The following is a 143197-nucleotide window of genomic DNA, read 5'->3' on the forward strand; positions in this document are numbered from 1 at the left end:
TAACATAAGAAAATGTGAGCCACTAATATACTGAGTAAAGATTGCAACACAAATGAAAGTAAAGTATTCCAAACATAACAAGTTAATGTAAATAACCAATAATAAACTAATTAAAGATTGCATAATACACACATAAATGTAATTAATTCAAATAAAACTAGTAAATGGAAATAACCAATAATACAACTAAGTAAATCATGCATAATAATTCTTGATAACAATTTAAATGAAATTTTTTTTCCCCATCCTCATCAGAGGTGCTTGAATTCTCATTTACTATTTGTAAATTCATTTCTGTCTTGTAACGTAATTCCTGATAACATTCTTGTTGATTTCAAGTAAATTTTTCCATCATATTTTAACTTTCATTTGGTTCTCTAACCAGACACCAATGCCTCATTTACCCACTAACCTCTAATTAAAATTGATTCAGTATATGTTATCATGTATTTTTAATGGCTGCATCTAGTTGTTATCCTAAGTTAATTAATGCCTTATTTGTAAACTTAATAATCTACTTTTTGATTGTAGTACTGTACATAATTTATTTGTTCTGTATTCTTATTCTGACAAAACTTTATTAAATTCCTTATTTAGCTTAAACCCATGCCTTAATCTAATTTGGTATCCATTTGGTTGATCAACAGAATCTGCATATAATTTATGATTAATTGTTTTGTTCATCCTTTTATAAGGATTCTAAATACCCTTCTTTTGTAGTGATTTCTTGTCTCCGTCATATTTAAGTACTTTTTCTCTCCCTCCCAATGAGGTCAAATATTTTCTTTTTCTACCAATCCAGAATAATTCCCAATCGATATTATTTGATCTTCAAATATCTTCATTGTATATGTTGCTCTGATTTGATTATAATATTCTTCTAATAGAATTTCTTTCTCCCTTTTAAACCTTAAGTTATACTTATGTCTTCACAATAGATCTAGAGTTTTTTTTTTTTTTTGTGTTTTTTTTTTTTTTAGTTGATTCATTCAAAATTCCTGTTATAAAACATTTCCTATTTAATTTCCTTAAGTCTATAATTCCATAAGGCTTATATTTTGTTGATTGTAATCTTACTTTACCATTCAGAATTTTTACTGTACCATTCTGAAATATCTATCCTTCCTTTTTATTTTTAGTGTTTTGTTATTTACGTCCATTGACACAAATTTCCAAATTGTGGCCTACCAGATGTATTTTTAAACTCAGAATTTCCCAAAAGACCTGAATATTATCCAGATAAATTGACCTTAAACTTTTTCTCGTAATCCATACGAATTCTTGTTGAATTTATCACCCCAAAGTATGTGGACTTGAAAATGTTATTGCATTATTGAAATCTGGTTTTGCAAATATATTTCCTTAACTGTAAATATTCCCCATTTGTATCATTGTTATCTTTGGGATGTTTCCCATAAAATGTCCACCTTAAGTTCTCTGTTCAATGTCTCTATGTTTTCAGTCTTTCTTTCAGAGTCTGTTCCTTTGAAATTATTGCAGATCTTTCACTGGGCCTTGTTTAAGGCAAAAGTCCATCGCCAGGAAGTTTAATTGACTTTAGCAATGCAAATCTTCTGTAGTAATCGGTTTCGTTCTTTAATTGACTGTAGCAATGCAAATTTTCTGTAGTAATAAGTTTCGTTCTTTTCAATTCAATTTCTTTTGACAATTTCTCTTTTTCACTTTTTCCTCTCGGTGCTCAAACTTTGCTCTCCATCCGTCGGTATACTTGAATTGCTTTAACTTTGATTTGGTTTTGATGTTTCTTCTTTCATATCATTGGCATTCTTTCTCCTTCTCTCCTTCCTACGAGCTCTGCTATACAGTGGCTGCTCCTCCCACTTGGACGTTCTGGGACTGGTCTCATCCTGTCTCTCCCAGTTAGGCCCCCTGTGGCCGTGTTTGGCCTCCTCCAACCTCTCGAACCTCAGATAAGCTAGATCATCTCGCACTCATCAAGTCATGTTTTCTCATCTCCTCCTCAACTCCTTTCAGCTTTTTCTGTACACAAATAACTCAATACATAGACAATTAGTTTGTTCATATAACACTTAATTCCAGATGTTTTTACAATACGCATAGGTCTATCGGCGAATATTTCATGCAGTGTTAAAGGTGTACGGTTGTTAGTTTAGGTAAAACATAAGTTCTGTTATGATTAGTATTTTCACACATTTTGTTAAGTATGGCTTTGATGATTATTCCTTTTCTATACCTTTTTATCTACCATCCTTTGTGATTATAGATGATAGTCAAATTTTTCTTCTCTCTTATCCGTCACATCCGTTTTTCCCTTCTTATCCCAACTCAAAATCTTCATTCTCCTCATGAATCAAATAATTTATTTTCATTCCACTTATTCACCCCATGTACATCTATGATAATAATATTTATGACTGAAATTTTTCACTTCTATGCAATCTAAAAAGATCTCCTGACACTCTGAGGCCCTTTTTAGCTTCCACATCTGTTTGCCCATGCTGGCAAATCAACTGTTCTCCTGTGTCCCTATAACTCAATGACAACCAATCATTTTATCAACTTTTTAGCATTAATCAACCAAATTAACTTTCCGCATGTTGGAATAGTAGTTCATCCATTCTAAACCTGTATAATATTTTCCCTTATAATTAAATACGTAAATGAAAGTATCTACTTCTTATGCAAATCATAATTCACAGTAAAAATGTTTATTAAATGAAGAAACAGTTGTAAGCAAAGTCTGTAATTTTTTGGATCATCAATCTTTTCTTGTCATTAATTGCTCTTAAATCGTGACTAGATACAATTTAGATTTATTTCCTTAAATCGTATGTTTGTTACAATAATTAGTTATTTCTTTTTTCTATTCTCACAGCTTTTTCTTGTTTACCTTTTATAGTATCCTATGGTGTTTTTTCAATTTATTTCTTTTATCTATTTTATTTTCCTTTCTGCCATAGCTGTTCTATGCCATTTATATTTGCTTTTTAGCTTAGTATCATCATTGGAGTTCTAACTTCCTCGTTAGAATACCAAATTCAAACCCCCCCAATTTTCATTATGCATTTCTTCCTGTCAGATTAATAGGAGTCTGATTTGATTTCAGAAAAGGTAGTCACACCTAACAGCATAAGTTCTTGATCAGCCTTTAAATTTGTCTAGCTGATTTTCACTTAAAGATTGTATGTGTCCCTACAGTTATAAAGTCCTTTGCTAAACATTGAACGGCTGTTTCACTCTTTCCCCTCTTTCACTCAAAGGCTCGTATGAAAATGAAAAAGTATAGTCCAGTTTTTCTCTTGTCTCCAAGAACAATATTGTCTTTGTGGGTCTCTTTCTGGACTCCACTCAGTCTTTTTTTTTTTTTTTTTTTCCGTGCAGTGCCCCCTTCACTGCTTGAGATCAGTTATAGTCCCATTCTTGTATGATGTGTTCTCAGTCCAGTTTATGAGTTCTCCTGTCTTTGCAACTCCAACACTTTGATGTCACACAGTTTTTGCCATTGTCTTTTCATCGCCAGCTTTTGTTCACTTTCTTGAATGTCAAAGGATCAGAATGATCAGCCCACAAGGTTTTAGCTTGACCCATGCAAAATATTGCCTTTTGATTTAAAATAAAATTTATTTTGTGACCACCTTCAATCATCAGATGAAGACTCCTCTTCATTTTGTAATAATTTATCTTTGTATAATTTATCTGTATCATTCACCTTTTAATAATTTTCCTGTCCTTTTTATTTTTCTCTTTATTTCCACCTTTAATAACTTGGTCTCTCTTTTTTTTCTCTCTAATTTGTTGTTTTTCTTTCAAAGCTTTACTTCTGTCTTCCTGCTAGATTTTAATCTCACAATTCCCTCGAGCTATGGGAGTTGACCTTCCCCCTCCCTTTCTCTCTCTCTCTCTTTCTCTCCTTCTCCCTTTGAGCATTTCTTTGTCTGTTAATTATCTCCTCTTATCTTTCATTAGTTTATATTTTAATTTAATTGTATTTCTCACACAATGCCACATCAAATGTTTCCTCATTTGAACTCCAATTATTTTATTTTCTAATTCTCCACACAACAATTGTTTAATCCTTATTTTTCCATTAATGTGACTGCCATAATCTTTTCTTTGCAATATAACACACCTTATATTTTATAATTATTTCTCATTTAACCACTTCACAAACTTATTGTTTTTATTTATCCAATTTATATATTCCCCAAATTGTTACTTAGATTTCCAATGTGTTTTTAAAATAAAATTTCCTTTATAATATTTTGTAGTGTTTTGTCAAATAGAATCAAATACCATCACCAACATCTGTCCTTTTTTGGACAAGCAATCTTTTCCTATTGAGCACAATTTTTTATTTTAATCAATCCTTTAAATGAATTATTTAATTTCTAGAAGTAGCTGTATCACTGTAATAACTAATATTTTTGGCTACAATACCTCAGAACCACAATGTCTTCAATTCTAATCTTTAATACCGAGCATTTATAACTGTCTCTTATTCATACTCTTACTCATATTTTCAAACTTTATCTCCTTTTTTTTATAGTTTTAAACAATCTTCACTCCTGTAACACAACACCTCTCTGTGCTCTCTACAGAGCAACAGAAGAAAGACACCCCCCCACTCTTTCCATCTCAGACATGCTCACACACAGACTCACTGTATCACAGACACATTGCATTCTCACACAAATAAAATAAAACAACTCTATCTAGATTACCTGGCCAAGTTCATCTTTCCACTACACTTCCACCAACGTGAAAAAGATTCACTTACACAATTTACCAATCCGACCTGACAAATAAAACAAAAACAATATCTCTCATCAGCCCGGGCCTTCCAAAACAACAAGACAAATAACACATAGACCGTACCTGACCTGCAGGACTTAATAACTCTTCTCTACAAACCCCAACGTGTCTGCCCCGACACGGTAACACTCAGGTTCGCAAAACTTCTTAGGCATTTTCTCAACTTAACATTAAATCTCTATCCAAGCCACTCAACGACAAAAATAAAACAATAAAACTCATTCACACAACAAACCATCATCTGTCCTAGCACACATTCCTTTTGGAAATGAAACCCTTTATTCTTATCATTTAATCTAGTAATCTTTTAATTTCCCCTTTTATTCTTAAATTTGGAAGAGCATTTGATTTTTACCACCCCGAGCCATCTCAGGTGAACAATACAATCTTTAAACAAGCAAAACTGCTCATCTCTGTAGGTGGCCACCTGATTGCATTGTCCATTGAGAAAGCCAGCTGTGGTCTCAGGTTCTGTTCTCCTTTTGATGTCCCATCTGGTGTCAATTGTTTTTACCAAACCTTAAATTTCAAGTGTATATTTGATAACCTATAAACCAAATTGTTAACCCAACCATTTTTCAGTAATAACCCATTAGCATTTATTTATTTATTTATTTATTTATTTATTTATTTATTTATTTATTTATTTATTTAATTTTTTTTAGGGCTCATTCTTCCACACTCTAACATAGTAATTTACCCTATACTCACAGGATATACCCCCCTTAACAGCCCAACTGCCCAAGGGAAAGCCTCTCCCTGCTTTACCAGATTCACGTTCACATTTCTCTCACTAACACACATTATGCAGCTGCATACATACACACTCAAACACAAATCATTCAACAAATAACCAATCGTTAATTCACATAACGATTTAAACTCTTATCCGTTCTCTTAACTTAACCCTCTACGTCATCCACTTACTGACAGACGCAGCATATGCACCCTTGCATACAAAACTCTTATCCGTTCTCTTTTACTTAAACCTCTACGTCATCCTTTTCCCCGATAGACGCAGCATATGCAACCTTGCATACAAAACTCTTACGCGTTCTCTTTTACTTAAAATCTCTACGTCATCCTTTTCCCCGATAGACGCAGCATATGCAACCTTGCATACAAAACTCTTACGCGTTCTCTTTTACTAAAATCTGTTTCAAGTCACTGTGATCATCAACGCCAACTCATCAGTAAGAAAATACAGATTCATGCATGCATGCCTTAGTTAGATTGTATCCTTGAAATCAAAACCCAGTTCACATCTATGGTTCTTAAATTTAGAAGAGCTTAAATTTCTCACCACGTTGAGCAAAGTCTGGCAAACAACACAAACCTAATTTAATAAGCAAAAAGTGCTTACCTTATGGCCATACGCTGTTTGTGTTGCTCGTCAGATTTGCCCAGGTGGTGTGACTGTCCAGCTCTTTTCTATCCCGGGTTTCGGCACCAAATGTTGTGGTTTTCCTTTTCCTCAAATGAAACAATCTTCAGTCTTAGGTTCTGATTTCAAGAGATAGACTTTTATTTTCCGGACAAAATAATAAGCCGAGCCTGCCTGATGAACTCTCCCAGAACCAGCCTGGCCGGCCTGGGAGAAATCTTCAAACCAGTCTGAAGCTCTGAGCCAGGCTTGGTAAATATATATGGTCTTTGTCCCTCCCCTCCATATGCTTTAACAATATGTTTCTGTTCAGGCTTGTAACTTGAAGAATCACATGACAGTCCCCAGACCAGACCAGTGTCTCCTTTCCTTGACCTATTTGACCCTTGGCTATTTGCTAATACTAAAATCCTTTGTGCCCTGAAACATGAATACACACAGCTGGGTTCCAATAGCAATCCCATGGCAAACAAACTCCTGATCCACACAACATAACACATGACCTGCATAACTTCATAGTAAACAAATTGCGTGTGATTATAATGGTAAACTCATATTCATCATATTAATGTAGATTGGGATTAAAATAAAACTTCTTCACTTTGACGACTTGGATGTAAACGCCCACTGCTATGATTGGATAACAGTTTATCGTTCAAACTAACTTTCAATTTAATCTCATGTGTGATCAGTTTAATGTTAAGTGAGTGTCTTAAGACACAGTGTCTTTCTTACACACGCATATTTTATCATAAACCCTTTTGACACACACACACGCGTGTCTTTTATCGTAAACCCACGCACAAAAAAACACATGTGTCTTTTATCGTAAACCCTTTCGATGCGCGTGTAGCAGCGCCCACACACACACACACACACACACGTCTTTTACATAAACCCTTCGACGCGCGTGTAACGAATGCACAAACACACACATGTGTTTTTTATCACATTCAATGCGTGTGCATCATGAATTCGCGTGAATCGCGTCCCTCTGAAGAGAAATCCTAGCCGCAACTGATAGTGACACATAGTACTAAAGTGTTTTACTCACACAAACACGCGTGTCTTTTATCATAAACCCTTTCAAAGCGTGTGCAGCATGAATTCGCGTCCCTCGGAAGAGAAAATACCGGCCGCCACAGTGACACATAGTACTAAAGTGTTTTACTCACACAAACACGCGTGTCTTTTATCATAAACCCTTTCAAAGCGTGTGCAAAATGATTTCGCGTCCCTCGGAAGAGAAAACACCGGCCGCCACAGTGACACATAGTACTAATGTTTTACTCACATAAGCTGCGCCATTCTGTCAGGATCCAATATTGATAGAGGAGCATTGCTTTTTAATCGCAGTCTCTCTTCAAATCCAGCGTTCTTCTGAACATCCAAACATGTAGCAACTGTTATGATTCCCTCGTTTAATAGGAATGATGTCTCTCGACGAAAAACAATGGCCCAAATACGGTACGGTTGACGTTTAGCCATCCTTGCTGTAACTTGTTATGAAAACTAACTCAAATACACGTAATATGTGGGCGCGGTCTCAAGTTGAAGAGCTCATGAATAGTAATGACCTCGATCAGTTCCACGTCACACTGATAAGCTTTTCAAACTGACCTGATTTCTCCGCTTATGTCTTTTCAGTGGCTAGAGCTGACAAAGGAGGTGGAAGTTAATTTTCACATTCACGACACAACACAAACACATATGGACCTTACACATATCAAAAAATACAAGTAAAAACGGTTTTATGTGGAAGGGCCTCTTTAAATATTTCATTGCTTTCTTTTAAGTTGCTCAAAGTCATGACTGTTTGAAACACACTTGGCGTCACATTTATGATTTTATAGTAAAATTACACTTTTTTACGTCGATCCATGACCATTTAAAACATAAACAATGCACTGTCACTTTAATTGAGCGTGAGCAGCACAGCAAAAAACTCTCTATTTGTCCATCCTCCCATCCATACATCCTCCCTACCATCCATCCATACGTCCTACCTACCTGTCCATCTGTCTGTCCATTCATCATCCAGTCTGCAAGTTTCTGTCTATCTTGTCTGTCTGTCTGTCTATCCATTCATCATCTAGTCTGCAAGTTTCTGTCTATCTAATCTGTCATTTTACACTTTCTTTAGGTCCAAAAGACTCCAGTGCTGCTGTACAAACCTCTTCTGCAGCAGCCAATGACCCTCATCTGGCTGTCTCACAATCACTTAAAGGTAACACTTATACTAGCAACTCTCTATCTGTCCATCCATAAATTCATACATTCTCTCATCCATATATTCTCCCTCCCATTCTTCCATACATCCTCCCTAGACCTGTCTATCTAATCTGTCTGTCTGTCTGTCTGTCTGTCCATTCATCATCCAGTCTGCAAGTTTCTGTCTATCTTGTCTGTCTGTCTGTCTGTCTGTCCATTCATCATCCAGTCTGCAAGTTTCTGTCTATCTTGTCTGTCTGTCTGTCTATCCATTCATCGTCTAGTCTGCAAGTTTCTGTCTATCTAATCTGTCATTTTACACTTTCTTTAGGTCCAAAAGACTCCAGTGCTGCTGTACAAACCTCTTCTGCAGCAGCCAATGACCCTCATCTGCCTGTCTCACAATCACTTAAAGGTAACACTTATACTACTAACTCTCTATCTGTCCATTCTTCCATCCATACATCCTCCCTACCATCCATCCATACGTCCTACCTAGACCTGTCCATCTGTCTGTCCATTCATCATTCAGTCAGCATATTCTGTCTATCTAATCACTTTACACTTTCTTTAGGTCCAAAAGACTCCAGTGCTGCTGTACAAACCTCTTCTGCTGCAGAAAATGACCCTCATCTGTCTGTCTCACAATCACTTTAAGGTAACACTTATACTACCAACTCTCTATCTGTCCATCCATAAATTCATACATCCTCTCATCAATATATTCTCCCTCCCATTCTTCCATACATCCTCCCTAGACCTGTCTATCTAATCTGTCTGTCTGTCTGTCTGTCTGTCCATTCATCATCTAGTCTGCAAGTTTCTGTCTTTCTAATCTGTCATTTTAAACTTTCTTTAGGTCCAAAAGACTCCAGTGCTGCTGTACAAACCTCTTCTGCTGCAGCCAATGTCACTCATCTGTCTGTCTCACAATCACTTAAAGGTAACACTTATACTACTAACTCTCTATCTGTCCATTCTTCCATCCATACATCCTCCCTACCATCCATCCATACGTCCTACCTAGACCTGTCCATCTGTCTGTCCATTCATAATTCAGTCAGCATATTCTGTCTATCTAATCACTTTACACTTTCTTTAGGTCCAAAAGACTCCAGTGCTGTGTACAAACCTCTTCTGCAGCAGAAAATGACCCTCATCTGTCTGTCTCACAAACAAACAAATTTCGGTACAAGATTAAAGGTAATTCCCTGAATGAATTTTTGCTTGCTTATTACAATATTTAACACATTCATGTTTACTGAATCTATAGACACATCAAAAAATCTATGAACACATCGGGCAAAAAGAATGTGGTTTGCAAAATGAAAAACATTTAGTGGTAACCAATTGAAGTAGTTTGGAGAAGATTTTTTTAGTAGGAAAAGAGATCCATTGTCATCTTTCTGCATCCACACTGTATATGCCTTTTTTATTTTCTATCCTACATCCGGCATTGTGTTGTTTAAAGCCTCAGTCCTTCTCAAATAGTAATATGATTGTTTATGCTCTCTTCCTATTAGACTGTCCTGTGCATTTACTCAAAGAACACTTTCCATTTGTAAAAACCATGGGAACGAGAAAAGCAAAAAATGTAAGTAACATTGAGTTTTTATTTGGCTTGAATTTAAATTTCTGTGCAGGATCAGAGAGCTTTGTGATAAATTTCTTTGTTAAAAGAAATGGTTAAAATGTCGAAAATAAAACGTATTATTTGCTTATTTTCAAGGGAATAAACAAACAAAGGTTTCGGTGGCAGCCTTGCTCTGGCTGGTATGTATTTTTTATATTAGTTTGTAAATATAAAATATTATTATAAATATAATATAAATAATAAACATATACATTGTCACAGTTTTACATAAGTTTGTTTAATTTTTATTCTCTCTGTCTTCTAATATTTTGCTACTTAAATTCTACAGTGTTACTTGCATCTTTTTTTAATAAATGTCAGTTAGGGTGAAAAAACAATGTACTTTTTTATATTTATATTTTAAACTTATATTGTTTTTCAGTGGAGTAAAGTGGAAGGACACATGGGAGCTTCATTCGGATGAATAAAGTAATGGGTTTTTTTTTTCAAAAGCTTACTGCACTAAACCCTTAAATGTATGTTAACCATTAATATTTTATATTGTTTTATGTTTTTCTATACAGACATTTGAAAACATTTAACTATGTTGATTGATCTGTGTATCTATTGGCCATGTACAGTTATTTTTATCTTGACTGCTCCCTCTTATAGTATTTGTTAATTTGTCCCCCCGCTCTGTTCTCTGTTACCCTTTTGTTTTCCTATGTTTTGTCCTCTGTCCGTTTTCCTCCTCTGTGGTTCCCTGCAGGAATCCTGACCCTTGACGTTTTGCCAGCCCTGTATTGCCCGAGTCCTCTCAAACACTGACGAAGAAATTGACATTGTGGAGAGTTTTGATGATCTTTTGTTGTTCAATAAACATGAATCTGCACACTGCATGAGTCCTTGCCTCATATGTACCCAACTCTAATGCATATTTATCAAAGAACTGTGCTAGTTAAAAATAAGTATAGCAGTTTATATATGTTATACACAGACGGGGTATATAGAACATATTGTATATTGTGATTATAACTATAGAAAAATTGATATAAAATGTATTATTATTTGTTTCCTTTTACATAATATTTTTATATTTACAATATTGCATTCAATAGTTATTATTAAATATACTACTTTACTGTTGTTTTTATAAAGGTATCTCATAAATTGTGAATAACATTAACAGCATGACCATTTTGTAGTGCTACTATCAGTAACTTTTGTACATAGTTAAGAAAAATGTTTTTTTTTTGTGGTAATTAGACAAAAACTGTAGTCTTTTGCAGACATTCTATAACATTTACCTTCTGTATTTCTGTGTCATCGTCAGAATTCAAATCATAATGAAATTGAATTTAATTGTAATTTAATGTCAGTTCTTACGTGAGCATTTTAGTATATGCACAATTTTACCACTGGAAGGTCCACAACAGAGGATGTGTATCATATAGACCATAAGGGCATTCAAGATGGTACATTTCACTCAAATAAATGTCAAAAACTCTTTAAGAGTTTGTTCAAGTAACAGCATGCAATGGTTTACCTGTAAATGTCTGTAACTATTCCTAATCCTTAGTCCAAGTACTTATGTCAAGAAACATCTCTGTTCTTACAGAAACAGAAAGTAACACTGTTCCAACAGTAAATTTGGTCCTTAAATCTGGATAAACATTGATACCTACATAAAGTGAAGGAATGTGTGACATGCTTGTCAAGTATGCAACACAAACCTGAAATGTGACCCCTGCATTTAACCCATCACAGTGAGTAGTGAACAGATGCACTGCAAGTACTGAACACACACACCCAAAGCAGTGGGCACACCAGGAGCAATCACAGGTGCCTTGCTCAAGGGCACCACAGTCGCAACCTGCCAGACCTGAGAATCAAACCAGCAACTCTCATGGGGGTTACAAGCCCAACTCTCTAATCAGGCTATGACTGCCCGTACACACTTCTCCAAATGTCTTTTAAAAAGCCTGTACAGTGCACAAAGATGTGGTAAACTACTTCTTTATAAAGTCAGTGTTACTTACAGTCTCTGGGTCCATACATGCACTTCTATGGAGAAACATATAACCTTTATGGCTGGCCACAGCTCCAGGGGTGGCTTGAAGTGTGTGTGTGTACCTGGTATTTATCACGTTGTGGGGACCAATTGTCCGTACAAAGATAGGAATGCCAGTATTTTTTTGACCTTGTGGAGACATTTTGAGGTCCCCATGAGGAAACAAGCATATCAATCAAAAAGAGTCATGTTTCTTGAAAATCTAAGGTAGCAGAAAGTTTTCTGTGATGGTTGGGGTTATTGTTTGGGAGTAGAATATACAGTTTGTACAGTATAAAAACCATTAGGCTACGTCTATGGAATTTCCCCACAAAACATGGAAACCAAAATGTGCGCGTGTTCCCTGCTGAAAAAACAGCAACAAATCAGCATGGACCAGCATGGGAATTATGCTGGTCTATGCTGGTTTAGCTGGTGGTCACCAGCATACCAGCAAGGCCAGCATATGTTGTGTTTTGGTGCTGGTAACCTTTTTTTTCAGCAAGGTTAACTACTTTGCATTTAATCCATCCAGTTGCTGTACACAGATGATACAAGTATTACCATACTTGTCCTTAACATGTAACCTTCATGTCAATTTTTGACAAAGATTTTAGACATTGCAAGAGGTGAGCACTGTGATGTCTAATGGAGATGCTTTACAAAGACAGTGGCCGGGTCAGAAATCAGCTGTATTATTTCATGTCCCTGCTGAAAAAAACAGCATACCAGCAAGACCAGCATTGTGTTTTGGTGCTGGTTTGCTAGTGAACACCAGCTAAACCAGCATCACCACCAGCATTAGCACCAGCTAAACCAGCATCAGCACCAGCTAAACCAGCATCAAACCAGCATTAGTACCAGCTAAACCAGCATTAGCCCCAGCATCTCATGCTGGTCATACCAGCATATGTTGTGTTTTGGTGCTGGTATGCTGGTGACCACCAGCTAAACCAGCATAGACCAGCATAATTCCCATGCTGGTCCATGCTGGTTTGATGCTGTTTTTTTCAGCAGGGGTGTGAAAATGATTCTCCCTAAGCATGCTTGTTTAAGTTATACGCAACAGATACATGGTATGCGTTTTCGGCTGGCTATCCGAAGAGAGGGCTCTGAGCTTGATATTTGACCCGAACCCGGAGCAAACACGCCCCAAGGAAAGGGCTCCGAGCTCGGTATTCGGTCCGAACCCAAAGCACTCCCCTCATATTCTGGTTAGGCAAGTGACGAGTGTAACAGTTGTGGAGGGATGCTGAAAACTATCAAGGCACGTAGGGTCGACGGCGGCCGTTTCCTAATCCGAAGGCTGAACCCTCCGGAGGTCGCATTTGCAGGCATTTACGTCGTAAAATGTTGTAATATGCTTTTACTCAGAAATGTCATATATGAAATACAAGTAACACAACGTGTATTAACAATAACGTTACATCTAGTCATCTGAACAGATGGAAGAGAAGAGAAAAAAAAGGAAAAAAAAAAACAAAACAAGTAGGCAAAAATCAAAACGGTAGCCTACATGAAATGTCTCATCGTATTTCTTAAAAAAATAAATACATTGCGAATGTAATAGTAAACTTAAACAAGGCTTGATGACGTATGCAGCCTGCATATGCGAACTCCGGAGGCTTCGTATCCATGCTGGTCACTGGAAACATGCAATACATGATGATTTAGATTTACCCTTACGAAAATTAACCATGGTTTTATTGTGGTAAAAGTGTAGTAACCATGGTTTTTTGGTGTATTTTAGTGTATGGTTTTACGACACTAACCATGGTTTAACTATGGTTTTTGAAAACCATGGTTGTCAAAACCATGGTAATTTTGTAGTTACTATGGTTTTACTACAGTATATGTTTTTTTGGTTTTAACTGTAGTAAAACCATGGTTAATTTTCGTAAGGGTATTTAAACGTGTTTATCCCAAACTTTGTTATTAAAACTATAAGCACTGTAATGGTGACCTATTCAAGTATTTGCCCATCAAAAATTAAATCCTTGTTTGTAATTTATTTATTAATGTCACAAAGAATTGAACATTGTAATGTTTGTCTCCCAATTTACACTTTAGTAATAGTGTACACGCATGCATGTACATTATTTATATGAATTTACAATTTAAAGCAATTTTCTTAAAGAATACAGCAAGTAACAACGAGTAAATATAATTACTTTTTATTTATCATTGTTTAGATTTGGAAATAATCTTCTGTTGCACACAAAATAGAAACATTTCTCAAAACTACTCTTACAGCCCCCAATCCCAGCAATCCACTGTAGGACATGTCTGTAAAAATGCACAGGATATATGTCTGTAAATCCCATCAGAAAAACCCAAATTAACATTTTAATCCATCCTTTATTAAAAAGTTAATATTTCATCTCCCATGGTATAAGGCAAGCACACATGCAATCAAGAGCAAAAAACTAAAAAAAGAGAAGACTGATGGAGAAAGAAGAGTAATAGATAAAGTGAAAGAAAAAAAACTGCAACGTATTTAGTAAATAACTACAGCAGACATGTATCATCTTCATCAGAGCTCAGATCAGCACTGCTTGAATAAAGGGCTTCTGAGTCTTATGGCCAGCTGGGATATTTACATTCTTCAACAGTAATATGTTCGTTTATGATGTCTATTGTCTGATAACTTGTTTTTACAGTGCCCTGGTGAGCTCTTAACTGATGTAATTTTCTCTTCAACACACATTGAAGTCCTTGAATCCCATCATCTGGAAGATTCCAGGGGTTAACTGTAAAACAAACACAAATGAAAATAAGGGTTAATTTCATGTGGCATCTGGCGAATATGAATACATGGTTACATATACAGTTGAAAGAAAAAGTATGTGAACCCTTTGGGCTTACTTGGATTTCTTCATAAATTGGTCATAAAATGTGTTCTGATCTTCATCCAAGTCACAACAATAGAGAAACACAGTCTGCTTAAACTAATACCACACACATATTATACGTTTTCATGTTTTTATTGAACACAACATGTAAACATTCATAGTGCAGGGTGGAAAAAGTATGTGAAACCTTAGGTTAATGACTTCTCCAAGAGCTAATGAGAGCCAGGAGTAAGCCAACCTGGGGTCCAATTAATGTGATGAGATTGGATGTGTTGATTAAAGCTGCCCTGTCCAATAAAAAACACAAACCAGTTTTGAGTTGGCTTTTCTGAAGAAGCATTGTCTGATGTGAACTCGCACAAGAGAGCTCTCAGAAGACCTACGATCAAGAATTGTTGACTTACATAAAGCTGGAAAGGGCTACAAAAGTATATCTAAAAGCCTTGATGTCCATGTGTCCACGGTAAGACAGATTGTCTACAAATGGAGAAAGTTCAGCACTGTTGCTACCAGGGACGTCGTTAGGCCTATTTTAGGGGTGCTGAAGCTACACCAAAATGTTCCTAAGCCCCACTAAATTATTATAAGAACAGTAAAATTTGATTTATCAAAAACCGTTTCCTCATTAATATTTAGACTCATGAATTGTTATATTTCCAGCTACAAAAAAACATCTGACAAGCCGGACAGAATACGCTAGATGTCGAACGTCAAGTGACCAAACCGGAAAACGGCGATCGCTTCCGGTTGCCTGTAGTGATGGGTCGTTCGCGAACGAGCGGCTCAAAGAGCTGATTCTTTGTAGCGAACGAGCAGAGCCGAATCTTCAGACGCAGGCAGGGAAGCCGGCTCTTCTAAGGGAGCCGAGCCAGAAGAGCCGAATCTATGAAAAGAGCCGGACTGCCATCACTAAAATGTAGAGCCAGCGCTTGAACCGAAAGAGCCGAATCAATGAAGAGAGCCGGACTGCCCATCACTAATACACACGCTAGTACGCACGCTAATGGTGAAATAAAGATTGGTAAGTGTCGTGATACGGAGGAGTGAAATTGTAAGTTGTTTTTAATTACCTGCTGGCTGCTTACCTTTAGCTACGTTTTCTTGAGGTAAAGGAATGGGAATATTTTGGTTTGCTATGTCATGAAAAACTTTAGTCTTGCACAAGCAAAATACAAGAAATTGTTAACTTAGCAATCTAATCACAACTCTTTATTCTTTGCCAACAATATAGGCCTAATAATCTTTAAAATAAAATATCTCTAAAATAAAATATTTCTAAAAGAGGCATATTCAACAGTATCAATCCCCATAGAATGTTGTTGTCACTGAAAACTAAATGTCATCAGGGTCCCTGTTAATGCAATACTGTTGTATCCTTCAATTCATTGAGCAGATGAGATGGATATTAGAAAATATTTTAGGAGAGAGAAAGAGAAGCAGCTGCAGGAGATTGGCAGGCCAGTTGATTCTGAGGGAGCCGGACCCGGTGTGCGTGAGGACAGTAATGGTCTAGAGGTCTCAGGATTGTTTTTCTTTTCTTTTCTTGAATTTCTTATACCAATAAGCATTTGTTGGCAGGTCTCGGCACTATGTATAGCATACACTACATTTTTTTTCATTATATTTAATATGCTAGCTATATTCTAACTAGGCCTGAGACTATTTTAATCATATAATGTGATAAATTAAATATTAAATACGTAGATGTTACCTAAAAGTAGGCTAAAGATGAGTAAATGCCCACACTCTCCACAGATACACATGTGAAACAAAAATGAAAGCAGTCATACAGTACATATTATACAGTAATCATTACTCCAAATCTTTTATTCCTTCCGCCATCAGGTTATTGTATTTATACAGTAGCCACTTTAAGAAGGATCCATATCAATAGCTTACCTGGTAAAATACTGCCTTTTTGTTGTTGATTTATATTATACATTGTATTCATTTGGCAGAATAAATCATCTTTAATTGAGAAATGCTCAAACCTGTGTGTTGTCAAATATCACTATGACTTTAAAACTCTAGTTCTTGGGTTAAACTGTATGCAAGTCAAACAAAATTGCAATCTGATTGAACCTATCCACCATAGCATTCTGTGTGTGGACAACTTAATATAGAAATTAGATATAGTATGCTATTACTTTATCATACAGTTACAAAAGCATACAGATAGCATTTAAGTCATTGCTTATAGAATAACTAATCAGGAGCAAAGTCTGGCCTAAATTCCCCCATGCAGCTTTGATGTGTCTAAAAGCTAATATTACAGTAACTTTTATTTAACAGAGTAGAAATGGAAGAGGAGGATATGTCTGTCATGTTGTACTTGTTAACATCTTGGTTTCTTGACTGGTTGTTGACATAATTGTAGCTCAGATGTGAGTGCAAAAATTTAGCAAACACAAGTTACAAATACTCTGTGGGCTGAGCCCCCCCTGTCTTCCAATCCTAGTGACGTCCCTGGTTGCTACACTCCCTAGGCGAGGTCGTCCTCTAAAGATGACTGCAAGAGCACAGCACAAAATGCTCAATGAGGTAAAGAAGAATCCTAGAATGTCAGCTAAAGACTTACAGAAATCTCTGGCACATGCTAACATTTTTGTTGACCAATCTACAATAAGGAAAACATTAAACAAGAATGGACTTCATGGGAGGACACCATGGAGTAAGCCACTGCTGTCAAAAAAAAAAAAAAAACATTGCAGCACGTTTGAAGTTTGCAAAAGAGCACCTGGATGTTCCACAGCACTACTGGCAAAACATTCTGTGGACAGATGAAACCAAAATTGAGTTGTTTGAATAGAACACACAACGCTATGTGTGGAGAACAAAAGGCACAGCACACCAACATCAAAACCTCATCCCAACTGTGAAATATGGTGGAGGGGCCATCATGGTTTGGTGCTGCTTTGCTGCCTCAGGCCCTGGACGGTGTACTGTCATCGATGGAAAAATGAATTTCAAAGTTTATCAGACATTTTGCAGGAAAACTTAAGACCATCTGTCCGCCAGCTGAAGCTTAACAGAGGATGGACGATGCAACAGGACAACGACCCAAAGCATAGAAGTAAATCAACAACAGAATGGCTTCAACAGAAGAAAATACGACTTCTGGAGTGGCCCAGTCAGAGTTCTGACCTCAACCCGATTGAGATGCTGTGGCATGACCTCAAGAGAGCGATTCACACCAGACATCCCAAGAATATTGCTGAACTGAAACACTTTTGTAAAGAGGAATGGTTCAAAATTTCTCCTGACCGTTGTGCAGGTCTGATCTGCAACTATTGGAAACGTTTGGTTGAGGTTATTGCTGCCAAAGGAGGGTCAACCAGTTATTAAACCCAAAGGTTCACATACTTTTTCCACCCTGCACTATGAATGTTTACATTTTGTGTTCAATAAAAACATGAAAACGTATAATGCTTGTGCGGTATTAGTTTAAGCAGACTGTGTTTCTCTATTGTTGTGACTTAGATGAAGATCAGAACACATTTTATGACCAATTTATGAGGAAATCCAAGTAAGCCCAAAGGGTTCACATACTTTTTCTGGGTGGGGTCAACAAGGGCATTATGGTGTTCAATGGCAAAAGCAAGCTTCTTTTTCTCCTCATTGATTTTTCTTCTCATTTTATTCCGTCCTTTGATTGTGGCTGAAACATAATGAATTATAATTGGGAATTTTTTGCAGTAACAGCAGCAGGACTAATAATGCAGAAGACAACAAACAAGTAGTTCTTTACTAGATATTTAACATACCAGTGTGTCTATAAAGACGATGCTGCCGTTGTTTAATGCACAAAGATAATTCTTCTATTGTGTTCCTTGTTGTCTGAATTGCAACATCACTGTCTTCTACAGTTGCTGTAAAAAGTGTCAAAAATTGCAATCATTAAAAAATAGCATTTTCAAGTTGTAGCACACTTGTTTTTGCAAATGTATATGAAAAGACATGTTATAGCTTTTACATACTAGTGTGAGCCCACTCCTGAACATCTGTGACCATCATCTACAACCAGTTCATTTTCATTGTAGGTTCTTGTAGGCTTTCGGTGTCTTTCTTTAGATTCAGCTGAGTCTAAAACATACAAACCAATAAACCAGTGATATGGTTAGTTACAATGGCAAAAGTATGTGCGAGCGAGTGAGTTTGTGCGAGCGAGCAACGAGTTTGTGCGAGCGAGTTTGTGCGAGCGAGTGAGTTTGTGCGAGCGAGTTTGTGCGAGCGAGCGAGTGAGTGAGTTTGTGTGAGCGAGTTTGTGCGAGCGAGCGAGCGAGTGAGTTTGTGCGAGCGAGCGAGCGAGTGAGTTTGTGCGAGCGAGCGAGTGAGTTTGTGCGAGCGAGCGAGTTTGTGCGAGCGAGCGAGCGAGCGAGTTTGTGCGAGCGAGCGAGCGAGTTTGTGCGAGTGAGTGAGTTTGTAAGAGAGAGAGAGAGATAAAGAGATAGAGAGATGAAGGTGAAGAGATGACATTTTGTAAAAAATGCCTGAAAATAAACTAATTAAAACACTTTAGTAATTCAAACACTTTCAAAAGCCTGATGCTTTAACATTTAACAGAAATAATAAAGATTAATCTAAATAAGGATTGCCTTTTGGTATCGTGTGCAAATAGTTTGGCACATATTTTGAGTCTTTTCTGCTCATTAACCCAATTTTGCGTAGCATGTAAACACCTAACAGGCTTTCTCACGGTTTTGTGTGCATGTGCGCATGTCTCCGCGTGTGAAAGATAAACATCAGACGCGAAAGAAAGTGCAAAGTAACACATAAATGTCTCTGCTCTAGTAAAGCAGTAGCAGAGAACCTGCAAAAATAAAAACTGATGTTATATTTACAGGTTCTAGAGACACGAAAAGAGATAAAACAATATAGCTTAAGACAGATATGCCGCCAACTTTTTGATAGAATATTATGCGCTATAGGCGATGATGTCAATACCTGTGAGAAACCTGACAAACCTCCAAGTCCCATGTAAACACAGTTGTCTGCATGGCCGGTTTATTGATTTACATGTAAACGCATAAAAAACAGTTTTTTATAATAAGCAGATTTTTGATAGTTATCCGTTTATTTTGTGCATGTAAACGTACTCATTGATATAGGGGCAGTTTCCCAGACAGGGTTTAGATGAAGACACAACTAGGCCTTAAGTTATATTGGGAGATTTAGACTTTTTACAAACATACCCAACGACAAAAAAAAAACATTAGTGTGAGCTAGAGATACAAAATAATAGGCAGGTTCTTTTATATGGCTGACCTGTATGAGAGAAAAGTACTCACTCTGCCATAGTGCACTGTCTTCATGTCAAGCATTCTTATGAATGCAAAACGGGACAATCCTGGAGCAGCCATTTTCAAGTCTTCGAAGGACACAAAGACTTCCTCATCATAAATGGTACAGAAGTTTACAGTTGCAGGCCAGTAGCCACTCTTCTGCATTTCTAGCACACCTGGTATCCATGTTTCTCTACATTGCTCAGAGTGAAGATGGGGCAATGGTAGTTCGTAGCGACCTACAAAATAATTGTTAGTAAATGAAATGCAATACCAATGTATAATGACAGACTACAAATAATTTCCCAAAATGTACACACACTTTTAAAAGGAGGACATTAACTACACAACAGTCAAACCTTCAACTGTCCTGTGCAGAATGCAGATGTGTTTGTGTCATATTATTATAACTTGTCCAGAGTAATCACAATGAGCAAGGTTAAACAGGCAGGGGTTAGTTTTTTATATGCAGCTTGCAGCATTGGAACTTTACACAGAATTTAAACCAGAGAGTTTACAGACACATTTAAATACATAAATACATAAAGACATATGTAAAGCACATACTCTCATTTTGCCAACAACATATCCTGTTTTGCCTTCTATAGACAAAGATATTCTAAACAATACAAGTGCCGATATTATAGATACTATAGCCTCAAAAATGTGCTTGTGAAGGAAATAAAATGTTGGACAACACAAATAGACAAAATGGCTACCGTTGTACATGTGGAGAAGCTTAAAAAAGTAAAACAATTAATTGGTGAGCATGGATCGCAGGTGTGCCAAGAGGTTTGGCAGCCAGGCAAGAATTCAAGGACCTGTAGCTAACATTGTATACATTCATTTTACACAGTAACAATCCCTTACGAAAATTAACCATGGTTTTACTACACTTAAAACCAAAAACCATGGTTACTGTAGTAAAACCATGGTAACCACAAAATAACCATGGTTATGACAACCATGGTTTTCAAAAACCATACTTAAACCATGGTTAGTGTAGTAAAACCATGGTTCCCTTTCAGTCGGTCACTACGACGTCACGTCGTGACCGACGAATTGGGAACCGCTTCGCGGGTGACCTATCTGCTTCGAGAAACCTTTAAAACGCCAATGAACTTGGCATGCAGATAATTGCATCTGCCGGCGCCGCCCCGCCGCATAGGTATTTAATGAGCGGCAGGTGCAGTTATCAAATCAGCTTTTTAGCTTCGAAAGCTGGCAGACTAAACTGCTCACGAGAAGCTGCTTATCTCTCTTACCTGGAATAGATCTCTGCGTGCTAGTTGGTTGGGCGAAGGCACCACAGCGGGGCTTGCATAGTGTTTCCACCACCTTTTGATCTTCGTGATCACTTTCACTCTCTTTAGTTGAGTGTGTGCGTTCTCCTCCCTGTGTGCTTCATCAACTACACATCTGAAAGAGTGATTTCCCTAAAAGAGCTGCAGTTGAACTTGCGTCTTTTTAAAGACAGCCGTTCACTGCTCACGGGCGTTAAGCGTCTTTTTAAAGATGTCTTTCCGTCCGTGTTCGACTCCTGGATGCGGCAAATATATGGGTCCTCGTGATGGACACGATCGTTGTCTCTCGTGTCTGGGTCTCCAGCACGCTGAGGCGGCTTTCGTGGGAGGGACATGCTCCGCTTGCGAGAGTTTGACTCTTGCGGATCTGCGGGGTCGTGTGGCGTTTCTCCGGGAACGCCGCCCTCCGTTGCTGATCACCCCTAAGAAGGCGGCTGTGAAGCTACGGAGAGACGACCTCCGCCTTACGGTGCTGAATCGGCAAGCTGGTTCGTCCAGCGGCTCTCAGCCACCGGATCCGCAACCATCCGAGGTTCCGATGGAGACGGAGAGCGCGCGTTCTGCGTCGCTTTCTACCTCTGTCGGACCTCCCGAGGATTCGATATCTGTCGTAACATCGGAGGGGGGGCCGTCATTTTCGGACGTTGATCCGGATCCTCTCCCTCCTTCGGGAAGGGTTGCGGTTCCTGATCTCGACCCGGAGATGACAGCTATGCTCGCTCGGGCTGCGGAGACGGTCGGGTTGGAGTGGAGAGCTCCTCCCCCTCCCGTACCGTCCCGCCTAGATGATTGGTACTTTGGGGCTGCACGGGCTTCACAGTCTTCCCCACCGGTGCCTTTCTTTCCCGAGGTGCATGATGAGCTGACTCGGACTTGGAAAACCCCGTTTTCCTCCCGGAACCGTCCGTATCAGCCGTCACCCCTCACCTCCCTCGATGGCGGGGCTGCTAAAGGGTATGCCGGTATCCCGACAGTGGAGCGTTCGGTAGCGATGCAGTTGTGTCCTGCCGGCGTTTCCTACTGGAAGGACCGTCCTACCCTTCCCTCACAAGCCTGCAGACATTCGTCAGCCCTGACGGAGTCTGCGTACCGGGCTTGTGGGGAGGCAGCTTCAGCCATACATGCCATGGCTTTGTTGCAGGTTCATCAGGCTAAGGCTCTGAAGGACCTGCACGAGGGTGGTCACGATTCGGCGGTCTTTAAAGATCTGCGTGCGGCTACGGATCTGGCGCTACGTGCGACCAAGACCACCGCGCAAGCCGTCGGTCGTGCTATGTCCACTTTGGTGGTCCAGGAGCGCCACCTCTGGCTGTGCCTGGCGGACATGAGAGATGCCGATAAAACCCTGCTCTTGAATGCTCCGGTCTCCCAGGCCGGCCTGTTCGGCGAGGCAGTAGAAGACTTTGCACAGCAGGTCTCAGCCACCCAGAAGCAGACTGAGGCGCTTGCCAACATCATGCCGCGTCGGAAGAAACCAACACCTGCCCCATCGACGTCGGCACCTCAGTCTGCCCCTCGCCGAGGGCGTCCTGCAGCGGCGGCCGCCTCCGTTCCTCATCGGGGCCGTCCTAGGAAGCGAGGAACCGGCCGTCAGCAGCCCGCCCCGCCCGCTCAGCCCGCTAAGCCTGGTGGAAAGCATAAATCTAAGCGGCCCTGAGATGGGCGACCTGGAGGTGGAGGGGATCGCTCTTCGGGAGATGGTGAACGCACCACTCCCCCCCCCGGAGGAGGACCGGGTGGGGAATCTTTGGTTTTCTTTAATTTCCGTTCCGCCGGCTTTTCAGCCGGCACCCACAAAACCACAAAAAGAGCGAATTCCTCTTCCTCCTCCAGGTCATCAGAGGCAGTCGGGTGTGACGGATGGGCTCATAACCCTACGTTCTCCCCCTCCTCTCTCGCCAACGGATGTGTTAAGCGCACCGAGATATCTTCATCAGAGTCTTCCCCGCGCAGCCATCCATCAGCGGAGTCAGGTGAGTGCTCATTCTCACAATACACATGTCAACGCAGCCCAAGAGAGCGCGTCATCGAGCACCGCCGTTCCGCTCGCCGCGGGTACTACGATTGTGCCGTTAATTCCCCTCGCCCGGTATCTGGAAGCTTGGCAGCAACGTCCCAGTCCGTCGCGCTGGCTTTTACGCACGATCCGTCTTGGCTATGCGATACAATTCGCCCGGCGACCTCCCAAATTTACCGGCATCCGTTTCACTATAGTGAAACCCGCCGATGCGCACGTACTACGTGCAGAGATTGCTGTCTTATTGGCGAAAGACGCGATTCAGCCGGTTCCTCCAGCCGAGATGAGGTCAGGGTTTTACAGCCCTTACTTTATTGTACCCAAGAAAAGCGGCGGGTTGCGACCGATCCTGGATCTGCGCGTTCTGAATCGAGCACTTCACAAGATGCCGTTCAAAATGCTTACGCAGAAAACCATATTTCAATGCATTCGCCCACAGGATTGGTTTGCAGCCATCGACCTGAAGGACGCGTACTTTCATGTCTCAATCCTTCCCCGGCACAGGCCGTTTCTCCGCTTTGCGTTCGAGGGAAAAGCATATCAGTACAAAGTCTTACCGTTCGGGCTCTCTCTCTCTCCCCGCGTCTTCACAAAAGTGGCAGAGGGTGCTTTAAAACCTCTCAGAGAGAGCGGTGTTCGCATCTTGGCATATCTCGACGATTGGCTCATTATAGCACAGTCGCGTCAAATGCTTTGCACTCATCTAGATCGGGTGCTCAAACACCTCGCCCGTCTCGGTCTTCAGGTCAACCGAGAGAAGAGCAAACTGTGCCCGACACAGAAGATCTCTTTTCTCGGCATGGAATTGGATTCGGTCAATCTTACAGCACGCCTCACGGAGGCGCGCGTTCAGTCGATTCTGGCTTGCTTGAATACGTTTTCGGGCAAGACTGCGGTCCCTCTGAAACAATTTCAGAAATTACTGGGGCATATGGCTGCAGCCGCGGCTGTAACACCGCTCGGTTTGCTGCATATGAGACCGCTTCAGCATTGGCTTCACGACCGAGTCCCGAGGAGAGCGTGGCTAACCGGCTTTCACCGTGTCACGATCACACCGAAATGCCGTCTCACTTTCACCCCGTGGTCAGACCCAGCGTTTCTCAGGGCGGGGGTGCCACTGAGACAGGTCTCCAGACATGCACAGATGCCTCCAACACGGGGTGGGGAGCCACGTATGGCGAGCTTGCAGCTTCAGGAGTATGGACATCACCCCAGCTGCATTGGCACATAAATTGCCGAGAACTGTGGGCTGTATATCTTGCGCTCGTCCGCTTCAGCAGCGAGTTGAGAGGCAAAGATGTATTAGTTCGCACAGACAACATTGCGACTGTTGCGTATATCAATCGCCAAGGCGGAGTGCGCTCTCGTCACATGTCGCATCTCGCCCGCCATCTCCTCTTTTGGAGTCAGAAGAATCTGAGGTCTCTTCGTGCCATTCACATCCCGGGGTCGCTCAACGCAGCGGCAGACGCGCTTTCCCGAGCAGCGCGCCCCGGCGAATGGCGACTCCACCCTCAATCGGTCCAGCTGATTTGGAGACGTTTCGGCAGAGCGCAGATAGATCTGTTTGCATCTCCAGAAACAACCCACTGTCGCCTATTTTATTCACTGAACGAGGGATCACTCGGCGTGGATGCATTGGCGCACAGCTGGCCGAGAGGTCTTCGCAAATACGCATTTCCCCCAGTGCGCCTCATTGCACAGACATTGTGCAAAGTCAGGGAGGACGAGGAGAAAATTCTTTTAGTTGCTCCATATTGGGCCACCAGGAGTTGGTTTCCAGAGCTCACTCTCCTCGCGACAGCCCCTCCCTGGAGGATTCCCCTGAGGAGGGACCTTCTGTCTCAAGAAGGGGGCACATTATGGCACCCCCGTCCCGATCTGTGGAACCTCCATGTGTGGTCTCGGGACGGGGCGCGGAGGTTGTAGGTGATTTACCCCCGGCGGTATCTAACACCATCGCTGCAGCGCGAGCGCCGTCTACGAGACAGGCGTATACGCTGAAATGGAACCTGTTTGTTGTTTGGTGTACTTCTCAACGAGAGGACCCCCGAGAATGCCCGATCAGTATTGTGCTTTCATATCTCCAGCACCGCTTGGAGAAGAGGCTGTCACCATCTACTATTAAAGTAGATATCGCTGCAATATCCGCACATCACGAACCCATAGACGGTAGATCCGTGGGTCAGCACAATCTGGTCATTACGTTTTTAAGAGGTGCACGTAGGCTTAATCCTTCGCGTCCTCCCTCTATTCCTCCTTGGGACCTGTCCATGGTGCTGAACGCTCTCAGGGACTGCCCGTTCGAGCCTCTGCAGACGGTGAGTGTCAAGTTTCTCACTATGAAAACTTTGATGCTCCTCGCACTGGCTTCTATTAAGAGGATAGGGGATCTTCATGCATTTTCGGTCAACGATTCGTGCCTTCAGTTCGGGCCGGCTGAATCCAGCGTTACACTGAGACCCCGGCCGGGCTACGTGCCTAAAGTTCCCACCACTCCCTTTAGGGATCAAGTGGTGAACTTACAAGCTCTGCCTTTGGAAGAGGCAGACCCAGCTATGGCTTTGTTATGTCCTGTACGTGCACTACGTGTGTATGTGAATCGCACTCAAAGCTTTCGGACCTCAGAGCAGCTCTTTGTCTGTTACGGTGGTCAGCAGAAAGGGAGAGCTGTCACTAAACAGAGGATGTCTCACTGGATTGTAGACACAATCGCCCTGGCTTATGAGAAACAGGGCATTCCCTCCCCTTTTGGGTTGAGAGCCCATTCAACCAGAAGCGTGGCTTCATCTTGGGCTTTGGCTCGTGGTTCCTCGCTTTCAGATATTTGTAGAGCTGCTGGCTGGGCGACACCTAATACGTTCACTAGATTCTACAGTGTTCGTGTTGAGCCGGTATCCTCTCGAGTTCTCTCGTCAGATCAGTGAGAACATCGAGGAACGGCTCCTGTGTCGGTTTGGAGCCTTTCTTTTTGGCTGCGCAGAAACCGCACCAGTATGGAAGGCCATTAAGGCAAAAACGTTACAAAAAATGTTTTTTGTCTTTTTCCACCGCTTGGCGGTCGATATTGCGGAGCATCGGCTGCCAGCCTCTCACTGGATGTATTCTTGACTATCTGGGTGAGGCTAGCGGCCACATTGCGCCCCCTAGTGGTTTCTTTGTGAGTATTTCCGTGGAAAGTTTATGATTTACCACGTTTCCCTTAGCGGAGTTCGTTCCGCGCCTCTCTAGTGTTGCTAAGAGAGTGTATTTTTATAGACCTCGTGTCTTTTTATCCATCACCTTAGTGGTAGACCCCTAGAGGGTTTTTCTTCCGCAGCGATCTTAGTCCCGCCTGACGAGTTCGCTTCCCAGTTCGCCTAGTCACTATCGTGGGTTAAGGAACAAGTAGTGACCGGCCTCTGCTTCAACCCCATTTCCGTTCCCTTAAAGAGGAGAGTCGGAGGGTTTACGCAGGCACTGGAAGGGTCAGCTTCAAAACGACGTGACGTCGTAGTGACCGACTGAAAGGGAACGTCTCGGTTACATATGTAACCCTCGTTCCCTGAAGGAAGGGAACGGAGACGTCACGTCCCGTCGCCACAGTTTGCTGTTCCACTGCTGATATCGGCCGGACCCTTTCCTTCTGTCCAGCTTTCTCAGCAAAAAATAGCTGATTTGATAACTGCACCTGCCGCTCATTAAATACCTATGCGGCGGGGCGGCGCCGGCAGATGCAATTATCTGCATGCCAAGTTCATTGGCGTTTTAAAGGTTTCTCGAAGCAGATAGGTCACCCGCGAAGCAGTTCCCAATTCGTCGGTCACGACGTGACGTCTCCGTTCCCTTCCTTCAGGGAACGAGGGTTACATATGTAACCGAGACGTTTTGCTGATAGTAATCAATACACCAAAAAACCATGGTTACTACACTTTTACCACAATAAAACCATGGACTTTTGTTATTGCTTCTATGTGGGAGTTTACCGTTCAGTCCAAAAAGCCATTTGTTCAAATTGTTGCTGGTGAAACTGTCTATATGCTTGTATCATTAAAACTCAACATTCTGTTGCAAAAACGTGACACTTTGTTTTGCACATCAGAATTAATATCATTACAACTGTCGTAATCTTAAAAATAATAAAATAGAAAATGTATAAATAAATTATTTTTGTTCCACCAATCTCACATATTTTTCTTAAATGTTTCAGTAAAATAATACCGTAACTGCTTAAAAGTTTGGATGTTCAAGAAAAATACTGACCTTTGGATGTTGGTCTGGCCGTCCAAACAGCTCTATGGATTCAGTTAGAGAACGGTTCAGATGAATAATATGAATCGGTATGCAGCATATTATGTTAGTTTGATCTGAGAATACAGAGACAAAACAAATAAGTCAAATAATTATGAATTTACATTAGATTGATCATATTAAACACTAATCATTTAATGACTATCACCTGTTAAAACCTAGTATCAATTCAGTCGATGCACTTTTTCGATTAACTTACCACTCAAGTTATTATCTAACAAAAACCAACAACTGACTAAGAATATATTTAATAAAATAGAGCAGACATATAAATTAAAAATGTAAATAAATTTCCTCACCTGGAGAAGAGATGTCAACACCGTCGCTGAAATTGTACATCTGTTGTAACGCTGAAATGAGTCCGGTCGGGAACGCGATCTGTTCTGGTTTTGTCCGATCATTATTTTAAATAAAAAGGAATTACATCGTAAAGTGTATAATGCTCTGTAACAAGTAAGTATTAAAGTGCCAAAGTGTTTTAAACGGAGAATTAAATCTAATGCGCATTAAAAGCGCTTCATAAAAAAGCGGCTTCATAAGCAAATGTTACTGGATAACTACTGGTCAGAACACGTTTAATCTGTACGTATTTTAGGACATTTTACGTACATTTAGATACGTATCGATCCTGCAATTACGTCCAGATAATACGTAAAGGCACTATAAATACGTAAAAGCACATACGTATTGGACTGTTTTAATTTACGTGTAAATATGTACGTTTTGTTTGTGAGACCAGGCTGGAATTCCAGCATCGACTTGCTTCTTTACAAATAAATCCGCGGTACACAAAGTAAACAAACACTCGCCACAAGAGCTGGAACTTCTTCAAAAACAAACTTTAACCACGCATTCCTAATGTTATGTTTCGAGCCTCCGAGTTAAGGTCAACAGCATCTGTGTTCTTTCCAGACGGTTCTTCCACAACCGAAAAATCTGTTTCCATGGTTAATCTATCATAACAGATCACCTCATCAAAATAAAAGTCTCTCAGAATTTTTTTTATTTAAAAGTAATTTTGGTTAGGGGAGACCGGGGCTGGTTGTCTCACGGGTTGGTTGTCACACTGCTTATTCCAGACATACTACATGGCACTGTGGTACAATTTTGATATCAATTTGTTAGCCTTTAATAGCTTACTCATTTGCACTTGAAATTTTGCAGAGCAGACACAAAACATTGAGGTTAGAAGACAATTTTTTATTTTTATGGGTCAGAGTAAATTTTCATGTTGGTGTTGTTTTTGTGTTGAGATCTTGTAGGATATTAGTCATTCAAAAACAAAACACTTATTAAAAAGCTAAAAGTAGTAGCTTTATTTTGAGTCATCTTTTAGCGATCAAGTTAAAGCCGTGTGGTAGCTAGCTTAGCATGTTTGTCAAGAAGTCAGTTGGGGATGGTTGTCACATAGCTTGCAGGGTTGGTTGTCACATAAGAATATTGGACATGTAGACCTTTTAAGACTGTTTGTTTGTTTTTGTTTGCTGTTAAAATAAAATAAAGCATTAAATAAAGAGGTTTTAATACTAAAAATTATTTCATTTTATTTCTCAACACAGTAGACAATAGGCTTTATTCCCAGCTGCACTACTTCCTGAACTTCAGCCAGCTTCTTGTTTCATGTCTGCCATTATTGGACAAACTGATTAATCCAGGTGTGCCTGACCTCAGTAATCCCAACAACAATAATCAGACACACCTGGATTAATCAGTTTGTCCAATAATGGCAGACAGGAAACAATGAGCTGGCTGAAGTTCATAGTGCAGCTGGGCATAAAGCCTATTCAAGTAACTGATTACCCACTTTCATCCCATTGTTTAAACATAAGGGGCATTAATAACAACTATCATAGGGGTGGTATTCATATTAAAACTTATTTGCCGTTTCTAGCTTAAAAAACAAAAAAGTTACACATTATCTTTTCAGATCCCAATTTATCACTGAAATCCTATTGAACCTCTATAGGGGTTGGTTGTCACATTGTGTCAGAGTGTCTTTGATGGTTAATTACTTCCTGTTACAATACATTCGAAAAGTAAAAAGTATACACATTTAAAGCCAAGACTCCAAAGTTTCATTTCATGTAGGAATTATTGCTGAAAGATTTTTTGAAGATAAGCAATTCATGCATGAGTAAAAATTGTGACAACCAACCCCGGTCTCCCCTACATTTGGCAATCTTTAAAGAAATGTTTACTGATTGTTGAGACACTGCATGGATTGCTTTGCCCCTGGCCCACACGTGTGTCACACAAAGCTGTGGGCGGGGCTACAAAAGTGGTTGTTGGATTTGGGTTTGGGGAGGTGTTTCAATTCTACTCTGACGACATATTTCAGCACATTCCTCACTTGACTATTTTCCTGGCTTGGTGCCAAAACTGTTATATTTCAGTAGCATGGACGTTTTCAGTTTTGAAACTTGCAGGATGTTTATTTAAGTATGATGACCTCTTATATAACAAAAATATCAAGTTAAAATTGATAGTTTGATTCACCGCTCCTTTAAACCTTTATGTGATCAGATGTTATCTGTCAGGAATTTCTTAAACCATGTGAGCGTTGTAGATTTCACTTAAAAGGATTTAAGTCTCCTGATTTGAAGGAATACGTTTTGGCAAGTTTGCAAATAAATTCTATCGTGGTACATTACAAATGAAAACGAACTGGTTAGTTATTGGACTGACTGGGGTGCACATTTGCTTTAAAAAAGACAAAATCACTGTGTAACAGTTCACGACACACTGTGTAAATATTAGGCATAAGTAATTTTTAATGCTGCTCCATCAACTCCTTCTGACAGGACGAGGTAGTTAAATATGTAGGTTACCAGCTGCGGCCACATCCACTTCATATCGTCTACCCATGTACCAACTGATGGGACATTATGAGACTATCCAAGCATTGTATGTAAGTTTTCTCCATGCTCCCAACTTAAAACATTTACAGCATTAGCGTTATTTGTCATTTTGCTAAAGTATAGTGAACTACAAACAATTTTCTAACCACCAAACTAGCTACCGGATGCGCTGTGCAGAGGTGGGTAGAGTACCCAAAATCTGTACTCAAGTAAAAGTACAAGTACTTATACAAAAATGTACTCAAGTAAAAGTAAAAGTATCAATCTAATTATTTACTTGAGTAAGAGTAAAAAAGCATTAGATGAAAAAACTACTCAAGTAGTTAGTTACTCGTTACTTCTGATCTGATAGAGAAGTAGCGCAATAGCACTGAATTTCAGACTTCTTGGAGGGTTTTCACAAATCTCTCCTTAAGAGTCTCATTGTTCTGCTTATATACAAGTAAGCAGCCTATCTCAGTCCTGCAATGGGTACATTAACATCACATAATGTTTCGTTTGAGAAAAAATCTCAAACACACACACACACAGATGTTTTTCTGACGGTTAACTCTGTATTTATTTTCATGTTCACAACACAAACTTGTCAGCGTCTGCCTTTAAACATGCAAACAGTAAACAAATAAGAACGTGTGTGTCTGTTTGTTATCATGTTTTTATATGAATAGGTTATTTTCATTGCCATTAAAGTGCAATTACTGAACATAAACAGGAGCTTAATAAAAATGATCATTTTAGAATTTCATATGGAACTTACAGTATCTGTTTTTGCAAATCATCTCTACATTTATTATAATTTATAATACATGTTTCTTTCAAATCAGTCTTTATTCTTTTATTTTTATTCATTCATTCTTTAGGAAGGATTTAAATAAAATACAATCCCGTTTTTATTTGAATGTATTTTCTACACATTAGTGAGGTGTCCGGATTTGTGTATAAATGCAGTCATTACATTATGCTGTTAAGTTTGTTTAGTTGTGGGGAAATGATATGGAATTGGCAGATGTGAACGTGCTGTTTGTATGGTTTAACTTACATTAGGATTTGTAATCGCTTGCACAAGAGTGCATATGGCAAAAAAACTCAGACAGTGTGTGAAATGACCATTAATACTGTTCAAATAGACAATACTGTGACACTTACTTCAGGCTGGATCTTGAATTCCTGTACGCTGAGATGTCAGCTCGTTTATTGAACAAAGCACGCATCACATTATGAAACTATTCTTTTTGACCTCTTGGAGTGAAAACATAGACCGAACTTGAAACCACGCATGATCTGCCTCCGATAACTCGCACAACGCACACGCGCCCTCATCTGCTTCTCCTATCCCCTACGCGGCCGCGCGGTCGCGCGCGTGCTAAATGGGTGACCTCGCGGTCGCGCGCTAAAGGGTGACGCAGCCTTTTTCGCGCAACTTTCGAACACGCCCTATAAACTTTAAAAAAAATATATATATTCATTAATTATTACCATTTGACAGTAGCGCAGTAACGCCGCCGAATGTAGCGAAGTAAAAGTACAGTTTTTTCACTAGAAATGTACTTGAGTAAGAGTAAAAGTACCCATCCTTAAATTTACTCTAAAAGTACTAGTTACCCGAAAAATGTACTCAAGTAAATGTAACGAAGTAAATGTAATTCGTTACTACCCACCTCTGGCGCTGTGCCATGTTAGCGGAAGTCGGTTGACAAAATGCGGAAGAGCGAAGAATTTAAAATGGGCGGGGCGGAATAAGGTGAATAGAGATATCTTAAATTAATACTTTGACTAGGCAGAATTCCTTTATAGATATCTGAGATGACCTGTTGCTAAGCGCCGCCTTTTATGTTTTACTGGAGCTCAAGCGCCCCCAAATTGGCCGTTAACGTTAATGCAAGGCTGAGATTGCATTATTGTTGATGCACAATATTTTGACATATGTAACATTACCTTAACGTTTTAAAATAATTTACAAAATTTTTCTGTGACAATTAACAGCATGACTTTCTAAAATACTGAATAAAAATAAACTGGATAATGATAAGTGAGAAAACTAATTTCTCATTAGATACTATAGTGTTGATTGTTTTTGAACCTGATTAGTAAAACCTATAATTATGCCATAATAATATTTCATGTGGGTGTAAACACATCTGAGTTACATATATATATGCTCATATATATTTATATGCTCTGAGATTTATATTAAGGAAACACCACAAACATTTAAGAGTAGAATGGTAAATATACTTTAGAAGTCACACACTTCACTGTCAGACTGTGAACTGTTGTTAGGTTTATTTGTTCCTATGACCTTGATTAGCAAAATGTGCAGCAAACATACAAATCTTCAAACAATTAACATGTGTTCATCATATCATAAGACCAAATAAAATCATGTTTAGAGGCTAATCTTTGAACCATGTATACAACGAGTGAAAATCATTTTTAATAACCATAGCATTAAAGCAGTTGAGTGTGACAAAATTTAAAACAATAAATATACCAAACAGAAAAGAGTAAATACCATATACACAGTATTACACTACAGATACAGTATAGACAGGAGACAGGGTTACAATATACACATTAACACGAAATACAGATTATTGTATATAATACAACATAGTTGAATGTAGCATTTGTGTAGTGGTGAAGCTGAGTTCAGTGCCTGCGGGCTCTCCCCGAATCTGCTAGTGAGGGCAATGGGGATTTACAGAAGAATGTGAATGTCTTTGTTTTTACAGATTTCTTTTCTTGCTCTTTCTAGTCTTTTGGAATTAAAGAGAAAGGGAACGCATCTTCATCCATTTCACCTTTGTAAAGCATGATGTTTGGAGCAGCATCATTATTACTAAGGTCATTGGCAGCTGAAATTCTCCCAGCAAAGAGTTGTTGGTTGTTTGCCCACCACCCCGTCACTGGCCAGCTGAATCTTTTGTATCACAACTGAGTCATTTCTGCAATAAAAGAAAATCCATTAGTGCTGCTTGATAATAATCATTCAAAATCGTTCTTTCAACAAAGATAATTAAGTAAATTGAACAAAGATTTTTTTGTTGAAGGGGTTTAATTTATTATTATGTGCTTACTGAATTTGACTTTTACATTATTGAAACAAGGAAGTGCAACACTGACATCTGTATTTCTCCTGTCTCAGCGGCAACTGAGGAAATGATGCACGACCATTCAAAAACATGACTGGGGTTCTAACTATGCAAAGCTTTATGAAAATGGGTGAAGTGTCCCTTTAAGGTTTGCTGGCTTTATTTATGTTGTTAATGTAAGTTATATGTTGTATTTAGAGTTATTTTGAAAGAATGATGTTTGTTTATTATTACCATGATTGAGAACTGCATGCTAAGTGTCCAGGAGACCTTTCTGTGTGGTTAGCTGAACCGAAGAGTTTCGTTGCAAAACGAGATAAATCAATTTTTTAACATTTTTGTCAAAACCTGTTTATTATGATGTTATCATGTTATTATTTTGTTTTATGGTGCTACTTAGCTGTATTATTTAAGTTTTAAAGGTTTAAATCAAAACAAACCAACTGCAGTTGAATTTAAATTAATTGTAATGCACAACCAAAAAAAGAGATTTATGAAAAATTAAAAAAACGTTGGTTATCTCGTTTTGCAACGAAACTCTTCATATACTAAATTCCCCTTTACCCAACTTGTGTGTGGATAACTTTATGATAGATGCTGGAATGGTGTTCGTACAGTTGTAATAGTTGAGAGGGCTGAAGTCACTATTTAAGTAAACTTAGAAATTTGCTTATTGCCTAATAAGTTTAAGTTGGCATTACTCAGTAAATTGAGTTAGCTGAACTACATCACCTTCTTATTAGTTTGATAAACATAAATATTTATGTTATGACAACTTGTGATGTTAACGCAATTTTTTAAGTTGGGTGGACGTTGGTCCTTGTTAGTTGAGTTTACTGAAAAATGTGTGCGCGATAAGTTGCCTTAAAATTTAAAATTTACTCAACTTTTTTTTTACAGTGTTTATAAACAGGAAAGGTAAATAGATGAACAAACAACAGTAGAGCAACATTAAACCTTAAAGGAATAGTTTAATTTAAAATTCTGTCATCATTTACTCATCCTCATGTTGTTGTAAATCTGTATGAATTTCTTTTGTTCTGATGAACACAAAAGAAGATATTTTGAGAAATGATGGTAAACACACAGCATATAGTGTCTATTCACTGCCATAGTCAGAAAAAATATTTTGGAAGTATTGTGATAAATGAAGAAGAAAATATTTGGATAATGATGAAAAGCACACGGTTGACCTTACCCATTAAATTCCATCTTTTTTTAATTCCTACTATGGAAGTCAATAGGCACTATATGCTGTGTGTTTACCATCATTTCTCAAAATATCTTCTTTCTTGTTCATCAGAAAAAAGAAATTCATACAGGTTCAAAACAACATGAGGAGGAGTAAATGATAACAGAATTTTCATTTTTGGGTGAACTATCCCTTTAATTATCTTGTACATACCTGTACATGGATTCTCAAAAATTTGGGGTGACCTCTATTGATGCCTGGCTCTGCCATTCTGGAAATAAACATAACAGAAACTAACATTACTGTATATCACAGTGCTTTAAGTGGGCCGGAACGCCCCGGTACTCAGTACCGCCACTTCCAAAAATAGCTCTTGAGCATACCACCACCTCTCCGTGCGCCCAGAACGTGCTTTTAGCGTACCGAAACGCTCATTTGCACATCTGTTTAAAAATCAGAGGTTTAATTTAATCCTTTGGCTGCACTGCGGCTTTTCAGAGCGCACTTAATGTATGCTTCCTAATTCGTCCCACCGAGAGCAGAGACTACATTACCCATACACCCTTGCGTTTACAAGTTAAAAGCGCATGCGTCGGTTAGTCAGTGTCAACGTGCTCTGGACTGGAGAGGTGTGTGTTTGTGTGTGAAACGCGCAACCATAGCTGCTCAGTTAAAATGAAAATACAATGAACACTTAATATGCCCTCCTGGTTTTAGATTATGAGTAGTAAAAGAACCATAGATATGTACACTAGATGTCGCCTTGGCTACGGCAGTTCATTGGACTGAATGCGTCAAACAGAGCCGCCATCTTGAAACAGGGGAATCCCGCATCAGCGTGGTTGTAGGCAATGGTGTAACAGAAATAAAATCACCATAAATCGTCATGAACGCTATTTTCTTGGTTTTCTTTGGGTTTGTTTCAACAGTCAGACATGTATTTAGCATTTAGTACAGGAAAAAATAAAAGTTTTGATTTTATGAAAATGTACTTTTTCTAACTGTAATGCATAGTGCTAGTAGCCCTTACATCCATGCGCAGCACAAAAGTCCGGCATCGTTCATGAATTCGAAATACAGGCGGAGCTAGCAGCTTTACCTAGATACTTCCTATGACAAGACCCCTGTTCTAAGATGGTGGTGGTTTTGACGCATGCTCAGAGCCCCAAGGCGACATCTAGTGTATATATCTATGTACAAGAACAAGGTCAGAATCAGAGGACTCGCTGGCTGACATCCCACCAAGCCAGAATGATAGCTGCAGGTCAGACGCAAGCCTTGTAGGTACGTGATAATCTCCGCTGTCGCGGCTGTTAGTTTTGTTCCCCTCGACGCAACTTCGGATTTCCTCAGGCGATGTGCAGAAAACATTCTTGAAATTGTAATATACATTTAGTTTAATTGCTAAACTACAAGTGAACGAAATTTCAATGAATTTGAACGATGTGCACAGTAGTTTTACCACCCGCAAAATGGAAAACAATGGGACAAAATAAATGACTTTCGAGTTTCAAATGGCCAGTATTTGGTTATTCTTGAACCCACAGACATGGTCTTGGTGTCATTTTAAAGTTTTTTTTCAAGCTCTTTCTATCTGAACAACTAGTTTTAGCATTTAACCATGTTGAACATTTTACTCGCATATCTACCTTTTGCACATTTTATTTATGTTCAAAAGCTCTACAGTAGCTCTTTCCTTTCTAATGGTATTTTTTCAAAATCCTTTTGCACATTTTATTTATGTTCAGTAGCTATTTCTATCTAAAGCAAATCCACAAACTTATAAAAGGATTCATTATTTTTTACAAGGTCGTCTGTTGACTGCTGTAGCCTATATAAAACCCCTTCAATATAGGAGTCGAGTCAGCAAAAAATAAAAAATAATAGAGTACCGGCACCTCTTTTGGGCCACTAAAAGCACTGTGTATATCGTAGCTTTTTAGAGGAAACTGGAAAATCACACACGTTAAAGTATAAGTCCTTTGTAAGTCTCTTTTAAACGACGAAAAAAGAAAACGCAAACAGTTTGAATATACTGTACTGTATTGTGGATCAGTTACAATACAGTAGGCTAGTCACATGATTTGTGGACAATTACAGCGCATTAATGTTAGGCCCAACTGTATAGATCTGCATCTGTACATGTTAGATAAACACAAACACAACATTTAAAAATAGGTTCCCTTACGAAAAATAAACATGGTTTTACTACAGTTAAAACCAAAAAAACATGGTTACTCATTGTTTTTTTGTTGTTGTTGTTGTTTTTCTTTGATTTTTAGTTAAAATAATCTAATTGTTTTAACTGTCACATGCTCACAGTCAGCCTTTATAACGTTACCACACAATACATGTTATGAGTACTTCTCTTCATTTAGATATGGTTTTATAATGTTGATTGAGACATGTGACGTTTTTATAGTCAGACAGTAGCCCATCATAATAATTGACTGTTAAAATACCATGTGTTAGATTGTGTCGTGTACTGTACTGTACTGTGTACCACTTTTTAACAGCATTTTTGTGATTATGTTCTTTATGTACTATTTCAGTGAAGTGGAGGATTTTAATCGAATCGTAAACAAACAATTGAGAAAAAAAGGGGAGAGCATCCAGTTGGTAGGTAGTGCTGCTGCATACATCACAATGTGTGCTTTAAATATTTAATATTTATATTTATCTGTCTCTATTATTATTATTTTTCTCAGTTCAGATGGGCTTTATTGACATGAATGTTTCAAGAACCTTTGTTCCTATATTAAAATGATCTGTGTGCAATAACAGTAATATGAACATTACTTGTAATGAAGATTTATATAATTTTGTATCGTAATGTGTGTGCTCTGTGGTAAATAAGATCTTTAAAATTTGAAATTAAAAATCGGAGAGTTGAACATGTTCAACTTAATGTTCCTGGTTTCATTAATTTCTTTATCTTTCTATCTCTTAGGAGTGAACACGTTATCCATGCAGTTTTGAACAAACTTGTTTTGTGTGTTCAAATTCAACTATTGCAATATATAATTTTATAAAATATACACAAATTTTAAATCTACCCCCAGCGTCATCCTTCTGTATTCCCTCTGTACTTGAATATGTGATTGACTAAAAAGGCTAATAGGCCTACCATGATTCCTTGTTTATTTTACTTGATGAGTTATTAAATTATACAATTTAGACCCAATAAATACTCAAAATTCCTAGAAACCAAATTTAATTTCAATAAAGCAAGCATTCAGTATTTGGGTGTAATAAACCTTTAAAAACATCTAAAACTCTAAGGGGCGGTTTCCCGGACAGGGATTAGACTAGTCCTAGACTAAAACATTTTTAAGAGCTGTCCAAACTGAAAACAACTTGCACTGACATATCTTAAAATACATCAGGGCCCTTTGTTTTGCCTCAAAATGCACACAGGTAATGTTTTTAGTAAGGCATATTTGTTAAAACTAGTTATATTTCCTAATTTAACTAAGGCCTAGTCCTGGATTAGGCTAATCCCTGTCCGGGAAACCGCCCATAAAAGTAGTAAAAATTGGGTAAAAGCATCTGCCTGCACAACCGGAGGCTGCAGTTTCGCTAGGTGGTGCTGTCACAAAAAACTAGGGTCCTAGAACTGCGGTCCTGAAACCCCGTCCTGAAACTGCAGCCTCCGGTTGTGCAGACTGATGTCACGCTGATGTGATGGCGAGGCGGGCTCGTCAGATTCTGCAGCCGGGCGCAGTTCCATTCCACCGACTGCGTTGAAGAAAAGCACGATGGGAAAAGACTTGCTGACGACATAGCTTAATGTTCATTGGTCCGGGGACATCAGCTGATGACTTTTTAATTCTAAAAACTTCCTTTAGTAGTTTTTTTTCCAACTTGTTCTTGACTTATGACATTTATATTTTTAATAAATTTCTTTAAACTTTTGTATTGGTGCTGAATTATTTGTACTGTGAGCTGTTTATATTTCACACAGAAACGGGGATGCCAGCTGATGAGACAATTGTGGCTATTTCCTCTCACGCCTGTTTAACCGACACTGATTTGGGCGGGTTTCTCCTATCCCCATACAAAACAACTTCTCTGTCTTTGACTGCTCTTACAAGAACGTGGATCTCCTCGGCTGTGAACCGCTCCTGGCGTGCGCCTGGTAAATCCATCATAATAATAGCAACCCGCCATGAAACTTGCGTCCTTGCGTTTAAAGGGAATGTTGGATAGCGTTCTGATTGGTTTATTTGACGTTACGCCCAAACCACAACTATTAATAATGAACCTACTTCAGACCAGCCCCTTATTGATTTGCGCCTGGCGCAAAAGTTATTTCTCCCGCCGGGAAAATAGCAACAGCGCCCATGATCCGCCCACAAAGTCACTTGCGCTTTGCACTTGCGTTTCAGATCGTTAAAATAGGGCCCACTGAGTGTTTTTTTTTTTGTCATATGTACTCTTTTGCAAGCGATGACAAATCCTGTAAACCTTACAAACAAAACACGTTCACATCTGCACATTTCCATATAATTTTCCCACAAAAACAAACAAACTGAACAGCATAATGTAACGACGTCTTGCATGTATACACAAATCCAGACACATCACCAAAGTGTAGAAAATACATTCAAATAAAAATGTACGGGATTGTATTTTATTTAAATCCTTCCTAAAGAATGCATATACTTATAAAAATAAAAGAATAATGTATGTTTTTAAAGAAACATGTATTATATATTATAATAAATGTAGAGTTGGTTTGCACAAACATATAAAAATGGTAAAAAAAAAATTGGACTGCATTTATATAGCGCTTTTAACAGACCTATGGCCATCCATATGAAATTCTAAAATGATCACCAGGGGCCCCTAATCATTTTTTTTGTACAATTAAATAACTTAAACAAGTAATATAAATGAATGAATACGAATGAATAAATTAATCATTCAAGACAAGAAAATTATGATTTGCAGAGTTGTGTCTGCAGTGCTAGCATTTGAGTCATGCGCAATGCACCTCGCATGCATTGACAATTCGTGCCGGGGTGCAAGTGCATATCACTGTATTAAAGGATAAGCCATGTCACAAAAAAGATGTATCCCTCTGGTGCCAAAAAGTAAGGGTGTAACGATTAACCATGCAAATTTGCGTTTTCTCAATGAATGAATTTGAATGAATTACAGTGAAATCCCGGCACATCCGAATGGCAGGGGGGGCTCTCATGCCGAAACTCCCTTTGTGCCACAGAAGAAGTAGCATTACCAACGCTATTCCAGGAAAGGTCTACAGGAATATTTATACGCTGTTCTTCAAATTGTTTCAAATATTTTCATGATAAAAAAGAATATTTTGAATGATTTTGTTTAACGAGTGTTGCTTTTTTAAAGGAGCTGTCCGCAGTGTTTCTACTTAAACGAATTCCTTTTCAATTGCCTTTGTATGAAGGGGTTGTAATCTCACATTAAAATTATCCACTTTGCGGGTTTTGCTATTACCTCTGAAAAAAAAATATTATTTTTATGTAAAAGAACCGGGCCGGATTTGGAGCGAAATCTAGTAACGTCACCTGCATGCGCGCTCCCGAGCCCCTCGCTTCGTCTACTGACTTTGCACTCAACAGCGACGACACTGCAATGCGTCTGATAACAGACTGAAACGACCTGCTCCCAGCACAACACAGACTCCAACACAAACTCCACATATTGTGAAGAAAAAAATTATCTGCTGAAGTTCGTAAAGCCAAACGTGAATCGGATCAACTTTGTACAAAAACACGGATTAACATCGGCAGGGCATTTGAATTATGGAGAAACCTCCGCTTTGTTTTGGGTATAAAAACAGATTCGGAGTTGGCTTTCAACCTTTTGGACAGGAAAGCTAATATTACTACAAAGCATGTAATGTAAAATATATTTCGATTATGTGCTTTAGTTTTTTAGATGTTGTTTCGGTTTGCTAGCCTTCGCTGTAGCGTGTGGTCGCCCAGCCGTCGTCAATCGATGACGTAAAACTGCGGACGCTTTTGTTTGCGTGCATCCGCTTTTTAAAAGTCTTTAAACTCGTACAGTCTGACATTGATGGAAACTGAGATTATACAGAGTGACATGGACTTAACTACGATATTGAGCGCACAGTGTGGCAAGCAACAATTTAGGACTATTTAAAATAGCACAGTGTATACCGGGCTGTACTGTTATACTGAAATTGTTCAGTGTAGTTCACTAACTGTTTTCGTTGTCTTACCGTAAATGTACCTATGTAACACCACATAACATAGGCTAAATGCAGTCAATTAAACGTTGCAGTGGGAGTTTACCTGAGTTTCCAGCATGTTGTGTGGTGCTTTCTCTGGTGTGTAGCATCTCAGTCTGGCCGTCGCTCATGAGTTCGAGCACGTGCTTGTTGGTTATTGGTTGCAATCTGAAACATCACCGCTAGAGGCCGCTGAAAACTACATACAGCGCCTTTAAATGCACGTTATAAACGACTCCGACTCATAATGATTTTAGATTGATAAAGACTTCCTACTGACCAAATGCCGTAGTACACGCACAAGCTGTGCATGAAACAAAGAATCGCAGCCTTGCGATTCAGAATCGATTTAAGGCCGCGATTGAATTGTTACATCCCTACCGAAAAGAGAAAGAAGAAAAGGACAGAGGAGGAAAAAAAAGAGCAAGATAAAGGTATGTTTGCATGATTATTTACAGTATGTTTAGTGGTGTGACAGATTGCAGTTGATCCGTAATTGACCCACGAATCGTCTTGCATGCGATTCGTGGATTAATATGCAAATTTAAATAGGGAAAGTTTATCATTTGCACGTGTTTTAAAGACTTGCAAATGTTAACATTTCAAGTGATTTTAAACAATTTAACCCGCAAAAAGGTGCTAAAGTGAGCAGCTTTCTGGACGCACATGCAGTTGAATGTGTCCAGTCCAGCTCCAGTCAGACATGCTCCTCACTATGCCCTTCAGAGCTAAGAACACTTGGGGCCCTATTTTAACGATCTGAAACGCAAGTGCGAAGCGCAAAGCACAAGTGACTTTGTGGGCGGATCTTGGGCGCTGTTGCTATTTTCCCGGTGGGAGAAATAACTCTTGCGCCAGGTGCAAATCAGTAAGGGGTTGGTATAAAGTAGGTTCATTATTCATAGGTGTGGTTTGGGCGTAACGTCAAATAAACCAATCAGAACGCTATCCAACATTCCCTTTAAACGCAAGGGCGAAAGTTCCATGGCGGGTTGCTATTATTATGACGGATTTACCAGGCGCACGCCAGGAGCGGTTACAAGAACCCACGTTCTTGTAAGAGCAGTCAAAGACAGAGAAGTTGTTTTGTATGGGGATTGGAGAAACCCGCCCAAATCAGCGTAGGTTAAACAGGCGTGAGAGGAAATAGCCACATTGTCTCATCAGCTGGCATCCCCATCGTTGCGCCAAGCGCTACAATGATGTCAGGAGACGGGGGAATCCCAAGCTTGCCAGCATAAATCGGGCACGCCGTGTAATGGGAGGTGGATCTGCCTCTACACACGACCTGACGCCAGCAGAGGACATCGCTGCGTCCACCCTCACCGCTGAAAGGATTTGGGGGCTTTGAAATCGGACCCAAGAAACGCAAGCAAATTCCAACCCCAAAGTACACTTACAAATCAAGTTCATATACATTAAGGTTTCTTATAAAAACATTTTAATTATTATTTACATAAAATAAAAGTAATACAGCCACACAACAAACTTATGAAAATATTTTAATCGTTATTTGCATGAGAATTTTTTTACGCAGCCACACAATAAATAAAAACTATCACCACAATGCTCCCCACAATGATTTCCCTTATCTCATCGTTAATTTTTTATTGTAACAATTTATGATTTGCAAAAATAACTGTTGCATATGTGTAGATTAGATAAGCAAAGTGTGTGCGCGTTGTGCACGTTATACATTATGGTCAAGCATGCGCCCTTAAAATAGCATAATGAACCACGCGCAACGCGCCACTGCCTTAAGACTAGTTTTTTTTTGGTCAGTGGCGCAATTGTTTTTTTCAACTGCAAAATAGCATCAGGGATGGTTTACGTCGGAGCACGCCTCCTTTTTTGCGCTGAACCGCCCAGGGAGCGCAAGTTCATTCCCTAGTTTGCCGACGTGCGTCTGTGGAGGGAAAAACTCGCTGTGTGCCGGTGCAAAATACGAATGATACATGCGTCACTGACAAAGTCAATTGCGCTGGGTGCAAGATAGGGCCTATTATGTTTAAACTTTAGAGAGTTACGCTACTGTGTGTCAACTGTAGGCCATTAACATACATTTGAGGAATAGAGCACTGAAAAACAACGTAATGTTTTTTCTGCGCCGTTTGTAATTCGTCCTCCGTCTGTGTGCGCGCGTGTTAAAGTGCACTCAGTAGTGCACACATGTAGAGACACGTTTCAAAAAGCAAGAGAACATAACATCTTTTTGTTCTTGACAGGGTACATACAAACAAAATCATCTCCACTGTACTCTGTTTCCAATAAAAACATTTGTTTATGTCTTAGGTTTATGTATAGATTAGGCAGAAACCAGGTCCGTGCTTCTCTTAAAGAGACAGTACCCTCAATTAACCTACTTAAATCTGTGTCATTAGTGTTAATCAAACAATCCAAGACAAAGAGAAAATCGCTTCTGTAGCTCTAAAAAATAATAATTATATTTAATTCATACAATAATGACAGTGTTATCGTTCATTTGATTTGATTTCTGTACCTAATGCTAATTTATCCCTTAATGTGCAACTTTGTTCTTTTTTATAAATGTTTGTAATTTCTTTTTTATATATAAAAAATTGGTGGGAGGGGGCCCTCAAACAAATTCGGCTTAGGGCCCCCAAGAGGCTCGGGCCGGCACTGAAAATATATATTTATTAACTTACTGGTTCAGCTGGTCTTAATTTGCATAAAGTTATTCATCTGATAATGAGCAGATTTAAAAAACCATTAAATGAGGTTATAAATGACTATAGGAAATAAGCAGATACACACCTTTTTGTTGTCATTTTGTCATTTCACTTACCAAAAACTTCATAAATTTCATCTGGGTTTTGATATGGATTTGTATCTTTAAAGGCAGTTTGTTTCATAGGATTCTCCTCCACTTGGGTTTTTTTGGGAATCGGTCTGTCCTGATTCTTTATATTAACCTCATCTGTAAAGATCAAAATAACCATAATAATTTTATCATTGTCAAACGTGTTTTACTCTGTATGCTGATGTGTTTTTCATGTTAGCAGCATCTGAAGTTCAGACTTACTTTGTATTTGTGCATTTCCTCTAAAGCCTTTGAAGTTTCTGAAACATATATAAGTAATCGTTTTCTTCTGTCATTTTCTAATATTTAAAGCTTTCAAAATATTAAATACTGACACGTTTACTTCAACAGTTTTAATCACCATTATAGCACCATTTATTCTACAAATACAGTATATTGCAGTGACTTTAGACAGTATGTGACAACATGCTTATATTTTATGACCAGTGTTGGGTAAGTTACTAATTACATCTTCAATCATGTAAATATATTAATTTACAAATTACTCTCTCCAAAAAGAATTTACTTATTACTAATTACTTTCTAAATCCTATTTAGTACATTATATAAGGATAGGCTTAAAATGGCTCAAAGAAATAATATATAAAAGTACATAAATTATTCTGGTGCCCCTTTAGGGTCCAATTCTCTCTATTAACTAACTATTTACTACTTTTGCTTCAATATACTCCAACTACTGCTTATTAATACTAAAGAAGTTGTTAATTTTAAGTATTGGTAGAAATGGGGAGGGTTAAGGATGTAGAATAAGGTTTTGCAGAATCAAGCATTAATGTGTGCTATTTAAGTATTAATAAACAGCCAACATCTCATTAATATTAATACTAATAATCAACCAGTTAATAGTGAGAATTGTAAACTAAAACCATGTTAAATCCACTATTGTATTAAAGTATATATAATTGTTTTACATTCCATACACAGTATTTAGTTACATCAGAAGTAACTGTAATTAGATTACAAGAAAAATAAGAGTAATCCCTTACTTTACTTTTTCAATGAAAAGGTTATTAAATTACAGTAACTAATTACTTAGTAACTAGTTACACCCAACACTGGTTATGACTTACCGAAAGTTGAAAAACATACTAACTGCCAACAGCACTACTAATATAACTCCCACTACGATGCCTGCTATTTCTCCGGGAGTCAGCACAGAGGTACCTTCAGTACAAAGACAATCCACACATCATTTACAGGAGTTGAAAAGTATTTGGAAACCTAAAGCACATCACTTACAAATGTCTTCATATCATTGCAGAATATTTAAATATCACAAGTGGCATTTTCGGAAAAACTTTTAACATTCCACTTTAACAGGCTTCAAATACACTCACCGGCCACTTTATTAGGGACACCTTACCCCCTTTTGTCTTCAGAACTGCCGTAATTATTTGTGGCATAGATTTAACAAGGTGTCTGAACCTGATAGGTCTTAGGATCTGAGTTTCTTAAAAGCAACCTTCGTATTTGTGTGTATTTCAGAGATGACTCAAGAGTGATTCATTTAATTTCGTATTTTTACTATTTTTTATGCATTTAATTTATTAGTTATCTTCATTTCATTCTATCTAGTCATTATATTCTTTTGACGTCGTTGTTCGTGCTGAAGCAAGATTCTCCAATGGTTTTGTCATGGCACACAGAACGAGGACTCAATTGCAGGTGCAGAAAATGGTATTTATTCACAGCAAAGAGGAACACACAGTTAATCCAAAAGAGGACAGCCAGCAGTCTGGAGTTAATTCCACTGCACAAAGGATGCCGAGTTCGGGAATGACAGCAAGCGTTATGAAGATCGCGCACCAAGGGGTGCGAAGCTGCGGCTGTCCGAAACGGGCAGAGAATATCCAACTGGAGAGTTGCAGGCAGCTGGCAAAGTAAGCGGACAGAGAGATGGAGTGCACTGATTGTGAAAGAAACCCTGGAGCCTGGACGAGACAAAACACGGTGAGTAATCAAAGTGCAAAACAGTCTATTACTTGGAATCCTAGTCGTGAACTTGGTTTGTAAACACTATGGAGATCAGCGAATTGAGCATAAAGCTACAACAACGGACTGACAACAAGGAGCGAGAGTGAGAGAATTAAATAGAGAGGAAGATTAGAGTAAGGGCTAACAGGTGTAGAGCTAACAAGATAATGAATGAGAGGAGGCGGGCGCGCCCAGCCAGGTGCGCGCGGGAGGGCAGTGAAAACAAAACCCCCCTGCAGACAACAAAGAAACAAACACAAACACACACACACATAAAACGTCAGACAGAGGACATGACAGGACCCCCCCCCCACGGACGCCACCGGGCGTCCTAGGGGAGGGCTCACCTCGTCGCCGGTGGAAGTCCACGATCAGAGCCCGATCCAGAATATCACGAGACGGCACCCACCACCTCTCCTCTGCGCCATAGCCCTGCCAGTCCACAAGATATTGAAAACCCCTGCCACGACGGCGGACGTCTAATAATCTCCTGACTGTGTAAGCGGGAGAGCCATCCACAAGACGAGGGGGAGGGGGGGCGGGGAGATTCGTGGCAGGATTGAGCTGGGAAGAGAACACAGGTTTAACCTTGGACACATGGAAAACAGGGTGAACTCGAGCAAGAGTGGGAGGAAGCTTAAGCCGCACAGCCACCGGGTTAACTATCTTGGTGATTCGGTATGGACCAATGAATCTGGGTGCCAGCTTACGAGAAGGAACCCGGAGAGGCAGATCCTTGGTGGAAAGCCATACCCGTTGACCACACACATAGATAGGCGGAGCGGTCCGGCGGCGATCGGCTGCTCTTTTGGTCTTCGCAGAGGAGCGGACCATGACGTCCCTAGCTCTCCTCCAGGTGCGACGGCAGCGCTGGATAAAAGTGAGAGCAGAGGGAACAGCGGCATCGAGTTCCTGTGAGGGAAACAAGGGGGGTGAATAACCAAGAGAGCATTGGAACGGGGATAAACCTGACGCTGACGCAGGGTGGGAATTATGCGCGTATTCTATCCACGGGAGCTGGTGGCTCCAGGAACTCGGGTTTTTAGATGTCAGACAGCGGAGCATTCTTTCAAGATCCTGATTAGCCCGCTCGCATTGCCCATTGGTCTGAGGGTGAAAACCAGAAGACAAACTCGCGGTGGCGCCGAGTTGTCTACAGAACTATTTCCAAAACCGAGAGGAAAACTGGGGACCCCTATCAGAAACTACGTCAGTCGGCAACCCATGGAGCCGAAAAACGTGGTTTACCAGTAACTGTGCTGTCTCTCGGGCAGAGGGAAGTTTGGGGAGGGGAATAAAATGAACCGTCTTAGAAAATCGGTCCACCACCGTTAAGATTACGGTGTAGCCGTCAGAGGGGGGAAGCCCGGTGACAAAATCAAGGGCGATGTGTGACCAAGGACGTGACGGAATGGGCAGAGGGCGAAGCAGACCAGCTGGTGGACGGTGGGAGGGCTTACTCTGAGCACAAGTGGTGCAGGCTAAAATAAACTGTCTGACATCGGTGGCGAGAGAGGGCCACCAAAAACGCTGACGGATGGCAGCCAGCGTTCCCCGAATTCCGGGATGGGCGAAAAACTTGGACGAATGACCCCACTGAAGGACATCAGGGCGCAGCGCAGCCGGTACGAACAGCCGATTCCCTGGGCACTCAACTGGCACTTGCACCTCTCGTCCGGCCTCTGCTACCCGCTGCTCGATACCCCAGGTAAGAGCCCCGACCACCACCCCCTTTGATAGGATGGTATCGGCCGAAAGCTCCCCCTGCAAGGGCTCGAACTGGCGGGATAGCGCATCGGGTTTTACATTCTTGGAGCCAGGCCGGTACGAGAGGGTGAAGTTAAATCGGTCAAAGAAGAGTGCCCAGCGAGCCTGACGTGCACTCAACCTCTTGGCTGAACGGACATATTCTAAGTTCTTATGATCCGTCCAGACCAAGAAGGGCTGCGCTGACCCCTCCAACCAATGACGCCACTCCCCCAAAGCCAATCGAACCGCCAAAAGCTCTCGGTTACCGACGTCGTAGTTACGTTCTGCAGGGCTGAGACGATGAGAATAAAAAGCGCAAGGATGCACTTTGCCGTCATGAGGAGAACGCTGAGATAAGACCGCGCCTACCCCGACATTCGACGCGTCAACCTCGACAATAAATTGACACTCTGGATCTGGAAAACAAAGCACAGGAGCAGAGACAAAACTGGTCTTAAGTTTCTCAAAGGATTCCTGTGCTAAAGGATTCCATTTAAAAGGTACCTTAGTGGAGGTTAACGCCGTGAGCGGTGCAGCAATCTGACCAAATCCTCTGATGAAATGCCGGTAAAAGTTGGCGAATCCCAGAAAACGCTGCAGGGCTTTGCGAGAATCGGGAATGGGCCACTGGGTCACGGCCTTAATCTTAGCCGGGTCAGGAGTAATGCCTGATGGAGAGATAACAAAACCAAGGAACGTAACAGACTCGGAATGGAATTCGCACTTCTCCGCTTTGACAAAAAGTTTATTCTCCAATAAGCGCTGGAGGACCTGCCTGACGTGTCGGGTGTGTTCCTGGAGAGAGGGGGAAAAAATTAATATGTCATCAATATACACAAAGACAAAGCGATTAAGCATGTCTCCCAACACGGCATTGACAAGCCCTTGAAAGACGGAGGGGGCGTTGGCGATCCCGAACGGCAGAACGGAATATTCATAGTGGCCAGTGGGAGTATTAAAAGCCGTCTTCCACTCATCGCCCTCCCGAATGCGAACCAGATGGTACGCGTTGCGAAGGTCTAGTTTGGTAAAGACCTTGGCACCTTGTAATAATTCAAAGGCAGAAGACATTAAAGGCAAGGGGTACCTATTTTTAACAGTAATGTCATTCAAACCTCTATAATCAATACAGGGGCGCAGAGAGCCGTCTTTCTTCTGAACGAAGAAAAACCCAGCGCCAGCTGGGGAGGAGGAGTGGCGAATAAGCCCAGCTTGTAAAGCCTCTTGGATATATTTGTCCATAGCCTCTCGTTCTGGAGCGGAAAGGGAATATAAACGACCCTTGGGCGGAGAAGTGCCTGGCAGGAGATCTATGGCGCAGTCGTAGGGGCGATGCGGGGGTAGACAGGTGGCTCGTGACTTGCTGAATACAATGCGCAAATCATGATACTCCTCCGGGACTCCGGTTAAGTCGATGGCCTCGTCCTGCAACACAGATAACACAGAGACAGGAGAGGGGGCGGGCCCCAGACAAGAAACATGACAAGACGAGCTCCAGGATAACACAATGTGATTAACCCAATCCACGTGAGGATTGTGCTGTGACAACCAAGGATGCCCTAATATAATGGGTGTATTGGGGGACTCGAGGATGTACAGCTCAATACTCTCACAGTGGTTACCAGAAAGGAAAAGACTTACTCGTGGCGTGACGTGAGAAACAGAAGAAAGTTGCCGGCCAGCTATAGTCCAGACAGTGAGTGGCTTAAGGAGGGGAAGAAACGGGATATTCCATCGTTTGGCGGTGGCCGAGTCAATAAAGTTGCCCTCCGCTCCTGAGTCTAGGAAAGCCTTCGAGGAATGGGAGGAGCCTTTATACGACAGCTGACAGGGCAAGAGAGTGCGAGATGACGGAGAGTTTGTCAGAGAAACGCCCACCAGGACTCCCCGTTCTACCGGTGGGCGGGGCCTTTTACAGGGCATGAGGAGACGAGGTGGCCAGACTGCCCACAATAAAAACAAAGGTTCTCCTTAAGACGATGCTGTCTCTGGGCGGCTGTGAGATGAACTGAACCCAGCTGCATAGGCTCGGGCTCGGGAACAGAGGGGGAAACATCGGAAGCTTCATGACGTGTCTCGGTGGATCGCCAGTTAGATCTGGAGCGGAGTTGGCGACGAAGCGTGAGGCGAGCCTCAACTCGTAACGCGAGACTGATGATATCGTCTAAAGCTCTAGGAATCTCGGTAGCAGCGAGCTCATCAGCGATGGCAAAACTGAGCCCCTCGAGGAACCGAGCCCGGAGGGCGGCCTCATTCCAACGGCAAGCAGCAGCCAAAGTCTGAAAACGGATGGCAAAATCGGTCACGGACGATCTGCCTTGTGATAATCTTGACAATCGGGCGGAAGCCTCATCGCCCTGTGCAGATCTATCAAAAAGTCGGGACATCTCATGACGGAACTCTTCAAATGTCCGACAGCATGGAGCTCGGGCATTCCAGACAGCCACCCCCCATTCCCGAGCCTTGCCGGAGAGGAGGGTTATAACATAAGCAACCTTGGTCTCTTCTGACGCGTAGCGCCGCGGCTGGAGGGAGAAGACCAGCGAACATTGTGAGAGGAAGGCCTGGCATGAATTAGGATCTCCATCATAAATAGGTGGGCTGTTGGCATGGGGTTCAGGGTCTCGACTTCTCTCGTGGTCATTAGGGTAGATCGGCCGCCGCCCAGCCGCTTCAAAGCGTAACTCCTCGACTGTCGATAAGAGCGCTGCAACCTGGGCATTTAAAGCCCCGATCTCTTGGGTGGTGGCATTAAGTTGAGTAGCCTGTTGACCAAGCATAATGCCTTGCTGGATTAAGGCTGACCGAAGGGGTTCTGGTCCCGCTGCGCCTGCTGAGTCCGCAGTTTGGTCAGTCCGTTCTGTCATGGCACACAGAACGAGGACTCAATTGCAGGTGCAGAAAATGGTATTTATTCACAGCAAAGAGGAACACACAGTTTATCCAAAAGAGGACAGCCAGCAGTCTGGAGTTAATTCCACTGCACAAAGGATGCCGAGTTCGGGAATGACAGCAAGCGTTATGAAGATCGCGCACCAAGGGGTGCGAAGCTGCGGCTGTCCGAAACGGGCAGAGAATATCCAACTGGAGAGTTGCAGGCGGCTGGCAAAGGTAGCGGACAGAGAGGTGGAGTGCACTGATTGTGAAAGAATCCCTGGAGCCTGGACGAGACAAAACACGGTGAGTAATCAAAGTGCACAACAGTCTATTACTTGGAATCCTCGTCGTGAACTTGGTGTGTAAACACTATGGAGATCAGCGAATTGAGCATAAAGCTACAACAACGGACTGACAACAAGGAGCGAGAGTGAGAGAATTAAAGAGAGAGGAAGATTAGAGTAAGGGCTAACAGGTGTAGAGCTAACAAGATAATGAATGAGAGGAGGCGGGCGCGCACTGACAGGTGCGCGCGAGAGAGCTGTCAAAACGAAACCCACGTGCAGACAACAAGCAAACACACACACACACACACACACACATAAAACGTCAGACAGAGGACATGACAGGTTTCTGATTGGCCTACGATTGTTCTTTCTGGCCTTTCTTATGTCTTAATGATATATTGCCATTTGTTGGTTTGGCATGCTATTGACAGAGCTTTATACCAGGTTTTTGCGTGTTTTTTTGTGGATGCAGAGATTTTTTAACAAAGCAGGGAAAAATTAGTGTACGAGTGGACTAAGCCTTAGTCCATCCATCGACAAAGCTAATCAGACCACTTTTGGGAGTACTTCGACTCGCCTGAAAAATCCACTCCCCTTCTCCCTCTCATAATGAGAGCCACAGTTCTTAAGTGCACGCACTAAGATGATAGAGGTATGTATTGACTCTTCTTAGTTAAGGTAATAACATAGTTTAATATGACAAAACGATGGAGTATCCCTTTAAATTTTTTCTGAAATGAGAGAGATCTAGTGAGCTAAATCTAAAGTTGGATCTGAGCTATATAACAATTTTGGACATGGCCATAGTTGGAAATAACTTTTCTGGCATTGTCAGCATGATCTATCAAAACAAGATTTTGGGCCATATTGACATGACAGCATCACAGAGTTAGATCCAGGATAGATCCATGCTTACACCAAATTCTGACACTACCATCTAAATTTTTCCAATCTTATATCATAACATTTTGATGAGCCTGTGCAAATTGTAGCCTCAGTTTTTTGTTCTTAGCTGACAGGAGTTGAACCGGTGTGGTCTTCTGCTGCTGTAGCCCATCTGCTTCAAGGTTTGACGTGTTGTGTGTTCAGAGATACTATTCTACATAACTATTTGTAACAAGTGGTTATCAGTGATGCCGGTAACGCGTTACTTAGTAACGCGTTACTCTAATTTTACCACTTTTTTTAGTAACGAGTAATCTAACGCGTTAATATTTCCAAACCAGTAATCAGATTAAAGTTACTTATCCAAGTCACTGTGCGTTACTATTTTTGAAATTTTCCTTAGTAAAATATATATTTTCTTGTATATTTCTTCTTGCGTCTCGGGAAGTGAAGTCAGGTGTGCGACAAGTCACGTTTTCAGCACGAGGACAATTCAGGTCACGTGTAAGCGACACAAACGTAAACAACGTACAATGAAGAGAGAAGAGAGTTGCAGCTACAAAAACACTACGTCAAATTAAAAAAAAAACCCTTTGGAGTCGCAGCACGGCGCAGACAGTCAAACTAAGAGCAAGTCCCACATAGTCCCACCCGGTGATGCGAAGCAGTGAGCAGGAGTTCATCCACTACCCAAACAACAAAAGCTGGACTTCAGTGCAAAACCAGTAAGTGTGGGAGAGTTGAAGAACGAAAGTAACAAAGCGATTTTCTCCGAGCCCTGATAACATCTAAATCTCACTATGACCGCATATTAGCACATAACCTCTGAAAGTAGGTATGTTGCTAACTCCGCTGTCGCGGCTGATTTTTTGGTTCCGCTCAACGAAACCCAAGATTTCCTCAGGCGGCGCGCGGTGTTGTGGAAAATACTGCTTCTGTTGGTTTGTTGATGGTGAAATTTCTGAGTTTTAATTCTTAACATCACCGGAAGAAGCATAGGTACCTTCTCGTTTTCAGTCACCACCTTTTATGTTTCACTGCTGGCCGTGCGAGCTCGCCAAAGTCTGTTGTTTGTAAAATCATCGCTGTTTTTACTGAAGTTGAGTAAAGACACTCTTGAAATTGTAAAGACATTTAGTTTAATTGCTAAACTACAAGTGGACGAAATTTTAATAAATTTGAACGACTACCAAAGGTGGTTTTACCTCTACCAAAATCTGCTTGAATGGTAAAGAATGGGGAGCAGCCGTATAGCCATGCAGTAGATGTCTGTATATATAGACTGAATAAAGAGTGTTATTTGGTGTAATTAGTGGTTTGTTTTTTTATATATCTGACTTTTCAGAAGTAGAATATGTAGAGGATATGGCAAACAGCTTATCCTGAAAGATTCAGGTCAATATCTTAAAAATTTAAAAAGTTATAGCTAAAAACGTCATAATTTTCATGATTCGGTCACACATTTTCTTGAATTTTAATGGAAAACATGGAACCAAATAAAGTGATGATTTTCGAGTTTCAAATGGCCAGTACTTTGTTATTCTTTAACCCATATACATGATCTTGGTCTCATTTAAAAGCTTTTTTCAAGCTCTTTCTATCTGAACAACTCGTTTTAGCATTTAACCATTTTGAAAATTTTAGCAACATACCTACTTAAAGAGTTGACAAATATCGCGTTATTTACTCACCGATTTCCACGTGTAGATCCAGAACTGTGTTTTCAACCATGATAAGTACATTCCAAAAGCGGTCTTTTTTTCTTACAACGCGTTGTGTTTCTCGTTTCATGTGTTACAATACTGATAAATCTACAAGGTATTTAGTATATAACATCCTGAAGACTTCTCCGTTTTTCGAAATAAAAGTAAGTCGAGTTTATAGAGTAAGTAGATCCTTTCGGGTCAAAAGTAACACTTGTTAGTTTTGTCCAGCTGCTAATACTGTGTATAATATGGTAAAAAATTGATATTATTCTAATTTGATTTAATTTTATTTTCATAGTGTTTAAACTATTGAATTTTTTTAGTCTCAGCAATTTAAGTTTGTACTGTTGGTTGGTTTTGAAACATTTGATAAAACTGAAATTTAAAATAAAAATGTAATTTAATTATTTTTTACAAAGATAAATGACAAAATAAGTTTGCAGTTACATATTAAAGAGGTCATAGTAATATATATTTAATAAAAACAAGAGTAACACAAAAATCTATCATGTTTTGTTGTGTTACTTTTGACCCACCTGTGTGTTACTTTCGTCCCTGCTGTCAAGGTCAAAAGTAACAATTCAGTACTCTTGTTTAAAGTGAAATTATACAGAAGTCGTTTTACATTTGTTCAAAATTCCAGCTGGTTTTGATAGACCACACTTGTGAGTTATTGACCACAACAAAAATATATCTCTGTCTAAAACATTAACTTTTAAAATTAAGTTTTTCTGAAAATGGCCCCTGCTCACCCCTATTTATGTTAAGTGAAGTCAAGAAAGACTCATATATATATATATTTTAGATTTTTAAAACACAACAGTTCAACTTAAAATGTCAGGAGATACATTGTTGACGTTACTGTTAAAAATGCACTTTCAATAAAGTGAGTGTTGGCAAAACCGGTTGTCATTTTTAATGTTGAGGCAGTGGGGGTGTTGGCAGCTACTGGAATGTAACTAACAAAGTAACTTGTAATCTAACTTAGTTACTTTAAAAATCAAGTAATCTGTAAAGTAACTTAGTTACTTTTTAAAGGAGTAATCAGTAATCAGATTACTTTTTCAAAGTAACTGTGGCATCACTGGTGGTTATTTAAAATACAATTGCCTGTCTATCATCTCAAACCAGTCTGCCCATCCTTAGGCATATGACATTACTTGATATTTTGTATTTGTGTTAGATCCCCTTCCTTCCCCATTCTGATGCTTGGGTTTGAATTTCAGCAAGTCGTCCTCACAACATGACATCTAAATGCAGTTGCTGCCATGTGATTGGCCAATTAACAGTTTGTGTTAACAAGCAATTGTACAGGTGTACCTAGTAAAGTGACTGGCGAGTACATAAACTGAACAAAATTATAAATGCAACACTTTGTCTTTTTGCCCCCATATTTCATGAGCTGAACCCATATGTCTAAGAATTTTTCTATGTACACAAAAGGCCTATTTCTCTCAAATATAGTTTACAAATCGGTCAAAATCTGTGTTAATAAGCACTTCTCATCTGCCGAGATTATCCATCCGCCTCACAGGTCTGGCACATCAAGATGCTGATTACACACCATGATTATTGCACATGTGTGCCTATAAGAAAAAGTGATGAGGACATAGAAAATTTTGATAAAGTTTACTGTGGTAGCACTGACAAAGCACATGTCTGGGTTCCATGGAGTAAGATTGAACCCAGAACAGTATCAGCAAAGACATTTTATCCTGTTCCTTCAAACCTGTTTACCCACCCCTACACTTTGAAATGTAAACCAAGAATTTCAATGAAAATGGCCATGCTCACTATTTGTTCTCATGCCCTTACCAAAGTTGTGCTTAATCAACTGGTTGGATTGATCTGATTAGGCTACAGTGCTTACCCAAATGATTGGATGATGTGTAAACAGATGGCTTTAATTATCATAGACCCCCTTTTACCTGTGTAAGTTCTCGAAGTCTCACTTCTGCCACCGTACTAGAATTAAGACAATATAACTTTAGGTTATATTATCAGTGTATTGCTTGGACTGAGATTACCTCTATAACAATAGAGCCTTTTAGGGGGATGAGCTTGTTTTAACATGTTGGAGTGGAATCTGTTTAGAGGCAGTCTGTAATTCTTACCTTAAAATAAAATGCCACTCTAAAATGTGCAGTTTTATAAATTCCTTTTTTTACTGTACAGGACAGATGGAAGATGCTTGTATGGTGTTGCGTGGGTGAGCGGTTTGATGATGTCAAGGGTGTGGATTGAGTGGCCCATGGTGGTGCTGGGGTTATACACTGTAGTATGTTATGGACAATGAACACAGGTGCATTTTATTGATGCCATTTTTAATGCACAGAGATAATGTGATGAGATCCTGAGGCCCATTGTTGTTTTATTCATCCACAACCATCACCTCATGTTGCAACATGATAATGCATGGTCCCATGTTGCAAGGATTGCTATGCTGTATGCTAAGGAGATGTGTTGCACTGCGTGAGGCAAATGGGGGTCACACCAGATACTGACAGGTTTTCAGACCCCTGACCCCCCAATAGAGGGTATGGACGTGACGTCACCTTCGGCGAACGTGACTACGGTTACGTCCGCTGAGTGGCAAAAGACGGAGCGTCAGAATTTGTGTAAAGTGTAAAAATTAGCGGAAAAAAGGGGGAAAACGTGCCTAAATTGGAAAAAGTTGTTGTGTGATAGACTGTACTAACAGATTAACAAGAATTCAGAGCTATTGTTTTACAGACTCCCAAGAAACACCGAAATAAGTACATGAATTGTCCATGTCAACGTCCACTGACCACAGGTGGGTTGACAAGTTGCATGGTCACTATCAAGTCCAACTAAATTTAATTTTTGCTGATAATTGTCAGTTATACTGACATTTTTGCGGCCGCTTCTAGAACAGACAGCCATTTTGTTGAATGTTTTGCCACTCAAAGGAGAAGTAAATCAGTAGCAGTAGCCATAAGGTATGTAAAATGTAAAAATTTGGGGTAAAAAATCCTATAAAAAATACATGAAATACACATAAATTAATACTCTTATTCTGTGTAATTGCAAAGTTTTGTCAGTGAGCCTTCATTAAAAAACATCCATTATGATGAGCCTTTTGTTCTACAAAGGTGGGATGGTTTTATAGTGTTAGGCAAGACAAACATATATGTCCGGAAAACATAGCCTATATGCCAATGTCCACAGACTACTGGTTGTTTTGGTGACTGTTAAATTAAACTAAATTTAATTTAAGCTGATAAGTTAAGAGTTTTTCTGGTATTTTTTGCAGCAGTCGCAATGAAAACCAGCTATTTTGTTGAATTTTTTGCCACTCAATAGGGCAAGCTCCAATGTGGTCACATGGAAAAGTGAAGTCAATGCATACCCTACAGGAAAGGGTTGTTGCAGTAGGTGTTCGATGACGTCAAAGTACCGCGAGAGCAATTCCAAATGAGACCTATACGTGTGATTTCTCAAGTTAACTCGCTCTCGCAGTACGTTGACATCATCTGCCTGTCGGTTCTTGCAGAGCCGCATTAAGTCAAACACGCGTAAAATTGCTGACCTCGGAGCACTCGTCTCTGCTCCTCGACATAATGGAGCAGCTGTATTTGCAAACACACGAAACGACTTTGCACGGACATAAATGCGATCATGGAAGCAGTCACATGTAAACATAGGTCGCACTTTTGACATAGGTGCGAGCTCTGGCGCGAGCTCTGGCGCATACTATGACGTTGGTCGCCTTAACTTCTGTTTGTTTCAGTTTACATGCAAGCGTGCAAACAAAGGTCTTCAAAATCTTCACTTTGGCCGGAGTTTTTAGAAAGAATCGGTTTCAGAGGCGAAATTCACATTTACATGTAAACGAAGGGCGCAAACAAAGGTAAATGTCTCCGTTTTTTTAAATAACCATGTACGTGTAAACGTAGCCTAACACAGATTTAGACGGATTGGTGAATAACATTTATTTAAGAAAAATAAATATTTTGTGTACATAGAAAAAGTCCTAGATCTTTCATCCAGCTCATGAAAAATGTGTATGTATATGTATGTATCCATTGCCTGTTGTTTCAGTTTTAGACAATATGTTCAAGTTTTAAATAAGATACTGTTAACACCTGCGTTACCTCGTACTGTGAGGGTGTGTTCTGCAGATCTTATTTCTCCAGTGATGTGGTTTGAGGCTGAGCAGGTATAGATTCCACTGTGGCTCAATCTGCTGTTCTCTTGCATGTATAAAGCTGAGATTCCAGCATTCATATCATTTACTGTCCATATGAGAGAAGCTGTAGGTGCAGACGACACTAAGCAGTACAAAAGGATGTCTGAGCCTTCATCCAATATCTCTGCACCAAGTATCTTTACATCAGGCCCATCTATTACACAAAATAATCACATCAATGATTAATCACAAGTTATCACTGTTTCATGTTGTATTACATTACATCTAAAATGTACCCATTGAATCTTTCCATGCCCATATTATACTGTATACATAACTTTTAATATGTTTCTGATATCCTAAATCCTATTGTTTTTGTGTTTTGAGCATTGTGCAATGGAATAGATGATAGTTTTTCGTACACTCAGGAAAAATGGCACAAAACTATAACTTGGATGGTACCCTTTAAAAAGGTCCTGTATACATTTGGTGTTAACATGTACCTTTGATGTACTAATACAGAATGTACTGTACTCTCTAGGTACAAAGATGTACTTTTTGAAAGGGTACTGCCCCAGTGACAGCTTTTATAACTTTATCTGAGTGTGAAGGACAACATTATGCTAAATATCCTGTAGACCAACTTTAACATAACACATTGAATACTCACAGAGTACAGTAATGCTGTAATTAGCCTGATCAGATATGACAGGATTGCTGAGGTTGCAAATGTATTCCCCACTGTCTGATCTGCTCACTGGATCGATCGACACTGATCTGTTATCAGCTGAGAAGATGATGCGGTCACTTTCAGATAGACGTTGACCATCCTTCATCCACTCAGTAGTAGTGATGCTACCATTTCCATCACAGCTGAATTTAGCTGAGGTTTTACCCTCAATAAGAGTGATGTTTGGACCCGTGATCGTTACATTAGTTACTGGATCTAAAAAAAAAGAGAAACATAATGTGAGGTTAATGATTATTATAGTAATAAGTTGAAACTAATGTCTGGTCGAAATATTTATTTAGATGCTTTGGATGAGTGTTTTTAGCCCATTGTTAAGTGGTTGCTAGGGTATTCTAGGTGTACGTCTGACGGTTTTCTTTTGTTTTTGTATTCTAATAAATAGAATAATAAGAAATAATAATAAAGAATCTGAGAAATAATTATACTTTATACAACAGTTCTTTCTGGTTCTCGAATCTGATTGGCTAAGAGCCATACGATATTGTACTGATAACGGCACAGTAACCGCTTCACCTTTCGTATCATTCCGCCACCTAGTGAATGGAGGTCCTAAACAGGCTCATCTCTGAATGGAAAAACACAGACGCCCTGTTTTTAAACACTCTCCGTGTGTCTTATTAGTTCACTAGCTCATAAATCAGTCTGTGAATCCCCAATCGGAAGTTATTATTCCGTCAAAGATCAGCGCTCTTGGATGTTACGTTAAAGTTAATGGGAGTAATGTCTTGTCACATGGTGTGGACGATTAACACTTGGAAAGAGGAATGTAACTTAAACACTCATTTTTTTCTGGAGCTATATCTCTTATCAGAACGCGAAAACACCGTGGAACTGCAGGTAAGCACAGCAGCTTTTAAATGTGGACATTGATCATTTACTTTATCGTGACGTGACTATTAAAACATGTTATGAGATATCTCCACTGGTATAACGTTATTTATGAGCAGCATGCAAAAACATCTCTCTGACACTTATAAAAAACAGTTTTATATAGTACTGACAAGAACGAAGTCTAATAATAACCAAGTGCTCGTATCGCGTTAAGATGAAATGGTAAACATTATAGAACATAGTAACATTATAGAAGTATAGTTTTATTAACTTTTACCTCGCGCCAAAACAATAACAACACAAAAGACGCTAAATATGAATAAGAAAACCAGTAATAGTTTTATCATGACACCAAATACTGCTGATTTGATCTCATTTTGACGATCAAAAACAAACAAGGCGAATATCAGAGCCAGGGAATCCCTGTCAGAGATGTAGCCCAGAGAGGGCGGTGGTCAGCGGGGCGAGTGAACACTGACATCCGCTCATGCTTTGGTTCTCATACGAACTGAATCTCACTAAGCAAACGTTCAAACAGGCGCTATCTTTACTAATCGTCTGTAGATTTAAATATAATACATATATATTCTCGACTGAACTAATCTTAAAACTACACTTTGTGACCAAGAAAGTGTAATATTTAAAAACGGTGAATCCGTCCATTGAGTTAATATGAGATTCAAAGCAGCCGAAAGTGTTACCTGTCATTCTGGCTGCCCTCAAATCCGTCGCGGAAGAAGTAGTTCTCAAACAAAGAGGCTTTTAAAATTACTCCGTTGTTGTTTTCTAGTTTTCGTTTTTCAAACGTGTGCCTACGGCCTCGTGCCTCTGGCCTAATCACAGCCGTGATGATATAGAGCTATATCACACTCCTACTCGAGCGATATTGCTTAAATATATGGTAACTTTGAATATTGTGCAAGTTTAAAGCTTCATTGCCGTTGACGCAAAATGCATTCTGGAAAACGTGGCTGTCATAAGTCCGCACAAGTCACCTCCTGATGCATCCTCGATTAAATGAGCGGATTAAGAACACATCCGGGGATGTTATGTGAACTTGGCTTGATGCAAACTTGGAATTGGAAGATTACTTGGGCCGCGACTGATGACGTTTCACAAGTCCACAAGAACGCAAGTACAGACAAGAACGCATATTGAGAAACAGCCCATATGTTTTAAAGGCTTTTATTAGTAAAATATTTAATATATACAAGGAGTCCATTTTTACGATGTTGACCCTTGTTCTTCATAACATCTGCAATTCGCTCTGGCATGCTGGATATTAGCTTCTGGGCCAAATCCAGACAATCCATTCTTGCATTATTAGTGTTCAGAGTATTAGTGCTTGTCCACTCGACTTTTGAGGACTGACCACAGTTTTTTTTTTTATTGAAATCCAGGGAGTTACCTGGCCATGGATTCAACATTTCAATGTAATGATCTTCTATTATCAATCTTTCTTTGTGACATGGTGCTTTATCATGCTGGAAAATGCATGGATCATCACCAAATTGCTCCTAGATTGTTGTGAGAAGTTCCTCTTGCAGGACATTTTGATATCATTCTTGTCTGTGTTTTTGGGGACAATTATGAGTCTTATATGACAAATACAAGGTCTAAGACAAGGTATACAAGGTATAAGACAAATATGGTCTTAGGCAGTGAACTTTGAGCTTTATCATTTTGCAGGTATTATTTATGATCTAACAGCAACATTACACACTAACTAAGGTAAATATATTAACTTATCATAAATTCTGTGTAATCAAACTTCGGAAAAATAAGACTAACCAACAGCAATACGCTGCATCATTTAATATGTTTTGTTTTGTTTAATTCAAATTTCAGGTTTGAGGTTGTGTCATAAATTTCTTTTTGGGGGGTCGGGGCACAAAGGTATGTACCGTACACAGGGAGGGGTGGGATGGGGGTGCATGCCAAAATGTTTGAGAACCACTGACTTAAGTTCTCATTTCCAATACTCTTTTCACTAGTGGTTAGATCACAGACTTTAGATTGATTTTCTATGCAGGCATACTCTAAATGACAGACTTCCTGATGTACAACCAATTGCTCGGTATATATTAATAAATCACATTTTTGAAATATTACTAACCAAACACCTCTAATACAGTCCTTCCATGCAGTGATTGTGACCCATCTGCTGGTACCAGAGTCAAAGTATACACTCCAGAGTCAGTCAGCTTTAACTTTCTTATTGTCAGACCCCCAGTGGTTTTGTTCAAAATCACTCTGCCTTTATATTCTAAACCCACATTTTCATTGTTTGGAGAGATCCATGTTATGACGTTGATGGCCCCACTGGCCCAGCTGATGCTCCTAAATCCCTGCAGAGGAGGAATAAAGATGGTGTTGAACTGCACCTCATCCCCTGTGCTGCTATATACAGGCCCTGGGTCCAAGACATTTTCAGCCCAGCTATATCCTGAGGAGATAACAGTGATTTTATCAGACTGTTTCTTTTAATGACACATACGTTTTTCTTGTTTATTACTTCCTTGTTTCCTCATGGTTTTGATTCTTTTAAAATGTGTGTGATTATGACACATAATTATGCAGCATGACCAGGACGTAAGAGTAGCCTAATTTATAGGCTCTAAGTATTTCTTCAAACATCATGGACTCTACCATTTTTATTCCTTGTCCTTACGTCTTTGTTTAATGTCTGAGGTCAATGTTTCTTTTATTTGTATTTCTATTTCTTTTATATTTTTACACTTAAAGCCTTCTCGAATCTAAAGTCTAATTCAGAATTACTACATGAGGTGGTTTCCTGACAAGTTAGTTGTCCCAAACTAAAATGCATGTTTGAGCTGCCTTAATTTAAAAACATCTATCAATCAGTGCCATTGGTTTGTCTCAAGATGCACACCAGTATTGTTTTTTGTAAGGTAGCCCTATGTTAGTAAAAACTACTTCAATGTCTTAATATAACTAAGGACCTTCTAGATTAATCAAAAACCCTGTCTGGGAAACCACCACATATTATGGTAAGTATGTACGGTAAGTGATCTAGAAAAAGCTATTGACTGGCAGAGGTGGACAAAGTACACAACTTCCTTAGGTCAGTGGAAGTATAGATACTATTGCATTTTTGTATGTAATACCTTTAGTACCTAATGGCTCCACAGCAGCCTCTAAAAAATGTTTTAACCCAGGGCTGGGTAACTATTGGACAGAACACATTTCTGGGTTAAAATGACCAAAATAATGGGTTGTTTTACCCACACTGTAAAAAATACTTTGCTGCCTTAAATTTTTTTGTTGAATCAACTCAGATTTACAAGTCATTTTAACTTACTATTATTTATCTTGACTAGAGACAGGTGAGTTGTTATAACTTATAAAATTAAGTTGACTTTTCTCAACTATATTTTATAAGTTGTGACAACTCATCTCTGTTGACATGACTTTTTAATTTTTAAGGCAGCAAAGTATTTTTTACAGTGCAACTGCTAGGTTATTGTTAATCAACCATGTTGAAACAACCCAGCAGTTGGATTAAAACAACCCATTATTTGGGTCATTTTTAACCCAGAAATGTGTTCTGTCCAATAGTTACCCAGCCTTGGGATAAAAACAACCCAATATTTTTTAGCTAGCCGGTCTCACGGCAAGTCGTGTTATAGTCACAAATAATCATTTTTGATGAATTTATAAGTGTTATGTATTTTTCGTGTTGCTCAGCATGAATTTCTATAAAAAGTTTTTGTGTCTGTGGCATGACTTTCTTTATTGTGTCATTTTATATATATTGTTATTTCCTATTTTAAATAATTGTCGCTTGGGATTAGGGTTAGATTTGGGGTTTGAGTTAGGATGTAATTTTATGCATCGCTTTTAAAACTATTTTCGCTTGGAGTTGGGGTTTGGATTAGGATGTCGCAGAAAGTGATTCTGAAAAAATTAGAAAAAACTAAATATAAAATGACGCGATAAAGAAAGTCGTTCCACACACACGAAATAAACTATTTATAGAAATTTATGATGAGCAGTGTTGGGGAAAGTTACTTTTAAAAGTAATGCGTTATAATATTAAGTTACTCCCTAAAAAAGTAACTAATTGCGTTACTTAGTTACTTTCATGGAAAGTAATACGTTGCTTTTTAGTTACTTTTGCGTTACTTTTTCTTACTTTGCTGAGGCTTTATCTCTTTCAGCCCTTGCAGGTGGCTTTCATGATTGAGAAGTTATGCCTTCATAAATTGCATATTTCCATCGCAAAAATGTCAAGCTCTGGCCTGCCATCTCCGTTTCTGACTCAAACTGTTCCCGCTTAGGCGCGCACGCATAGAGTGCGTAAATCTACGTTAATACTATCAGTTTAATGCAGTACATTGTTTTTTTACATCAAATTTATTAATCTGAAAAGTAATTTGCATTATTTATTTATTATTATTTATTAACTTGCATCAAATATTAATATGTACATTTATATAGTAATGCATTACTTTACTCATTACTTCAGAAAAGTAATTTTATTACGTAATGCATGTTACTTGTAATGCGTTAACCCCAACACTGATGAGGGACACGAAAAAGACATTCGTGCTCCAGTGGCACAGAAAACAGCAGAAAATTGTGTCAACACAAATAAATGAATCAAAAATGTAGTGACTATAACGTGACTTTCCGTGAGATTAAAGACAGCCATAATCATCTTCATTTTTTTATTTAACACTCCTACCACCCCCATCAATTCTTGTTAACTAACATTATTAATGTGTTAGCATCTGCAAAGATATGGCAAATAGGCAAGCAAATACATAATTTGCCTGACAATTTTTTATAAACTCTTAAAAATAAAGGTGTATTAAAAGGTTCTTCACAGCAATGCCATAGAAAAACAGTTTTGGTTCCTCAAAGAAACATTTAAGGTTCTTTAAAAAAAATGTCATTCCTTTGAAAAAATCTATTTTGTGAAACAGAAATGTTTTTCAGATGTAAAAGGTTCTTTATAGAAAAAAACAAGGCAAAAACGTTCATCTGTGGCATCGTGAATCACCTTTATTTTTAAATAGTGTACTGACGTACTCTTTAAGTATGGCCATGGATGCGCTCACTGCACTGAGAAGCTTTTGTCCATTTACCATGAATGCCACCAGTTGATCAGTATTGGTAACACTACAGTAAGTTTGTATTTGTTAACATTAGTAAATGCATTAGCTATTATGAACTAACAACGAACAATAGAGTTCTCAGCATTAATTAATGTAGAATAGATGAAATACCTATTAGCAGGATGATGGCAAAGCTGGTCAACACAGGTCTGTTCATGGTGACACCGTTCTTCTGTTTTACTCGAGGCTGACTAGTTTCACTCTCTTATCTCAAAATCCTGAAGAGACATTGTATAAATGCAGCTGTTTATAGTGTTAACAACCCTATAATGTAGTGCCCTTTGATTCATGGATCTAGACAATATATCATTTTACGATACTGACACGTTTACTGTAACAGTTACTGTAAATTGTTTAACTTGTAGGCCACAGAGGTGTGTTTTAATACATTTTTTGTTTGTGTGCTTGCTTGTGTATTTGTTTGTTAGTCTGCAGTCTTACTTTTAGTTTAAGCTGTTTATTTTTTATTATCTTAAAAATAAAAGTTCTTCAAAGCTTCTTTGTGACCTTCTAAAATGAGAGCAAAGTATAATACACAATGAACAGCAGATGGAGACAGATATTTCCGTTTATCTACACAGAACTAATTGATATGCAGTTGCCTCAGTCACTGCTGATTAGTGTGTTGTTATATACATAAATCAAATACAAGTTTTTATCTAAATAGACACCAAGAATCAGCATATGAAGCTAAACGATGGTCACAATCCACAAAAAGCGTCATGCCACAATGCATGCTACAATCAAAGTGTAGTGTTATCAATATATATATTTTCAAAAAAAAAGCAGAAAATATTGAATACCTGTTAGATGAAGGTGGTCACTCTTCACTTTTCATGTTGACTCTCGTCTTCTGATTTACTTGAGGCTGCAGGGTTTCAAATCTCAATGCCTCAAAGTGTCATTGTAATAATGCAGGTGTTTAACAACCCAACAAGGAAGTGCCCTTGTTTATCGATCAGGGCAGTTAATCATGTTATAATCTGACACGTTTACTGAAACAGTGATTGTAAACTGCACAGCATGTATGTAGGCCTCAGCTGGGGTGTGTTTTCTCAGCTGGGGAAATTATTTGTTTATGTGAAGTGTTTTTTAGGACTTTTCATACAACTTAAAGGACAAGTTCGGTATTTTACACTTAAAGCCCTGTTTTCAGATTGTTTATGATGAAATAGAACGGTTTTGACTGAAATTTGGACTATGATGCTGCCCCGAGAATTTTCGGGTGTTTATTCTATCACCTCCCACCTCTATAATGGCTTTATAGGTGCACAGGAACAATCCTTCCTAAAATGCATTAAACTTTCGTTTACAAAGACGTGAAACTCACCGAGTGGTCAGGGTTGTTCACTGATATGCTCACACAAAAATCGCTGCAAAAGACGCATTCCAACAGGTTTTATCATAGTTTTGTCCAACTCCATTGACTTGTATTAGATGTGCTGTGAAGTATGGTATTACTCCGCGCTGGGATCTTTGTTTGTATTTTTGCAATTGGCAAAGGTGGATTATCGCCACCAACTGGGCTGGAGTGTCTATTATTCAAGCAGAAGAATGTACGGGTGTGAGGCGTTTGGAAAAATAGGTCCACAAGTTTACAACAAATGGTAAAACACAAATGGTGTTGGAAAGCATCTTTTGCAGGGATTTTTGTGTGAGCATATCAGTGAACACCCCTGACCACTCGTGAGTTTCACGTCTTTGTAAACGAAAGTTTAATGCATTTTAGGAAAGATTGTTCCTGTGCACCTATACACCCATTGTAGAGGTGTGGGAGGTGAAACAACAAACACCCGAAAATTCTCGGGGCAGCATCATATGTCCAAATTTCTGTCAAAACCGTTCTATTTCATCATAAACAATCTGAAAACAGGGCTTTAAGTGTAAAATACTGAACTTGTCCTTTAATAATAAGGTTTTGAAAAGTTTTTTTTGTGTAGCTGTATGGTTCCATAAAGAACCTTGATATAACATCCACAAAACCACTCTGTCACAAAATGTCCTCTGTAGTTTCTGCAAAACTATTAAAAGGAAAGAAATGAATGTTTCTTTAAATTAAAATTGTAAAACTAATAATTATTTTTCAATGACATCACTGTGTGAAAACTTTACCCTGAATACCCTTAAGCACTGGTTGCCAACCCTGAAGGCATGAAGACTTCATAGGCAGCATAAAGAAATTCTGTTTCTTTGTGATGACTAATCCCATATTTGAAAACTACAATAGGCTACTAATTTCTTGCTATAAATGCAATTAAGGTGTAAAAAGTGAAAATATAACTTAATATATTAAATAAAAAAATCTAACTTGACCAGGCTCGACAAATAACACTCTTTGTGCACGCCCACACATAGAATTACAGGACAATTAAGGTATCTGAGACGTAAGTAATCCTAACATTGGATTCGTCGTGCCTTGATGCCTTTGAATGCTGCCTCCGAAGGCAGCATTTTAGAGCTTTTAGACGCTGGCCTAAAGTGTACTCACAGTAGCACCAGCAGTCATTAGCAATGAATTATATTTTTTGTCATAATTAAAACATCAAAAAAAAAACTTAAATCAGTATTATTCAAACAGATTTTATTTATGAGTAACATAGTACCACATTTTGGCAAGTAAATTACAGCAAAGTATAACAACACAATAAACAGCAGATGGAGACAGATATAACAATAAGATTCACTTTTATAACAGCAGAATTCATTTTTTCAATCAGAGATAAACATTTTGTAGAGAAATATCATGTGTTTCTAAAGAAATGTTCAACTATTGCAGTGTCACACAGTTAATCATTTAAAATACTGTAGCACATATATTCAATACACTGACAATAATGCTAAAACAAAAGAACCTGCATAATATTGCTGGCTTATTTTATCATTTACATCAATTCATCAATAGTCATGATAGAAAATATTTAGTTGTAATTTGATTAAACTTAAAAAAATTAAGTCAGCTACATTTTTTACAGTGAGTAACCAGTGAAGTAAAATATGTAACAGTTATTAAAAATAATATGAGGTTTAAAAATATATTTTTTAAATGATATTGTTTCTGTTTTTGGTTAGGAAGGATTAGCATTCTGAAAACAGGCATTTAAGTGTTTATTACAAAGCGATATATGTGTCTTCTTAAACACTGGAGCTTCTTACCATTTTAAAACATATACCAATTTATATTTTTAGCAAACTATGCAGATATTTTCAAATATAATTTTTTTTTTCATTGGCCAAAATGGCCAAAAGCATATATGTGCTGAAATATATTTTGAAATATGTTTTTTCACCAATATATTTAGTGGCCATTTTTGGAATATTTTGAAATATACTTTAAAAATAAATATATTTTAAAGCATTTATATTTACATTGCATTGGCAAACTTTGTGTGTGTTGCAAACCTGTAAATATATCAGGTTTGAAAAGGATAAAATTAAATATATTTTCAACTATAAATATTTTATATTTTGGCCAGAATTTTTTTTTTTTTTTGCTGTATGAGTTGTAAAAGTAGAAATGTATTTGTTGCCCCTAAAATAAATTTTGAGATACATATATATATATATATATATATATATATATATATATATATATATATATATATATATATATATATATATATATATATATATATATATATATATATATATATATATTCAAATTCAAAATAAATTTATTTAATTAAGCAATAGATGCAATATACATTTAGCATATAATTAAAACATATTTTTTGCCAGAAAAATAAATGTATTTGCTGTATGGGATTCAAATGAATTTCGTGTGAACGGGACTTGAAGATTGAGATAAACTTTTGACTACTCTAGATATGTGGCACTTTTGTGTGTTCTTACATCACAGGAAATGGCAAAGTGTTTCCTTTTGTGCAACCAGTCAATTTCCTGGAACATTCCTTCAAGACTGAGCACAGATTGATGGAGAGATACTGAAGAGGGAGAAGCTGAGTCTCTTCATCATGTTCTTTGACTTTACTGCTCTTTTACACTGTCACTCTTTTCAAAACAACTTCTGCATAATCATTAACTAACACTAAATTACCTTCTTGTCTTTCTCTTCTGGCATTCATCCTTCTCTTCTTCATCAAGAAACGGAATCCATATACAACACCTACAAGTCCGATACTGGTAAAAAGCACGACCAATCCAAGAATCAGTAGGTGTGATGGACTACTGTTCATATACTTTGAATGATCCCATAAGCCCAATGCCACCACACTCAAACCAACCAGACTTCCCCAAACCCCAAAGATCAACACACAGGAACTGCAGGACAGCTCCGCTCCTCCAGTGACCACAGTGACACCTGCCACAGAAACCACTCCAGGTGGTAATGTTACTGTTTCAGACTTTGGATCATAAGTCACGGATTGAGTCGGGTTAGGTTGAACTGGAAGGTCCACGTTTGTTGCCATTAATAATGCGTTCCAAAAAGCAATGTCTCAAAATCATATGATGAGGTGAAAAACTTTCTCGGCTTAAAGTTTTGGCAGTATCTGTGTAGTTATGTATTGAGCACAACCAAGATTTTAAAAAGCTTGTGTGATCTTCATTGAACTCCAAGGCTGTGCTCCTTCTTCAAAAACTTTCTTCTTGCAGTTGTTTTATACTTGCTTGTCGTTTCTATTCTCCTGTCAAATATATATACAAAATGTTTATATTATATTATATTATATTATATTATATTATATTATATTATATTATATTATATTATATTATATTATATTATATATTGTGTAACACCATAAAATGCATATACACTGTAAAAAGTGAAAGTTTGAACTACTAAAGAAATTACTTCAATTGGTAACACTTAAAAATTACATTTTGTCAAGAAGAAAATTAAAATTAAAAAACGTAATTTTGTAGGTGTTACCCCTAAAACTTTTTACAGTGTACTTTGTCTATAAAGCCTATAAATGTCTAAAAAAAGATTGTGAACATTAACCAATATCTTAATAGAAGATATTAACACTTTATTTTACGGTGTCTTTGTTACACATGTTACATGTAATTATTATAGTAATAACAGTTAATTATGCATAGTTACATAAACCTAAACCAAACCCTAATACCCCAACTCTATAGTAAGTACATGTTGTTAATGATTATTACTTAGTACTTAAATATATAATTACACTGTAACAGTGATGCCGTAAAATAAAGTGTGACCAAAAATAGACATTAATTTATGAATATAACATGCTAATATAATATAATATATAAATTATTATTTATGCCATGAGTCTTTTAAAGACTAAGCAGTAGAATTATAAATAAAATAATAATATTGCCTGTAAGAGTCTTAATATTTTATTCATTAAGTCGCTTTTCCCAGTATAGTTAATGGATGTGCTGTAAATGTAAATGTAAAACAAAAATGTACAATACACAAACATGTATTTCTTACCTTTGTTTCTTGCTGGAAAAGGATCAGACTGATAAGGTTTCATTCCAAATCATGAGAAAAAATGATTTCTCCTTTACAAACTGCACAGATTTAAGTTTATGAATCCAGACTTTTTCCTCTAAAATATCCATTCAACTCCATCTTTAGAGACAAGTTTCATCTAAAACAAGAACACGCTAAATGCCAGTACAATGTTCTGGAGGTGTAGTGTTTACCACTTGTAGACTGAGCTATATGCCAACCACAGAGCCAGTGAACTTCTGTTATTATTTTGCTTATCATTTGTTTGTTTCCATTGCCCTTTGTGAAAACTATGTCTGTCATTAGACTTCATTATGAACCATTAACTTGTATTTATCTAAGACCCCCTCCCTTCCTCTTCTCCTTCTTCACTCCACCCTTTGCTTCAAACCTGGTTGGATTTTTAAAGGAGGTATTGTTTTCTAGACCGAAAGTTTGGTCTGTCTTTTGAAAGAAACTTCCCTTTTTCGTCTCTCCTGACATTTTAATTTCTATACTACAGGCTTAGTGTTGTAAATGACTTCAGTCAACTTTTGGTCAACTCTCATAAAACCCAACCTCTGAAAACCCGAGTTATTTACTGTTCAGAGATTTTATCTTAATTATGCTAATATAACAAAAAAATTTTTTAATTATTAGATTTATTTTTTGGTTCTATGTTTTATGTTTGTGTATATTTGTGTTTTGTATTTGCATTTGTTTTTCCAGGTCCGCATACGTGCCCTCATATAGACCCTTTTACAGCGCGCGCATGTAGGCAACAGAAGTGGTGTTATTCCCCAGTAGTTCTAACGTGTTAGCAACTCAGAAAGTTTATTAAAACGGTTTCCCAGCATCAAAATTTCTGGTTGTTGCGTTTGGTTGTACTAATAATATAATATACTAATATACATATATATGTATCTGGCAACTTTATATTTGGCCATCTGCTAACGTCTTCTATCAACTTCACTATAGTACATGGATCTGGTAGCTGTGTTGAAAAAGTTGATTAGTCAATTTTTTTAAATAACTTTCTCTGTCTGTGTTGCTTCACGGTTGATTCTTGCCATACGTCCGTTGCCAAACTGCACGCGCATACGTTGCCACGTCATCATTGTGTACAAACACTAAAAGGGTCTATAATATCCACCACAAAAATCTACTATCCAGTATGAGCTAACAGTACTAGTAATTCTTGTTTTGTAAACGCATGTCACAGTTAGCTGTTAAGGTGAGCACACTGTAATTGTCTCTGACAGTTAATCCAATATACATGCATTTGGTATTCCTGGAATAGCAAATCCCTGCGCCAAAAGAGTGACTACTGTCTGATTTTTTCAAAGGAGTTAAATAAATCCTGTGAGATTAGGACCTGTAACACATAAATGTTTTGGTAAATTACAGTTGAAAACACAGCTAAATACAAGAATTTACATACTGGCGAAAAAAAGTATGACCTTTACTACATACGGCTTCATAACTGATTCAATCATTATTATTATGTGTAGTTTTGAAATTGTTTAAAAAAACAATAAATGTATCAAATGTAGGCTGTATGGCAAAAACTCTGGCAATTGTTTTTGTTTGATAGGGAATGAGATAGGACATTAAATGGCCAAAAAGAAACAAAAGTGTAAAGGGAAGGGATAAAAGGAAAGTTGTGGAGAAGTAAGAAGGTTAAGCAAGAAGATTAAAAAAGTGGGATGAGGGATAGTTCTTGGTAAGGCGGTTATATAGCAGATGTCAGGTCTGATCCCCTATTATCACATGCAACTGAAACAGCACCAAACAAAACCCAGAGGGGTTTTAATAACATTAAAGGACAAGTTCGGTATTTTACACTTAAAGCCCTGTTTTCAGATTGTTTATGATGAAATAGAATGGTTTTGACTGAAATTTGGACATATGATGCTGGCCCGAGAGTTTTCGGGTGTTTGTTGTATCGCCTCCCGCCTCTGCGGTGGCACTATGGGTGCGCTGGAACAATCCTTCCTAAAATGCATTAAACTTTCATTTACAAAGACGTGAAACTCACCGAGTGGTCAGGGGTGTTCACTAGTATGCTCACACAAAAATTGCTGCAAAAGATGCTTTCCAACAGGTTTTATCATAGTTTTTGTCCAACTTCATTGACTTGTATTAGATGTGCTGTGAGGTACGCTATTACTCCGCGCCGGGAACGTTGTTTGTATTCTTGCAATTGGCATTGGCGGATTATCGCCACCAACTGGGCTGGAGTGTCTATTATTCAAGCTCTCAGCGGAAGAATGTAGGGGTGTGAGGCATTTGAAAAAATAGGTCCACCAGTTTACAACGAATGCTAAAACACCTGTTTGAATGCATCTTTTGCAGCGATTTTTGTGTGAGCATATCAGTGAACACCCCTGACCACTCGGTGAGTTTAACCTCTTTGTAAACGAAAGTTTAATGCATTTTAGGAAGGATTGTTCCAGTGCGCCTGTACACCCATTGTAGAGGTGGGAGGTGAAACACAAACACCCGAGGATTCTCGGGGCAACCGCATATGTCGAAATTTCAGTCAAAACCGTTCTATTTCATCATAAACAATCTGAAAACAGGGCTTTACGTGTAAAATACCGAACTTGACCTTTAAATGGACTCACACTTTGTGAATTTGTTGACCAAAAATTCATTTCTGCATTGCATTTTAACTTTTTTCCCCATGTAAATTATTTTAAATGTCAACCTTGTTTTTAATTTCATAATAAATGTAACTATTTTTATACATTTTTCTTAATGTATATCTAGAATAGAATAAATTAGAATAGAAATGTATTTACATCCATGTTGCGTTCATTATCGCAGGTGATTTATCTGCAATATTAATGTGACATTGCTTGTAAGTGAACTATGGCTCTGTGTAGTAAATTCCGCTCCATCTGAAAGCAAGCGATGGCAGGTGATTTACTACTAATTACAGAACCGGCCTTACTAATGAAATGCGCATGACAATTCCATCTGATATATCACCCATCCCTATTTATTAGGCAGTGTTGGGCAGTAACTAGTTACTAGATACTGTAATAGTATTACAAAAATGGATAGTTCGTTACTTTTTGTTAAAGTCACCAAGTTGTTTAAAAATAGGACTGGGTATTGTCAAGGGCCTCACATATCACGATACATGGGTTATGATACAATGTATAATGATACGATGCAATACGTTGCATATTGCGCTACACTGCAATACCTTTTCTTTTTTTTATCAAAAATGTAAAAAAAGAGCTGATTTTTTTTTTTAACAAAAGTGCTTCCACAGGTCGGCTTTGAAAGCTGCAGGTATTTTTTAAATTTCTGACATTTTCTCACTCCCGCTAACTTCTGAGACATTGGCTGAATGGACTGGGCAGTGACAACTACTACAGCTACCCAAATGGTTGGGTTCGTACTGTTTTGACACAAAGATAACCAAGCATTTTTAGAGTGTATTTTACTGAATTAGTGACATAAACAAGCACTCAATATTACCTCCACCACTCATCGTTTCTCTGATTCTGTGAGCTCTGAATAAGGGCTTAAATTGTATCCAGGCTCTGTTTGGAAGAGGATAGACCCGAGCTGTTGATCTGAGGCTCAGAGTCTCAGCTATGTCAAATCCCTCTTTAAAGATTTAAACTTGCATTCAAAGGTAACGGCCTAAGTTCACCTGCCCCACCTCCATACATCTCTCCATCTCTGCTACAGTCATCAATCTGTGTCTCATTTCACTCAGTTTCATTCTGAAGACACCTTATATTAGATGCTGGTCTGGTCTTTAGAGTAACATCTGTTGCTTGATCATTTGGCCATATTACATCATTTTTATCGGACTTCATTAAAGGCACCTGACCAAAGAGAAAAGAGATCTTCTAGGTATAATTATATACAAAAAAATCTTTTGGACCTGAAGAAGAATTAGTACTTGCTTGAACCTGCCTGTGTTTTCATCAACTCTCAAAAATGGGAAACGCCAAAAGCAGCGCTATGTCCAAGGCGATTTTGGAGGACCTGAAACTTAACACCAGATTTTCAGAAGAAGAGCTGTCACAGTGGTATGAGAATTTTCAGAAGCAGTGCCCATCCGGCAGAATCACGCCCGCCGAGTTTACAAAGATCTACGAGCGGTTCTTCCCAGACAGTGACACCGCGTGTTACGCCCAGCATGTCTTCCGCTCATTTGATACAAACGATGATGGGACACTGGATTTCAAGGAATACATCATTGCTCTCCATATGACGTCAACTGGAAAGACAGAGCGTAAACTGGAGTGGGCTTTCTCACTCTTTGATGTTGACAAGAATGGCTACATCACCAAGGCAGAAGTGAAGGAAATCTGCCAGGTATGTTGCTTTATAAAAAGATATAAACAAATGGGAGTAGAAATGATTGAATCTTCTGTAAATTCACATACTGTACAGATAACTCCCACTGAACTACGAGGTTTCAAATACATTTAAACAGTAAAATAAGCAATCAAGCCATTTAAAGCATAAATGTATAACATTTAAGTATAGCTCAGTATATGTTAATCTGAAAAATTGTATTTATATACATCGGGGATGTCTTGAGGGTGAGTAAATCATGGGGCAAATCAACTAATGAGGGGCAGCTCGTAGGGTTGTGAGGCCCTCGGCAAGATCATGGGCCCCACTGGTTGCACTGTAGTTCTGTATTATTATTTTCAGTGAATCGTCATGTGTGGATTACATAGATCCTATTCTAATAGTAAATCTTTGCGGGCCTGGTCAGGCAAGTGGTTCAAATTTTTACTCTCCCTGCCAACATTTTTACTGCCACATTGCAAAATGTAAAAATTAAACAAAATCAAATAAGCCTGATTATTGTTTTTTACTCATGTCGTCTTAATTTAAAACCATATTATAAGCCTAATTTTTATTATTTTTTAATATTGATAAATTATACGGTCAGTAATAAAATAAGAACAATCAGATGGGAACTACTAGCACAAACAGACAGCAGAAATATGCATATTAAACACACAGTGCAGTTCAGCTTTCTCTGCTTGGTCTATCACCAGTTATTAGGTTCAAAAATTGAATAGTAAATGGTAAATGGACTGCATTTATATTTCAACAAACCCATGGCCATACAAAGTGCTTTACAAGTTGCCTCACATTCACTCATTCATTCACTCACTCATTCATACACCCACAGCAGTGTCAGCCATAGTTATCAAATGTAAAATAACACTGCATAGTGTTCACTGTGTATTTTAAATATTCTTTTCAAAGTTACAAAAGTGAATGATTCATAAATCATACAATATAGTGTACACATGCGTTTTATTATAGGCAAGGTGACTGCCTGTATCAGCTAGGACTGGCCGGCCCTGCTTTAGACTGTAACAAAAAAGCAAAAATCTCTTAATGTCTGGTGACCTGTATAGTATGTTTTTTTTGAACCTATTCATGATCAAATAAATATTTGTATTGCCTTATTAGTTATATCAATAGTTAATGCACATATGTGACCCTGTTGTAATTTAATTATAAGATTAGGAGCATCAAAGATTGATTTCGTTCATTGATTTCACTGCAATTTCAATCTTTAAATATTTCAATATTAAAGATATCAAGGTTATATTTACACAGAATGATCTTCACATTATGCAGGATGATTTTTTGGATCTCCACTTTCATTCGTGTTATTCTATAGTCCAAATTTTGGACCTACAATGACAAAAATAAAGGCACAAAGCTGTCACTGGGCAGTACCCTTTAAAAAAGGTCCTAATATGTACCATTTAGGTACAAATATGTATCTTTGAACTGCAAATACCTTTAAAGTGGGTCTACCTTTTTGAAAGGGTACTGTCCCAGTGACAACTTTTGTACCTTTATTTCTGAGATTGTACAGTTTTTTTCACCTCTTATTTCAGGCCATCTTTAAGCTGATCCCCAAAGACGAACAAGAGAATCTTCCAGATGATGAAAACACTCCAGAAAAAAGAGCAGACAAACTGTGGTCTTTCTTCGATAAGAAAGATAATGGTAATAGTTTAAATATACCTTTTAAAATGATCATCTCTCAATTAAGTATTGTTTTGAATGTATGTATGCATTTCTGTGGACAAAGTAATCCTGATGGTTGTTTTCATATTGTGTGTCTGCCTGTTTTTCACACAGAACGGCTGGCTGAGGGTGAGTTTATTCAGGGCATTCTCGACAATGAAGATGCTCTTCACTTTATTCAGTATGAGCCCCCAAAGTAAGAAAAATAAAGACAATCAAATAATATTTTTGCTTTCATGCCACTTTCTCTGCCAATGTGCTTTTCTTTCATTTTTCATTTTGTTTTGTTGTAACCTTCATCCAGGTTTTAATCTGTTTCTATTCTTGCATCAGTGCTATAATGTCTTTGTAAATATCACCCAAAGACCCATTACCTCCAGTGTATTTTAAAGGAGTACTGGGGAGAAGTGGCAGAATACATTATATTTATTCTTTACAATGCCTATAATTATGACTGATAGTGAGGCATGTCTTTTGGGAGTATAATAATGTGTAAAACATTTAGACTACAATCTCAGATGATTTTAATGATGCTCAGTGCACCCTCTCAAGTTCTTAAGCAAATACATCTAAAATGTCTTCAATTTGAAGAAAGTCAAACAAGCAAAATCTTAAATTTTCTGTTATTATTCGTGTGACACAATTAAAGTACATATTGAGCCGATACAGCTACGAGATTGTGTTGGAATTAAAAAACACCAGGAAATTAAACAATAACTTTTGTCATTTGTATTACGCAAACCTTTGTTCCCATGAGAATTTGTGTGCTGTTGAATAAAACTGAAACTGAAAAACATGTCTAATATAATTCTCTGTGTGTTTGTGCGTGTGTGCCGACCTATGTGTAATTTTTAGGGTAGGTAAACAGACAGGACAACCACTAGTATGGCCAGCACACTAATCTCTAACTGTCTAGAGAGGTTTACCATTCGTGTGGCAATATTTACCCTTAATCCGGGATTATCTCTGTTTGTGCCAACTGCAAAGCTGGGCCAAAGAGTGTTAACACGATTTCTGCTGGGTGCATTCAGGTAAATGTGACCCTGTGTACCAGCAGATTTGTTAAAAGAAAAGCATTTTCACTGTTTATTTGTACTGCAACCTTTTTTAGGATTACTGATGCAACTGTCTGACTGACTGAATAATTTTCATGAAACATGTTAAAGCATCCATAATTATAGCCATGTTAATAATGCTTGTAAGAAACGAAACCATTTGAAAATCGGTAGAAAATTGAGAGAGTTATTGTCATTTAAAAGTACATGTACCATTAAAACATAATGCTACGAGTGAGCGAGCTGTCTGAGGTAAGATGGCCGCCAGGTGATGATGTTAGAGACTGCGCCGTAAGACATCTAGCCTTTATTATACATATCTATGGTCCTTTTATGACGTTTATTTAAAGGTATTGCGGAGGATTTTCTTTTTCTGGGTGGATCATCAAGACTATTGGTCCTCCTAGTTGTCAATCAGGAGTGTTGCGCAATTGCATTTTTTTAAAAAGTGGAGAAGGCGGTTCTTTTCTAAAATTCGAGAAAATCCTCCGCTACACCTTTAACTAAGTTCGGGAGGAGCATGTTCATGTGATCCAACCAATCAGTGCAAAGAGTGCCTATAAATGGCAGTCCCTCACCTCTGTCCCATGACAGATTTTTTTTGCAGCATCCCTCCTCCACCCCATCACCTCACTCTCATCTAGATTCAATTATCACAGTCAAAGAAAGGGGAGTACTCTGGGTTCGGGCTAAAATTCCGAGCTCGGAGTCCTCTCCTCGGGCAGAACGCCAAATATGCTTTATCTCATTTCTTATCGATTACGTGTTAATGCGAACTCGCTTGCAGTCTGCGTAGAATGGGTGCATTGTTACATTTTTGGCGGGATGCGTGTAAGGCTATCCAAAGGTACGGGCAGTCTACGGAAAGCTTACGGCGTAGCTACGGCTTAGAACTTACGCACATCTATAAATTACACTTAAAGTCCTATCTTGAATGAGGAAAGACAGATATCTTATCCTGATCTCACAAGAATTTGTACATGTTTTACAAGTTGGCTAATTCTTATAAATTCAAACAAAGCTAATCGTGCAAAAACATACGATTATCATAAAAAGAAAATAAGAAACCCCACCCCTAACCCCAACATCTCAGGGTTTAAGGCAAATTATATAAAAAGGTATAATTGTGGTTGTCATACAAATTAATACAAATTGGTGGCCTGGGTTTCCCCATGTTGCCTTGCATGCAAATTTATTCACGCTGCAAGTCTAGCATGGAAACTATGGACCAATTTTCCCCCTGAAATAGGAAACCAATCACAGAACGGGGAGGGGCAGCAAGACAATGACGACGTCTATACGACACACCGAAGCAGTTTTGTTATTTGTTATAACACGGCAGCAGACGCGACGTTACTTTTCAATGCAGCCTTAAAACCTTTTTAAGCAACTTTTGCCGTTAAACAATTTCATATCCAAGAAGGATGTTTGGATATGGCAAGACATGATAGCCACAGAGTTTTATAGGACCAACCTGCTAGGCATCGTCGTCAACGAAGTACAATTAACTTCTAAATGGCAAGTGGTATTTATTAATATCATATTGTCATTATACCTGTACTGTGGTTGTCACAGTGCCACTAAGTTGTGCTGCTTTTCAATATCAATATACAGCCACCGGATTAGTTGCACAGCTTTCAGCTGTGTGCACACGTACTCGATAAAAGTTGTTGATGTTTGAATTGATGTCGCTCTACATAGGCTACGTCATCTAGTATAATTGAAACGATTGGCTATGAGCTACGTACAGACGCATTTGATAGACATTCGTAGCGCCCAATTAACTCTTTCGCAGTCATTGACGAGATAACTTGTCAATTAAGAAAAAACGCTTCCCTGCCAATGACGAGAATTTACGGCTTTCCACAATACCGCTATTATCCACCAGGTGGCGCACTTCCGCAACTTATACAACCCGGAAGTAGCGCCTCGCGTGAAACAGAAAGAGCTCTGTGTATATTTTAAGGATCGCTTTGCATCTGATCTCTATCAAAAGTCCTTCACAAAAATTTAATAATCTCAGCTTTTTGCTCAAAATTGGGTGTTTTTGAAGAAACCTATACATATTTGAGAGGTGATAAAAAGAGAACTAATGAAGGTAGGAGGAAACTTTTTTTTTTTTTTAAAGCAGAGGGTCTGTTCTTTCATTTGATATATTGTTTGTTTATATATTTAAAGGAACAGTATGTAAGAAATGTATATCAATTAATCATAAAATGGCCCTGATATGTCACCAGACATTAAGAAATCATTTTCATTTCAAATACTTATATCACTCACAACAGTGGTCTGGCCAGGATATTGTCATTTAAAACGTGGAGTTGCAGCCCTAAACTGATGTTTATGTTGTCATTTTGTGTATTGGCCACCAGTTGTGTGATTGCAGTACCAGTTTTAGCCACAAGTTTTGTGATTGCAATACCAGTTTTGGCCACAATCATACATACTGTTCCTTTAAGGAAGAAAATTTTCTGGAAGGCATTACATTTTTGTGAAAATCATGAAAAATGCTGGCGCTGGCTGACAACTTTTTTAAAAAAACGCTGGCGAGGAAAGAGTTAACGGCTCTGGGAATTCGTAAACCATGCTTCAAATAAGAGAAAATGAACATATGGTTCCCAGACCACGTCTTATTCTCAATGAGACTGGTCTGGTGTTAACCAGGCTAACAAATCGGCCTCCTCATAAAATATGAACGAACTGCCATGAGATAGCATTGGATATCTCTAAAATTGTGCTAAAATCACAATTAAACAACATATTTCTGACCAACAATTAAATCTGACATCAACCGTACCATAACTTTTATTCCTTAAGCTCAAATTGCACTAAAACAACATTTTTCAAGCACTGCTCATGTGCACAGGTTGGCGAGTCCCTCCCCCAGATCAGTCTTTATCAATTGATGATTGGTTCTTTAACTGGAAGGCGAGACTTCCGTCAGCAAAGCGGCCATATTGAGCATTGTATCATCCCCTGTTCATAGTAATAAAGGTGTTCAGTCTTGTTAGTTCCATTATCTTTGATTTAACTTTGTTTGTTTCTTCTTGGCCATCACAATGTCACTTTCACCACATCTTATTTATTGTTATCAAATATATGATCTAAATGTGCTGTGCCCTATTCAATTTTTTTTAAATGCCTGACATCTGCCAGATTTGACTAATAGTCATCACACCAGTCTCTGTGACAGCTGTAAAACTAAAAAGATTTCCAGGCTATCTGTGTTGACCACATGGTGAACAGGAAAAACTGGAAAGGACAAAACCGCAAATTAGCTCACCCCAATCGGAAAAGGTCAACAATTGTTTCAATCATAATAACCTTCCTTTAAGAACGTCAGCGTGACTGCTAGATGAACACAATACTTTTACAGTAGCCAGTATACAGTAAAGCTATAATGAATACTGTATAATAAACAATAGTGCATGTAATTATTACGTAATCATTCTGTATCATTTACAGTATAGTTTAAAAAATGACGTCCTGTCACAAAATCTGATAATTGTAACAAACAGATTTTGAAATTCTGGCCACTTTAAAAGGTAATAGGAGGGCTTTGACTAATATGACAACTGTACATTTATCGCATCTTTAAAGGCAACACATATTTTCATTTACTATTTTGCATTGGACAACAAGTTATAAGAAGAATACTGTAGAAATTAATATGGGTTTTTGTCCTTCTAGGAGTTTTTTTCTAGGAGTTTTTCCCACCGGGTTTTCTCCTGGGGGGGGGGTTCGTCCCAGGGAGAGTCAGCCAACTTTGGCTTAACTTAGCACTTTACTGTATACGTTACATTATTAATACGCTTGCTTGTACAGTTTAACCTTAGCCGCTATATTCTACTTCTTATATTATCTATTGATTTTCTGTGTTCTCCTTTACATCTACTCATGTAAAGCTGCTTTGCAACAATTTACAATTGTGAAAAGCGCTATATAAATAAAATTGAATTGAATTATAAGAAATTTCACATGGACTGAGAAGTCAAAAATAGAGATGATCAGTGATGCTTTGCGTTCTTATTTGTGAACTGCCATGGCTTGGATGTTAATCCTACACTAAATAAAACAAAGAAAACACATAGAAATAGATTTGACTTCAGAACTGATAATAATAGGCTTTGTGATCTGACATTATCTCTGTATAATCCAATTGAAAGTCCCAGACATCATAAAATTGTGGTGCTGTGAAATCCACTTATTGCAGGATTACACAAAGAGGGTGACACCTGTCTCACACCTGCTTCCTTTTATACTTCCCAAATTTTAGCATATAGTGCATTAAAAAAAACATGCATAAATATAAACACTTTTTCCAAAATTCACTCTGCTGATCAGACAAATATAACATAAGGCTTTTAACAAGGTGAGTCTTTTCCTTTCAAGGCCTCTTTCAACTCGTCCATTTCTCTCTCGCAGTCCTCACACGTGCCTGTTCCACACCCACCAACCAGCATAAGGGTGGGCACATCCTGTTCTCTCATCATTCCCATGTTCCCATCTGATGCCCACATAGAGTCCATCATCACATCTGGGCACTGTAACAGGCCGCTGACAGAGTACATCCCGCCCCCTGGAACCACCTCATCATAAGATGGGGCGTGGCTTGTGGCACGAGCCTCTTCCAGTCGAAGTCTCTGTCGGTGACGAAGCTCAATGATTGTTTTGGTGTAAGAATTAAGAGTCATAACTGCAGCACCCATGCAGCAGCTAAAGGACACCCATGCCAGCCTTGGAATTTGAAGATTCGGGCAGGACAGTCACCATGCAAAGAATAAGAGGATCAGGTTTGATGAATTATGAATAAAATCATCAGGGTGTCTTATATACAAGGGTAGAGTATACACTAGTAAACAGAGGAGTTTGCTTACGCAAATGACCAGCCATAGTCCCACGTCTGTGGTCTCCAGTCTTTAGGCCCTACAATCACAGTCAGCTGAAATACAGTGGTGTACATCATATGAGCCACCATCCCTAATAATCCTGAGAGACATGAATAGGAGATAACAGGAAAGGTAAAAGAATTGAAATTGGTTCCCAAACAAATGCTTTAAAAGTGAGAGAACAGCACACAAAGTGATATTTATTACATGTCCATTAAGGCATTATCACATGCTTTATCCAAAGCAATATAAAACAATATAGCGAAGTGCAACAGAAGTGAGCTTTCAAAATTTCCCTTTACAGAATATATGGAAAATACATCTCTTTAGCTGTTTTTAAACTCTCCCTGCAGTAAAAACTCATCTTTGAGCATCATATAAAAGTTTTACCAGTCACAGTAAATTCTTCATGCTTTAAAACAGCTTGAATGTAACTCTACACCCTTGCCTCATTTATTATATGCAAAACCATGAATATGCAAATTATCCAGATAAATACATCGGAGAAAATAAGTATTTGACACAGCATTTTTATCAGTAAGAGGATTTCTAAGTGGGCTATTGACACAACATTTCCACCAGATGTAGCCATCAAGCCAAATATTGAATTCATACAAAGAAATTAGAACATTTAAGTATACAAGTTGAGTCATAATAAATAAAGTGAAATGACACAGGGAATAAGTATTGAACACACTTTATTTAATACTTTGTAGAAAAGCCTTTGTTTGTGATTACAGCTTTTAGACGCCTCTTGTATGGAGAGACCAGTCATCTGCATTGCTCGGGAGTGATTCTGGCCCATTCTTCCACATAAATGGTCTTTAAATCTGGAAGGTTAGACAATTAGGACTAAAGCAGCTGATATCAATTAGTACTGATAGGGGGCACGGTTTCTCTCTCAATACTGACAGATTTCAGGTGATTTCAATACTTATTCCCTGTGTCATTTCACTTTATTTATTATGACTCAACTTGTATACGTGGGTGTTCTGGTTTCTTTGTGTGAATTCAGTGTTTGGCTTGGTGGCTACATCTGGTGGAAATTTTGTGTCAATAGCGCACTGCTAAGTTCAGTTTCACACAATGTATACGTGCTGCAAACACATTATTTTCCACATACCGTACATTATTGTAGCTCCAGATTTCACTCTCTTCCTGAAACGCACTGATTCATGTACAAAACTCATCGATCTGAAAAACACTGTGTCCCTGATTGGCCAGCTAATCTGTACATTGTGATTGGCCCGAATACTTCTGACGTCAGCTGGAAATGTGACGCTTCTTACCATGTTTGAAAGATTCGGTCACAAGCTGACAGGAGTTAACTTACAGACTGAGTCCGAAGCGGGAGGAATTATGACAATGTCGGTATTTACTACATCACCATTCCCAGGAAGTAAACTGTTGCCTACAATCTGTGTGTTTGTTGTAGTCCAAGAAAAGAGATTATGTTGGAAACGAAAACTTGCGTCATTGTTTAGCTTGGGGTTTGTACCGTTTACATATCATTAACATGTACTAATACACACTTACACGCCAAAGGAAATGTAAAATCGTGAATCGGATAATTGGGCCTTTTAAGAAGGGTGGGCTCACTGAGGTCCTCTAGGCCTAGGGTAAACCCTAACCTTTGATCCTGGGAAGGGGGGCTCAACCATAAACAATTGTGTCTCAGGCTTGTCGAAATTAAGCAACAACCACCCACTGAACAATACTAATACAATAATAAAAGTAATACACTAACAATTTGTGTGCAAAAAAAAGTGTCCTGTTGCATTGTATAAGCATAGTCATTGATCTAATAATTACAGTAATTAGCAAAGAAACACAGGTCTCTTACCTGAGAGAACGATGCAAATGGCTGCGAAGGCGTTGATTTTGAGCGCATGCATTTCTTTATGAAAGCACAGGACTTCTGCCCACATGAGTAGAAACCCCATCCCCAGTAAACTGATGTACATGAACTCAGCAATCATTGACAACCACAGAACACCTGCAGCAGGTAAAGAAATATACACTCACATGAGCATATACACACACATACATATAAAAAAAGGCTTGTATGTACAGAATACATATAACATTCATCCGTTTCATTTATGTTACACACTCATACTGCACTCTCACCGTGAGTCTCTCCAGGTGTAAGATCTAAAAACCTACGACATCGTTCACCTGTAAAACATAAACACCAACGCCAATAAAATCCGATGTTATCTATTTATCTAAACCATACACTACAGGTTTTGGACATAAAAGTGATAAAAAAATGACAAAATTTGATGCACTATTCCTTTAATGTCTCAATTTTTTAATCGTACCATCAGCATGCTTTTCACAAGACTCCCAAAATCCTGTGTGGAAATATCGGAAGGTGTACTTGTCTTCTCCTGTCTCCCAAATGTAGTGGACCGCATTGGCCAATTGCCTCTGTCGAATCTTAGCAAGTTCCTCCCTTCGCCTTGGTGATAAAGTTCTATTGGATGGACCCCGAGGATCTGGGGTGGGGCTATCTGAGTAAATTAAATGAATAATAATGACTAATTTAATATTATATATAAACTATTCAATGGAAGAAGATTTTTGTATGACATGTATGTTTAAAAGTATGCACATGTGTACACATCAATTATAAGCAATCATCAAATCAAACCAGTGTTAATATTACAATTACAGCAATATTTTGATTTTGCATATTTTCTTTAACCTTATCTTAATGATAAATGTTTGACAATGTGTGGAATAGTAACATTGTAAAACGATAAGCAGGCAAAGCAGTAAATCACAGTGATTTTAGATTAGATACGACAAAGCTCAGTGTCTAATGTCAAAAACAACGTAGTTCAGGGTAAGATTAAAAACATGCAACCTTAACAGATTAAAAATATTTTTTTTTAAATACTTTTTCAAAAAATCTTTCTATTCCACCAGGGATCATACTTACATAGCAAAAGTGTTATATAGATTATGTCATACCTGTAGTGTACGGCTCACTATTGTTCTGGCCGCAGTTCTTCATCTTAACAGGTGAAAGACAGAGAGGTTTGACCACCTTGTGTGTTCCCTCACACCAGTAAGATGTGCAGAAAGCCAGCACAGATAAAGCCAGGGCGAGAGAGGTCAAGAGAAGAGACAACAGGGAGCGAGAACGTCTGGACATGTGGTCCAACATGCTGACCAGAGGAAGAACAAAGGAGATCAACCAGTTGTTGTTGTGGTAGAATAGATAAAGTGCAGACATAGATACATGACCAAAGACAAACAATCCTATATGATATATGAATGAAAATGAGGATATTATAAAGCAGAAATTAGTTATATTATATTAGGATTCCTGTGGCAGATGGCAGAATAAATTAAGATGTGAATTTACAAAAGGACATCAGGGTCACATGAGAGGGAACTTTGGTTAGAGATAAAAGACTTATACTGTACATTTAAAATATGTCCTGAGCTCATTTTCTATGCAATACGTGTTTAGGATATGCACTATGCGTGTATAATGCAATACAATTGAATTATTTATCTATGTTTTGTTTATTACAATATGAGCAGATTGTAAATTATTTTTTATATACGTATTAAAATTATTTTAAATATTTTAAATTAAGGCATGTACCTTGCACTTCTCTAAATATAAAAATCTAATAGATAAATAATTAATACCTTCTAATATTTTAAAACATTCTTTTAAATCCATAAGTACTGTCACTTATAATTAGTTAGTTTGATTTAAATACCAGATGTGATAAACTCCTTCTTCTTTATCTTAATCAATCCTAAATCTTTTTTGTATCCATGAAAATTAAACTGGTGCAAAATATTAAAAATATGTAATGAATAAATTAAATATAACACTTCAATTTTATTGATTTGTTCACTAATGCATTCACCAGTATCCCAATGAATAGGATTTAAAATGAAAAAAAGGGGAGAGGGAATTCAAAGGATTACATCTGAAGTTACGTGATGAAACTATTAGTTAAGCTCTTGCATTAAATCAAACTTTACTTGTAATCCTCTAATAATCTGTTTAATCTGTTTGGGCTTTGTAGGTGTGCCTGTGATTTTCATTTTTTTGAACTCCTACTATGAAATCCTGCTATGCCGAAAATAATGGTAACACTTTACAATAAGGTAGTATTTGTTAGGATTAGTAAACGCATTAACTAATATGATCTAACAATGAGAAATATAGTTTTTCAGCTATTAATTTTTGTTATTGTTAATGTTATGACAATACGATTGTTCATGTTAGTACATTGTGCAGTAACTAATGTTAACAGTTTTCATAACATATTAGTAATTACCAAAAATAGTATAAACTAAGATTAATAATTGCTGTGAAAATTGTTCATTGTTAGTTCAGCTTAGTTAATCAATTTACTAATGTTAACAAATACAACCTTATTGTACTTTAAGTACTTTAAGTGTTACTCTGAAATTTTCTCCTAAATAAAAACTCGTATAAAAAATGTAACTTGCGAACAGCAAAAATTCGTATTTTAAGTCAAGGCTTTTTTTCAATTTTCAATTACAATGTAAGTTACAATAATGTGTTTGTAAGAGATATTAAAGATGTAGTAGATCTACTGATCAGTGATAATAAAACCTTACATTAATAGTACATAGGTTAATATTCAAATGAGAGCAATATGCTTGCATATTACATAAATTACTGCAATATTAAGATTGTACATTTCTGCATCTAATCTACGTTATATTTCAACAGAATATGAATTCCATAAAAAGTAAACATTTTACCTTAGCAGTCTTCCTACATCATCCTCATTGTCATTTCTTCCTACTTGAATCCATCAATTTTCCCTACTTTTTGTATCTTTTATGTCCTTGTCTTTTTGCTAGAGCAGCCTGTGTGTATCTTTATTCTCTTAATTCAAGTTTTCCGCTTTTTGGTGCAATCCTGTACCATCTCCTCTTTTTCCTGCCTGTCTTTGGCAAATTGCTATCAAAGTCTACCCCCAGCACCCATAATCCCTGTTCAGTCCATCTGTTAGCCCTGTCTCGATCTTTCTATCCTTTCACTTTCACATCCCTCCATTCCACCTGCTCTTCACACCCTTATACATCATCTCAATCTCATAACATTCAGCCTATTTACCCACCCCCACGTTAAAAACTAATCTACTGTGTACTACTGAAAATCATATAATGTCCCCGCCTTTGTAGATTATTATATCATGAGCTTTAATCATTCAAATATCCATGTTAGTAAATGTGTTTGTAATTCTGCCTTTTTAGCCAAATTCTCTCAAAATTACCACCAAATGAAACAATGTTTAACAATATTATTTACACTTTATTATTTACAATAACAACACATGAAAAAATCAATAAGTTAAAAAAATGATGTGTGAATGGGTTTTGTTGCCGTGTGTGTGTGCAAGTGTACACATGAAAAAGACAGTAAGAGGTCAAGAAATAGAGAAACAAGCTCATCCCCAGGCCTGGGACTTGCAATAATGGAGAACCAGTTTTCCATCACTTCCGAAACACTGGAAAGGAAAATCACACAAGTCAATTTTAGTTTGCCGAAAAGACAGAAGAGGAAGATTAGCATTTGAAATCTGTAGAAAACTCAAAGAGCATACCTCAAAGAGCACACCCACTTCTTGGTCTGGTGATGGAGAAAATGACTGATTGACATAAATAAACTGATGTCAGATAAGAAAGGTTAAGAGTGTAAACAAACTATTAATGTATAAAATTGCATAATAAAACGTCATCTGTCAATTTATTTTTGCTGTCTGATTACATGAGTGATCATTCCAATCCAGGACTAATAAATGATGTGTTCATGGTGGAGGTGAATGCTTTACCAGTTGTTCACTAGGCTCCAGCTTGAGGAAGCGTGAGATGAACTGAGCGAGTGACTGTATTGTTCTTCCTCTCTCCACAGACCATTTCTTTTGCTTCATGATGGGTGTATCACCGACTGCCTTTAACAGTACATCAACTGTTTAAAATAATGTAAAAGGAGAATAATTCAAAAACGAATCTTTTAAGCATCAAATCTGAATATTTCTTATTAGAGAAAACATTTTAGAGTGCACTATTGAAAATAAATGTACAGACAACAAAAAGGAAATATGTTTTATTGTAATTAACTACAGATTTCTTGCACTAAATGACTTCAATCGTCCTACTTATGAACAAGCTGGATTGTACAGTACATACATACAGTACATTTAATTTGTTTACATATATATATATATATATATATATAATCAAATGACAATAACAAACAACCCTACTGTAATTAATATCCACTATAATATTGTTTCAATACACTAATTTTGTCGGATCTTGTCAACATGTTTTGACTTATGATTATATTATTATGTGCTGTGGCAGCTCCCAAAACCTCTAGTTAGCCGTGTAGCTAGCTTCAGTTTTGAGGACAGTCTGACTGAACAGCCAACGCATGAGCAAACGCTGATATAACACAAGAATTGTTTACGTGTGTAAATTAATTAAGTTGCTTGAATGGATACCTTACAACAAAATTAGATACGTTTAAATCGATTAACACTGCCACTACTTTTAAAAACACTGCCATGGTTGAGAAGCACATGCCTGCTTGCCATTGGTTGTGCACATAAAAACCGCAACTTCATTGGCTCCCAAAGCTGCCAATCTTTGTAAAATTGCGGAAGTAGCCAGCTGAAAATACTATACAGCAGCGCTTAGAAATAAACGTAAACTAGGTAATTTCTACTGTATATGAAACTAAAAGCATACTCTTTTTCTTTTCATCCGATGATCCCGTATGTTCAGTGACAGTGTGTTGTGTAGAAGGCTCATCTTTTTGATTTTCTGTGGGAGATTCTGCGTTGTCAGACATCCTACAGCAACACGAAAAAAATGTGCTGTCACTGTTTAGCTGATTTTTTCAAAATAAAAGTTAAATTAGGTCATGGTTGAATATTTTATATTGTGGATGTTGCTAATAAAAAAGACAATCAGAAAATAACTAAAATTGTTTTATTTGAAATAAAGATTTGTACTTATTTATTAAAGTAGTCGGTATTTAATTTAGGTCAACAGATTTTACGATAAAACGTTTTGCCAAAATAAACCACTAGATGGCAACATTTACAAAATGGAAAGTTGGATTTTAATGTGTTGTTTTCAGTGTTGGGTAAGTTACTCAAAGATAAAGTAATTAATTTCTAGTTACTAATTACATCTTCAATCATGTAAACTATACAAATTACTTTCTCCAAAAATTATTTAATTACTTATTACATTACTTTTTAAATTATATTTAGTAAATGATAAGGACAGGCAAGGATAAAATGGCTCAAATAAATCATATACAAGTACATAAATTATTCTGGTCCCACTTTAGGGTCCAGTTTTCACTATTAACTACTTTTGCCTCAATAAACTCCAACTACTGCTTACTTAGTAAAGTTAACATGTGCTTTAACATATGCTATTTAAGTATCAGTTAATAGTGACAATTATTCTTAATAACTTACTAAAGTATTTAAAGTGAGAAGGATACAAAAAAAAAACATGCATTTTAACATTAGACTATAAAATAAAAACATTAATATTAAATAATATTAGAACAAAATACAACCAACAGAAAATTTCGAACCAAATAAAAATGTAAAATAAATGTGAACTAAAATCTTGCAAAGTGGTCTATACAGTATTTAATTAAATCAGAAGTAACTGTAATTAAATTACAGTAAAAATAGGAGTAATCCCTTACTTTGCTTTTTCAAGGAAAAAGTTATGAAATTACAGTAACTAATTACTTAGTACTTAGTAATAACCCAACACTGGTTGTTTTTTATATTAAGATTTCATATTATTTTATGTGTTAGTATTAAATTCAATGTTACTAAATCAGATATGTTGTGTTGTATTGTTTTTAAATCATTGACTTTGGGATCATTTATGTTAATTTTACCTATTGGCTCCACACATTTTTGTTATCTTGGCAGCCAACTGAAGTTAATCTTACTGAAAACCTCCCACCCTTGTTAATCCAGTACATGTTTTGGTTCTGGCACAAGTAAGACAATATTTTACCTTTGATTCAAGTAATCTAGTAAACCACTCCTTCAGAAATATGGGTTTTTATGTATGATGTCGTCAGACCAGCAACACTTGCATCCTTGTGGTTTCCAGTAGAGCAGCATTGTACTTAAAAAGGAGGAAGTGATGTGATTCACTGCTCAGCTGCAGCATCCTTGAATTCTCTTATCCCAGGAAATCTAGGACATGAGAACTGAAAAGATCATTCATATGTCTGTTCTAGCCTTTAGTTATAGTTCATTTTCAGATCCTTGTATTCTAAAACTAAACATTTAAAATTAATTTTTAAAAGGGTCCAATTTTTTTATTATTTCTTCACCATGTTTTTTTGCACGTCAATTATGACATCAATGGTAAAAGTGATATTTACAGAGATAATAGAGGAATATAGTTGACTATGTTGACACGTTTTGCTTCAATAAGCACGGCTTGAAATGTTGAAAGACAGGATTCGTCAAGTGTTTTCAATAATTATTGGGTAAGGTATACCATACATGGCAAAAAATGCAAGGAATGCTACATGTTGCAAAGCAAACAGTCCACATAAAGACGAAAGAATCATAAGAATTGAAAAAATGCTGTATACTGTAGTATTTACAATAGTTAACCATAGTAACCATATAGTAATTCTACTACAGTATAGTTTAATTACTTTATTATATTCTAGTATTTTGCCATATTAACTATGAAAAGTTAAAATGTAGTAAATAATGTAGTACACTGTAATATTTACTATCTGTAATATTAAAATCGACAAAGCCCTATACAATAGTATCTATAAATTTACCTTAGTTTACTTTAGTAAATAGTATAAAATACTACAGTATTTTTCATGTGTGTTGTTACAATAAAAAAATCCCTCACTTTTGACATTGTGGGGCAGTTTTTACAAACAAACCTTACAAAAAAATATATAATAAGATATAATGGCTATAAGATATGGCAATGCAAAATGTTTTTAAATGAAGGCAGCTCAAACATGCAATGCATTTTAGTCTGGGACTTAACCCTGTCCAGGAAACCACCTGTACATGTCCCCCTTCTAAAGAAAACTATGCTTTAAAATGTTCCCCTAACTTTTCAAATCATTTCCACACACTTGGGTAGGGCTGGGGATTGTCCACACTTTAGGAGTAAGAAAAACTGTCTACAACATAGCAGATACTACTCTAAAAGCTGGTCTTGTTATGAGGGTAAAAGTATAAAGATAGGAGTTACGTCAGTTCTTTCACGCACAGCTGGATCCATAGTGCTCCCATATTACAGTCACGTCACTTCCTTGCCCATCCCTAAAGGAAAAAAAGAAATACCGGAGAGAACACGACGCTAGAAAAGTAAGTAAAAGAACGAAACAGAAGGCATTTATAGAAACCGCTGGTTAAAAGAAGAACAAATAGGCAGAAATTCATTGATAAACAAGCGCTGACGCCGATCAAAGTAAGTTTTTTCCCTTGCTTAGAAGTAAACCGATTCGAAAACTCCGGAAAAAACAGTGGGGCGTGCAACTTTTGCAGTTACTCTCAGTGTAACAGACGTTTCATATCACTGAACTGTACTAAACTTGAGACTAATGTTTCTGTACTTTCACAGCTTTGCTGAACGGGATAAAGCATTACTGGACGAAAGGCAGATCGTCTGCTTAACATTACCACTGGTAAGATTTGTCTGATTTATTTGATTTTTTGGTTTTCTCATAACGTTTATACAAGTTAGTATAAACGTTTTAATATTATGTTTTATATTATATATTAATTAAATTAACCTCTGAAATTTACATTTAGAAAGTTAGTGAATAACTGTTAAAGGCGCACAGAAATTATCTTCCCGCTGCTGATGATGCTAAGTTTCACTAAAAATTATTACTACGAATAAAGTTTCACTTATATAATTATTACACAAATAAAACTAACTAATTATAAAAACCGAAAATATTAAATACGACGGTAGTCTGTGAAACTATTGATTCGCGACTTTTCCCTTTGCATTACGCAGTCCGCAGTGCTGCTAAGTTAACGTCACACTGCACTGGAAATCAAGGCCACACTTCGGACTCTTAAGTAAAACTATACTCAGTCATTAAATCGTTAGCTAAACATTTAAAGAGAAAGCTATAATAGGGACACGGTCATGTGTACTAGTTCTCACGGGCCTCAGAGAAGAATGCTTTTAAGCACGCACTTCACGTGCAAGTCTGAGCTTGGAGTTGGCGTCTGTCAACTCTTTTTCACAACTCTTACGCAATCGGAGCTTTTTTGGCGCGCCATATGCGTAACTAGTTGTTCTGATTATAATCACATGATTAATAATCAATTTAAACACCCATATAGACCTATATATATATAATTAAAAGAACCCATGTAGATGGGTTGGGACATTAAGCACAGCTGCACCCTGTATTTTAATGTTTGTTTTTTTACTGAGAAATTGTATATTATGGTTTTAATGATAATTTTATTAAACTTTATTAAAACAGATTTTTCTCAGTTGCTACCATGCCTCTCCACAAATCATCTCGAGCCCCCCGACTGGACCCTACAATGATCTCCGCTCCGCTGGGTGATTTTCGTCACACCATGCACATTGGTCGTGGTGGAGACGCTTTCGGTGACACTTCTTTCCTGTCCAGCCACGGCCCTTCTAATCCCAACCCTGAATCACCAGTCACGCCATCCACTGTAGCGACCACAGAGATTCAAAATAACCACGATGCCAAAAGTGGATATGCAGAAGAGACCTATGGAGGGGAGCTGCAGCATTCAGATTCAGTTTCCTCCTTTGATCTTGACCTGGATTTGGGGCCATCCATTTTAGGAGATGTACTGGGAGTGATGGATGGACTGGCGGTGGGTTTCGATTGGACAGGGGGGAAAGACAATGACGAGGTGTTTAGTCCCAGCAAGAGCCCAATGGATGTGATGATGTCACCAAGGAATGCTGGGAATGAGTTGAATGAGAGGAAGAGCATGGAAAGTACAGAGGTGATTCAAAGAGATGAGCAACTAAATGAGATGAACGGTGTCAAATCAAAAGGGCTCAGGCCTAAAGTGCGATTTAGTGACAAGCGAGATGAGATCATTGGTCGACAGGATGTAATTGAAGGGCTGGATGTCGTAGGTGAGGAAGAAATGTGCTTGAGACCAAACAAAGGGATGCAGGAGATCACTGGGAGAATGGCCGACCCAGGACAACTAGAGCTGAGTAATCAGGGGGTGGACAACACTTCAACCCCCTCTTCGTCAGTCAGCTCAGAATATGAGGGAGTCTCGCCATTGGACAGAAGGAGAGAAGAACAGCGGTTTTCAGAAACAGATTCAGAAGAAGAGAATGCCAATGGAGAGCAAGGATACACATTTGAGGACGAGTTTGATGATGAGATTGGCCTATAAGATGACACTGTAAGTGATTTGTGGACAAAAAAAGAATTCATAGCATTCATCATTGGCATCATGCGACACATGGTATTATTGATGAGCCATTGCATGTGAACAGAATCTTTAAAGTATCATAGAAAGTTACTGAGAACTTCCTACATAACTGGACTATTTGGAATTTTCATTTTCCACACTTTCGCAGTTTACGATTGTTTTAAGTTTGGATCTTCTATGAAAGGAAGACCATGTTACACTTTTGTTTTTGGATTATATAACTACAAATTTGAAAGTTTTCTTATGAACAGTGTGATGTAACCATGAGAAACTTAAGAATAGATATTTTTTATAATTTTAATAAGGTTTAGCTGTAACTGGACATAGCTTTAATCTCAGTGGAGAATGAATACCTGCAGTTAAACACCCCATATAATCACTTGACGAGCACAGTTGTTGATTTCTGTGTTGAAATATTTCATATTGAAACTGAAAGTTGGGGCTTGCCATTATTTTTAAATAGCCAGTAACCTTTAGTTTACATCATAGCCATGATTTGCTATTTATCCCATTTTTGGTCTATTTTCCCTAAAAATAGAAGTGTGGTTCTTAAAATAACATTTGGATGCTTAGAAATCCAAATATCAAAGTTATAAATTATTATTTTTTTATATTATGATTATATAGAGTGCCTTACATGAAGATGTTTGCTATCTCATTGCAATTCATACATATTTTAGGAGGTGGCTAATTTGTATTAATTCATACATCCACAATCGTACATTTTTGTACGATTTGCTTTTGCCCCTGTGATGATGGAGTTAGGGGCGGGGTTTCGTTATTATGTTTTTTAAGATAATCGTATGTTTTTGCATGATTCACTTTGTACCAATTAGCCAACTCGTAAAATACGTACAAATTCTCATGAGATCAGCTGTTTTCCCATTTTTACTTAAAGCTCCTGTATTTGTATTATGTATCTTGCTCACTTTTGCTAAAAAAAAACTTTTGAGTGCAGGTGCAAGGTTGCTTATGCTTTTACAAATGCTGGAATTATCTCTTGGGAGTTTTATTAATCCATATATATATTTTTACATGAGGGCTGTTAGCTTATTGGTTTGTGCCCATTTAAAAATAAATACACACCATAGCTAGACACTACAAAAATAGTAAGCTAAATATGGCAAAAAATGTAAACTGTGAATGAAAACCAACTCTCATGTTGAGTTGGTACCTTAATGTCTGGCTCATGACCAAATTAATAAAGGGAAGCACGAAAATTGCAGACAATCAGCCATTCTTTGAAATTGCCTATTAAAACATCTGTAAAGATTGTAGACTGAACTAGACCAAATATGAAATTAAAGTTTTTAAAACTATTCTTGGTACTTTGCATTCCTTAATTAATGGTAAGTAAATACATTTCTTTAAGTTTGGCATACTTCAGCTATTTTCTTCTATATTACAATTATTCTTTCTAACCAAGATACACAATTTAAAATAGTGTTTTACTATTTTGAGAAGAGCCATGGATGAAATTTAGAGAATTCTTTATTCCCTTACAATCTCAAAACAGTTAATGCAAAACTAAGCATTTTAAAATCTAGCAAAGTTAAAACACATTTTTTACAACTGACTAGGTCTGTGTATCGGCAAGAATCTCATGACACGTTGGTTGCTGTGCAATGTGTTGCGATACTGTAAAGCGGGTCAATATATTGGGATATTTCCTGTTTTGGGAATATAATAGGATAGTTTTAGGAAAGCTGTCATTGAAAACATATGCAAACCATAGGAGGTGCATCCCTATGCTAGTACTTCCTGTCACTATTTTAAGTTCAAAGAGATAAAGAATGCTATCTAGTGGTCTGAATGTAACCTCCAAATGAAACAACTGCAATAATTCTTATATGTTTTTTTTTTATATATTGATAAAGCTTTTTTATAATCAATACAGTATTTTCAAACTAAATATCAAGCTACTCTCATTTCGATATTTTCTTAAACTCCAACTGGCCATTTTCTTACCAAATCTCCTTTACTTTAAAAAAAACATATATTAGGCATGTTACTTAAAATTCATTTGTTACTCGACAAAGAACCCAAGGAATTTTCCTTTAGCATTTAGATTTAAAACTACTAAATAATGCTTATAAACAAACAATAGACAGGTGATACAGAAAGCATTTTTACTGGTACAAACGTCATTGCATACAAGATTTCTTTGTCAAGCAACAACTTCCAGAATGACAATGAAAGGGGAGGAAAAATAACAGAAATGAATATATACACAAGTCACTCAAACATTCCAATCATCCGTGCATGTACATTAAAAATCATTTACATGCACATATCTTCGGTTTGTTTCAAATAAAACGGTCCAGTCTCTCTCTCACACTCTTACATAAAGTTACACAGAAATTGTTCGGAAGACGTTGAATCCTGACAATGCTGTGGAAATGAGAACTCCAGGAATCTGTGGGTGCCAGTGGAGTTCCTTAACTTCTTTCTGACCTTGGTGTAGGAAAAGCAGCTGTGGTGGCAGTTGTTTTAAGCCCTCTGCCTGTTCTCCCACATCACATGACTCTACTGACAGATCCCATTGGCTGACGACATCATCAGCTGCAGAGGCAGCGAACACACTGGAGTCAATAGGGCTCCACTCCACTGAGGTCACAGGTGCACTGTGCTGCTTAAAGCTAGCCACTGGACGTCCCGACTGAGAACAATAAAAAAAAGGAGAGAAGACAAAACACAAGATCAATAAGAATAGGTGGCACAATGCTAGGAGTAGATAGAAGAGCAACAGTATTGAACTAGTCTAATTTTCCTAATTCAACAAGGACGCTATTTATAAAAGACCACATTTGAATAGATAAATTTGTATATCTGGTTGTATAAACAGCACAGTACCGTGTCAATTTGATTATAGATATATTCTAATATGGGTGCCATCTTTATCAAATGAATATTAATTTACCATCACTATGCTAATTATTATTATTAGCCTATGCTAAACATCAGGACACCGGTGTTAAACTAAGAGTTTATTTTGCTTTAGCTATACGTCTTTTTTTGTAGAATAACAACATTCATGTGCGTTTTCCAAGCTCACCTGGAATTGCCTCAAATCCCAAACTTTCAGGACACCATCATCCCCTCCAGATAAAATGAAAGGTTCAGTTCTATTCCAGCTGATAACATTGATGTCTGAAGAATGAGCTTCATTGGCTGAAAGCATAGAATTAGGTGGTGCCCTTATGTCCCAAATACGGATGGACTGATCCACAGAGCAAGATGCAAAAACCTGGAGGTGAAAGTTAACCACTAAGCACTTTCATTCATTCATATGAACATCAGGAGAAATATTTAGATATTTTAATATCATCTTTTTTTTTTTATTGACATACTGTGGCTTCAGTAGGTGACCACTGCAGGTCCTCTACAGACTTAGTGTGTGAGCTAAAAGGTCTTTGGTCAATTTTCCAGGAAGTCCCACCCTCCTGTGGCTCCCAGACGTGAATGTTCTTCTTGCAATCGCCGCTCACCAGCCGCCCTAGAGGCAAAGATTGTATACAAACAACAAAGCCATTACGATTTAAAATAAAGAAACATGCTGGACCCCATTCTGTCTGTTTATTTAAAGTTTAACAGCAAGCTAGATGGGATCATATATTCATTCACTCACCTGGAACCTTTGGTGACCAATCAACAGCAAATCCTTCTGTCATGTGACCAGAAAAACTAAAAAGAGGTGTGGCTTCTTTCTGCTGCTTGATAAAGGCTGACATCGCTGAGGAATTGTGTACTGCTTCCAGCTGAGATCGGAGGTCGAAAATCTCTACCTGCCCTTTCTCCGACCAGACAGCAGCCAGTGTCTGCTCCCCTCGCTGGGTGACCTGACACAAATAAAACAGGGTTTGTATCAAATAGGCGATAAATTGATTTTAGTTTGGCTCTGTTTTGAATCACATCTCTCAGTTGATCTGTTGCAGAAAAGACCTAAACTATTTCTGGCTTGTTTAAAAGCATGTTTTTATATAATGACCACTTCACTTACTCTGATTCTGTTTATCCCGCCATAATGTGGCATCATGGCCAGCTCCAACTGTGGTTTTCTGTCTTGATCCTCCTCATCATCTTCATCACTTTCTCCATCACTACTTTCATTCTCTTCTTTTTCTTGGTCGGTTCCATAAAGATTGTGCATCCGCATCACAATAATTCTGTACACAGAAAAAACGTCATCATCTGTTGGCCATTGTTGGAAGTTAAACACAACAAAAGTCTTCTGAAAATGGATGAAAGTAATCTTTATATTTTTTTTACTGCAAATCTGTAATAAAAAATATATGAAGTGCTGATAATGCTCTTGTCAGTTTACCTGTTGCTTAATGCAGTGTCTGCTTGAGTACCAGCACACAGCACCATGGAGAGAGGAAACTGCTCTCTGCCCTCTCCGTCACCATCACGCACCACATCAAAACTCAGACATGGGGAACCTGCAGGAAAAGATGCTGCTAATAAATACATAAATCAACTACAGATGCACATGAAAAATAACTTTTTTTTTGTTGTAAGAGAGTAATCAGTTATATCAGAGGAAACATGAGGTTTGAAAACAACTGACATTTATCCAGGCCCATTAGTCATTTTTCTCTTTGTTTCAGCTTTACAGATTTCAATAATGCAAAAAAAATAAACACAAGAATCTGTGAAATATTACATCTGAGACATAACCCAACAAAACTACATATCGGCAAAAGTCTTAGGACAAACTTATGATATTAGACAAAAATATTTTGCTACCCTGGTGTGTTTACCATATAATTCACGTGACACCCCAAAGAATGAACACTCTCATGGTACCCCCTCATGACTCCCAAACACATGGTGCTACTTTTAACTACTTGTTTGTTGATGACAACATGCCAGGTGTTACCCACCTGCACATATAAGCAAATAATCGATCACATCATTGTTTATGGGTACAGTTTTCGGGAATTTTCAGCCGCACACTGACCTGTCTGGCATTCGTGATACATGCGGTAAGCGGATCGATCCATCTCGAGCTCTTCTCCCGGCTGGAGCGGCTCCAGACCGGGGATATAAACCTTAGTCTCCGACTCTCCGTTCTCCCCCTCTCCTTCCATATCATCCTCATCACTACCACTCGCCTCCATCTCCTCAAACCCGTCATCCTCTTGAGGCAACGTGTTTTCATCGGCCGCGGACATTTTGAGAGAGAGAGTAAAGTATTTCCGTTCTACGTCACGTGGTTTAAAGCGCACGCACTCTTTGCTTACTATATAGTATGGAAGTAGGCGGTTTGGAACGCAGCGTATGCACTCGAAGTCCGTATTTATAAGACCAGGGGATGCTTGTAAAAATAAAAAAATAAAAAAACTCTTGCTAAGTATAACAACATATTTCCGGTCAACAATTATATCTGATATCAACGTCATCATATATTTTGTTTGCAGAGTTTAAGTTGCGCTTTAAAACACTTTTCCATGTTGTTTTGGGTATTGCGCATGCGCAAATATTAAAAAGTTCAGTTTCTCGTTATCGTGCTCAGGCGACTTTGTGTATTTCGTATTATTTGTTCACTACTTTCTTACAAAAAATATTTTTTTTCTTAAATGTTAACAGTACTTCTGTTAGCCCAGCAGTGATTATATTCTCCTGAATTAATTTATTAGAGGAAAAATAACATTTAATTATTGGTAGTGTTGTTACATACTTCACAATCTGGGGATTATTTAAAGGTAGGGGAAAGTCAGATTTAAAAAAACACTACATTATTATAGTATTTCTATTCTGATTTCTTCTAGATTATTCTATCTAAGTTATTAATTTTTGTCTAAAAATTTGAGTTTTATTGATAAGAACGTTTAAAAAAGTAGTGTTGCCAAAGCACAAAAATAAATCAAATTATTTTTACATTTATCATTTAGTTATTGTAATTATGTATTTTTTTAATAATTTAATTTTAAATTATACCCTGTGCTTTCCAATCCAATAAGTGTTAGGACCCTGACCGTAAAAACCAACTTGCTCTGTTTGATGGAGTCAAGAAATCTGTAATTAAAAGATGAATATGAGGCAAAAGTACAGAATTTCATATTTTATTATTGGTTGTTTCAGCACACATGACTTTTACCAAGGAAGAAGAATAGCGCTTCATCCCTGTATCTAATGAGAGCATATTGGGACAACTTAATTTCAAACAAATGTACAATATTCAAAAGCTATTTAGTTGCAAATCGCTTTTATGAAATCACAGTAGTGAATCTCTTATATTAAATGTGAAGGATCTAACCTTAGATCCTCACATGCAGAAGGTTTTTATTATTTTGTTTAGATTTAGTTTATTCCTAATCATTTATTTACATAATCATCATAATCATTTTATAATCATTAGTTATCCATATAATGGTTTATTTGATTGTTCAATATTATTTTTATTATTATCAATTTCATTATTATCATCATTTTTATCATTATATTATTGTTTATTCATTTATTCATTATGTTTATTCACTTATTCATTCATTATTATATTTCTATATTTTATTATATTATTCATTCATTTATTATATTTCTATATTTTATATGTCTCATTAATTTCATTGTTGTTCAGTCTTATAGTTGCCTCACATTTGTGAAGTTTCATGAGCTGTCCTGTCTGTGTGTAAACAGAGATAGATAAAGAGAATGTTTATAAAAACTCAAGGTTTGTGGGATGTTGCTATTAAGTTTTGGTATTACAGGGCATGCTGAATTCATGCTTGTTAGTTAGATCAGAGTTGGACGACGTTTGAATATTGAAACATTATGCAACTGAAGCTGTCCATCAATAAAACTCTGTTCTATTGTATCATCAAAACCTTCAAGATTGACTTGGCCACTCATTTCTTTTCCCTAATAAACTCTCTGTTTTAGTGTTTTGGGTCATTATCCAGTGCCACCATGAAATGTTTCCTAATGAGTCTGGTGGCATTTTCTTGTACATTGCTAGCGAAAATGGTGTGGTTCTCCTCTGAATTCATTCTAGTACTTTCATCATTCAACAAGTCATCAGTAAAGATGAGTGTTGAAGCAACCATGCATGATTTGATGTTCTGGATCACATGCAGTTCTCCACACTTTTGTTTCTCTTTCAGTTTCTCCACACTTTTGCTTTCCCATCACTTTGATAAAGGGTAAGCGTTGTCTCATAACACTGGTTCATGTCTGTACTTATTTGCAAACTCTTATCTGGCCTTTCTATTTTTGGTGCTGATCAGAGCTTTGCATTTTGATGTGTAGCCTCCTGAGAACTTGGGCTGCACCATATATTGTTTCAGCAACATCGTACTGTGCATTTCTGCAATAGTCACATCAAAGAACATGAAGTACATTTTTTCAAAAGAAAAAAAATATTTTAGATGCCTTTGCCAGTGTTACACTAAAATGAAATCACAGGTTCAAAAACTTTTCATTTCTATAACATATTGCACACAAATGGCGACACATGCTGGTCAAAATTGTAAATGCAATGAAAACAGAAATTATGTTGAATGAAAGCATTTGGGCCATCATGGACATTGATCTTGTTATTGACATTTTTTGATATGGCTGTCTTGATACTCAATAAAATATGTTGATTGGAGAAAACATAAAATAAGTTTACATTTATATGTATTATTCCCGATCTGTTGAAATCGCGTCTGGTCTCCACCTCGTGCAGGGATAGTTCACCCAAAAATGAAAATTCTGTCATCATTTAATCACTCTTGTGTTGTTACAGACTTGTATACATTTTTTTGTTCTGATAAACACAAATGAAGATATTTTGAGGAATGTTCGTAATCAAACAGTTCGTGAGCCCCATTCACTTCCATAATATTCTTTTTTCCTACTATGAAAGTGAATGGGGCCCACGAACAGTTTGATTCCAAAATTTCTCAAAATATCTTCCTTCCTGTTCATCATAACAAAGAAATTTAAACAGGTTTGTAACAACATGAGAGTGAGTAAATGATGACAGAATTTGACATTTTTGGGTGAACTATCCCTTTTAAATTCATGGCAGGCCGTTGATTATCCCTTATTGTATAATGTTATTACAAAAATTAAGATTTTTATATTTTAATACTGAATAGTAATCTAAAATAAAACCCTTTCCAATACCGCCCTTTTAAAAAAGTATTTGCTATTTCCACCATCTTAAAGCTTTACACCTCTTATCTCAGTCAAACTCTGAACTGTAAGTGTGGACTGCTGGCTTTTAACATAAGAAAGGGATTACCTTAAGCCAGGACTAGGCCTTAGTTTAATTAAGAAATATAACTAGTTTTGACAAACATGCCTTATTAAAAACATATTACTTATGTGCATATATTTTAAGATATGTCAGTGCAAGTTGTTTTCAGTTTGGAACAGCTCTTACATTTATTAAGTCTAGGACTAGCCTAATCCCTGTCCAGAAAACCTTCTCAAAGTTGCCATGGCATTTTGCATTTTCTTTGGAATGTGGGATTTTTTTATACTGGAGCCAACCAGTAGAGTGCAGAGTTACCATAGCACACAGTTGGAAAACACCCAGATTAGTGAGCTAGCGGGAATTGGTGTCACAGAATTTCCAGTAATTGCTCTTGAAATAAACTTGCTTTAAAAAAACGTAACTGTAAAATATTCTTCATAAGTATGGTATGAACTATTGTTTCTAAGTAAATTGCACAAAATGATTCGAGCTAATGTTCAAACCAACTTATCCGACCTACTTGCATGCACTTTGGCTCAAATGAGCAATGTCCACATAAGTCAATTTATTAAATACTGTATAACTAAAACCTGTACACACCTGAACCTTTATTCATGGTGTGATAATGAATATGTGAATACATTTTTATTTAACTGGATCATCAGCTATAGACGGTTTCATCGGGCGGACGTGCGCTGACGCGATACACATCTGGATCCGAAACTTTACTTCTGGTTTCGTTTTTTTTAATGGTCTGATATAGTTGCTAAACTGATATCTTGAACAAATGCCTCGTCGAAAATAACAAATGTTTTGGTTTCCTAGGTAATCTTTTTTTTTTGCTTGTTATATGAATATATGTTTAAAGAACTTTGTTGTTATTTAATCTTAGCAGAGTATACCGGAAGTTACGTGCGGACCACGGCAGCCGCTTGTTTATGTTGTTACTGCTGAAACCGTCTATATGTGTTTAGTTTATGTATTTAAAGGGTCAATTTCTATGTCATGACTGGCTAATTGTGTTTTTATGTGTGTGCTTGGTCAGGGGATCTCTGGATAATCCGTAATTCGTTTGTAATTAAAAAACGAAAATACCGCTTTTCTGTTTTTTGTTTCAAAACGAAAAACCAAATAACCGTTTTTGGTGTCAGAATAAAAAAACGAAAAACCAATTAAAAACGTCCCGTTTTTCGTTTTTTGGCGATCATTTTATCGTTATTCCTTTTTGAACAAAAAATGAAGAGTGTCTTTGAACTTCAGTCAATTCGTTTTTCGTTTATTGCAAGTGGTGCCCGCTGCATAGCCAACTGGGCGGAGCTGGAGCTCTAGCGAGGCGTGCCACCCTCGCTGGATCTAGTGGGCGTGGCAGCATCAAGTGCGCAGGCGCAGATAGAGTTTGTTTAAACTTCCTGTACAGCCTGTATCAAGTAATCCGGAGTATTGCACGGGAAGAAAACGGTAATTTGAAGATAAACTGAACTTTAATATGTATATTAAATCTTAATCTTACAATTATCGCTGTCTCGACGTGATTTTCGGGAGTATGTTGAGTTTCGCGTTAAACACTAGATAGCTAATGTGCTAACATTCTCCCGTCCACCACAAGTGGTACGTAGTGTTTTTATTGTAGTTTTTATTTTTTGTATTCAAATATTTGTTGAACCTGCACAGGTGCACCAGACAATACTTATGCGAGGACAGGATCTGCTGTCTATATCACGGTGCCTACTGTAAATAAACATTTACACGAGCTCTGAAATCATGCAGTTCAACAAAAAGGTATGTGTGTGAATTAAATATTTTAATTATACTGTGTGTGATAAACATCATGTTTGTTGAACCTTTCTGTTTGTGCATGTCATAGTAATTTCTTTCTTGCATTTAAAACTAAAAACATACTGTTCATTTAATATTTTCTTGTGTTGTGAAACCTTTGGGATGTCTGAATTTAAACTACTTTATTTCAGTTGTTATAATAGTTTTTCTACGTACCATTACTTATGACAAGTTAAAAACATGTATATAAATACTCTTTATGTTGTGCTCTTGAGCAAGGTGATTCATCACGAAAGCTGTTTATATGCAATGCACTGTACAAAACATGTAAACAAGACAATGATGCTAATTTATTCTTTCTATGTTTTAGATTTTATCATCATCAAGCGTGTTCTCAAGTCCAGACGATCCCACACTTTCACTGCTGTTACCGTACATCAACATTTTTAAATGTGTAAAAATCCAGCCTCTGGACAACCTTCCATTGGCTGCAGCACCCAGCATCAGCATCCCCAGCATCAGCATCCCCACCTTTACTTCCCCTCGACATTGGAACATGTCTGTACTGATTTTGAGGTACAGCTTTTTAACTTCTTGCTGCTTGTAAACTTGTTTAAATATCTTTAGTGGAGTATTAAGACAGAACAAAGTACACAGTTGTCACAAATAACCCAATGAGGGTCAGTTAAGTAAACCAAGTACACATTTTTAACAAAACTGTAAACAAACAGAAAGACTTAACTTAAAAAAAAAAACAATCCCTAGATGTGACAGCTATATACTGTATTAATTGTATATAGTCTAATTGTATTGTCTATAATTAACAGGGTGCCCCTCTACAGCTAGGAGGAATTGATTGTGGGGTATTTATGTTGATGGTAAGTGGTCTTTTATTTGCTGTACACCTGTGTCTGTGTACTAAACACAGCATTTGTTAATATTGTTTTGTTTTTTGTATGCACTCTATGTTATGACTGTGAGAAAACATAAAAAAAGAACGATTAAGATTTTCGATTGCTATCTTTTGCCAGTCTGACACACCAATAATGATGAAGTGGTGGTGCTCAGTTAATATAGACGTTTCCTCTGACAAAGTATGATATTAATAACTAAACTTATGATAAAACCTCCATTCTGTGCATTTCCAGTATGCAGACAATATATATAAATAAAGCAATGCATGCCTAAAAACATTCTAATGTTTGTCTCTAATTACAGTCAAGTCCCACAACTATTCACCCAGAAAGTAACATATGCAGATAACATGAAATTCACTCCACCTGAGTCAGATGTCATGGAGATCATGCAGACACCAGAAGTAGATGTATGTAGCGGGAATGTTTATGTACTGATTGACTTGTTTAACTTGTTAATGTGTGTATCAACCTTTCCTCTTTCATGAATTTGTTTATGAGCAGTACATCATTTTTAATTATATTATTATTGGAATTCTTATATAGCACACAGGACTCAGCGGTGATGAGAAACATTCAGCTGACCTGTGAGTGGCTAAAGGAGACCACTTGCTGGGAAGATGAGCTGCAAAAGATCTAAAGGATGATGCCCTGTTGGCTATAACAATGTTGGACTTGTTTATAAACACCATGTTTTATGAGGGTGAAAGGAATGAAGAAGAAATGTCGATTCCCTTCCGTTTTATATTTTAGAGAAGAGCAGGTTATATATGAGACAAAAGAGTTATTTGTGGGTTTTGTTTACACAAAAAACCCTGTCTTGTGAATCTACTAGTGCGGATAGACTAATGTAAATATTGTTTTTTTTTATTGGTTTTGTAAAATACCATTTAACGTTTGTGTGAACTGTAAAGTGTTGTGTTCTTAAAATAAATTTATAATATTTATTATCGTATCTTATTATACCATTAAAGTCTTGTGTTCTTGAAATATTCATGATATTATTTTATATCTTCTTATTATAACATTTTATATAGATTTCTTTTATGTTAGATGCATATTTTGCTAAATTTGGGTTAATAGAAACCAATAAATCCACTTATAGGTCAGTGGAGTACAACACTTGTACACCTGAGTATGTGACTATTAAATTACATTTATCTTCTACAAAAATGTAGTTGAAGCGAATGCTTCACTAATGTCAAAGCACATTGTATATCCTCTACTGTGGTAAGTCACATGGTTGGTTTTAGACTACTTGTCTGCTTATTCATTAAAAATAGCATAATGCATAGTCTATCACATAAAGGTTGAATCTTTTCAAAGTTACAGTCAATGTTCCATTTAGATTTGCAATGTCATTTTTGCACCATGTGCTTTCACATTTGCATGCAGTGGGGGCGGGTAACCTAGTCTTGTTTATTATTATTATTATTATATGTATTTATTTATTTATTGAATTAATCAGATGATTTCGTAATACAACAAGGTCGTATTAAACATTAGTAAATGCATTAACATTAAAAATAAAGCTTTTCAGCAAGTTTTAATTTTTGTTAATGTTAGTTAATGTCAATACAATTATTTAGTTCATGCATTAACTAATGTTAACAGTTACAACACTTGATTTTATACATTTATTAGTAAATGCTGAAATTAACATGAACTAAGATTCATAAATGCTGTAGAAGTATTGTTATTTGATAGTTCATGTTAGCTCATGCATTAACTAATCTAAACAAATACAACCTTGTTGTAAAGTGTTATCGATCATTTAGATTAGTTCACAACCCACACTTTGCGGTGGACACAAATAAAGAGGGGTGCACAGATAGTAAACTTTCACTGGCAGGACAAAGCAGCACACCACTCCTTCCTCCATAAAAGGGCCTTGCTGTCACTTTCAGATATTTACATCATGGTTTATGGTAAGCCACATTTTTTAATTGTGTTACTACTTTGTGGAATTGGATGATGTCAAATTATGTCTTTAAATACAAATGTACAACAGTACAGTGAAGCAGGGCTTTGCATTGCAACTCTTTCACTTGCATATATGCCCTTAAATGATTTACAAGCATAGTGGATGAGTGAAGACTAAAACCTACTGTAAATGTTATAATGTTAAGGTCATATTATACTTTTATACATTTACACTAGTTCCTGTGGCTTACCATAAACCATGATGCAAACATCTGAAAGTGACAACAAGGCCATTAATGCATTTACCAATGTTCAACACGACCCCGCTGCACCACAAAACCATCTGACCAATTCAACAAACAAATAAATAAATAAACACATATAATAATAATAATAATAAACAAGACTAGGTTACCCGCCCCCACTGCATGCAAATGTGAAAGCACATGGTGCAAAAACGATATTGCAAATCCAAATGGAATATTGACTGTAACTTTGAAAAGATTCAACCTTTATGTGATAGACTATGCATTATGCTATTTTTAATGAACAAGCAGACAAGTAGCCCAAAACCAACCATGTGACCTACCACAGTAGAGGATATACAATGTGCTTTGACATTAGTGAAGCATTCACTTCTACTACATTTTTGTAGAAGATAAATGTAATTTAATAGTCACATACTCAGGTGTACAAGTGTTGTACTCCACTGTCCTACAAGTGGATTTATTGGTTTCTATTAACCCAAATTTAGCAAAATATGCATCTAACATAAAAGAAATCTATATAAAATGTTATAATAAGAAGATATAAAATAATATCATGAATATTTCAAGAACACAAGACTTTAATGGTATAATAAGATACGATAATAAATATTATAAATTTATTTTAAGAACACAACACTTTACAGTTCACACAAACGTTAAATGGTATTTTACAAAACCAATCAAAAAAATCAATATTTACATTAGTCTATCACCACTAGTAGATTCACAAGACAGGGTTTTTTGTGTAAACAAAACCCACAAATAACTCTTTTGTCTCATATATAACCTGCTCTTCTCTAAAATATAAAAGGGAAGGGAATCGACATTTCTTCTTCATTCCTTTCACCCTCATAAAACATGGTGTTTATAAACAAGTCCAACATTGTTATAGCCAACAGGGCATCATCCTTTAGATCTTTTGCAGCTCATCTTCCCAGCAAGTGGTCTCCTTTAGCCACTCACAGGTCAGCTGAACGTTTCCATCACCGCTGAGTCCTGTGTGCTATATAAGAATTCCAATAATAATATAATTAAAAATGATGTACTGCTCATAAACAAATTCATGAAACAGGAAAGGTTAATACACACATTAACAAGTTAAACAAGTCAATCAGTACATAAACATTCCCGCTACATACATCTACTTCTGGTGTCTGCATGATCTCCATGACATCTGACTCAGGTGGAGTGAATTTCATGTTATCTGCATATGTTACTTTCTGGGTGAGTAGTTGTGGGACTTGACTGTAAGAAGAGACAAACATTAGAATGTTTTTAGGCATGCATTGCTTTATTTATATATATTGTCTGCATACTGGAAATGCACAGAATGGAGGTTTTATCATAAGTATAGTTATTAATATCATACTTTGTCAGAGGAAATGTCTAAATTAACTGAGCACCACCACTTCATGATTATTGGTGTGTCAGACTGGCAAAAGATAGCAATCGAAAATCTTAATCGTTCTTTTTTTATGTTTACTCACAGTCATAACATAGAGTGCATACAAAAAACAAAACAATATTAACAAATGCTGTGTTTAGTACACAGACACAGGTGTACAGCAAATAAAAGACCACTTACCATCAACATAAATACCCCACAATCAATTCCTCCTAGCTGTAGAGGGGCACCCTGTTAATTATAGACAATACAATTAGACTATATACAATTAATACAGTATATAGCTGTCACATCTAGGGATTGTTTTTTTTTTTAAGTTAAGTCTTTCTGTTTGTTTACAGTTTTGTTAAAAATGTGTACTTGGTTTACTTAACTGACCCTCATTGGGTTATTTGTGACAACTGTGTACTTTGTTCTGTCTTAATACTCCACTAAAGATATTTAAACAAGTTTACAAGCAGCAAGAAGTTAAAAAGCTGTACCTCAAAATCAGTACAGACATGTTCCAATGTCGAGGGGAAGTAAAGGTGGGGATGCTGATGCTGGGGATGCTGATGCTGGGTGCTGCAGCCAATGGAAGGTTGTCCAGAGGCTGGATTTTTACACATTTAAAAATGTTGATGTACGGTAACAGCAGTGAAAGTGTGGGATCGTCTGGACTTGAGAACACGCTTGATGATGATAAAATCTAAAACATAGAAAGAATAAATTAGCATCATTGTCTTGTTAACATGTTTTGTACAGTGCATTGCATATAAACAGCTTTCGTGATGAATCACTTTGCTCAAGAGCACAACATAAAGAGTATTTATATACATGTTTTTAACTTGTCATAAGTAATGGTACGTAGAAAAACTATTATAACAACTGAAATAAAGTAGTTTAAATTCAGACATCCCAAAGGTTTCACAACACAAGAAAATATTAAATGAACAGTATGTTTTTAGTTTTAAATGCAAGAAAGAAATTACTATGACATGCACAAACAGAAAGGTTCAACAAACATGATGTTTATCACACACAGTATAATTAAAATATTTAATTCACACACATACCTTTTTGTTGAACTGCATGATTTCAGAGCTCGTGTAAATGTTTATTTACAGTAGGCACCGTGATATAGACAGCAGATCCTGTCCTCGCATAAGTATTGTCTGGTGCACCTGTGCAGGTTCAACAAATATTTGAATACAAAAAATAAAAACTACAATAAAAACACTACGTAGTACCACTTGTGGGGGACGGGAGAATGTTAGCACATTAGCTATCTAGTGTTTAACGCGAAACTCAACATACTCCCGAAAATCACGTCGAGACAGCGATAATTGTAAGATTAAGATTTAATATACATATTAAAGTTCAGTTTATCTTCAAATTACCGTTTTCTTCCCGTGCAATACTCCGGATTACTTGATACAGGCTGTACAGGAAGTTTAAACAAACTCTATCTGCGCCTGCGCACTTGATGCTGCCACGCCCACTAGATCCAGCGAGGGTGCCACGCCTCGCTAGAGCTCCAGCTCCGCCCATTTGGCTATGCAGCGGGCACCACTTGCAATAAACGAAAAACGAATTGACTGAAGTTCAAAGACACTCTTCATTTTTTGTTCCAAAAGTAATAACGATAAAATGATCGCCAAAAAACGAAAAACGGGACGTTTTTAATTGGTTTTTCGTTTTTTTATTCTGACACCAAAAACGGTTATTTGGTTTTTCGTTTTGAAACAAAAAACAGAAAAGCGGTATTTTCGTTTTTTAATTACAAACGAATTACGGATTATCCAGAGATCCCCTGACCGTGCTTGTTGTTGCATCTCGAGCGTGACCCAGATGTCTAGTGTGGTAGGACATCAAAAGTGTGTGAACAAACCCAGATAGCACACGTACGTCTCAGATACGTATCTGCGAGGTAATCACTCAGATTTCCATTCCGTCTGGAAAACGTATTATAAAGGTCGTTTGCCCATATGAATTACGTATCTGAGACGTATGAGCCCAGCCGTTTTGAAGACGCTTTTAAGATCTTTTCAAGACGCTTGATATTTAGAATGATGTTAGCAGATGTTTCTAAGATATTTCCAAGATGTTTCTTAGATCTTTAAAAGATCTTTATAAGAGCTTTAATCGAGCTCTTTCTAAGATGTTTCTGAGAGCTTTAAAAGACGATTAAAGATCATTAAAAATAAATTGCTCTAAACTACATCTTCTACACAGTTATACACACATATTATTACAATATATCATTAACAACAATTAAAACAGTATTTTCAATAAAACAGGCAGTTGATTGTGTAAAATTTATTTAAATTAGACAAAAGAAAAACATTCATAACATGCATATTTACACGAGTGTATGCAAAAAAGCAACGTTTTTCTATAACATACAAAGAAACACAATATCTTTAAATTAATCAAATGCTTCCTCGGGCAAAGAACATCTTGGAAGGAATTTCCGCGTCTCCTTCAGTGGTAGACGGACGGATTCTTCTTCTGCAGCAGCTGCATTCTAAAAGAAACCATTACAAAAAATAAGGAAAAATTAATTTTACAAACTATGTCATATGTTTTCTTTGTTTCCTCAATATAACTCTGATTAGAATGTCAAACAAAGATAAAATCATCCGTATTAATCGTCAGTATCGTGTATATTATTAATATGAACGTCTTTGCGTTACATTCGTGCTTCACCATGCACTTATATCGACGTCGCAATGCAAAAGAAGAAGGGCAAGAAAGAAACCTGTCCTGGTCTGGCGATTTAAGGGAACATCTGTTTAAGGTATGTAGTAATAATACATTTTAATAATGCTGAGTGTGGGATCAGTTAACTAGAAATTTCGTTGATAATAAGCAATGTATGTACAGTAACTAGCTAGTTCACGTTAGATATTTTATTCACGTGTCTGTGGTTATTTTAGGTTTTTGATAGTTAATTTCACTGATAGTTTGAGCCCGTGTAAATTTCTTAAAAAGCTGTAATTATTATTTTATTTTACATTATTATGTTTGCTGTCAAAACTGATATTTATTTATATATATTTATTGACGTTGATATGTAAACTTAACCTACTCAGTTGTACTTGACTAATGCAATAATGAAAGGTCCACCTGTTTAAGTAAATTGTGAAACATTTGAACATAACAACATTTGGACATAACATACACACATTGTTTCCGCCTGCATCAATTTAGTTGTATAGCTGCATTGCTGGTTAACACCTCTGGGCAGATTCTCCATGTTCTTCTTTTATGTGTAGCTGCTCACCTTAAACAGATACAGTACATTGAAGTAATGTTTAAAACAAATTAAGCCCTATAATATTGTTTATGTTTACAATAATTGGTAAAAAGTTTGATGGATAAAATGGTTCTTACCATTCTCTATATAAGCCCCTCTGTTAACTTTTGTTCAAGCCTGTCTAGATCTTTTATCAGTCTAGAAAGATGTTGGAGAAAAGACATCATCCTCTTCTATAATCTCCATCTGTAATTGGACTAACTGGACCAGTGAATGCAGGTGACTCCAAGATTGTCTCGTTTACAGCTGCAATATCAAAAAATAATTGAATTGAGGCTTTTTATATACATTTAGTATTTTTTATTAAAATTCATAATGAGCATATGTATACATTGATTTAAAACAGTACTCAAGACTGTAGATTTACTGTGAGGTTTTGAATGTTGGACAGATTATCAGACCTGCATCTGCCTCAGACATGTTGATGTTTAGCTAATGACGATTTTAAATACATTTATTTTTATTTTTTTTAGGCAACTTACTCTCCATTCGACCTTGCAGGTCACACCATGGTCTCAAGAGGGAAAATGAGTGCTCTATGGATTGAACAGAAAAGGTAGTATTAAACAGTGTTATATATTTAAATGCCATGAACAATGCGTTTATGTTTTCTTCCTAATTATGTCAACAAGTGCTCTTTTAGCTTGCATGGTACTTTAGGAGAATCAAAACTCCAACCATCTGTATGAGGGTCTGGATGGATAAAGGATGCCCACTGGAGCTGGAAATGATGGATCAGGTCATTTTCATTTGTCACATTTACAAAGAAGCACACTCTAAGGCTTGCGTTACCCTGTCTGTGGCAAATACACTAGACAGAGGTATTGGGAGGCCTCATTCTGGTAAACATGTTTATTTATTCCAGTGTTTCCAATCAAAACAAATATAAATGCTATACCATATAATACCACTACAAAGAGTTTTGTTTTTTCATTTTTGTTGCAACAGTTTTGTAAGTGCCTTTTTCTGTTCCGAAATGACTACAGCTTCTTGTACAAGTCATTGATAGGTTTAGGTGATGAGTTTTGGGCTAAAAACCTTAAAGTTAAGTTAAGGTCTGGGCTTTATTCAGACCAGTCAAAGTTCTTCCACACCAGACTGAATCACTCATTTTCTGTTTGAACCTTACTTTGTTTGTAGGGTCATTCTTAAGTTGGTATTGAAAAGGGCCCTGCCAAAACCCTTTGCTATAAATTTAGCATCAAACGGTTTTTCTAGAATATCATATGCTGTAGCATTAAGATTTGTGCTCATGGAAATAAGTAAAGTATTTAAACCTGTTTGTTGGAGGGAGGCGTCGCAATAGTTATGTCTATATAGTTTATGTTTAACAAGCCAAAATAACCAGGGCTGCTTCTTTTTAAGAACTTTTGGGTATTTTTAAATCAGACAGAGGAATAACAGTCCTTAAATGTGTAATGTACTGCCATAATTTTGATCAAAACGTGAGGTCAGATTCTTGTTAACCTACTGTGTTCTTTCTTGATGGTTAGCCGAGTGTCCCAGGACAGAAAACCTGTTTCGTATGGATCAGAGTCAGACATTAACATCTAATATGTAATATCTAGTGATATGTTTTCTTAGATAATGCTGTGAACAAATGCTCTTTTACCTTGAATATTAGGTGGATCCACACTTGAACCATCTGTATGATGATCTGCACCCACTGGATCTGTAAATGGTGGAGCAGGTAAGTTTCACAAGTAAACAAACTCAAATCCTATTCAGACCATTCATGATTCCAGCAATAACCAAGTTTTCTTCTCACAATAAGACTGCATTTACATTGCAAATCTTAATGCACAGATCAGATTTTTTTTACTATATTCATTTTTTTCCTGCTCTTTTTATATTTACATAAGACACGATTCATATCTGATAACTGTTACAATAATTGCCAAAACTACAGTTTATATTAGTGTCATGATTTGCACTTGAGTTTTGTATCGACAGGGCCACTGCCAATTTAGGCATGTTTTAATTATGACACTTAAACAATTGTATATGTACATCGATAAAAGTTTTTGCAATCATGGAAACATAAGTGAATTGCAGACAGCATTCTTGTTTTACGAATGTAAAATGGCTGGAGTAGTGATGTCACTAGCTAGATTAATTTTCATTTGACCTCCCCCACAGAAAGACACAGCACATCATTATATCGTTGGCTCCGCCCACTGGTGTTCAGTCTAAAGTAGTAGTTGTTGACAATCATAAAGTTGTAAAAACAGTAAGATTGTGATGTCAGACAAACATTGTGCTGTTGCTGGCTGTGGGAAATTAGTGTCTTTGTGAGGGTCGCAAATAATTTGAAAATATTTATGTTTCAAAATATTGCCCCCCTACCATGAACTAAACTGGACTGTCGCAGAGACCAAGTGTAGTAAGGTACGGAGCGCTCACACTAGTCACACCAAACTTTGGAGGTAAAACATACTTTGGTATGATACAGTATGCATAGTGTGAGTACCCCATAATTTTACTGTAAACCATGCCGCTCTTTAGAGCTTACTTCTATGTATATTTAAAACATTCTTCATTCTCTTGTGATTATTTTTGCAGGTTTCTGAATTGATGTCAGATGCAAAGCAGAAGTTTATTTTCTTCCAGTTTGGCTTCATTGTGGAAAAATGCTGGAAACTAAAATGCAGGTGACATTCTTTTGTTTATTGAAGCTATGACAAATAATTTGTCTGTTTAGTTAATGTTTTATACAATGTAACTGTTCCTAAACATTGTTCCTCGAGGTCCTCTGCTATTCACATTTTGTATGTCTTCCTTATTTAACACACATTATTCAAATCATCAGCTCATTAGTAGAGATCTTCATGAACTGAACTGAGGCTGTGTCCAAATGTTCACACTTGTTGTCTTTGCACTAGACTACTATGACGTTTTTTTGTATTTGGCCTAAGTATTTTAGTGGGCGTGAAGATCCCAAGCGTGCATGTAGAATTAACATTCGATGGGACACACTTAGCATGCGTAAAAATTTAAATCCAGATAGTGCCAGCAATTTGCACCAAAACGTATTTGTGTTTTATTAACTACTTTAAATTTATATTTACCATTTTTAAGTTTTTCTGTAAATAAAATGAACACTCTGAAATGAACATTTGCTTATATCAAACTTTTAGATGCAGAATTCTTTGCTCCTGTAAAAAAGCTCTTGGTTTTGAGTATGTAGCTTTATTAAAGTGTATTATTTATTCAGTAGTCCCTAAATAAACGACACAATGTTGCAGTTGCAGATGTTTCACAAAATACATAACAATAATGCAGAAATGTAGAAATGTTAACATACAATTAAAAGTCTCATGCTTTACATCCAGAACATGATGCACGATGGGATGCACAAAGTGATATTTGGACGCAGCCTCAGTCTGTCAGATCAAAGAGACATACAGAATTCATAGAGCAGTGGGACTCCATGAACAGAGTTGAGAACCACTGGTGTAACTCATTATGCTTACCTGACTCATGCAGAATTCTGGCCTGGTGTTTGGTCCACCCTTTCTCTGGCTTGTGTCTCCGTCTCCATCATCATTATACTCTTGTCAGTGTTATAGTATTGTCGTCTGCGTACCAGGACTTTGTTTCTCAGCTGTCCCTTCTCCTTCAAGCTACATTTTTGTCAAGCTGCAACAAGTTGGAATACATAATTATTAACGTTTAAGGATTTTGATGTATGAAATATGTAACAAAAGCAAAAAATGTACAGAACTTCTATTAAGAAATTACCTTTTTGTTGTTTGTTTACTGACCTTTCAACCATATTGCATTTAAAATTGATCATCATACCTTTGGTCTACTGTTAACAGACTACTGTAGAAAACTTTGAATAAAGTAAAAAAAAAAGAGAAAAAATTATAAATGCTGAATGTGTCTCATCTTAAATACATTGTTGTTGTTTTTGTTTCATTGAATTTGGATGTTTTGATGATTTAAGGAAAATGTATGTAGCATATATATTGATGTTTTAATTCAGAGTTTGTTAATGACACTTAATCATTAACAAACATTTAAAAAGGTTTATTACAATACTAATTGATAATATTAAATTAATGTAATAATCTTGTTTTGTTACACCCTAAATCACTGATCGCACAAACGCTACCCCAGTTACAAGCATGAATGGTTGACATCATGCAGACATGCGCAGACATTGAAGTACCGCGAGAGTTATTCAAAAGCCCACGAAACAGTGTAATCACGCGGTACTGTGATGTCATACTGGTTAACGCTAAGCCACGTGAAGCGCCCGGACACAAGGGCTGCACTAATCTTTGGGCTGGAGTAGCCTGTGGCTTACGTGTCTCGTCGCAGAACGATTTATTTCTCTTTTTCACCTCGATCTTTGGCCTCTTGTGATTTAACAAAACCAACATGTGAAGTTACAACGCTGACGAAGGAGTTTAATCAGTAACGTTAGAGGTAAGTAACCAACTTTATGTTATGCATGTAACGTTAGTGGATCTACAGATTGATTGTCGTATATGATCATTATTTTTTTGGTTTGTTTGTTTGTTTGTAACGTTTATCAATGCAAGCCAAAATCGAGCTGCAAATCCTATAGGCAAGGCACGTTGAACATGTAAGTTAACGTTAACCGCTTTTCTCAGCGGTGGTGGGGTAAACATTAGCTAAGTTAGCCTAGACCAGCCCCTGTTTAACTTAAAGTTACTTGAGTTATAAAATGTATCAATCTTTCCGCCCGACTTGCTTGGAGTAAGTTAACGTTATGTAAACGACCTGTAATCACAAGAAGCCTTAAAGTTTTATAGCGAAGTGGTTTGATAATTGAGTTAATATTTTATTAGTTGTATTAGCTATAAAGTTATTTATATCTGTGAATTAATTCGTATTTTTATCAGTTTCTAACAACACATACATGACAAAAGGCTGACGTAACGTTAATAACGTTAAGTTACTTACCAACACGAACAAACTGACAGACAAATTAACTTAAAGCCAACAATTACAAAAAAAAAACATATTATAAATGAAAATAAACGTTATGTTTACGAATTATATTATTTACATGCTAATAATGATGTTAAATGCGAAGAAAATGTTGAAGTGTGCCTGAGGAAATAACGGTAAAATGATGAAAATGGCGCTCACATGACGTAGGAATGGCCTCGCGACCACTGTCTATGCTCGTGACCAGCTCGCGCTTGCGCGACAGAAGGGTTAACTTCCTGCTCCAACCTGCAATTTGAATGCAGGGATAATAACAAATAACCAAAGTTTAATAATATTGCTGGGTTTTTTATAATGCTTAATAAATGATGCGTGTAAATTTACACATATTTATTACGTCACTGACATTGTTTTTTATTGAGTTTATTTCTTTTATATTGATTGAAAATTAAAACCTTATTTAATTTACCTAAAATTTGTTTTTGTTTAACACTGATTTATGTTTTTTTCTGTTTAATATTAGTGTGTCCTGGTAAACGTGTGCTTGGAAACATGCAGATTACAGTATTTACAGAGCCGACCTTGAGGCTATTTTTTTTGCATGACATCCACTGATGGATAATCTGTTTACCTAAAAACAGGTAATGTATAAACATTGCAAATATGAATTCACAATTATATAACTTCACAAATATTAAATATTATTTACAATTATTATTAATGATGTACATATTAAATGACATGTTCAGTTGTTATGTTAAGTTATTTGAAGGATATGCATGGTAGATCAATTAGATTATCTTTCTCACTAGCTATAAGCAGCATGCTATATAAATGTTCCACTTAAAGGTGTAGCGGAGGATTTTCTCGAATTTTAGAAAAGAAACGCCGTCTCCGCTTTTTTTTTGCGCAACACTCCAGATTGACAACAAGGAGGACCAATAGTCTTGATGATCCACCCGGAAAACCTAAATTCTCTGCAATACCTTTAATGTTTAATGCTCTTTTACCTTGATTGTTAGGGTGGTGTTCATACAAAGCAACTTATTGTTCATCTGCTTGAGAGAAAGTTACTGCTGGGGCTCTCCTGCTAAGGTTGTCTTAATTCTAAAAAGAAATTAAGTCATTTAGGCTTAGGTCATAGCAAGTTTTGAATGAATGACTTTACAATCTGTTTTAATAATGTTTATTTACAATGTATTTTATTCCACTTACCTGAATCGTGCAGAGGCTTGATGTTTAGTCCACCGGTTGTCTTCTCCAACCTCTGAGTAAAGCCACCACGAGTGGTCGTGTTAACCAATTTTTTTATCTTAGTGCACATTGTGTCTACATAGTCTAAACGCTTAATAAACTGATAACGTGTAAGGTCATTTAAATGCATAAAACGGTTTTCTTTTATAGGGTAAAGCCCATAAATGGCAAAAACTGATTGGCGCAGGTAGTTTTTTGCTCTTAACCCAGATTTTAGCGTCTTTTTGCCGTTTCGTATGTGCGTATGTCTCCACATGTGATAGATAAACTTCACAAATAAAAGTAAATTAAAACGCTTGAAACATGTTAATGTCATAAGCTGATTTTTATAATATCAGCTGTGAAAGTGCAGGCAAAAATCTTCCTTCACATGTAGATAAGGTAATGAATTATTTGGTCACTGTTTCTGTCACTGGTGCAAAATAACTGCCCTAAAGAACATGAAGAATAGCCAAAACTGTGGTATTGCGCTAGCCCTAAAAATTTGAGAATCTTGATGTTTCTAACACTTGGTACAACCGCTTAGTAGGCATGGGCCGGTATAAGATTCTGGCGGTATGATTACCTTTAGCAAAAATACCACGGTTTTACAGTTTTGCTGTATTGCCATTGCTACACTAAAATTTGTTATTTTTAAATGCCAGGTAAAAATAAAGCCTTTAAATTATATTATATATAATATTTTCAAAATGTATATAACATGTAAACATCAAATCAATCACATGACTTAATGATTTAATGAATTTTGTATAAATACAGTTCATACCTTGGAGACGGTATCACAGACCATTTTAGTGGTTTTGTAACCTTGACTGTTTAAAACCTCGGTATACCTTAAAACCGGTAACCTACCGCATAGTACAGTGTTTCCCATACATTTATTTATTTGTGGTGGCCCACCACAGAATCAACACTGGCCCCCACAAATAGAATTTTCATGATTCCCATTTACATTTTTATTTCACTATTTAAAACAGCTTAATTCCGCTTAAAATATAATTTGATATATAATACAGATCAAATACAAATACAGATCAAAGAGTAGAAGTGAAACATATTTCAGGTGCCAACACTAGATCAAACGCAAACACGACATGATGGTGTCACATATATGCTAATTAGCAGGTGACGTCATCACCACCACAGTCTCTCAAAATCCTGTGGGAAACACTGCAGTATCTATTATTTAGGTGGTTGACAGGTCTGTTTGCATGTTATTGTATTGGTAATAATTTATTGTTTATAGTCCAATATTGATTGTGAGAATTATTTCAATTTCCTTAAAAATGTTCTAACATCTTTTTCCTTTCTTTTCTTAATGCAGCACTTCAGGAGAAACCTGCCTGTGATCTGCTAAGATGCACAGATTCAACTCTGGCCCATTGTCATCCCAACACCTTATCTGCCATCAGTTTCGTTTAGTGTCGATCTATTGCAAAAGTTCTTATAAACTTTAAATGAGACTTTGTGTTAAGCAGGGGTTTCCAAACTTTTAATTTCACAACATATTAAGCCCAGGATACACAGCAGGATTTTTGCAATCCAATAGACCTTATCACACTGTGTGACAAGAATTGTTTAAACTTTAGCAGTAGACTGTCGATGAAGACACCTATTGCATCTGAGGCTGCGACATCCGTCATCAGCATGCGCTAGTGGTAAACAAATACAGGTATGCAGGTCGTAGAAGCAAACACGTTGTTGATGTGCGTTGATCATGCTGAACTTCTTACACTGTCATAAAACTATCGTAGGTGTCTTTGGTCCCAGGACTGGGAAAAGAGGTCTTTAAACCTCTCACACTGTATGAGATAGGACCACCAATTAAGAGCCACGATCACAGAAATCTCCACGATTGTTTCACGATTGGTAATCTTTCATCTGGGACAGCCAAAAATCGTGCCGTGTATTATGGGCTTTAGACATGTGTAATCTTATAGTATATCAAAACCATTGCTAATAATTAATTGGACAAACCATCACTACAATGCAACACTCGCTATCTTACGGTGCGACCCACAAGTGGGTCTTCACCCACAGCTTAAAAACACCGAGTATGAGTATGTTGTATTGTAATTAAAGTCACATCTAAGTGTTATGGAGCAGTTTGTCATTATATTCACAGTATTACATGGTTCTTTCAGCAGTTTCTACGTTACAATGCTCTTAAAGTGTCCTGATCAGCTTTGGGTCTTGTGAAGTAATGTAATGAGAATGTGATCAATAGCTTTGCAGTATTTTTGGTTAAACATTTTATTCAAATTTGGTAAACAATCTAGTCAATATAATTCATGCTGTGATGCTGGATTAGACCTGGTCAAATGAATGTGTATTGTGTTTTCAATTTTTTATGAGGTTTCTTCATCTATATATAAAAATTAAAGTTAAAAGTTTCAACCTTAGATATATAACTGTTGACAAACACACTTAATGTGAGTCACACCCAGTAATTATACTAAGCAGGAATTGCAGTAAGCATTAAAGCAGGGTCGCCTTAAGATAATCAGCTTGTTGGCAATTGTTTTATTTATTTAAATGTATAACTTTTTTCATTTCAGACTGATACAACAGTCAGAGGGGCAGTGGCTGTTGGCAATGATGTTCCTGTGTGTTTTGTATTTGTTAATATTTTGTAGTCAGAAAGAGTATGAGATCACCTTTTCTTGTGCATGGTGCTTTATCTAAGTGCCTTTTTAACGTTTTGGACTAAACGCAAAATGTCTATGGCTTTTTTGTTATACGTGATATGGGCTTTTATATTTAATTATATTTTTGCTTCAAAATTAATGCCAACCCTTAAAAACCCGTTAACTATATTTTTAAAACAATTAAACAAGACATTTATTTAAAAAATGAAATGAGTTGGAGGTCTTTGCTGATTCGTCTGCGTTTGATCGGATTCAAGACCAAACGGAGATGCACTGCAGGCAGGTAGGATTTAGAATTTTTTTAAGATCTTAAATACGTCTTGTAGAGATATGGAAGACGCATTATTTAAAGACGATCGTCAGCAGATGTAAAGATCTTTACAAGACGTATCTGAGACGTACGTGTGCTATCTGGGAAAGCTCTCTGTGGATTTGCTGTTGTTTGTGCCATCATCTGCAAGTCCCTCCATTCAGCTGATACTAGAGAAAATCCTCATACACATACTGAGTACTTGTATTAACTGTGTAATTATATCCTAGTTTTTCATTCAAATCTTTGTAAGTCAGTCCATGCAAGCATTTAATACATTTTGAAGAGATTTTATTTAAAAATCTGTATTAAAAAAGATCTACAACAAACTGATTTTAAGTTCAATTGTGTAAAACATTGGTTGTGGTTGTATAGACGAGCTTCATGGACAATCTTCAAGGCAACATGTCAACAAATGTAAACATGAGATTTACTGTATAACCATTTTTTAATTTGTCATTTTTTTAGTAGTTTGCTTAAGCCATGCAGCACAGATTGATGATAAACTATGCTACAGTTTTATGTAGTATTGGCGTTTAGTGGTTTAATCTAGAATGCTGAGCAATAAGCAATGTTTGGCTTCATGTATTCTTTTTTTAATACAACATTCAATGTTAAAAAATAGTCAGGTTTTACCTCAACAATGACACAAGACACATGATTCACTGTACAAAATGATAGAAAGTGATAAAGCATTAAGTGCTAAGCAATTTTGCATCACACATGGGTTTGTACATAGTTGTGCTACAAGTAAATATGCCATGCTTCATATATGCCATGCCATTGTCCCAAAAAACAGTCCAGTACTGGCTGTTTGTAGATATCTCTTGATCATCAACCACTTGATTCAGAAAGCAATTTCTTTCGAAGACAGATCAAAGTCAAGGCAACACAGTCACTGTCCTTGCAAAGTGAGGCCTTGAAACCTTTCATCCAAAGTATTTGTAACATTTAAAACAATCTCCTTGATGTTCTTATGAGATCAGAAATGCATGTGTTGCGATCCACAGAAAATATAAGGTCCACTGAAAGAAACCTGGGAAACATAACTCAGTATATCCACTGGTAGGATCAAGATCAAGCTGTCTTTTACTTTTCTGTCCTTCTATGACAGGCTTTTGCTCATCCACCTGTTCACTAATTTCCCTATTCTCCTCCTCCTTTGACTCCAGATCCTCTTCATCTTCTTCACTAGGTATAGGAAAGATGCAGCGATGCTCTCCGAAAGCACAATCCAAACTGAGCCATTTTGAAAATAGCGATGAGGTGAAAGATAGCAGGTCTTCTGGTGTTGACTGAATCGATGGGAAATTAGCGATATCTGGAGTTTCCTGAAATTTCTATTTAAAGATGAATAAAAAATTATAAATTAAATACAGATTTATACAATCTGTCTAAGAAGTAAGAATATATAGCTTCTTGATCCAACATAAGATGTAATATTAAGGCACGTTAACAAATATTATCATGTATAAGATGATCCAATCCCTGACCTCCTTTGTTAGTTTGTCCAATGTGTATATCAGCTCACTGATTAAATGGTATTTAAGGTGAACTCGGTTGAGATGCTGAAGAAGTTTACTCCAGGAATTAGACAAGAACACTGCACCACTGAACACACAACACTAAACACACGTAAGAAGAAAACAAGACATTTGTTTATGATTAACTACTAAAACAAAAGCTAGGTCACATAAAAACCCACATGAAAAAATACTGCTGTATACTTTAGTGTTTACTATAGTAAAATGTAGTATACTGTAGTATAGTAATCATTATAGTAATTTTTTACTTAACTATAGTAGATTGATAAACTGTAGAAAATATTGTAGTATACTTTATTATTTACTAGAGTAAACTGGAGTATATTATAGCAATACTACACTTTGAGAATATATACTGTAGTATTTTGTAGTATTAACTAAAGTGAATTAATAAACTATAGTCAACATTATAGTATACTTTATTATTTACTAGAGTAAACTGTAATATATTATAATCACAACCCTACTGAAAAATCCAGCTAAGACCAGCATAAGCTGGTAAGCTGGTTTTAGCTGGTCTCCCAGCTTGGTTTTAGCTGGTCTCCCCGCTTGGTTTTAGCTGGTCTCCCCGCTTGGTTTTAGCTGGTATTGCTGGTGTAGCAAGCTGGTCTAGCTGTGTTTTGGTCACTTTTTAAGCTGGACTTAGCTGGTCAGGCTGGAAAACCAGCTGACCCACCAGCTTGACCAGCTTTGCCAGGCTGGAAGGACCAGCTTAGACCAGCTACTGCCACCTTAACCCAGTTAAAACCAGCTACCAGCTTATGCTGGTCTTTTCAGTAAGGAATGCTTTAATAATCTATTTTTAGTGTGAACTAAAGTGTATCAATAAACAGTAAATTCTGTATTATATTTTTTGTTTACTAGAGTAAACTGTAGTATATTAAAGTAATATTATATTAATCACTACACTTATAATTAAGATAATCTACTATAGTATTTTGTAGTAATAACTAAAATGAATTAATGAACTATAGTAAAATACTTTAGTATACTTTATTACTTACTAGAGTACCTGTAGTAAACTGTAGTGTATTGTAGTAATTACTACACTTTGTTAATGTATACTACATTTTGTAGTATTAGCTTGTCAATTAATTGACAAACTGTAGTAAATAGCATACTTTAATATTTACTATGGTAGGTTTAAAAACACTATAGTACCTATTAATTTTACTCCAGTTTATCATAGTAAATACTGAAATATACTACAGCATTTTCATGTGTGCCTTTGCTAAACATTTAGGCTATCTGTAATATGGTCAATGAAGTAAACTGAAGTGTATGAAATTGTAGTGTATTAGTGAAGTAAATTGTAGTGTATTGTGGTATAGTATAGTATTGTTAATGTATACCACAGTATTTTGTAGTATATAGTAAATTATAGTATATTACTACACTTTGTTAATGTGTACTACAGTGTTTTGTAGTATTAACTATAGGCTACTATGGTATGGTTAAAAATGAATTTTACACCAATTTACCATAATAAATACTAATAATAAATACTATATAAGTATACAGTATTTTCTCATGTGGGGGTTTTGCAAAATATTTCTATTTAATATGGGACGTAATTCTTACCGGTTCATTACACACAGCGCTGTCGTTAAAATAATGAGACACCAAGTAGTTTTTTGGAAACACTTCTGGCTGTAACAGATATTAAAATCTTAAATTTGACATTGTTTCATTTAGACGAATCAATCTTGAGATAACGCAGTGCAGTTAACATCATACCGGACGGAAACACGTAAGTATTTACAAATACCAAGTAAACATGGGCCAGATTATAAAATGTATAAAAAACCAAAATGCGAAACTTACAAATCCTTTCGTCTTTTCTCCGTCGACAGTGCGTTGAAGATTTCTCACCGTCGTCTTCATAAATTCATCGCACCCACTTCCTTGAACAGTCAATATTGATAGAAGTAACAGCACTGAAAGGTAAACAACATGTTGATCATTATAACACCTCAATATTTTTAATAAGCAAATGCATTTTCTGCTCTTAATGACGTCATCACTCCAGATAGCATTTAACACGCGCATCATTTGATGGTTCGTCACACTAAACACGCGTATTGTCACGTTACCTGTACCTGTTGGTAACATGCTTCTACCGGCCAGTGTTGGCCATATTTCGCACGATCTTCTCAGAGAAGTCCTTTTGCACGACAGATAGCTGATGAAAAGTTAGGGATAATCTCTGTGGTTTCCCAGCAGCCTCTTGAGGAAACGAAAAAAAAACTCTCCTGTCTCCTGTTTTTACTCCCAGCATTGACAGTTGCGCTCCATATTGTCTCTTTGGTTCATTCCCAGCCACACTTGGAATTTCCAAATTTTCTAAAAAAAAAAATCTGATGCATGATTTATCTTAGTTTCCTGTTCGGTCTTACTTTACTTTTTCTTTTGCCCCCCTTTCTCTTTCAGTGGTTTTATTTGAGCCTTTAATTACACCAACTCCTCTCTCTTGGCACTGTGATTGGTCTGTTACAGAAACCCAGCTTGCTTGCTGAAAGTGAAAGTCTCAAAAGCTCAATGCTCCTCTCTTCTCCCCCGGACTCTTTAAAGCTCCCCACCCCTTTACCTCTTTTTAGCCAGCATGCACTCCCCCCTCTTAATCAGCTCCCAATGCACGGCCTTTCCCGGACTTGTTGTGCATTCTGCCAGTGTGGTTTTTTTCCCAATCCCCCTTACCTACTCGTTTGAAATGTCTGTGCCCCATCCATGTGACCCCATCCCATTACACCCACAAAAATGGAATGACTAAGCCTGTCAGGTTTCAGATCTGAAATAAAAACAAGTATTTTATGCACTTTTATGTTTTTTACACTGTTAAAGATTACTCATCGTCAGACATGTGACGCTTATAAAATGAGGACGGAATGCTGTCATTTTTATAGACAAAGCATTGATAGTTTGTCACATGGCTGCATCAAAGAAGCATTGTTGTTCTGAATGCATCAAATGTGTGTGTATGGCCAAGCTTACCATACAAAATCAGTAAAGTTGTAAATATAGATCAGTGTCAAAGAAAATGTTACAGTAAAGTGAACTTTATGTTCATGAATGCATGATTAACTGTGTTGCACAAGATATATCCTGGCTGTTATCCAGCAAATCCTACACACTGCAGTCAATCAGCTTGTACAAACAGGAAGTCTTGCAAATTTGACCTGTGGGTTACACTCTGTCCTGCCTATATTACAATCCTTTAACCACAGTGATGAATCAAATACAGGATTTTACAACAAATTACACTCCTTTAGGAACTGTTGGTAGGAATACACTTATATAGCCTAATCTCCCTCAAATGAAACAAAGTGCATACTTATCTGAGAGCTGCTTATATGTTAGCAGTGTTTATTGAATGGCTTGAGGTTATGTAGCATGCTGTAACAAGTTGTAAAAACGGTAATTGGTTTAGTGTTGTTACTTTTTGTTACAGCAGTAAATGTCACTTTTAGCAATTGCAAGAATTAATTGGATTAAAAATTTTACAAGCTGTACAGTCTCTTTATTTAGTATGTCTAATTTTACAGTATACAAGTTATCAAACAAGAATAAATAAATTGCAAATAAAATTCTCATTTTCTCTCTGAGAGTTACAAACAGAACATGTGATGACGTGAATGTTAAGTGCACCGTTGTCCTTCATTAGACATACACAAATACCCAGTGATAAAGACATGCCTGGTCATGACAGTAAAACAACATTCCATTTAAATGCACGTCTCTAACTATATCTTTCCGAGGCTTCAATTACAGCGATTGCTTTTACGTTCTCTCTGAGAAAAATTTCCTTGTACCATAAAGAAAACCATTCTTTCAAAAGGGCCACGACCTGGCCGCCTTTTCCTATAATTCACACATGCTTTTCTTTTATCATACCCAAGCAATGAGTCCATTGTCCCCCTGCCCACCCTCCCTTACTCCCTCTCTCTCTCTCACTGGCTCAGACTTCTCACAGCTGTCATCAGATGGCTCTTGTAGGTCTTGCTGAGTCCTGTCATCCAAAACTTAAGAAGTCGCACGTTGTCTTCTTCACCTGGTCCTGTGGCCCCCAGTAGGACTAAAATCTTCTGCGTGTCTTCTTTACCTCTGCCGTCCACCTTGGAGAACTTAAATAAAACCTTCACTTTGCTGTAACAGAGAAAACAAGAAGACCAGGTGTTAAGAAACAGCACATAGGGTCAGAACAAGAACAATAGACACAAAAAAAGAAAACAGGACATGAAGGAAATTGCGAGGTAAAGAAGGAAGGAGAACTGCGCGAACAGGGAATATGAAAGGAAAGCTGACAAAATGTGTTTCATTTAAAACACCACAATATTTTAAATGGTTTGTACGATGTGTAATAAAAGCCTTGTGAAGGGTTTCATAACAGTATATGAGAAACAATTTAAAGGGATGGTTCACCCCAAAATGAAAATTCTGTCATCATTTATTCACTCTCATGTTGTTATAAACCTGTATGAGTTTCTTTATTCTGTTAAATGCAGAAGATGTTTTAATAAATGATAGTAAGCAAACAGTTGATGGTACCCCTTGACTTTCATAGTATTTGCTTATCCTACCATCAACTGTGTGGTTACCATCATTTTTTTTTAAAGATCTTCTTTTGTGAGGTGATGAAAGGCTGAACCTTTGCATTCCTGACTATTGTTCAATCTGTTTTACCAGTAGTTGCTTGTTTTCTTCCATGTGCTTCGGGTTCTTGTTGCCATTTGAAGGCATTTGAGACCATCTTCAACTGTCCAATTTTGGTGAGCTTGTGCAAATTGTAGCCTATTTTCCTATTTGTAGTGGAGATGAGTGGGGTCTTCTGCTGTTGTAGCCAATCCGCCTCAAGGTTGTGCGTGTTGTGACTTTACAAATGCTTTGCTGCATACCTCAAGTGGTTATTTCAGTCAAAGTTGCTCTTCTATTAGCTTGAATCAGTCGGCCCATTCTCCTCTGACCTATAGCATCAACAAGGCATTTTCGCTCACAGGACTGCCACATACTGGATGTTTTTCCCTTTTCACATCATTCTTTGTAAACCCTAGAAATGGTTGTTTGTGAAAATCCCAGTAACTGAGCAGATTGTGAAATACTGAGACCGGCTCACCTGGCACCCACAACCATGCCACGCTTAAAATTGCTTAATTCACCTTTCTTTCCCATTCAGTTTGGAGTTCAGGAGATTGTCTTTACCAGGACCACACCCCTAAATGCATTGAAGCAACTGCCATGTGATTGGTTGATTAGATAATTGCATTAATAAGAATTTGAACAGGTGTTCCTAATAATCCTTTAGGTGAGTGTATAAAGAAATGCAGCAAAGTTTATGATGCTCAGCTAAAATTATCTCAAATGCCTTCAAATGGCAACAAAAACCCAAAGCACATGGAAGAAAACGAGGAACCACCGGCAAAACAGACCGAACAACAGTCAGGAATGCAAAGGCTCAGACCCTCATCACCTCTAGAAAGATCAAAGATAATCTAAAATGATCTGTAAGTACTGTGACAGTCAGAAGACATCTGATTGAAGCTAACCTGTTTGCAAGAAGCTCCCACAAAGCACCAGTAGTAAATAAAGTGGTTATCGACGGAACCACAGGTGACTCCCGGGTACTGAATTCAAGCAACAGTACAGTAAAGAAAGCTAAACATGGTGGTGCAAAAATCATGATATGGAGATGTTTTTCATACCACCGTGTTGGGCATATTTATCGTATACAAGGGAACATGGATCAGCTGAATACATCAGAATACATGAAGAGATTATGTTGCCCTTTGCAGAAGAGGAAATGCCGCTATAATGGGTGTTTCAACAAGACAACAAGCCCAAACACACAAGCAAGAGGGCAAAATCTTGGTTCCAGACAGAAAGGATTGAGGTTATGGAGTGGCCAGCTCAATTCACTGATCTCTACCCCATTGAAAACTTATGGGGTGACATTAAAAAAAATGCAGTTTCTGAAGCAAAACCTAAAACCTAGAACTTTGGATCCTGGGCTGAAATATCTGTTACTAGGTGCCAGAAGTTGGTTGACTCAATTTGACACAGATGTGCAGCAGTTATCAGCAACAAGGGTTATGCAACTATATATGAGTAATTCAATAGCTTAAAGTGGAGTTAAAATGTCTTCAGTGGATAAATATCTAAAGAGAAAATTTTTGACACTGCTATTTTTTGAACAGCTTAATATTCATTTTCTTTGCTTCCCTTTAAAAGAACAAGACAGACTTGTAAACTATGTGAATATTTTGATTTGGAATTGAAAGTGTAATGTTTTCAATACATTTGAAATAAGGAAATAAACTTAATTCACTTTCATTATTACACTGCTATTTTTTGGAACACAGCTGTATTCATGAAGCAATATCAGCGCTATCCTCGGATATCCACTTTTAGAAACCATGGCAACACGTGTGGACAAATGTGGAAGTGGTGGTTATACAGCATCTCTTGTGCTTTGCAGCTAAGAGTTAATGAGTTTGCTATTATTGCTATAAACTTTAGAAATGTTTGTGAATGATGGACACATCGGTCTGTTATTGTGGTGACATCTCCAAGCCCCTAAACATGGCAAGGCATAAAGCGAAATGTGATTGGTTGGTTTACCTGTCAGTCAGCTGCCAGGGGTCCCAGACCTTTAGTAGGAAGACTGGGCCTGCATCCTAATTTGCTTACTATGTACTATGCCCTAAAAGTATGTACTGTTTTTGTTATGGTAAAGTATAGACATTTGAGTGCTTTGAAAGAGACACACTAAATCGGAGAGGCTGTTTATACTTGGCATTAACATGCGTTTTCGTCGATCGGATCACAAGTGGACGACGTTAATGCCAGGTGTAAACGGTGTTCAAAACGTTTTGAGCTCGTCCACTTTCGACCACTTTCAACCACATCCAGAGGTGGTCGAAACCACTTTCGATCGGATCGCTTTGGAGTTGCGGAACGCACATGTGGTTGAATGCGTTCGAACAGCCACACGCGACCGCCTTCTCTCTGCCCATTTATCTAATCTGAGGTATTAAACACAAGTTTACGTCTTTTTTTACTTCTGGCGTGAACATTCGGTGGACAAAAGCGTGTGAAAGTTGCGCGATCCTATTTCATCAATTGCGCTGAAAATTCAAAGAAAGCTCTTACATACTCATGTACAAAACACTGTGCAGCATGTTTACTTGCTAAACAAGCAGTGCACTCCGACATAATATTAGTTTGCGTCCATATAAACTTATAATTACTCTCGCTCGGGTTTGAATGACAGCAGAGAGACTCGCCCACCATCTCACAGACCACCCCCTCACAGTATTCAGAACAGAAGCGGTCGAAAGTGGACAAAAGAGACGGATTTAAATACAAGGTGTAAACGTAATGTGTCTCTCTCGTCCACTTGTGATCCGATCGATGAAAACACATCTTAATACCAAGTGTAAACAGCCCCTAAATTCGACTACTATTACTAGTACTGATAGTGTGTGAATTGGGACGCAGGGTAAATGTCATTAAGCTTTGCCTTTGTTATTGTTTTGAAAGTACGACCTCTAGTGGTGACACCCTACATATTGTGCCTTTAATTACAAATTATGCTGTAACAAATCATTTGAAAGAAAAGGTAAATTTCTAAACTGCCAATTTTCTGAATATCTGCAGCATGCACTTCAGCTGGCATGAACTCCACACATTTATGTAAAACCTAATCCATGCCAAACATGAAAATAGCGTCTTGTATGCATCAGTTGAAGAAAGTAAATCTGACCCTACAAAAAGCAAAAATTCTCAGAGGTTTGCTTAATTGTTAAGAAACGTATGAATATTTCTTATTCTTTATATGTTAGACCTTTGAACCCCACTGTATATGATGAATACAATTAAAAGCTACTACACAGTGGCAAGAAAACGTATATGAATCTTTTGGAATTTCATGGTTTTCTGAATAAATTTGTAATAAAATGTGATCTGATTTTCATCTTAGTCAAGGGTATTGACAAACATAATGTGTCTAAAAAGAATTACACAAAAAATTCCGATCTTTCATGTCTGTATTGAAAACAACCAAAAAAACTTATAGTGCTTGTGGAAAAATTATGTGAACCCTTGAGTTATTGACCTCAAAAAAAGCTAATTGGAGTCAGGTTTTAGCACACCTGGAGTCTCATTAAGATAACACATTTGGAGGTGTACTATGCCTCTCCAAAAAGAGCTTTAAGAGGAGCAATGATCAAGAATCGTTCCTTTACATAAAGCTGGTAATGGTTACAAAGTTATTTCAAAGACTTTAGAAATTCACCTCTACAGTTTACACTCTACAAGGGACTGTTGCTACTCTACCAAAAAGTAGGCGCCCAGTCAAAATGACACCAATAGCACATTGAAGACTCATTAATGAGGTAAAGAAACAAGCCAGAATGACAGCCAAAGATTTGAAGGCATCATTGGAACTTGCTAACATCTCTGTTCATGAATCTACAATACGCAAAACACTGAACAAGCAGGGTATCCATGAAGGAAGCCATTGCTTACTAAAAAGAAGACAAAAACAGCACATTGACACTCCACAATGGTATTGGCAAATGTTTTGTGGACTGATTAAACTAAGATTAAACTATTTGGAAACACACTTATCGCTACATCTGGCGTAGAAAGGGCACGGCAGATCATCATGAAAACATCAACTGTAAAGTATGGTGGAGGAAACATCAGCTTTGCTGCATCAGGGCCTGGCCAGCTCACAATCATTGAGGGGAAGATGAATTCCCAAGTATATCAGACAATTCTTTAGGATAATGTGAGAATTTCTGTACGTCAGCTGAAACTGTGTAGAAGGTAATGACCCAACACACCGGAGCAAGTCCACAACAGAAATCTGCCTTTTGGAGTGGCCAAGTCAGAATCCAGACCTCAACCCAATAGAGATGCTATGGATTGACTTGAAGAGGGCCAAAGAATATGACAGAGCTAAAGCAGTTCTGACAGGAAGAATGGCCTCAAATTCCTCCTCGATGTGCTGGTCTGATTCACAGCTACAGGAAGTGTCTGGTTGAGATTACTGCTGCCAAGGGGGTCAACCAGTTATTAATTTTAGGGGTGCACTTACTTTTTCCACTGCCATTTTGAATGTTGAATTAGTGTGTTCAATAAAGACAGGAAAGATCAACATTTTTTGTGTAATTATTTTTAGACATTATGTTTGTCAATACCATTACTTGACATTTTATGACAAATTTATTCAGAAAACAATGAAATCCCAAAAGGTTCATATACTTTTTCTTGCCACTGTATCTATACCATATCAACTATAGAGTTAGAGATTGTCATGAATTTCTATTGATTTCAGACTGAAGAGATAGAAGTAAACTATTATATGTATGTATGTATATGTAGAGAAAATATGAGTTTACTTCATCCACTCTTCTTTGAGACACAGCAGACAGAGAGACACCACCTCCACTGACAGATTCTCATTACAAAGAGCCACTTCAATCTTATTCAACAGAGTTGGACCTGAGAAAAAAAGACAAATTGTGGTTTGGTGATAGAAAGTGTGTCTTTTAGGCTATACATAAATAAAGACACATAACATCAGAAAAATACAATAAAGACTGTGACAACACTTACAAACACATCTAAGTCTGGTAAACAAGTCTAGTCGATAAATAAAAATGCATAGTTTTGCACCCCCTGCCAACTACCTCTGTCCACGGGTTGCGTGTTGGCACTGCTAATGTTGAACTGGTAAAGTGAAAGAATGTAGTCATCCGACATAGGATTTACACATCCACGCTCGACATTAAGAACATCCACCAGCACTGAAAACTCTGTGAGACAGATTGAGAGACAAAAAAGTAAGATAAATAGGGCTTAGGAAAAAAAGGGCTGTCTAGCCATGCAAGGGTGCCCTATGAGCGATGAACTTCCAGATGAACTTGACACTTGAGTTATAAAACAATTTTAGTGTGTTTTGAAAGAAAACAGACACACAAAAGTTGAGAAATAAGCAGATTCTGACAATAAATTCCCTCTATTTCACCCTCTATTCAGTGTCTTGAACAATATGATATATTTATAACATATAATCTACAATTATAATATATCATATTATATAATAGAATTAATATTAATTGATAAACATCTTGTTATGAAAAATGTTATAAAAAATAATCTTTCCCTAATAGGCAGAACATCAAATGAAGTGATTCTGTTTTTTAATACAGATGATGCTGAGCTTTTTTTCTGGGTACAATTTTGACTATTATTTGTGTGCCCTTAAAGGGATAGTTCGGCCAAAAATTATATTAAACCCATAATTTACTCACCCCGAAGCCGTCCGAGATGCATATGTTCATCTGTTTTCAGACGAACACTTTCAGTTATTTTAGAAAATGTTTTAGATCTTTCAGTAAATCCAATGTGACGTTACGGGGTCCACGTCCTTCAAGTCCAAAAAATGTGCATCTATCCTTCACAAAATGGCTCCACAATGATAAACAAAAGCCTTCTGAGGGTAATCCACCGGTGTTGTTGTAGAAATATCCACATTTAAAACTTTATAAACGAAAATAACTTGTTTCCGGTAATGCCGCCATCTTAGTCGTGTCCACATTCAAGATGAGAGCTTACGCAGCTTACGGAGGTTTTTCTGCTGCTGCTCTGTGCCCCGGCCCTCCGAATTTGTCATACGTCACTAAGAAAAGTGCGTAGACTACGCAGATACTCTCTCCCAAATACAGCGGAGTCTAAGATGGCGGCGCTACTGGAAGGTAGTTATTTTTGTTTATAAAGTTTTAAATATGGATATTTCTACAACAACACCGCGTGGATTACTCTCAGAAGGCCTTTGTTTATCCGTTGTGACATCATGAGAGGGCGTGTTCTAGAGGGCAGATACATTGCCCTCAGATGGCTGAAGCAAGATGGCCGTCTGTTAAAGACTACAAATCCCAGACTGCCCGAGAGTACAGCTGCAGCTAATGAGACCAGCAGCGGTCCCTAATAGGGGGTGTGAGAAACTGTTGAGTGTGTGTTTGGCTTGGAGAAGGACACGTACCTTTGTGAATTAAAGAAGCCTAAGTTACTTTATAGCTGAAGAGATTTAAGTTGTAAACCCTTTTGTTAATTATTAAACACACCTGCATGGTGAAGAGACCGTTGAAGTGATGTTTTCTTGGAACTGACACAAGCTAAAAGATCCTAAACCTCTCATGCTGTCACATATGGTGGAGAATGCGGGCACTTGGATGACTGCAGATGTTCCAGAGTGATGTGGAGGACCTAACAGCCTGTTTTCTAAGCTAAGTACACAGTTAATTGATGGTAAAATGGAAGAGTTACTGAAATCAATGATAGAGAGTAATAAAGTGCAGCAGCAAATTCAAGCTGGCTTATTGGAGGCACAAAGGCGGGCCAATAATCTTAAAATTAAAGAACTGGAAATGAACCAAGCCCAAGATGTTAGCAGAATACGGGATAGTGACTTTATTCCTAAAATGGGAGAGTGTGACGATGTCGAAGCATACTTGCATGCTTTTGAGACGACTGCCTTTAGAGAAAAATGGCCAAAAGATCAATGGGCAAAAATATTGGCACAGTTTTTGTCTGGAGAATCACAGAAGGCCTTCCTAGATTTAGACCCAACTTGGGCCAATAATTATGACTCCTTAAAGAAAGAAATGTTAAGTCGCAGTGGTCTTACAGAATTTGGGAGGGCCCAGAGGTACCATGCATGGTGCTTCAAGAAAGAACAGCCACCGCGTACACAGATGCACGAATTAATGCGTTTGGCTAAGAAATGGTTAGAGCTTGGTGGGCACTCAGCAACAGAAGTGGTCGATTCGTTGGTGATGGACAGATTTTTAAGAGCCCTACCCATTGAAGCTAAACGATTTGTTTGTCTGAATAACCCAAGTTCACCTCAAGAATTGATAGAAGAAGTTGAAAGATACCAAGCCAGTGCAGAAATGCTGAACTCACGGTCTCCAACCAGTGCACATCCCCAACAAAAGTTTTTCCTGAGAACCTCTACTCCCAGATGGCCTAGCCCACAGGGGAAAAGGTCCAGCCAACAAGATTCGCCAGTCGAAAGCCCATTGTATAAACCAAGAACCTGTTACAAGTGTGGGGAAGTAGGACACATTTCATGGCAATGCAACCAGACAGATGAGCCTATGCCGACGGCTGAGTCTTCAAGTGGCTTGAAAAATAACCTTTTTGCTGCCTTGTTGGGCAACTCTGTGTGTTCCAAGCAATGACATGCCCTGTATCAGTAAATAGTCAAGACGTAGAGGCATTACTGGACTCTGGGAGCATGATTACACTGGTGCACCAGTCCTTGGTCAATCCAAAGCAAGTCTCATTAGAAAACCCAATTCCAGTTTTGTGTGTGCATGGTGACACTTGTACATATCCCACATCTGCAGTAACATTAGTCACGACTAGAGGGAAGTATGAAATTCAAGCTGGGGTGGTGGGATCCCTACCTGTACAGGTATTAATTGGATGAGATTGTCCTGTGTTTCACATGTTATGGCAAGATGTACAAGCAAGGAGAACAAGAGAATCACAGCGACCCAGGGGTAAAAACAGACAAAATATGTTAGATTATGCAAGTCAAAATGTCCAAACTCTAACACACCATTGCCTTCCAGTGCAGACACGGATGAATAGAGGAGACAACCTGGAAGAGACTGAGTCGGCCTCAGAACAAGCAGATCAGCCACCACCACAGCCCATCACTCAAAGCAGGGTACAGTTACAAAAGGAACCTGAGGAGCTGGGGGCATCCCAAGAAAGTAATAGTGGTCCAGAAGCGCCAGGGCACCAAATGTTAACAGGCCAGTATGGAACAGCACAACTGAATGACCGTACACTTGTTAATGCTTTAAAAAATGTGAAAGTTATTGATGGAATAGTTCCTAGTAATCTTCCAGTAGTGTACCCACATTTTGCGATTAAGAATGGGTTGCTCTACCAAATAAAAAAAGAAGGGGAGGAGACTATAGAGCAGTTGCTTGTGCCTCAAACCCATAGGGCCACAGTACTGCAACTAGCCCACACTCATCTGCTTGGGGCACATTTAGGGGTGAACAAAACCAAAGAAAGGGTGCTACAACGGTTCTTTTGGCCTGGTGTGCATAAGGAAGTAGAGAACTACTGTCGTAGTTGCCCAGAGTGTCAGCAGTCAGCTCCAAGACCTAATTTTCGTAGTCCCTTGATTCCTTTACCTATCATCGAAACCCCCTTTGAGAGGATTGGGATGGACATTGTGGGGCCTCAAAAGAAATTCTTACAGACCAGGGGACCCCATTCATGTCTCGTGTAATGAAAGAGCTCTGCGCCCTCCTAAAAATAAAGCAAATAAGAACCTCGGTGTACCACCCACAGACAGACGGCCTTGTGGAACGTTTTAATAAGACCCTAAAGCAAATGCTTCGTAAAACCATTGACACACATGGCAAAAACTGGGATCAACTCTTACCCTATCTGTTGTTCTCAATTAGAGAAGTACCACAAGCCTCTACAGGGTTCGCCCCTTTTGAACTTTTGTACCCATACAAGCCAAGAGGACTGCTGGATATAGCAAAAGAAGCATGGGTGGAACAGCCTTGCCCCCACAGGTCGTTCATTGAGCATGTGGGGCAAGTGAGAGACAGAATGGCAGCCATTTATCCTATTGTAAGAGAGCATATGGAGAAAGCACAACGAGAACAACAAGCGATATATAACTGCCCAGCTCAGCCTAGAGAATTTCAGCCTGGAGACCGAGTGTTAGTGCTGGTGCCCACAGTAGATTGTTAATTCCTAGCCACCTGGCAGGGCCCCTTTGAGGTCATAGAGAGGGTATGGGAGGTCAATTACAGGGTTAAGCAAACAGGCAAAAGAAAGCCTGACCAAATATACCATGTCAACCTCTTGAAAAGTTGGCACCCTAGAGAAGTGATGATGTGTTCTTTTTCCCCAAGCAAACCCAGTGACCCACCACGAGAAGAAGTCCGGGTAAGCCCAGATCTGAACCCACAACAAAAACAGGAAGTGATGGAGCTAGTGGATTATAACAAAGATGTATTTTCCCCAGTTCCAGGCCATACTCAAATGATCCAGCATGAGATCCATACTGTCCCGGGGAAAATTGTGCAGCAGCGCCCTTACAGAATCCCAGAGGCCAGACGAGAAGTCATTAAGGAAGAGGTGAGGGAAATGCTTAGGTTAGGGGTCATTGAGGAGTCACAGAGTGCATGGTCGAGCCCTATAGTGATGGTCCCCAAGCCCGATGGCACAATAAGGTTCTGCAATGACTTTAGGAAGTTAAATGAGATCTCAAAGTTTGATGCATACCCTATGCCCCACATTGATGAATTGATTGACAGGCTAGGGAAAGCCCGCTTCATTTCAACACTAGATCTAACAAAAGGCTACTGGCAAGTTCGCTTGTCTTCAGATTCCAAAGAGAAGACTGCTTTTGCAACACCAGACAGACTATACCATTATACTCATTTACCCTTCGGTCTTCATTGGGCTCCAGCCACTTTCCAAAGGCTCATGAACCGTGTCCTTCAACCCCACCAGCAGTATGCAGCTGCTTATTTAGATGATGTGGTAATCCACAGCTCAGACTGGGAAAGCCATCTTGGAATGGTGCAGAAGGTACTGGATTCTCTCAGAGAGGCGGGCTTGACTGCAAACCCCAAAAAATGTAAAATTGCCTATGGTGAAACTGAGTATCTGGGCTATACCATAGGCAGGGGTGTAGTACAACCTCAAGAAGCCAAAGTTGGAGCCATTCAGAACTGGCCTAGGCCACAAACCAAAAGACAGGTAAAGTCCTTCCTTGGCCTAGCTAATTATTATAGGAGATTTGTGCCTAACTTTTCAAGTCTGGTTGCACCCATTACAGAGCTAACCACTAACAGACACTCCAGAATGGTAAAGTGGAGCAAAGAGGCAGAGGAGTCTTTCTCGCAGTTAAAGATGATGTTGTGCTCCAGACCGATTTTGAAATCCCCAGACTTCACTAAAGAATTCCTGGTGCAGACTGATGCCTCTGAGGTGGGTCTAGGAGCAGTCCTTTCTCAAACCCATGAAGGCGAGGAACATCCTGTGCTCTACATCAGTAGGAAACTGGCAAAGCATATGAAAAATTATGCCACAATTGAGAAAGAGTGCTTAGCTATTAAATGGGCACTAGAGGCACTCAAGTACTATCTATTGGGGAGGAAATTTGTATTAATGACAGACCATGCACCACTACAATGGATGGCCCGGAATAAGGAGAGCAATGGCAGAATAACTAGATGGTTTTTAAGTCTGCAAGCCTTTAACTTCTCTGTTGTCCACAGGCCTGGACGATGCCATGGAAATGCTGATGCCCTCTCTCACAAGGATGCCCTCTTCACAGTGGCCTGCCAACCAAGAGCCTCAGAGGAGTGGAGGGGGGTATGTGACATCATGAGAGGGCGTGTTCTAGAGGGCAGATACATTGCCCTCAGATGGCTAAAGCAAGATGGCCGTCTGTTAAAGACTACAAATCCCAGACTGCCCGAGAGTACAGCTGCAGCTAATGAGACCAGCAGCAGTCCCTAATAGGGGGTGTGAGAAACTGTTGAGTGTGTGTTTGGCTTGGAGAAGGACACGTACCTTTGTGAATTATAGAAGCCTAAGTTACTTTATAGCTGAAGAGATTTAAGTTGTAAACCCTTTTGTTAATTATTAAACACACCTGCATGTTGAAGAGACCGTTGAAGTGATGTTTTCTTGGAACTGACACAAGCTAAAAGATCCTAAACCTCTCATGCTGTCACACCGTTTGGATTTATTTTGTGAAGGATACATGCACATTTTTTGGACTTGAAGGACGTGGACCCCGTAACTTCACATTTAATTAACTGAAAGATCTAAAACATTTTCTAAAATGACTGAAAATGTGTTCGTCTGAAAACAGATGGACATATGCACCTCGGACGGCTTCGGGGTGAGTAAATCATGGGTTTAATATAATTTTTTGCCAAACTATCCCTTTAAGGGCACAGAAATAATAGTCAAAATTGTACTTGTATAGATATGTGTACGCAGAAAAAAAGCTCAGTATCATCTGTATTAAAAAACAGAATCACTTCATTTTTGGCCGATCTATCCCTTTAAAAAAAATTCTGGAGAAATTTTATGATTATTGTCCCCCCCCCCCCCGCTTGTAAGATAAAATTTATGGCCATGCTTTCCCTAGAATGGTTGTATTTCCATTGTTGAAAGGAGTGCAACTGTTCAGGGTTAATAAGTGTTAATGGGGGACCTCTGGATTGGGATATTATTCTGTAAATATACAGTATAACTTGTTATGTATAGTGACTTGCACAGAAACCCTAAAGAATTCACAGATTATTCAATGCACAGTAACAAAATGTACCTGATGAACTGACATGGGCTGGGATCTGTACATCTGGGCTTATCCCAAGAAAGTTGCATCGATATGCTTCCTCATAGTGAGGACTGTATGGAACTGCTCGCACACAGCCAACAGGAAGCAAAGCCTTCAAAATGATTAAACAATTTGGATGAAAATTCAATTAGAAGCAAGAATAAACACACTGCCAGTGTATACTTACTATATAATATAGGCCTAGGTATTTTTGCTGTTGACAGGTATGATAAATATGTGCATACGTATTTAGCTGACCTTTAATACATTAAAAGCTGACTGGATGAGGCCAGGATCTGCACTTCTCCATATGACTTGGTTTCCCATGAGAACATGCCATGCCAGTTGTCGAAAATCTGCAGCACCAAGGACCTGACAATCAATCAAATTTCGGTAAGTAATTTATGGTAAGTAAATATTTTTGAGGTAAGTAATGGAGAACACATTCACCTGTCTTAAATGTCTCAGTGATTTAAACTTTGGCCCAAGAAGGTCCTCTTGCGTCCCATCATCACAATGAAAATCTCTGGCCAGCATACTATCCGATTGGCTGGGTTGAGGATTAGATCCGCCCCCTTCAGCACCATCCCAGCCAGTCATCTCTTCTTCTTGTTCTGTGAGAGAATTATACAAAAAAATCACTGTGAACTTTTCAATTTTACGGATTATATTACTTTTATTCTGTTTTATAAATATTAAATTAAAGTGATTACTAAAGAGTTTTTCAGACTTATTTCTACATGTTTCTCATGTTATACAAAGTGGAAGATACAATGTTTTTACATTTTCCACTTTAAACAAACATGTTTTTTAGGGTTTTCATAATAATACTTAAAAAACCTGTTGCCGTGTTTTATATAATGTTACCAGTTTGTCTTTCAATGAGAACCAGTGTGTCTTCTGTGGGTGCTCCTTCCAAAAGTTTTTCAGTTAACCGGCTGCCACAAGCTTTCAGTAACCTACAACACGCAGACAATTAACAAGTAAATTAAAAGCAAGCAGGAAATACAAAACAGATACACAGTATATGTTTGTTTATTAGTGTTTTTTGCTATTATTTTTACTAATATTTAATGTTAGGGATTTGAATAAACAAGTAACCCCAAACAATCCTTAAAAAAAGGCAAAAAGTTAAACCCGTGGTTCAACATTATGGCACAACAAAGATTTTTAAATCAGTAATAAAATCTAACAATAAATTGTGCTTTTTATTTTTAGACTGGTGTATGCGCTTGCTCCATTGGTTCCTTTAACAGTAAGGTGAAACATTACCACATCATGTCTCAGTTATCACCTGTTCAGATTTAAGTAACCTGTGTATGTAGTGTTTTCACCGATCTCAAATTGTACTCTACCAGCAAATTTGTATAAAGTGTGTCTTTGTCCAAATTCTTATATGAACTCAATGGATACACATCCACAGTGTTTTACGCACCAGCTGAATGAGGAGTGTAGACTGGCCCACAGGTTGGGATGCTGGGTTAGGGATGTGAGTGAGCGGGCCGCATTGCCGCTACGCTGATGGGGGAACACCGCAGGGGAAAATGCACTGTTCATACGCACCGCCCTTTGAGGACACACACACTGCTCGCTGTCAAACACCTGCAGTGAAAAATGTAATCAGTCATTTCAATTGGGTGTTGACAATAAACCACACCACTTGGATATGAAAAAACAAAAAGAGTGAGAATGAAAGCAAACAGTGCTGACAAAACTAGTTGCAATGCATCACACTCCCAGTTGTTTTTCTAGTACTCCTATAAATATCACTCAAAAAAACAGATTCAAGTACCTTGAGTGCTGTGCTTTGTAGACTGTGAATGGTTAGCCGCAGGTGGCGCAGCAGGAATGGCCAGGAGTTGATAAGGTAGATCCTGTCCATGGCCACCACAACAATGCTGTACCAGCGCTGAAAGCCCCGTGCAAGGCTGTCTTTAATGAAAAACGTATGGGAGAAAACAAATCCATGCTGTTCATCTCCAAAGAAGATGGGCCCCTCCCTACCAGGACAAACCTAAAGAGCAATACTCAAAAAAGTCAAAATCAGTGACATATATTTACACAAACTGAATGACGCAACCATACTCTATTTGTAAAAACAATATTTAAATGTTAGCTCTCATAAACATATGCACACACCTCACAGCTAAGGCTTCGCACACATGCCTGTCGCACCACGCTGAAGAGCTGCGGCTGGCGTGGGTGCTGATGGCTTATGTAGCGAATACCCGTCTCACCATCCACGCTCACAAACCCTGGGTGGGATGCAGGTAGTGAACGACAGCCCTGATGAGAAAAGTACAGATATTAAAAGTTGCATGAGAAAATGATAAAATAGAAAGAGTTTGGAGGAAAATTCAAATTGCAATCTTTTTCTGGCTTACCTCGCACATATCGGCTTTCTGTGTGGCAGAGCTGTTGGCTCTCATGGTGAGACCCTCGCCCTCCCTGTCCATCTCTCGGTCCCGGTCGCAAGGAATGGCTGATCCAGCCTGCGAGGGAGACGGGGAGGGAGGGTGAACGGCCTCTGTACAAAACAGTGTCCGTGGCCCATGGAGTTCACAAAAGTGGCAAAGGGCAACTAAAGCGTTCATCTGGAGAAACATCAAACCTTTATATTTATGTTTAGATAACCATAAACAATGCAACACAATACAACAATACAATCAGATTTTCAACAATATAAAAATACATATATTAATTTATGAGAGAGAGAGAGAGAGAGAGAGAGAGAGAGAGAGAGAGAGAGAGATCAAATAGTAATAAGAGTTGACTGAAAATAAATACAATCTCTCAATACAGTACAAAAAAACAAAACATCCTTACCTTTGCTAACAATTTGGTAGAGCTGTAGTACCGACTGCTACGCCAGTACACTAGAACAAAACACTGCAACGGAAAGCATTGGCAGCAACTTATCTGTAAATGTTTTAGATGTTACTTACAATACAATAGTTTCTTATTACGCCTCACGGTCAACATAATGGTACGCCATCCTCAACGACGTACGACTTTCCAAAATCGTACAGAAACACGATCCTTATGATTAGTTTTATTGTGTTTACATCGTTAAGTCCATCCTTGCTTAGTCTTGTGTGTCATGTGACGGTGGATGTCACGCGCTTGGAGCATAACATCGTGTACGTGACTCACAGCTGGTCTTGTCTCTCACGATGAATGGACATTGTCGACATCTATACACTCCAGTTAAAACCATGTTATATACATTTTTATTGTTGTAGTCATATGTCAACGCCAAGTATATGTTTGGTATCTGAAGAGCGACAGATCACGCTCAGTGTTTTAAATGCGACTCTCTCGAAAACAACATTTCCCATAAGCAACCGCGCGGCGAAACCGGAAGTTACGTTTGTGACCATTACGTAAGGGCTCTGGTTGCTAGCAGCTCAGTAAGTACACTTGTAAATAACGATTTTATAAATGATACAGCTAACTTTAAATATTTAAAATGTAGAGAGTATGTTTAGAAACATAAGAGTTAAGTAAGTTGCGATATACGTTGTGTCACGCGTGTCTAATCAAGCAGAGAATGATTAATATATGAGTCATTTGTAGAATGTGATGTCATCATGTAGTTGCATTTCATTTCAACTTCTAACCTAAGTTAGTTGCATTGTTGTGTGTCTGAAGGTAGGCTAGTTCATCATCTCTGATATTATATAACTAGATATTTGGGTGTATGAAATCTCTTTTTTACTCCGTATCGTCCTGACATATGTGTCTTTAAAATATAATTGACTGTAACTGGAACTTGTCTGTTTTAATGAATCTTAAGGTGAAGCTGTCAAATATGGAGTTCAATGAGGAGAAGAATACAGAGCAAAACATTACAGAGGATTCTAATAGACAAATACACAGCGGTAAGTCTACTGTTCAAAGTAATGTCGGAGTAATGATTATTAAAAAATAGACGTATAAAATCGGGTGTGGTATGTTTAATCATTTACAGCGACTGCCAGTTGTAGGTTTGCTCTACAAATTTTCCCCTGACACTACTATAGAAAGAATTACAACTCACTCATTTGTCTAACTTGGTCATAATCTTGTGTGTTAAAGCCCCGTTTGTAAAATGTAGAAGCTATAGTTTATTTCTTTTGTTCACTATGCAAATGACCTGAAGAGGGCAGTGAAAAGCCTTTCAAAAGCAGGTGTGTTTGACTTCATGTGACGCAGCGCAGACCGTATGGCTTATGACGTCGAAGTACCGCGAGAGCGATTGGAACGCACAGATTTCGGGTCGCTCTCGCGGTACTTCGATGCAGTAAGTTTATTATGCACACGTATATTAATCAGCCGGTTTACTGTACGAGCAGGAAGCACTGTACAGGCTCTTACTTTAATAAAGATCTTCATCTCAGCAACACTAATCTTACCAGTACTTACGGGAAAAAAGCCGTTACTGTACTGTTTTCAGTTAAAAACTCTTCATCCTAAAGTATTCAAAAGTGACAGCTGTGCTCTATTGTGGCCCCTTATTGTTGTAAGGCATACCTTTCTTTCACGTAGATGTAAGGGTTAAAGGTATGTTTGTTTATTACGTCAAACCAGTGTTAAAGCGTAGGTGGTGGGTGGGGTTGAAGACATGGATTTAAATCCATATATGCCCTACAAGTTAAGTTTACTTTTCACTCCTTGCATCTTTACATACCATCAATAAAAGAAACAAAAGATGCTTCTCTTTTAACCCCTATTGCCTTTTTACGAGGGACTTCATTTTTAAATCATTATAGATTAATCCTACCTTGTGTATGCAGTCTGTATATGAATATATTGCTGAATGTTCTGGTTGCTTTGTGACAGGCCTACGTTATGACTTTACTTTTGTTTCCCTTGCCTTTAGATGAGACAAAACAAGAAACAAGCAAAGACACTATTTGCCGGCACTTCCTCTTGGGCAGATGTCATTTTGGAGACAGATGTCGGCTGTCTCACAGGTTTTTAATTTCTCTTTTGATAGCAGTGTATTCATTGAAGCAAATAATGCATGGCTCTTTTTTGTAGAAAATGATGTCAAATAAACATATATTTTTATGTTACTTTAACTTAACAATTTAAGTGAAACAACTTCAACTTGTTTTTATGTTATGCCAAT

At 37.7% G+C, this 143197-nt stretch overlaps 11 protein-coding genes and 4 long non-coding RNA genes across 33 annotated transcripts in view; 7 read left to right on the forward strand and 8 right to left on the reverse strand.

The window, feature by feature from the left end:
- LOC129439391 (uncharacterized) overlaps positions 1-8415 on the forward strand; it is an 11962-nt gene extending 3547 nt beyond the window's left edge. The window contains exon 3 of the long non-coding RNA XR_012371464.1: positions 8322-8415. This is a non-coding gene — a long non-coding RNA (uncharacterized lncRNA). The remainder of the gene's footprint in view (positions 1-8321) is intronic.
- Positions 8416-9246: 831 nt separating this feature from the next.
- Positions 9247-11428, forward strand: LOC129433499 (uncharacterized). The gene is made up of 6 exons (XR_012371708.1): positions 9247-9332; positions 9492-9592; positions 9913-9983; positions 10119-10162; positions 10405-10451; positions 10732-11428. It is a non-coding gene; the product is annotated as an uncharacterized lncRNA (long non-coding RNA).
- A 21453-nt stretch (positions 11429-32881) lies between these two features.
- LOC129448796 (uncharacterized) lies at positions 32882-36715 on the reverse strand. The gene is made up of 2 exons (XR_008645881.2): positions 35113-36715; positions 32882-33560 (listed from the first exon to the last, which is right to left on the reverse strand). It is a non-coding gene; the product is annotated as an uncharacterized lncRNA (long non-coding RNA).
- A 1794-nt stretch (positions 36716-38509) lies between these two features.
- LOC129449181 (cell adhesion molecule CEACAM6-like) lies at positions 38510-65251 on the reverse strand. Its single transcript, XM_073872714.1, has 9 exons — positions 65128-65251; positions 64436-64542; positions 61300-61629; positions 58272-58547; positions 57567-57815; positions 45044-45137; positions 44175-44212; positions 43938-44069; positions 38510-38637 (listed from the first exon to the last, which is right to left on the reverse strand). Exons 2-9 carry the CDS (start codon positions 64479-64481, stop codon positions 38510-38512), a joined length of 1293 nt encoding a protein of 430 aa, XP_073728815.1. The 5' UTR covers positions 64482-64542; positions 65128-65251.
- Positions 65252-67970: 2719 nt separating this feature from the next.
- Positions 67971-70150, reverse strand: LOC129448983 (transmembrane protein 100). The gene is made up of 2 exons (XM_055211720.2): positions 69747-70150; positions 67971-68967 (listed from the first exon to the last, which is right to left on the reverse strand). Exon 2 carries the CDS (start codon positions 68749-68751, stop codon positions 68320-68322), a length of 432 nt encoding a protein of 143 aa, XP_055067695.2. The 5' UTR covers positions 68752-68967; positions 69747-70150; the 3' UTR covers positions 67971-68319.
- A 3269-nt stretch (positions 70151-73419) lies between these two features.
- rcvrn2 (recoverin 2) lies at positions 73420-76578 on the forward strand. Its single transcript, XM_055211721.2, has 3 exons — positions 73420-74090; positions 75650-75761; positions 75897-76578. The coding sequence occupies exons 1-3, from the start codon at positions 73710-73712 to the stop codon at positions 75980-75982; spliced, it is 579 nt and encodes a 192-aa protein (XP_055067696.1). The 5' UTR covers positions 73420-73709; the 3' UTR covers positions 75983-76578.
- Positions 76579-79624: 3046 nt separating this feature from the next.
- LOC129448797 (germ cell-specific gene 1-like protein) lies at positions 79625-86887 on the reverse strand. The gene is made up of 6 exons (XM_055211404.2): positions 84706-86887; positions 84051-84242; positions 83857-83904; positions 83570-83722; positions 81715-81826; positions 79625-81574 (listed from the first exon to the last, which is right to left on the reverse strand). Exons 1-6 carry the CDS (start codon positions 84968-84970, stop codon positions 81202-81204), a joined length of 1143 nt encoding a protein of 380 aa, XP_055067379.2. The 5' UTR covers positions 84971-86887; the 3' UTR covers positions 79625-81201.
- A 141-nt stretch (positions 86888-87028) lies between these two features.
- Positions 87029-88650, reverse strand: atg12 (ATG12 autophagy related 12 homolog (S. cerevisiae)). The gene is made up of 4 exons (XM_055211405.2): positions 88492-88650; positions 87570-87706; positions 87342-87404; positions 87029-87245 (listed from the first exon to the last, which is right to left on the reverse strand). The coding sequence occupies exons 1-4, from the start codon at positions 88592-88594 to the stop codon at positions 87186-87188; spliced, it is 363 nt and encodes a 120-aa protein (XP_055067380.1). The 5' UTR covers positions 88595-88650; the 3' UTR covers positions 87029-87185.
- A 2356-nt stretch (positions 88651-91006) lies between these two features.
- cdc42ep5 (CDC42 effector protein (Rho GTPase binding) 5) lies at positions 91007-94546 on the forward strand. Of its 4 annotated transcripts, none has more exons than XM_055210491.2 (3): positions 91007-91136; positions 91393-91456; positions 92276-94546. In XM_055210491.2, exon 3 carries the CDS (start codon positions 92295-92297, stop codon positions 93186-93188), a length of 894 nt encoding a protein of 297 aa, XP_055066466.2. In that variant the 5' UTR covers positions 91007-91136; positions 91393-91456; positions 92276-92294; the 3' UTR covers positions 93189-94546. The 4 variants fall into 4 exon arrangements, with proteins under 4 accessions (XP_055066466.2, XP_055066465.2, XP_055066468.2 ...); XM_055210490.2 differs by having other exon boundaries at positions 91009-91136; positions 92287-94546; XM_055210493.2 differs by having other exon boundaries at positions 91081-91239.
- Positions 94547-95342: 796 nt separating this feature from the next.
- On the reverse strand, positions 95343-98440 carry grwd1 (glutamate-rich WD repeat containing 1). The gene is made up of 7 exons (XM_055210489.2): positions 98191-98440; positions 97552-97669; positions 97228-97393; positions 96856-97066; positions 96578-96723; positions 96283-96474; positions 95343-95886 (listed from the first exon to the last, which is right to left on the reverse strand). Exons 1-7 carry the CDS (start codon positions 98402-98404, stop codon positions 95578-95580), a joined length of 1356 nt encoding a protein of 451 aa, XP_055066464.1. The 5' UTR covers positions 98405-98440; the 3' UTR covers positions 95343-95577.
- Positions 98441-110205: 11765 nt separating this feature from the next.
- LOC129438715 (uncharacterized) lies at positions 110206-119496 on the forward strand. Of its 13 annotated transcripts, none has more exons than XR_012371466.1 (9): positions 110206-110481; positions 111117-111219; positions 111474-111556; positions 111661-111739; positions 112625-112690; positions 113563-113651; positions 114487-115434; positions 116447-116564; positions 118502-119495. It is a non-coding gene; the product is annotated as an uncharacterized lncRNA (long non-coding RNA). The 13 variants fall into 13 exon arrangements; XR_012371469.1 differs by having other exon boundaries at positions 111502-111556; XR_012371467.1 differs by lacking the exon at positions 110206-110481 and having other exon boundaries at positions 111080-111219; positions 114333-115434; positions 118502-119496.
- A 1219-nt stretch (positions 119497-120715) lies between these two features.
- LOC129447846 (uncharacterized) lies at positions 120716-124575 on the reverse strand. Of its 2 annotated transcripts, none has more exons than XM_055209763.2 (5): positions 123779-124575; positions 123504-123616; positions 123261-123329; positions 121629-121760; positions 120716-121475 (listed from the first exon to the last, which is right to left on the reverse strand). In XM_055209763.2, the coding sequence occupies exons 1-5, from the start codon at positions 123789-123791 to the stop codon at positions 121110-121112; spliced, it is 693 nt and encodes a 230-aa protein (XP_055065738.2). In that variant the 5' UTR covers positions 123792-124575; the 3' UTR covers positions 120716-121109. The 2 variants fall into 2 exon arrangements, with proteins under 2 accessions (XP_055065738.2, XP_055065737.2); XM_055209762.2 differs by having other exon boundaries at positions 123773-124575.
- A 599-nt stretch (positions 124576-125174) lies between these two features.
- flcn (folliculin) lies at positions 125175-141191 on the reverse strand. 2 transcript variants are annotated; one of them, XM_055209758.2, is made up of 13 exons: positions 141051-141191; positions 140911-140973; positions 140469-140678; positions 140224-140370; positions 139877-140098; positions 139520-139686; positions 138952-139043; positions 138535-138698; positions 138343-138456; positions 138073-138196; positions 131369-131494; positions 131078-131180; positions 125175-125822 (listed from the first exon to the last, which is right to left on the reverse strand). In XM_055209758.2, exons 3-13 carry the CDS (start codon positions 140676-140678, stop codon positions 125627-125629), a joined length of 1665 nt encoding a protein of 554 aa, XP_055065733.1. In that variant the 5' UTR covers positions 140911-140973; positions 141051-141191; the 3' UTR covers positions 125175-125626. The 2 variants fall into 2 exon arrangements, with proteins under 2 accessions (XP_055065733.1, XP_055065734.1); XM_055209759.2 differs by lacking the exon at positions 140911-140973 and having other exon boundaries at positions 141030-141183.
- On the forward strand, positions 132507-133928 carry LOC141367222 (uncharacterized). The gene has a single exon (XM_073871993.1). It carries the CDS (start codon positions 132995-132997, stop codon positions 133922-133924), a length of 930 nt encoding a protein of 309 aa, XP_073728094.1. The 5' UTR covers positions 132507-132994; the 3' UTR covers positions 133925-133928.
- A 172-nt stretch (positions 141192-141363) lies between the features above and the next one.
- The window catches only part of leng9 (leukocyte receptor cluster (LRC) member 9), a 4885-nt gene continuing 3051 nt past the window's right edge, over positions 141364-143197 (forward strand). Inside the window, exons 1-3 of one of the 2 annotated variants that reach the window (XM_055209760.2) lie at positions 141364-141494; positions 141881-141965; positions 142946-143039. In XM_055209760.2, the coding sequence (XP_055065735.2) occupies positions 141896-141965; positions 142946-143039 (164 nt within the window). In that variant the 5' untranslated portion in view covers positions 141364-141494; positions 141881-141895. Of the gene's footprint in view, positions 141495-141583; positions 141736-141880; positions 141966-142945; positions 143040-143197 lie in introns of those variants that run through there. The other variant, XM_055209761.2, reaches the window with a different exon arrangement.

This window comes from Misgurnus anguillicaudatus, chromosome 10, assembly GCF_027580225.2.
Source record: "Misgurnus anguillicaudatus chromosome 10, ASM2758022v2, whole genome shotgun sequence".
NCBI classification, from domain to species: domain Eukaryota; kingdom Metazoa; phylum Chordata; class Actinopteri; order Cypriniformes; family Cobitidae; genus Misgurnus; species Misgurnus anguillicaudatus.

Excerpts from the sequence above, each read along its gene's own strand:
- flcn (XM_055209758.2), bottom strand. The coding sequence starts at position 140,678 with ATGAACGCTTTAGTTGCCCTTTGCCACTTTTGTGAACTCCATGGGCCA. Across the intron at positions 139,687-139,876 it reads TACAAAGCACAGCACTCAAG|GTGTTTGACAGCGAGCAGTG; the intron begins GTACTTGAATCT and ends TTTTCACTGCAG. Across the intron at positions 138,457-138,534 it reads CACTGAGACATTTAAGACAG|GTCCTTGGTGCTGCAGATTT; the intron begins GTGAATGTGTTC and ends ATTGATTGTCAG.
- LOC129447846 (XM_055209762.2), bottom strand. Across the intron at positions 123,330-123,503 it reads GAGAAAAGACGAAAGGATTT|CCAGAAGTGTTTCCAAAAAA; the intron begins GTAAGTTTCGCA and ends TATCTGTTACAG. Across the intron at positions 121,476-121,628 it reads TGGACAAACTAACAAAGGAG|AAATTTCAGGAAACTCCAGA; the intron begins GTCAGGGATTGG and ends ATCTTTAAATAG.
- rcvrn2 (XM_055211721.2), top strand. The coding sequence starts at position 73,710 with ATGGGAAACGCCAAAAGCAGCGCTATGTCCAAGGCGATTTTGGAGGAC. Across the intron at positions 74,091-75,649 it reads AAGTGAAGGAAATCTGCCAG|GCCATCTTTAAGCTGATCCC; the intron begins GTATGTTGCTTT and ends CTCTTATTTCAG. Across the intron at positions 75,762-75,896 it reads CTTCGATAAGAAAGATAATG|AACGGCTGGCTGAGGGTGAG; the intron begins GTAATAGTTTAA and ends TTTTTCACACAG.
- LOC141367222 (XM_073871993.1), top strand. The coding sequence starts at position 132,995 with ATGGAAGAGTTACTGAAATCAATGATAGAGAGTAATAAAGTGCAGCAG.
- atg12 (XM_055211405.2), bottom strand. The coding sequence starts at position 88,594 with ATGTCTGACAACGCAGAATCTCCCACAGAAAATCAAAAAGATGAGCCT. Across the intron at positions 87,405-87,569 it reads TGGAGCCTAGTGAACAACTG|TTTATTTATGTCAATCAGTC; the intron begins GTAAAGCATTCA and ends ATCTGACATCAG. Across the intron at positions 87,246-87,341 it reads AAGTGGGTGTGCTCTTTGAG|TGTTTCGGAAGTGATGGAAA; the intron begins GTATGCTCTTTG and ends TTTCCTTTCCAG.
- LOC129449181 (XM_073872714.1), bottom strand. The coding sequence starts at position 64,481 with ATGAACAGACCTGTGTTGACCAGCTTTGCCATCATCCTGCTAATAG. Across the intron at positions 57,816-58,271 it reads TTACAGCATTACTGTACTCT|ATGGGCCTGATGTAAAGATA; the intron begins GTGAGTATTCAA and ends TTTGTGTAATAG. Across the intron at positions 44,070-44,174 it reads AGGAAATGCACAAATACAAA|ATGAGGTTAATATAAAGAAT; the intron begins GTAAGTCTGAAC and ends TGATCTTTACAG.
- LOC129448983 (XM_055211720.2), bottom strand. The coding sequence starts at position 68,751 with ATGGCAACAAACGTGGACCTTCCAGTTCAACCTAACCCGACTCAATCC.
- grwd1 (XM_055210489.2), bottom strand. The coding sequence starts at position 98,404 with ATGTCCGCGGCCGATGAAAACACGTTGCCTCAAGAGGATGACGGGTTT. Across the intron at positions 96,724-96,855 it reads TTGGTCACCAAAGGTTCCAG|GGCGGCTGGTGAGCGGCGAT; the intron begins GTGAGTGAATGA and ends CTTTGCCTCTAG. Across the intron at positions 96,475-96,577 it reads GGTCACCTACTGAAGCCACA|GTTTTTGCATCTTGCTCTGT; the intron begins GTATGTCAATAA and ends TTTCACCTCCAG.
- cdc42ep5 (XM_055210491.2), top strand. The coding sequence starts at position 92,295 with ATGCCTCTCCACAAATCATCTCGAGCCCCCCGACTGGACCCTACAATG.
- LOC129448797 (XM_055211404.2), bottom strand. The coding sequence starts at position 84,970 with ATGTCTGCACTTTATCTATTCTACCACAACAACAACTGGTTGATCTCC. Across the intron at positions 83,905-84,050 it reads TTGTGAAAAGCATGCTGATG|GTGAACGATGTCGTAGGTTT; the intron begins GTACGATTAAAA and ends TATGTTTTACAG. Across the intron at positions 81,575-81,714 it reads GACTATGGCTGGTCATTTGC|GCTGGCATGGGTGTCCTTTA; the intron begins GTAAGCAAACTC and ends TCAAATTCCAAG.